Source organism: Cetorhinus maximus, chromosome 16 (genome assembly GCF_964194155.1).
Source record: "Cetorhinus maximus chromosome 16, sCetMax3.hap1.1, whole genome shotgun sequence".
In the NCBI taxonomy this organism is placed as follows: Eukaryota; Metazoa; Chordata; class Chondrichthyes; order Lamniformes; family Cetorhinidae; genus Cetorhinus; species Cetorhinus maximus.
Genome location: NC_135894.1, coordinates 63,330,968 through 63,460,618, shown reverse-complemented (window position 1 = coordinate 63,460,618; position 129,651 = coordinate 63,330,968). Strand labels below are relative to the sequence as shown.

General features: G+C 45.2%; 1 protein-coding gene across 1 annotated transcript; it reads right to left on the bottom strand.

The window, feature by feature from the left end:
- Nucleotides 1-8,910: 8,910 nt before the first annotated feature.
- Nucleotides 8,911-95,827, bottom strand: drd3 (dopamine receptor D3). The gene is made up of 7 exons (XM_078560451.1): nucleotides 95,740-95,827; nucleotides 51,611-51,906; nucleotides 25,780-25,889; nucleotides 24,408-24,544; nucleotides 17,637-17,830; nucleotides 12,862-13,183; nucleotides 8,911-9,107 (listed from the first exon to the last, which is right to left on the bottom strand). The coding sequence occupies exons 1-7, from the start codon at nucleotides 95,825-95,827 to the stop codon at nucleotides 8,911-8,913; spliced, it is 1,344 nt and encodes a 447-aa protein (XP_078416577.1).
- Nucleotides 95,828-129,651: the final 33,824 nt, after the last annotated feature.

Sequence of the window (129,651 nt, the reverse complement as noted above, 5' to 3'; positions counted from 1 at the left end):
GTATCCCTCTATTCCCATCCTATTCATGTATTTGTCATGCTGCCTCTTAAACACCACTATCGTACCTGCTTCCACCACCTCCTCTGGCAGCGAATTCCAGACACTCACTACCCTCTGCGTAAAAAACTTGCCCTGCACATCACCTTTATAGTTTTCTCCTCTCACCTTAAATCTATGTCCCCTAGTAATTGACTCTTCCACCCTGGGAAAAAGTTTCTGACTATCTACTCTGTCCATGCCACTCATAATTTTGTAAACTTCTATCAAGTCGCCCCTCAATCTCCGTCGCTCTAGTGAGAACAATCCGAGTTTCTCCAACCTCTCCTCATAGCTAATAACCTCCAGACCAGGCAGCATCCTGGTAAACCTCCTCTGCACCCTCTCCAATGCCTCCATATCCTTCTGGTAATGTGGTGACCAGAATTGCACGCAATATTCCAAATGTGGCCTAACCAAGGTTCTATACAACTGCAGCATGACTTCCCAGCTTTTATACTCAATACCCCTGCCAATGAAGGCAAGCATGCCATATGCCTTCCTGACTACCTTATCCACCTGCATTGCCACTTTCAGTGACTTGTGGACCTGTACACCCAGATCCCTCTGCCCGTCGATGCACTTAAGGGTTCTGCCATTTACTGTGTAATTCCTGCCTGTATTAGACCTTCCAAAATGCATTACCTCGCATTTGTCCGGATTAAACTCCATCTGCTATTTCTCCGCCCAAGTCTCCAACTGATCTATATCCCGTTGTATCCTTTGACAATCCTCTTCACTATCTGCAACTCCTCCAACCTTGGTGTCTTCTGCAAACTTACTAATTAGCCCAGTTACATTTTCCTCCAAATCATTTATGTATACCACAAACAGCAAAGGTCCCAGCACTGATCCCTGCGGAACTCCACTAGTCACAGCTCTCCATTCAGAAAAGCACCCTTCCACTGCTACCCTCTGTCTTCTATGACCAAGCCAATTCTGTATCCAGCCTGCCAGCTCACCTCTGATCCCGTGCGACTTTACCTTCTGTACCAGTCTGCCATGAGGGACCTTGTCAAAGGCCTTACTAAAATCCATGTATATAACATCCACTGCCCTTCCATCGTCGATCATCTTTGTCACTTCCTCGAAAAACTCGATCAAGTTAGTGAGCCACGACCTCCCCTTCACAAAACCATGCTGCATCTCACTAATACGCCCATTTGCTACCAAATGTTAGTAAATCCTGTCACGAAGAATCTTCTCCAATAATTTCCCTACCACTGACGTAAGGCTCACCAGCCTGCAATTTCCTGGGTTATCGCTGCTACCCTTCTTAAACAATGGAACAACATTGGCCATTCTCCATTCCTCTGGGACCTCACCCATAGCCAGTGAGGATACAAAGATTTCTGTCAAGGCCCCAGCAATCTCCTCCCTTGCCTCCCTCAGTACTCTGGGGTAGATCCCATCTGGCCCTGGGGACTTATCCACCTTAATATTCTTCAAGATGCCTAAAATCTCCTCTTTTTTGATCTCAACATGATCCAGGCTATCTACACACTCTTCCCTAGACAAATCGACCGCTAGGTCCACCTCTTTGGTGAATACTGATGAGAAGTATTCATTCAGTATCTCTCCCATTTCTTTTGGTTCCACACACAGATTCCCACCTCTGTCCCTGAGTGGGTCCACCCTTTCCCTGGCTACCCTCTTTCCCTTTACATACGTATAAAAGGCCTTGGGACTGCTTCATCACGCCAGGCGCCATAGTTAAAGTCCAGCTGTGCACACACATCTCAGTGCTGCCAGCCCACGACTGCTGCAGGGAAGATGTCCATGAAAGGCAAAAAGACTGAAGCCCTCAGGACCAACATGTCACTGGAACGCCTTTTGGATGCAGTGGAGACCCGCCGCGATGACCTCTACCCTCGCTTTGGCCACAGGTTGGGCAGAGGCGTGACCAACCAGGCTTGGGAGGCGGTGGCAGCTGTGGTCAGCGCCAACACCCTTCAAAAGAGGACAGCCCCCCAGTGCCACAAGAGGATGAATGATCTTCTCTGTTCCGCCTGTTTAAGTCACTCTTCTCACACTCTCAGCTCACATGCTCACAAACCTATCACACATTCACAGGGCCCTCACTCACTGCCCATTCAAGGGGCATCATCATTCACTCTCTCACACTCACCGTCATTGTCCCCATCCCATTCACGGGACCACTCACCAGCCACACATGCCAGGCATACTTATCATCTGGCCTGGCAGGTATCCTGCTTACACTCTCTCCATCTCTATTCATGCAGGACAAGCTGGCACACAACAACAGGGAGAGGTCGCAGACCGTTGGAGGAAAGCCTGAAATCGAGGTCCTCACCGACTTTGAAAACAGAGCCATTCAGCTGGCTGGAGATGATCTGGACTGGTCCTGTGCTGATGGTGAGGTTGGCACTGCTCTACCAAGTGAGGATCCAGCAGTGCAACATCCATCAGACACCATGCTGTGAGTGATGTGTCCTGTTTCACAGGCCACTGCCATGCACTAATTATCTCTCCTTGCTTTCGCAGGCACATCTGGGAAACAGCTGATTGAGTCCATAACCCAGAGCCTCCAATCAAGCCCCGAAGAAACCTCTGAAGAGGAATCTGGAGGCACCCTCCTATTGAAGTCCCATCACAGCGCTCACCCACACCCTCCACCAGCACAGAGATACACCTTGGTGAGACCTAGCTTTAGAATAGCCCCAAGATCACAATCTGGTGAGCACATCACACTTTCTGATCCACAGCAGACAGTGGCAGGGACTTCCCAGGTGTCCGGCGCTCAGAATACTGCTGGAAGCTGGAAATTTGCTGAGTCCGAGTCAGATGACAAGCCTCTAGACTCGGTCATGTCACAGTTGCTGGAGCTGCAAAGGCAAGCTCGGGAACATCAGGAAGGGATGTCTGCTGCACTCCTCAGATTGCAAGGCACAATGGAGGAGTCCATCTGCTTTCAGTCTGAGGGGATAGCGCCGGCATGCCAATGCACCGAGGTCAATGCTGGTAGGATGGCGGCTTCCATGGAGACCTTGGTCCAGGATGTCACTCCTGCACTGCTGTGTGGGCTCAGCTCCATCACTGATGCCATAGTTGGTCTCCAACAATGTGTGCTCGAGAGGGGTGCTGGGCAGCTCAACCTCACTCAGCTACCTCTTCTCCTCAATCTGGTGGGCACCCATAGGGAGGAGGATCAGCAGGTGCATGCTCCGGGGCCATCCATCCATGTGACTCTTGAGAGTGTCCGGCCCATCTGACTCCCGCAGCTCCCACTCCACAGGCTGAGGAGGGTGTCACTGCCACATAGCAGGACCCCAAAAGCAGGCCAGAGCCCTCCAGGTCCTCCAGAGGATGCCCGCCAAGGTCATCACAGACAGGGCATCGCAGTCAGCCCACCTCGGCTGTGGATGACCAGGGTGCACCAAGACGTAGCAGCAGGATTAAGAAAGTTAAGAAGATGTAGATTATTATGAAGAAAACAATTGCACTAATTCTTATCATTTGAGAAACTGGTGAATATCAATCGTTGTCTTTCGACATTAATTCAGCAGTCCAGGCGTGTTAATCACTTGTACATAATATTCACTATAAACTCCCAAGAATGTCTCCATGTCTGTGGCTCGAAACGTTAACTCTGTCTTCCTCTCCACAGATGCTGTCAGACCTGCTGAGTTTTTCCAGCAATTTTTGTTTTTGTCTCTATGATATGACTCTCGTTAACAGAGCGCAAGTGAGCTGCCCTCGGCCAGATAGGAGTCAGACATTCTCAGAGGCAATGTGAAGATCTATGGGGTGTCCTCACTGCATGTCGTCATCATCCTGCTGCGATTGAGTGACTTTTAGAACCTCCACGGCGTCTCCATGACAGGAGCATTATCACAGAGGGTATTCTTGCTGCCATTAGCCAGACTGGAGTCAAATGTTCACAGGTACAATGTAAGGATCTATGGTGTCTCCTCACTGCTGTTGTCATCATCCTCCACAAATCTAGCAGCTATGAAGACCTCCCGAGCGCACTTGCTTCATCTGGCCAGTGCAAGGTCCTCATCCCCGTCATCTCCACCTTCGACCCAGTTTTTCTTCTGGGGAGGAGGACCTCCTCACCCTCATCCCCGTCGGTGTTCCTCATCTGAGGATACCTCAAGCTCCTCCACCTCCTCGTCAGCCAGCTCCTCTCCCCATTGCAGCTCCAGTTTGTAAAGGGCGCAGCCGGTGATGATAATGTGTGACACCCTCAGTGGACTATATTGCAGGGCTCCAACAGACTGGTTCAGGCACCGGAACCTAATTTTCATTTTCATTTTCAATGGTCTGCTCCACCATGTTGTGAGCTGGAGCATGAGCCTTGTTATACCTTCATTCTGCTGCAATCTGAGGCTGACGCACGGGTGTCACCAGCCACGTCCTCTGTGGGTAGCCCTTGCTCCAAGAAGCCAGCCCTGCAGCTTCTGTGGACCCTAGAATACATCAGAGACTTGTGACCGACTGAGAATGCGGAAACTGTGTACACACCTGCAGGATGCGTTTCTGGTGGTCACACACCAGCTGCACATTCAGCAAATGGAACTCCTTGTGGTTGATATAGTTGATATAGTTGACCGCGTGTTGTGCCGGAGATCTGAGTGCCACTTAAATGCAGTCGATGACACCCTGCACCTGTGGGAAACTCGAGATCTGGGCAAATCCAATCGCTCTTGCATCCTGGCTGTCCTGTTCAGGGCGAAATGCACAAAGTTGTGTGCCCTCGCAAAGGTGGCACCCATGAATTCATGGGTCATTTGTGGGCGGAGGCTTATGATATCCCACAGAGGTCACCTGTGGAGCCCTGAAAGGAGCCACTTGAGTAGAAATTGAGCGCTGCAGTCACTTTCACAGCCACTGGCAGTGGATGCACTCCATGTCCCCTTGGCGCCAAATCCTGCAGCAGGTGGCAGATGTGACTGGCCAGTTCTCTAGACATTCGCATTCTTCAGCAACACTGGTTCTGAGTCATCTGCAGGAATGAAAGGCAGCATCTATAGACCCTGGGTGTCGCTAAACGCCAACCAGTGACGGCTCACTGTGGCACTTTAGCAGTGTGTACGGAAGCCCCAGACACCCCTTCTTCCTGAGGGTCCTGCTCCTGCCTCTGTGCAGCCAGGAGCCTCAGTCACACTCTCCCTGTCATCTTCGCTCTCTGTACGCCACGAGGCATACAGCTAGTTCACCAGGCTCCATGATCCTGATGTACTCCTCCTGCAGGATGAAAGAGAGAGACACGTGGGTTAGCATGGGTGTACTAAGAACCTGCCCTGGTTAAGTGTGAAGGCCCCTTAACGCATCGCGGAGAGTGCTGGCCACCACTTGGATGGCCAGAGATTAATGCCCTGCATGGATACCCGAAACCCCACATACCTTCGACCCACTCCACCCGACCGATTGGCGGCAGCTTTGCCCACTGGAATGCATGCTGTGCTCTCAGCTCAGGCACAGGCATTCTCCTAACCTGCACTGCAAGGTTGCACTGTTAGCTTGAACCATCAGGGAGACTGATCCAAACCAGCATGCTGACATTGTAAGGGGCTGTGAGTACCTCCATCAGTGATGCTGCATGGCCGGCTTTAGAAAAGGGTTTGTACAATGTGCGCAGTCGTCCAATTGTTCTGCAGTCCACTAAAACGCTCATTAGTTTGCAGTCTGTGCTCAAGGGGTGAAAAGCTCTGGAGCACTTGGTGGCACTTTCATGCCTCTGTGTTGCTTGAGTTGCTAGAGGCCCGACCCAGTCTTATCAATGGCTGAGCCTGAACTCTCTCAGTTGCAGAGGAATGGTCACTTTATATAAGGTGCCCTTTTTGTGCGGCTGCTTCCCTCCCCCACCCTACCACCGCCCCCCTGAATGCTTGTGTGCTACATTCAACCTCAGGGCAGCCCTAGCACCCCCCTCCAAGTCACCTCAACTGCAGAGCTGCCCTTGTACGCCCCCGCCCCCCCGCAACGTGCCTCAAGCTTGAAGTCTAACAGGTGACCCTGTTGAGTGCACGTTAACGTTACCGTGCACTCACCTCCAAATTCCCCTCAAAGTCCAGCCTGCCAATTGCACGCCTTTTATATGGGGGCATCCATATGGGGGGGACACGATTCTAGACGGGCAGGCCTAATAATGATATGCAGATGTATTACAATGGGGTTTCCGATGTCTGATGGTGGCCTGAGCAGGCGATCGCAAACTACCTTCATGCCATCGTGAAACTGATCGTGCCATAATGTCTACTCATGCTACCAAGCACACCTGATGCCAGCGGGCACGGAAAATCCCAGCCAAAGAAAAAATTTACCTAAGATTAACTAAACATTGTTAGTTATTTAACAAAAGTTCTTGAATTATTCAATTAACTTCCATAACAGCTGGCCCCTGATGGAATTAGTTCCTGTAAATTGTCTTAACTATTTTTTTGCATGGCAAATTCAGCCACTGTTGTCCTCTCACAAACCATCTTGTTTATTGATCTTGCAGGAAGCAATGCACTGCTCTTCTTTCTGATAAAACACCAGCTTTGAAAAGAATGCAATACTGTTTCAAATTATCTCCGATTAACAATAGGAAAACAGCTGCCACAAGTACATTGGTGTACATCCAGGAAAATATGAGCACTTCACACATCGACATTGAACAGACAAGTCTTCATAACTGACCTTTGCTCGAAGGAACAATACTGCTAATTAACTCACGGAATGAAATCTATCTGATCTCTATGGAACTGACACAGGTCATTCTAGCTACTGAATCCCAAGTTTGACTTCCTTCACCCTGATTAGCTTCAAAGTTTACAGATGTAAAAATAAAACTTGAGTTATGGATGAGACGAAAACAGGATAACTTTATAAAAGAAACACAAACGGAGAATAGAAGCTAGTTTTGGTGGCATATTATTTTTATTTATCAGTACAGCTTCTTTAACTGTTTAAATTAAATACTGGTGCATTTATTTTTTAAATGGAACATTTTAAACATCAAAACACTTAAGGAACACAGAAAAAAAATCTTATAGTGCTTGCAGGAAGACTAACATTTTCATTCAGGCTTGGAAGGAAAAGCATTGCGTACATTTCAGACTAATACAAATTTGAAGAATGCTTTACACAGTCAGTGTGGATGAAAAAATTCAGACTGTACTTCACACAGATGAAAACACTCAGCAACTTGGGAAATAAAACTTGAATTTCCCAATGGATATCAGGCATAAAAGACAAGCATCAAATTCTGCAAAGTTCTCCTCGTCCATCACGTGGTTTTAACCTTCCATAAGTTCCAACATATTCACAACCCAGTAGCCTTTCCAAGTTCAAGTCCCTCATGACCACCAGCCTTATCCTTGTCAAGCTCTATTGATTTCCTGCACCCCTGTGAATTGACTTCGTGGTCCTCATTTTCAAATCTCACCGCTACCTTCCTCTGGGTGATTCCATCCAGCTTATGTTGTCGCTGCAGACCATTCCTCTGGTTCTGGATTCCTACTCTGCTTTTCCTGCTCCTGCCCTCAAAAATTCTTTTCGAAATCTCTTTTGTTTCAGTGTATTACTCTGTGCCTTCAGAAACCCAATCTTCTACCACACTGTCAATCTCTCTGCTTAACATTTCCCTCTTTTTCTCTTCTTTACCTCTTTACAATTAAGTTGCCAAATATCTTTTGTTATGTGAAGAGGTGCATAAAAGATGTCGGTTGATGTCGGTTTTGTTTCTCATCACAGGGGGCAAACTGACCATATAGTAATGAACAGACACCTCGATTGCCCTGGCAGTTGGCTCCATTCTGCTGTATTTTTGGCACCTGTTTTCTCCATGACATCCCCATGCTCCTCGCAGGGGAGCCAGTCCATCCCTGCTTCATCACTCAGGGAAGTTTAGAGGGTAAAATTTCCCAGTTATGTAGTGGTGCACTTTACAAGATGAGCCCCCACATGACTGGGTTATCAAACCCAAACATTTATCTTCAATTCTCCCCCTTCTTTTGAAATTTGGGTCTGGTTCCAGGGTTTGAACTGTATTGCTCCATGTGGCTCTTCTCCATGTTTGAAACTACACACTAAGCATCCATGTGCTGACTTCATCCAACTTTCACAGAAATACATTTCCCAGTACAGATTATGGTTTGCAGTCAGCAACATAGCCAATTTTCTGTCCTGATAATTACTCTCTCCTTGCCAAATGAACTTTTTGTTACAGCTCTTTTAATATAAGCATAGAAATTGAGATGATATAATCATAATTCTCTAAATGATGTTCTGTAGCAGAGTATGAAGATTCCCTCTATCTGCTTGTGTGTCTTACCTAACCTCTCCTTTTTTGTCCTTTACAATACCTTGGATTTTTGGAGTATTCCTCCCTCACTCATTCTGAAGAAGGATGGAGTGTGTCAGAATGAACATTTCATGACCACCAGCTTGACCTTTGAAATGCTTAGCTCCTGGTTTATCAATGACAAAATATCCCACATTCATTTCCTTACATTGAAAACCCATGTTTGTCATCACCTATACATCACTTCCTGATTTACCTCGTCTCTCTTTGTTCTGGTTGGTTTGCTGAACTCTGCTTTTTGATTCTTGGTATCTCAACATCATAAAAACCATGAAAGGCAGCTCTGAAGATTGCATTGGGGAAATTTCACTATTCACTATTTCAATAAAAGAAGTTGATGAAAACATTAAAACTGCACCTCAATGGGAATTTAATGGAAAAATATCCATTAACATAACAGCTTTATATATACTTACAAAGTATTTTGAAAATTTTAATGGAACTATTCTCAGTGGATTGTGAGTATGGGCTTCCTTTATAACAACAATTTTACTATGGTGGTTGGGAGTAAGGGAGAATAAGCATTCAGATCCCAAATAGTAACATCTTTTAGACTTCATTTAGCAAGCTAAAATCCTGAGGAACGCTCTCCTGAACTCACTGTTGAAGGTAGTGTATATGATGGGATTTACTGCACTGTTGACATATCCAAGCCAGGTAGTAGCACTGTAGAGTTCTGCTGACACATGGCATCGCTTGCAGTGGATCTTCAATATGTGTGTGATAAAAAATGGCAACCAGCACACCAGGAACATACCTGTGAGAGGGAAAGATAACACAGTGATATAATAAATCACCCTACAAAACCTTTCCCGAACATCTTTCTCAATTCAACATGGCCAGGCGCACAAAAAACTCCTTTTACTTCATCTAAGCAATACCTCCAAATGTGTTCCAGCTGTTCTGTAGGTCGTACACATCTATAATGTATGATGCATTCCGTGCCATGCCTAGGTAACTAAAAAATGCCCCCTTGATGTGCTTTAACCATTAACGTCGAACACATGAACTTTTCCACTTGCCACTGTTATGGACTATCTGAGTGAGATTATTACTGTGGCAGTCTGGTGCTCAAATTGTAACATGGCAGATATAAGTGGATGAGCTTTAACTCTCAGACTAGCTGACTGCCCTCATCTACCAGTAGTCTACCTGGTCCATATAATGAGCCAGGCCACATTATCTGTCACCGGTGAGCTGTGCACCTGAATGGGCAGGTATCCACAGCAGCTAGTTGGCTCTGGGCTGATGCAATACCTGTTGGCAGAAAGATAGTGGTATCGTGGAAGATCACAGTAAAAATGGCAGCTAGCAGGGAACGTCATCATTACCCTGATTGCACAGCTGGGCTGAGTTAAAATTAGCCAAAAGATTATTATAGTGTTGATCCAGCAACAGAATTATAATTAACACCTTCACTGCAGTGAGATTTTCACAGTTGTAACTTAAAAGAAACGATTAGAAAGAATTACCTTTAGTATTGGGAGCTCAACCTGTCCAATTACTGTGGAGCAGCAAATGGAATGCTTATCTAAACAAAACAGTGCAGTCCAAGTCGGGGGGAAGTCATACTTGAAATGTATGGTGCTCTGGGCAGATCACACCTTCAATATTGTGTCTAGTTCCAAAGAAGACATTGAAAGACAAGAGGTCTTTCTGAGAATTGCACAAGCCTGATCCTTATCTGAGTTATGAAGAAAGAATGAACAGTAAAGTTGGACTTTTCACTGCTGAAAGGAAGTAATTGCATGACAACTTTATAAAGGTAACGGGCAGTAAATGATACAAAGTTCTAGAATGCTACTTAGAGCCAGAGTCAAATTAATCATAAGTATGTTTTTAACTAATAGCTGGAAGTTATGAAAGAAGATTCATTCTGTTTTGCTCCAGTAAGCGCATGTTTTTGCGTGGTGATAACGACTTCATTTCCAGATCTTCCAGAACGTTCCTATTAAACATTAAAAGTTTTACAAGAGAAACATAACTGATGCAATGTACTTGCCCCAATCATAGTGCTGATCTGGTGTTCGGATATCGCTGGGCCGTAACTTCCTCAGAGTGGCAATCAGCTTTGAATTGTTACTCTGTGCCCACTTACCTATGCCAAATTTCTTCTGTGCCTGTCTCGCCCGACCTTCCAACTCAGGCTGGGCGAGGTCCAAGCAGCACAGCTGTCTCCAGAGTCCAGCACCGTCAAACTGAAGGGGGACACACCCCCTGTTTTTACAGCACTAGCTGTCAGGCATTGGGAGGGGGTGGGGAGGGTCGGACATCAGGAGGAGGCTGAGTGGGCCGGACATTTGAGATGGTGGGGGGTCTGGAGGGTCGGACAATGGCGGGGCTGGGGGCGTTGGACATTGGGAGGGGGTAGGGGGGGTCAGACATCGGGAGGGAGGTGGAGTGGGTCAAACATTCGGGGGTCTGGGGGGCTTGGAATTTCAGGGTTGTGGGTTGAACATGGGGGTGCTGCGGGGTCGGGTTGGGGGGGGCTGTTGGCAAGGGTTGGGCCCACGGTGGATGGGGGGATGAGTTGGGCAAGGAGTCCCGTGCGGGTGGGGAGATTCCTATGGGGGATTTGGCGGGTGGGGAATACTGTGGTGGGGTTTTGGTTAGTAAGGGGTGGGGGAGACACCTGGGGGGGTGGGGTTGGGACAGCGAGGGAAATCCCGTAGCAGGATTGGTCTGGGCCTTTACAACAGTTACCCAGAAGTTAGAAGAGGTTTTAATTCTCCTAACATTTCCTGGGTAACTATTGGTATTCCCCTGGCGGAACCATCCGAAGTTTGTGATTTAAACCGCATTTTCAGATGGTTCCCAGAGCAGCGCAATTGTCCGGGGGAAGTGTGCACTTCTGGGCAATTGCCGGGCAAACCCTTATCTGAGAACTTGCCAGAGGGATTCCCCAGTGCGCCTTTGAGGTACCCCCCAAATCCGACGCTGGGGAGCTCGGAGGTTGCGGCCTGTTATCCCAGTACCGTACAGATCAAAAAGATGGAATGGACTTCTTCACAGAACAGGGCAGGCAAACGCTCTCGAATTAATGAATAAAACAATCCTGTAATATGGGGAATTGTTGGATCATTTTGGAAGGACAGGCTAACATGGCCAGAATAACATTTTAAAAAATATTGCGTTGTTTTTCGTTGCGTCGAGAATAATTAAAAGGCTCCTGTGAGGGATTCCCTGATAGCAGCTTCAACGAGTGGCTTTAATGAACTCACATAATTGCTTAAGCAAAATGGAACTGAGCCCATTCTAATGTATTCAAAATGTTTCTAAAATTAAAGTGTCATTTTCTCTTGATGTTGTTCACAAACAATTTTTAAAAATGAATAATCAAATACATATGTACATAAATATATACATCTGTGCCTTTGAGCTACATTACTCCCACAATTAAATCTTTGTCATTCTTTGTCATACATCAATAAATCTGTCACGGACCCTTCCTGCCACTTTTTCTGTAGCTAAATTAAAAATAGAAAATCTGAAATATATAATCTTATTCCATTATGTGTAGATATTAGAACTGTATGTAATATAAATAGAAATACTACTATCAATATGAGGTGGTCTCACATCTCTCATTTTAATGGACTCAGGAGTCAGATAACCAGCCCAACTTACAAGAACATTGACATTTTTCTTCTGAACTACACTCAACCAACTTCATATTGATATAATAGTGACAGTGTAACTACATCCTATTGCTCAGTCTCACTCAGGGTCTCTGTTCTCAGTCTTCGATCTCAAGTTTCAGTCTCAATTTTAATGGCTCTTTTGGTGAAGACAAGATGTAGCTGAACTGAACAAGTGAGAAGACCCCAGGTTTGATACGCAGTTTGTGCTGTGTTAGTTGATCTCCGCAGGGGTAGGAATAGGGTGCTGCAATTGGCTTCAGCATTCTCAAGCTTTGATTAATAAAATCACCTAAGATTTCTATTCTTGATTGCTATCCAGTGGACCCTGCAGGAAAATATATGGAATTCTGAAGAATTATTGTCTGAGTTGAAACATGAAGTGTGGTCACTTGGATGAAATGGAACATCCATAGAACCACACCATAGCTGGTGTCAATGCCTTCAGGAGTTAGGTTGCCAACTCTGGCTGGACATATTCCTGGAAGTTTCATTACATGACTTCCTGTCTCCAATCACCCCATCAAACAGCCTTTTTATTTCCCTATCCTAATCTTTCAATAATTAATAAACACAAGTGTTCTAAAGAAATGTAAAAAAAAAAAAATTCTTTTAATACCCCTTAGATTTTTCTCCTGGGTTGCTTGGAGCACTGACCAGGGGATTAATTGTTAATTCCTGGACACTCCATAATAATCATAGAGAGCTGGAAAACCCATTTAGGAGAGGAGGAGGGTGAGGCCTACTCTGGGCTTCAGTTCTATGAGACAGAATCAGAAGCTCTGGTCCTTCCAAAGGTTCTTCACATATGTCTTCACATACTTAAGGTTTATTTAACTTTCTAAGATGAGAAGCAAATGTTTTGATACTTACCCAGAACAATGACCAACATCCGGGTTGCTTTCCTTTCTCTCATTTGCAGGTTTCTGCGTTTTGATACAGGTCTCAGGGAAGTTGTGGTTTTGCCGCTGGACAGCTTTTTCACTACAGAAGCATGCTTTGTTGTACAGATGCTCCTTCTCTCTGATTCCTCAATCCCGTTGTCTGTCTTTGCAAATGTTGCATGGCTCATACTGCAGTAATTTGCTATTTCAACTGGTGCCAGCAGTTTGTTACTTGGAGAAAGTTCCTTCTGTTTGTTAAACTTCAAACAAGTGAACAAATGTAAGCTTCTGGGAAAATTTTCTATCTTTTCCTAATCATAAGAAAATGTTATTACTGTATGTCGGAAAAAAAAAGTATAGCAACAATAATTCAAAATGTTTGTCAGCGAAACAATCTGCATTTGATGGAAACTGAAACAAACAGAAAAAAATTAGCAGGCAATCTGTAGAAAGAAATGAGCTAATAATTTTTCAAGTGAAACATTTGACAAAAAAGACTTGCATTTATGTAGCACCTCTCATGACGTCAGGATGTATTAAAGTGCTTGGCAGCTAATTAATTACTTCTTAAGTGACCATTGTGATGTAGGAAACAAGGCAGCCAATTTGCACATGGCAAGCTCCTATTAGCAATGTATTAATGACCAGATAATCTGGTTTTGAGAAGTTGATTGAGGGATATATATTGGCCAGAACACCAGGGATAACTTCCCTGATATTCATCAAAATAGTGTCATGAAATCATCTACATCGACTTCAGAGGGTAACTATGTTATTGTTATGACTCTTCAATATTTTGCACCTGACACACGAACTTGCCTGTTCTCTCCACATACACCACCTGACCCACTGAGTGTTTCAAGTCTTTTCTGTTTTCTGGTTCACAATAGCTTTAGTAGCTTTATTCAGTTCTCATTCCCATTGATGTATGTGGACCCAGTACAAATGCAACAGCAGCCCTGGCTTGACAACACTTGCTCTCTGAACATTGTACAGTAAAAATAAAAGTGTCACACTGTGCTTAAGATGGGTGGTACTGACACGTTGCTGAGCCTTTAGGAAGAAACCCATTTGAGAATGAACCTAGTGATCTAAAAAGTAAGTGAATTATAGAAAGATTGTAGAATCAAATACAATGACATTACTGTTTCTAATGGTGATTTTGTATCCTTGTCTGTGCTTAAGCACTGCAGCATGTCTAACAAGACCACTTCCAGAGCTGTCAATTCCCCTCTGAGAATTTGGACCAATATAACATTCTTGTAACTTTGCATAAGGTGCAAAGAAAAAGATCAATTTGCATGAAATTTGTGATCTAGAAGTTGTATTATAAGGGTGTGTACAACATTCTATAGCCTTTACAGAACAATTCAAATCTTTAGTTGTCGGTTTTCACATGAACTTTACAAAATTCTGATTTACAATGCTCCTGGTACTTTGGATTAACCATTATTATGGAGCTAAAGTCACAACAGGCAATTTCCTGGAGATTTCCATTCAATAGAATGTCTTGTAAAGGCTTCTATTTGCATGAATTCTGTAAATCTTATTCTTTGTTGTAAACCCCACATGGGATCTTCTCAGATGTCTGCTGAAAATCCAAATGGATTATAGCCCTCCATCCTCAGTGAACTCAGATGCCCTTTATATATTTGTCAGATGCATTTTGTTGCCTCCAAGTTTATACTGGTTCTCTCCAGCCCTTTCTGTCTCTTTCTGCCCTGCCTGTCTCTCTTCCTCACAGTCCTTCCATTTTGGTGGTTGGCATTTTGTTCAATTCATAATTTTATATCCCAAACTTACAACTGACCATTCAATTATATCATTTACATCATTTGCCTGTCTCTCTACTGTCATGTCAGTTTGACTCAATTAGTAGCACTCTCATCTCTGAGCTAAAAGGTTATGGGTTTAAATTCTACTTTAGAACTTGAGCACAGAGACTAGGCTCATGCTCCCATGGTGTATATAGCAGCGCTGCACTGTTGGAGGTAATGTTCTTCAAAACAAATTTTCAACAAAGGTCCCGTATACATCATCTGATGCATTTGGTGGACAATATGATCCCATGAAACAAGCTAAATAAGGTCTGTGTGTTTTCAAAGAAGATCTGGGAGTATAGTGGGAAACATTATTCCCTTAACCTACAACAAAAACTCATTAACTGTTCATTGCTGTTCAGGATGAATTTACAAGTCATTTCTGAAGTGTAGTAAATCGTTATATCAATGGATGTGTTTCTTTTTCTGCAACAACTTTTTTAGACAGCAGCAATCTCAAAAGCTTTATTTTGTGCCTTGAATAATATGTCCACACTATCAATTTCCTGATCTTAATTAGCCTCATTACTTCACTCTTGTGCTAATTCAGGAACTCCTTCATTCAGCTACTTTCTTGTCCAGCTAATTTCTAGTGTGTCTACAGCATCCCCACACAAATGTCTTCCATTTCCATGATACATCAAAGTCCAGTTTATGCACTTCTAAAATGTGTTGACCAGTCATAAGGAAGTCATCATTCAATTATTACCAGCTTAATTTTATAGTCGCAAGGAAACTCAAACTTAAATATCTCTCTTGCAGTTGATATCCTTTATGCAATTTCCCTGTTAGCCTTCCGGTGTTATTAGATTACCCAAGTAAATAATTTTGAAGCTGTTTGATCTATTTACATATTGTTTTTGTGTGATCACCATTCATTTTGGTTTCTTCACATTCATTTTTGATCTGCCTTTTGAAATTTACCGTTTTAAGTAACCATTGTAATATTTCTATGTATCTGTAGTCAGACACATAACATCAATTTGGATTGGTTAGCAATTATTTTGAACTCAATTTCCATTGCTGATCACTGTTCTCACATCCTCCCTCATCTTCAGAGGATCACAGAAGGCAATCTGCAGAATGCAATCCTAAACCTCCACTATCAATGTCAGGTTAAAAGGCTATAACTTAGTCGTTTGACAGTTTGGAACTTGAGTATTGCTGAGAAAAGACATTTTGCTAAAGTTTTTTGTCTTACACTCATCAGGACAATCTCAAGAATACCAATGTCAGGGGAAGCAACAATTTTATACCCTGGAAGCGCAAGGCATCTCAAAAATTTGAGCAAAGGTAAAACTAGCTGTTTCATGCTGCTTCTGTGCAGTAACAAAATGAGTGATATTCGCCATTAACAGGATGCTCCTGTCAAGTCAAAAAGATGTTCTGCCTGTCACACAAATGGGTAATGTGGTATATGAATTTCAGTGCCAGTGTGATGCTAGGTTCGTAGGCCGTATGTCCCAAAGACTGGCAGATCATAACAAACAGTATGTCCCTTCCGCTGTTCACAACGGGCAAGGTACAGACCATACTCAACCAGCCCGTGTTTGCAAAACTCAAAATACAGTGCCCAACATTAGATGTGATTCCGCGATTGGATAATATTTGTTGAACAATCCTCAATGTGCTAAAAATTATGCTGATAACCAATTTAAGGTTGTCAGTCGGGCTCGCAATGTGGCACATTCGTGTGTACTGGAAGCTACATATATTAATACACAGGACCCTGGTCTTTGCAGACAGAAAGAACATGTACACACGTTGCACCTGTTTCAGCTAAACAAAATAAGTGACAATCATTCACTGGTTCATTTCTCAGGGCAACGCGTTGACCAGTCAGCGTCAAGCTGCCTGGTTAAATTGCAAACAATGATTGTCAGTTAGCTGCCAGTCATCATTAACTTGTGCATTCTCCATGGCAACACCTCTACCAATCAGAGTCCACTTGCCAACCAATCAGCATTCTCTTCTCATACAGCATAAAGTTGTTGCTTCCCCTGACATTGGTATCCTTGCAATTCCCTGATGAGTGCAAGATGAAAAGCTTCGACAAATTGTCTTTGTTCAGCAAGGCTATAATTTCCACCTTTAAGCCCCTTAGCTATAATAGGGATTTTCATTGCTGTAATGATTTCTGGGGCCTAATTTGTCATCTAAATGGTTAAAAACTATTGATAGCCCTGCCAAAGTGGCAGTGTACTAACAGCTATCAATTTTCCTGGGTTAGTACGTTTGCATAATTACCTACAGGTCCAAATGGAATTTGGGCAAGTGTGGGGAGCATACTATTGGTGGGAACTTAAATATATTTGTAAGTGAAATTTAAAAGGGTGGCAACAATTACAGGGAATGTCACAATTGGTTGACAAACAATTTTAAAAGACTGCAGAAAAGTTTAAAAGGCAGCTCAACCCAATATCAGCCACTGTCAGGAGCATAAGAAGTGGCAGACAAACATTAAGGAAAAGGAACTCCTATGTGTAAGTGATTGTCCAAACCAGATGCCCCTGTTTGATGGCTGCTAATGTCGAGTGGTGTTGCTTAACACTTCGTTGCAGCACTTCCATAAATTTGTCTTCAGCTGCCGACATGGAGGCGGAGGAGACTTGAAGCCACAGCTGTTTGGGGTGCTAACCCTATGTATATGGTAGCAATAAGATCCTTACAGTGGTAGTTACAGCTCTGCATTTCTGCTGATCCAGATCCTGTGAAGACAGTTACCCTTAGCCATTGTCAGGTAGTTGCAACAATACCCACACCCAGTTTGACACTCCTCGCTGTGCAGCTTCTTCAGCTGGGTTTGAGAAATAACTCCAGTGGGGATTTGTGCCACTCCATAATCATTGAGAAAATGTCAAGTGCCCATGTTAAGCCTCAGATGATAAAGAATGCAAAGAACACAATCCACAATTTAGCTACAAGCACTTTTCACCTTAATTACCTGGGTCTGCATGATACTCTCTGTAGCCACAGTATCGCTGTTTTGTCTAGAGTTGATGCGTTTCCTTCTCTTTTTAAGCACAACGTAAATACGCACATAAACCATCAACGTAACAAAAAATGGCAAGTAGAAGGACACAATGGACGAATACACAACAAAATCTGGATTGGATATCGAACATAATCTGGGGTCATCTGCAAATTGAATAATGGTAGAAAATCAGAAGTTTTATTAATTCATTAAATGTTATTTTCTAATGTAGCACAAGCTTGTCTGTTAAAGTTACTGACATACAATTCAAGACGATATAATAATGAAGTTATTGCCCAAAACTGGACAGTTCTTATATTATTTCATATTCAAAGCCAGGCAAACTATTCTCTTTGTAGCTACTAATATTTTATGTGATGCAAATATTTGCCAAATTGACAATGAAAAGAGCTGCAATCTACCGCAACCAGTGATCTCTATTGTTCTTTATTGGCACAGAATCAAAGTGCTAATGTATGCTGTAACCACAGTAAATGCTAGCTGTTCAGCCAATAAAAATTCCTGTAGAGCTTAAATTGGCATATACCCGTTGAGCTGAATGGCTTATTTTTGCACTGTAAAATTCTATGTATCTATCGAAAAGTTGATCTGATCACATTATAGATTGAGTAACACGTGTGTCACAGCCAAACAGTACATGGAAGTGTTTGTTATTGCATGTTTCAAGCAGACCTTTGCACCAATGAAATTTAGCAACACAATTCAATATAGAGAAATAACAATATCTGTGTTTATATCACATTTTATGTCAACATGTCTGAAGCCCTTTATACAATTAGCTCCTTTTGAAGAACCTTTGACTGGTGTCAAATATAGCAGCCATTTTTCATCTGCTATGACTCAAAAATTGCCACGAGATAAATAACCAATTAACATGTCCTTTTAGTGATATTGGTCAAGGGATGGATATTGGTTCAGGCAACAGAAGGACTCCCCGCTCTTCAAACAGTGCATCCAAGAAAGGACGAAATTGTCCCAGATTTGCACTAAGTTCGGTAGCGGGTGAGTAAAACGACATTTTGCCTACCGGCCGCAATGGTGGCTTTTCACGCCGCATCATCCCAAACCCGTAGCATTAATTATGTGTCCCCGGGAAACATGACATTTTGATAGCGGGCGGGCTCTCATTTGCCCACCATGCCATCACCTCACCACTTCATCACGCCAGGAGCCACATTTAAAGTGCAGCTGCATGCACACCTCTCAGTGCTTCCAGGCCAGGACTGCTGCAAAGAAGACAGGATGGCTCTGAAAGGCAAAAAGACTGCAGCCCCCTGCTTCAGTGTCGCATCCCTCCTGCGCCTTTTGAATGCTGTGGAGGCCCGCCGTGATGTCCTTGCTCTGGCTGCAGGACGGGCAGCTGCATCACCAGTCCAACATGGGAGATGGTGGCAGAGGTGGTCAGCACCAATTCCCTGAAAAAGAGAAAAAACACCCAGTGCCGCTACAGGATGAAAGATCTCATCCATTCCGCCAGAGTAAGTCACTCTTCTCATCACTCTCAACTCACACATTCACAAATCCATGACACATCCACAGGGATCTCACACCTCAAGGGACAACACCACTAACTCTCACACACACCCTCACATCTCCATCAGGCTCATGTCCTCTCGACCTTGCGTCCTCATCCTGTTCATGCCGCAAACATTCCACGTGATGCCACGCATCCTGCTCACACTCTCTCCACCTGTTTCCATGCAGGAGAAGTCTGCTCACAACTGCAGGAAGAGATCCCAGACCAGGGGTGGAGTGTCCCAAATTTGGCCCCTCACTCACTTTGAGGAACGTGCCATCGCACTGACTGATGAGGACATGGACTGTGCCTACAGTGACGGTGAGGTCAGCGCCGAACACTCTTGTGAGGATCCTGCACCACATCATCCCTCTCTCAATGTAAATGTGAATGCTCTCTCTCTTGCTTTTGACTCTGCTGCCATGCACTAATTATCTCTACTTTGGTTCACAGGGAGCTCTGCCAAGTGACTGACACCCACAGCCAGCCAGTCCCTCGGCTACATCCATGTCCTCACCTCCAGCCAAGAGGTCTCCTCCTCCATTGAAGAGCTGGAAATAAGCAGCCTGGAAGACCCATCACAGCGCTTACCCACACCTTCCACCAGTGCAGTGACATACACCTTGGTGGGACCTACATCTAGAGGAGGCTCGGGTTCACAATCTAGTGGTCACCACATGAATGCATGTCCACAGCAGAAGGAGACAGGTTCGGCCAAGCTCCCAGGCAGGCAGAAGACTACCGGGGATCAGGTATTTGTGAGGTCCAATTCAGATGACGAGCCTCTGGATTTGGCCTTCCAATTCATCCTGGAGAGCCAGCAGAAGGTGTGGGAACATTATGCAGAGCTGTTGGAAGTCTCAACAGAGTGGCTCACAAGTCAGAGGAGTGAATCCGCCTGCTCACTGATGAAGTAGTGCCCACATGTGCGTGTATGATGGTCTCCATGGGGAGGATGGCAGATGCCATGGAGACCCTGGTCCAGCAGAATGCAGAGATGAGTGCAGACCTGCACTCTATTGCGGGAGCCATAGGTGAGTTTCTGCTGTGGGAACGTGAGAGGGAAACAGGGCACCTCAGCATCCCTCCAGGTGCTCCTTCCCCTCAAGGAGACAGGCTGGGGCCCCCCCGGGTACCCGAAGGGAGGAGGAGCAACAACTTGACACCCCTGGCTCACCCACCTAGTAATCTCAGAGGCTGTCCTCTCCCTCCGAGTCCCCTTTGCCTGTGAGCCCCTCAACCTCGTCCTCTGTCACTGCAGTGGGAGCAGCCGGCCCACGAGTGATTCTGGAGAGAGAAGTGTGTGTGTGGCAGGGCCTTTCGGAGCCTCTCCCATGCATAGGGATCCTTCACGTTTCATACTCACCTCGATGTTCTGAGAATTTAAATGTTGCCTGCTAGGGTTCACTGTCCATCTGAGCTGACCTGCATCTCCACCCACCCACTGATCACACACCCATGCAGCACCTGATCTCACCCACCACAACTCTCCTTTCACTTTTGATTTTGGCAGTGTGGTCTGGATTCACTTTCTCGTAAACTCCCCCTTCTTTTCCCTCCCCCAGTCACCCACTTTCTTTCCCCCATCGTTGTTGAGCCCCCCCCCAACCCCAGCATCACTTTTCACCTCCCCGTGACCTACCAGCCACAACCCTTTTCCTTCGGGGATGTCCAGGTGAACGTGTACGTTCCCTTCCTTCCTGAAAATCCCACTCCCATCCATATTTATCTCCCCGATCTCCTCCTTCCCACCCCAGGGTCCATGTCTGCCTCTGAGTTCCCACCAACCACCCTCACTGTCCCTTCTACCACTACCGTCAAACCCTCACCCTCCCACCCTACAGTCTCATTTTGCCATTGGTCATCCTCACCATTCCCTTGTTCCATGCCCACCCTCAGTTCAATCCCAGGAGGGAATCATGGACACACTAGACCCCTCCCTTGCACGTGCACCTGGACACCCCTCCTCTGGATGTCTTCCCCCACTTGGAACACCTTCCCACCCCTGGACTCCTCCCATTTTGGTCTGCACCCACCCCCCCCCAGACTCCACCCCTGCTTAGTCCTCCCCACTTCCTGACTCCTTCCCCACCCTTACCTCATCCTGCAGCCTTACTTTCTCCACTCTTCACTCCTTCCTCCCCATGGACTCCCTTCCCTCTCCGCACTCCTTCCCACCTTCAAACTCCTTCCCTTACACTTTCCACCCCCCCTTACACCTACCTCCCCAAGTTGCCGTCTTCTCTCGTTACCCCTCCTCCCTCCGTACTCTCTCCCCATGACACCTTCATTCCCCCGCCCTCCCAACCTCACCCCAATCTCTTCCTCTCCCAGTCAATCCTCACCCTCTCTGGTACATCTTCCTCTCCCAAACCCAGCTGGACCTTCCTCTCCAACCACTCGACCATCATCCGTTGTGAGCAGACCCTCAACGGTAACTTTCCAACTTCCATGAGCCACTTCTCAGCAGAATCATGTCCATGAGAATCCACCAAGCATGCCACGGATGTTCCTCCAGTGTGCCCTTGCTGTCGGGCTCCAGCATCTTCTGCTCCTCGGATGCCTGCAAGCCCCGGCGGTAAGTCCCAACTTCTGCATGTCACACTTGTCAATATATGTTCTGCAGCGACGTGCAATCACACTGACGCGGATGGACAATCCAGGGGAGGGGGATAATTCTGGCAGGCTGGCATTGCAATGTTATGCGGATATATTACAATGAGGTTCCTGACGTCCGTGGGAAACACGGCCCGCCATTGATGGGCTGAGCAGATGATCACAAACTGGTTTCATGACATCATGAAGCCGGTTTTTGGCCTTCTTGCCATATTGTCCACTCACGCCGCCAAGCACACCCGATGCTAGCAGGCACAGACGATTCCGCCCTAAGAAACTGGAATACACAAATGGGATCTCAACATAACCTTACCATATCCTCAAAAATGTTGTTCAATAAAACTTTTATTATTTATTTAATTTTTTGGTTGATTATTTTTCAAATTGTTGAGTAGTCACAAAACATGTTAAATTTCTAATGGTTCCTCCCATTGAATAGTTTTTAACCATGTAATTATATCACTGTAAAAATAACAGCACTTCTTATTCTCTTAAAGCACATTTTTCAATTACCTTTACAAAAACATCTACGTTCTAGGTGGGTATATTCATGTAGAAACCATGAGAGAGTGGTCCTGGTTTGGCTCATTGCAGCTACTGCTATACATGCTAATGTAAAGTCACTTTCCTATCTATCAGGGGAGAAAATGGTTTCTGTCTCAGCTCTGCAATTAAGGTAGCCATGACTGCATTTCAGATATGCAGATATGGCTGAACAATTAACATTACTGGTAAAGGCCTTACCTCCAGTGTCCTCAGATCTAGTGCCCATCTAAAAATAAACAGTGTCAATGACCTGGTGCTACCAATGCACCTCTATTCAAACACCTCAATACACCTTGGTCTGGATATTTACTGGGACAGGATTTCCAAGCTGGCGGAGGAACAGTCCAGAAGAGGTCATGGCCAAGGAGCGGGTGGATTTTCTGTCAGCTAGGGTAGAGAATAGGAGGGGTGAAGGGTCGGCACAACATAGTTTAGAGGGTCAGGGTGTCATCATGGAGAATGGAAGAGAGATTGGAGGCAGAGATGAGGATCGGTGATCATGTAGGAAGTCAGTGATCACAGTGAGGGGGGTCCAATTGACTGGAGTGGAAAACTGGTAGACTTGGTGAGCTGGGGGGAAGTACTGCTGCCCCTCCTAGCCCACAAGCTGTGCTGGAAAGACTCTTCCACACAGCAGTCCTCGCATACCTTTAGCTTCTAGGTTTCCCAAGGCCCAGAAAGTCAGCCGCTTACGGTTAAAGTAGGAACACAAAATAAACTCTGAGGCACACCATCTCATCAAACTATTCAAAGGAGCTACACACCTCCTTGATGTGGGTTGGTTGACTGCACCCCCAACACCACCATCCCTTCCCCCTCCCCACCCACCTCTGTTAAACTAGTAATGAGTGGGTTCAAGATGGGTTGGGTTGTATTTGAGATTTTTAACATTTGCACATCCTACCTAACCCCAAACTACCAAGATTTAAAGGACTGAATTATGGAAAAAACAGTGTCCCAACAGCCTTTGACCCGGGGTATGGGATAGTGGCCTCAAATACAGGACAATCTCATAAAATAAGGGACCCTGCCCCAAACCCACCATTCTTGGGAGTTAAAATTTCCCCATTTATTTTTGTCTTTGTGACTATACCATTGTTAGTCTGTCTGAAACTTTAAGTCAAGTTAAGTATTTCAGGAATTGAAATACACAGCCCCAGTGCTGTTTCCCCTGGATGTTGTTTATTCCTCCTTTGTTTCCTAATTTAACTGTTGCTGTTCCTCCTCTGTTTTAATGGACCCAGTTGGAAGCCATCCTTGTTGTCTTTCTATCAGGAAGCTCACCTCAATGGCTGCTGCTACCTCCATTACTATTCCTCCTGCCGCCCCTGCCTCCCACCAACCCCCCCCTCCCCACCCTCACCCCATCACCCAGACCTTATAACTCTTTGTTAAATTTTAAAAAAGCACAATTAATTTTCTATTGAAGAAAATCCTACAGAGGACTTGTCCTGCATTCCTGTAAACATTAGATCTATTTACCTCTCTTAGCCTGATCTTTCTTTTGCAGAGAGAACAGGAGGTTCAAAAATTTGTTTTTGCATCATGGCAACTTTTACTTTTCCCATTAATCGACAGAAGTTTTGCACCGTATTAAGCTGAAAGAAAACAAACCCTAGAAATCAATGCTCCTATGAAATTCCTTTGTCTGGCATATAATACAGTATTGAGAGTGCTTGTTTAAAATTCCTTTACCTGAAGTAGCAGGTAAAGGAATGTGAATTAAGCATTCATCGGTTACCATCAACAACACTCATTTCCAGACTTAGGTGTTTGATTAAATAAAGAGGCATGAGATTGTCTTTCGCTTCAGTGCTATGCGCAACCTTGCACCTCATGTTTACAACCTAATCACTCTTCAAGTGGACATTTCATTGTGATTATGAGCCAGACCTCAATCAATATCATTTGGTGGCTTGTTTCATGTCTGAGTTTGGACCAGTGTTGATTAAATTACTCTGGATGTCTGAACTGAGGCCACTTTAATCATTGTTACTGTTTTTCAAATGTGAAAAGATTATTTCCTGAAAAATCTTTTGTACCTGTTGTATTGAAACCAAACAGGAGAGGACAAGACACTGCAAACGACAATATCCACACAATAGTGATCATTATAGTCACCCGTCTCCTGGAGCTGTAATTTGTGTTATATTGGATTGGCATCACTACAGCAGTGTACCTTAAACCAAGAGAAAATAAGATTTTACCACCAGATTATAAAAACAATTGCTATGCAGACAAAGAAATACAAACCTTCAGTAAAATCACACCAAATGGCCTCCGTGGAGTGGTATTCGCCTTGGGGGTAACTCACATAAGCTCTTAATGCTATCGATATATTGGTGATATAATAATTACTTTAGGAGATTTGGGCCAGGGGAGTTGTGCAGGAGATAGCCACATCACTTAACCCAATTTAAATTCGGCCCAGGGGACAACTGGCCCTCTTTAAAGGGAACTGGTGTTTACTTTTTTGGAGGAGAATGCATGTACATTTTTTTTTGATTTGAGGCTGTAGTCTTGAAGATGCATTTTAATCTGTTTACTGTCCCAAAACAGCAGATAAATCAGAAGGGTATTCAGGCGATAGAATCCTATGCTGCTGGCAAAGTGTTCCCATCATATCCGTGAGGAATCAAACCTTTTTCTTTCATATGTTTGGTGACTCTTTTCCAATTTCCTGACTTTATTCTCTCGAATTAAAATTCTTGACCAAACCCCAAGGTATCACTGCAGATTGTATCTACTGTACTAGTTACATCCTCCAAAACTCTAATAGATTTGTCAAACATTATTTCTCTTTTGTAAAACCACGTCGACTCTGATCATTCTACGATATTCTAAATGCATTGATAACACTTCTTATTCCAGCATTTTCCCGATGACTGATGTCAGACTAACTGACCAGTAGTTCCCTGTTTTCAATCTCCCTCCTTTCTTGAATAGAGGTACCATATATGCTAAACTGCAATCTGCTGGGACTGCTCCATAATCCATGAAAGTTTGGACAAAGATATAGTGCATTCAATATCCCTGCAGCTACCTCTTGTAAAACGTTATGATGTAAGCCATCAGGTCCTGAAGCCTTTGTCAGTTTTTATTTCCTTAAGTTTCTCTAATAGGTTTTCTCTGTTGATGATAATAACCTTAAGTTCCTCACTCTTATTAGTCCCTTGGTTCTCCTCTATTTCTGGTACCTGCATGTAATTTATTTCTACAGTGGATGCAGATACTTTACCATGAAGATTGGCACTTTACACCAGAACTGAGGAAAATGCTAAAGTTGAAGCTACTCAATAAATCAATGACTGCAACAGAGTCATCACATGGATTATCATTTTTAACGTTGGAAAATGTCGTTAGTACTATTCCTGACCTTTAAAACACTTCAAAATATATTAGGGACAGACTTACCTATCAATACTGATAGCACAAAGGTTTAAAATACTTGCTGTGCACATCATGACATCCAGCATCACAAAAATGTTGCAGATTGTTCGACTGAACCTCCAATCCCCGACCACCTGTGGGAGACAAGGCTCCTTTGTCATTTCTCAACAAAGGTTTTGGGAAGATATTGAAAGAAGCCTCTAAAGAGAAATGGATGGATACCAAAAGTGAATCGAATAGTACAAAACAAAAACAAAAATGCCTGGAAAAACTCAGCAGGTCTGGCAGCATCTGCGGAGAGGAGCACAGTTAACGTTTCCAGTCCGAATGACCCTTCAACAGAACTAAGGAAAAATAGAAAAGAGGTGAAATATCAGCTGGTTTAAGGGGGGTGTGGGACAAGTAGAGCTGGATAGGGGGCCAGTGATAGGTGGAGATAACCAAAAGATGTCACAGACAAAAGGACAAAGAGGTGTTGAAGGTGGTGATATTTTCTAAGGAACGTGCTAATTAAGGGTAGAAAGCAGGACAAGCAAGGTACAGATAGCCCTAGTGGGGGTGGGGTGGGGTGAAGGAATCTCGCATCTGTTCTGATGATGCCACTTTCAAAAACAGTTCCTCTGACATGTCTTCCTTCTTCCTTAACCGAGGTTTTCCACCCACGGTGGTTGACAGGGCCCTCAACCGTGTCCGGCCTATCTCCCGCGCATCCGCCCTCACACTTTCCTCTCCCTCCCAGAAACATGATAGGGTCCCCCTTGTCCTCACTTATCACCCCATCAGCCTCCGCATTCAAAGGATCATCCTCCGCCATTTCCGACAACTCCAGCATGATGCCACCACCAAACATATCTTCCCTTCACCCTCCCGGCGGCATTCCGCAGGGATCATTCCCTCCGGGACACCCTGGTCCACTCCTTCATCACCCCCTTCACCTCAACCCCCTCCCACGGCACCTTCCCATGCAACCGCAGAAGGTGTAACACCTGGCCCTTCACTTCCCCTCTCCTCACCATCCAAGGGCCCAAACACTCCTTTCAAGTGAAGCAGCATTTCACTTGCACTTCCTTCAATTTAGTCTTCTGCATTCGTTGCTCCCAATGCGGTTTCCTCTACATTGGAGAGACCAAACGCAGACTGGGTGACCGCTTTGCAGAACACCTTCGGTCTGTCCGCAAGCATTACCCAGACCTTCCTGTCGCTTGCCATTTCAACACTCCACCCTGCTCTCATGCCCACATGTCCGTCCTTGGCCTGCTGCATTGTTCCAGTGAAGCTCAATGCAAACTGGAGGAACAGTACCTCATCTTCCGACTAGGCACTTTACAGCCTTCCGGACTGAATATTGAGTTCAACAATTTTAGATCATGAACTCTCTCCTCCATCCCCACTCCCTTTCCGATTCCCCCCCTTTTTTTCCAATAATATATATAGATTTTTCTTTTCCCACCTATTTCCATTATTTTTAAATGTATTTCCATCCATTGTTTTATCTCTACCTTTTAGACTTTTTCGATTCCTTCACCCCACCCCACCCCCACTAGGGCTATCTGTAGCTTGCTTGTCCTCCTTTCTACCCTTAATTAGCACATTCCTTAGATAATATCACCACCTTCAACACATCTTTGCCTTTTTGTCTGTGACATCTTTTGGTTATCTCCACCTATCACTGGCCCTTTATCCAGCTCTACATGTCCCAACTCCCCTTAAACCAGACTATATTTCACCTCTTTTCTATTTTTACTTAGTTCTGTTGAAGGGTCATTCGGACTGGAAACGTTAACTGTGCTCCTCTCCACCGATGCTGCCAGACCTGCTGAGTTTTTCCAGGTATTTTTGTTTTTGTTTTGGATTTCCAGCATCCGCAGTTTTTTGCTTTTATCAAATAGTACAAGAACATGGCAGACTTATATGTTTCTGGTACTGACTTTCCTACATGCTGTTGATAATATATGAATGATATGTAAAAGCATAGTCTTCAAAAGGCAGCTGTACAATTGAAGGATATCGATATAGTCCCCCTCTTCTTCTCCTCTGTGCATAGCAGTATGAGACAACCCATTTCCCCATTGTTTTTACATGTAGCAAATTGTCCCCTCAATTTTTTTCTACAACAAAGTCCATTTTTACGTGGACACCTTAAGAGTCTGACTCACAATTTTCTACCAGAACTGGCTAGCTGCGATAAAGGTTAGCCACTCTACTCCCATTGGACTACTGGATGTCAGCCTGGTACTCAGAGACCAGAAGTCTTTTCTCCACTCACCAGGATTCCCTATAATGATACTTGACCCTTAATCTGTTGACTCAGAGGCAAGAATGTTACCACAGAGCCGAGGCTCATTGCATTGATACAGTTGTGATATGAAAAAATAAGAGTTCAAGTTGATTCATGACCTACTGCAGAATTTGAAGTCCAGATTCCACGTTGAAATTTTAGTATAGGGCTGAGGAAATGCTGCAGAGTCAGAGAGTCAGAAGAGTTTTCTTTTGGATGAGAGGTTAAACTCACAACCTTCTGCTTGTTCATCGACTCCCTAAACCTTTCTGCCTCTCTATCTTTCTTTCCTACTTAAAGACATGCTTTAAAACCTACCTCAAGCTTTTGGTTATCTGCCCTCAGTGCTTCTTTCAAGTGGTGTTCAACATGGAGGAGCACTAATTCATCAGCTGAAGGGGAGCAGTAGGTGATAATCAGCAGGAGGTTTCCTTGCCCATTATTGACCTGCGTGCCATGAGATTTCATGTGGCCCAATGTCAGTGCTGAGGGCTCCCAGGGCCACACCCTCCCAATTATATTTCACTGTACTACCACCTCTGATGCCAGTGGGACAGGACGTAGCAAGGGATGGTAATGGAGGAGTTTGGGACATTGACTGAAAGATATGATTTTGTGAGTAAGACTATGTTAGGCCTTGCATGACTGCTCGCCACATCTCGGTATAGGTTCCCAGATGTTATAGAGGTGGACTTTGCATGCAGGGTCAGCTGGGCTTGGTGTGCCTTTGTCATGTCTGAATCCAAAGCCTAGGTTAAAAGGATAATTTACAGAAGATGCCTGGAATAACTACTTGACACAAGAGTGATCAATCATGGAATGATCTTTGGGTAGGATGGTGAAGGTGAAAACATTAGACTAATTTAAGATACCATTAATGGGTATGGGGACACTGTAAATATATTTCTTTGGATGGATGGGCCTCCCATATTATTCCTGTAATCTGGCGATTCTTGAGACTGTGTGGCACCAGTTACTAAATAATACAACAATTGATGACAGTGATAGATTGTATAAGAAATGTTGATATAGAAATTGTGTCTTGGCTGAGTTATATTTGGTGAAATTGTTAATTTGACCGTTAAATCATTCAGCAAAAACAACTCAAATACCCAAAAGAGATTACAAGGCGTGGTTGTTAAATTACACTGCAACACAGAGACATATTAATTAACCTTAAGTTTACAGTACTTCATTCACAGAATCACAAAATCACAGAATTTTAATGGCACAGTAGGAGGCCGTTCAGCCCATCATGTCTGCACTGGCTCTCCAAATGAGCATTATGACCTATTGCCCTGCCTTTTCCCCTTACTCCTGCATATTGTTTTTATTCAAATAATCATCTAATGCTCTCTTGAATGCCTCGATTGAACTTGAGTCCGCCACACTTCCAGGCAGTGCATTCCAGATCCGAACCACTCATTGTGTGAAAAAGTTTTTTCTCAGGTCACATTTGCTTCTTTTGCAAAACACTTTAAATCTGTGCCCTCTCGTTCTTGATCCTTTTACGAGTGGGAACAACTTCTCCCTATCTACTCTGTCCAACTCCATCATGATTTTCAACATCTCTATCAAATCTTTCTCTTAGCCTTCTTCTCTCCAAGGAGAACAGTCCCAAACTCACCAATCTATCTTCATAACTGAAGTTTCTCATCCCTGGAACCATTCTCGTAAACCTCTTCTGCTCTCTCAAATGTCCTTCCTATAATATGGTGCCCAAAACTGTACACAATACTCCAGCTGAGGTCTAATGAGTGTCGTATAGATTCAGCATAATATCCTTGCTCTTGCACCCTGTGCCCCTATTAATAAAGTTCAGGATATTATATGCTTTATTGATTGCTCTATCCACCTATCGTGCTACCATCAATGATCTATGCATATATACACCCAGGTCTTTCTGCTCTTGTACCCCTTCCAAAATTTCACCCCTTATTTTATATTGTCTGTTCATGTCCTTCCTACCAAAATGCATCACCTCACACTTCTCCACATTGAACTTCATCTGCCACATATCTGTCCACTCTGCCAACTTGTCTATATCCTTTTGAAGTTCTACACTGTCCATTTCACAGTTTACAACACTCCCAAGCTTTGTATCATCTGGAAACTTTGAAATTGTCCCCTGCACACCAAGGTCTAGACCATTAATATATATCAGAAAAAGCAAGGGTCTCAATACTGACCCTTGGGGAACTCCATTACAAACCTTCCTCTAGCCCGAAAAATATCCATTGACCATTATTCTCTGCCTCTTATGTTTCAGCCAATTTTGTATCCAAATTGCTACTGTCCTTTTTATTTCATGGGCAATAACTTTTGTCACAAGTCTGTTGTGTGGCACTGTATCAAATGCCTTTCGAAAGTCCATGTACACCACATCAACAGCATTGCCCTCATCGACCTTTTCCTTTACCTCTTCAAAAAACTCCAGCAAGTTAGTTAAACACGATTTCCCCTTTAGAAATCCATGCTGGCTCTTCCTTATCAACCCATATTTTTCCATGTGACTACTATTTCTATCCTGTATAATTGTTTCTAGAATCCTGCCCACCACTGAAGTTAAATTGACTGGTCTGTAATTGCTGGGCTTATCCTTGCAACATTTTTAAACAAGGGTGTAATGTTTGCAATTCTCCAGTCCTCTGGTACCTCCCATGAGTCTACAGAAGACTGAAAGATTATAGCCGATGCTCCTGCAATTTCTACTCTCACTTCCTTCAATATCCTTGAATATATCTCGTCCGGTCCTGGTGCCTTGTCAACTGTAAGTACCGACAGTCTATTCAACACTTTCTCCTTATCAATTTTGAACCCTTCTAGTGACAAAGTTTCCTCGTCTGTCACCATGGCCTGGGTAGCATCTGCCTCCTTGGTAATGATGGATGCAAAGTATTTATACCTCAGCCATGGCCCCTTCGTCCATGCGTAAACCCGCTTTTAGGTCCCTTATCAACTCTACTCCTCCTTTTACCACCCTTTAACTATTTATATGCCTACAGAAGACTTTGGGATTCCCCTTTATGTTGGCTGCCAGTCTTTTCTCATAATCCCTCTTTGCTTCACTAATATGCTTTTTCACCTCCCCTCTGAACCTTCTGTATTCCTCTTGGTTCTCTATTGTATTTTCTATTGTACCTGACACCTGTCGTAAGCACACTTTTTCTTTCTATCTTAATTTCTATCTCCTTTTTCATCCAGGAAGCTTTGGATTTGTTTGCCCTACCTTTCCCCTTTGATGGAATATACCTTGACTGTGCCTGAACCAATTCTTTTTTGAAGGTAGCCCATTGTTCAGCTACAGTTTTTCCCACCAATCTTTTATTCCAGTCTATCTGGCCCAGCTCCGCTCTTGCCCCATCGAAGTCAGCTCTCGTCCAGTTACTTATTCTTACTCTGAATTGCCTATCATCCTTTTCCATCATCATCCTAAAATGTACAGTACAATGATCACTGTGTCCTAAATGTTCCCCACTGACACTTGGATCTGCTTGGCCCACTCATTTCCAAGGACCAGGTTCCACAGTACTTCTTTTCTTGTTGGATTGGACACATACTGCTGTAGAAAATTTTCCTGAACACAATCTAGGAATTTTTGGTCTCTTGAGCCTTTACACTACCACTGTCCCAGTCTACATTCAGGTAATTAAAGTCCCCCATTATAACTACTCTATAATGCTTGCATCTCTATGTAATTTCCCTGCAGATTTGTTCTTCTACATCCTTCTCACTAGTTGGCGGCCTATAGACTACACCAAGCAATGTTAATGCAGCCTATTTGTTCCTTAGTTCGAGCCAAACTGATTCTGTCCTTGAACCCTTTGGGATGTCCTCATTCTCCAGCACTGCAATGCTCTCCTTAACCAACACCACCACCCCTCCTCCTTTCCTTCCTTTCCTACCTTTCTGAACACCTTGTACACAATTTTGCCCTTCCTTGAACCAGGCCTCTGCTTTTGCCACCACATTATATTCCCACATGGCAATCTGCATCTGTAACTCCCCAATCTTATTTACCATACTCCGTGCTTTCACATACATGCATAGTAACCCTGATTTAGATTTTGTTACTTTCTCCCTCACCCTGACATAACCTATTAACTTACTATTCTCTATATTAGTGCTATCTGTCCTTCCCAGTATTTTGTGCACCCTGGTATTCCTCTCTAATATTTTCTCTTAGTTCCCACACCCCTGCTGAGTTAGTTTAAAGCCCTCCCAACAGCACTAGCAAAATGCCCTGCAAGGAACTCAGTCCCAGCTCTGTTCAGGTGCAACCTGTCCGGCTTGTAGAGGTGCCATCTCCCCCAGAGCCAGTCCCAGCGTCCCCGGAATCTAAAGTCCTCCCTCCTGCACCATCTTTCCAACCACACAGTCACATGCCTTATTCTCCTATTTCTGTACTTGCTGAAATGTGGTACTGGGAATGATCCGGAGATTACTACATTTGAGGTCCTGCTTGCTAATTTTCTACCTAGCTCCCTAAATTCTGATTGCAGGATCACATCCCCCTTCCTACCTACGTCATTGGTACCAATGTGGACCACGACCTCTGGCTGTTCACCCTCCTCCAGAAGAATGTGCTGCAGCTGCTCTGTGACATCCTTGACCCCGGCACCAGGGAGACAACATACCATCCTGGAGTCACGATCTACGGCCACAGAAATGCCTGTCTGCTCCCCTAACCAATGAACCCCGTATCACTATTGCTCTTTCTTTCTTCTTCCTTCCCACCTGTACAGCCGAGCCACTCGTGATGCCACAAACTTGGCTCTGACTGCACTTCTCTGAAGAACCAACAGCCTCACCAGCTTCCAAAACGGAAAACCGATTTGTGAGCAGGAGCCCAGGGGACTCCTGCACTACCTGCCTACTTCTCTTGGACTGCCTGGTGGTCACCCATTCCCTCTGTCTCCAGGCCCTTAAGCTGCGTTGTGACCACTTCTCTGAACGTGCTACCCACGTAGCTCTCAGCCTCGCGGTGACTCCAGCCGCCGCTTGAGCTTTGAAAGCCGGTGCTCAAGTTTCTGCAGCTGGCAGCACTTCCTGCACATATGGCCGTCTAGACCGGTAGCGTCTATGACTTCGCACATATTACAGGTCATGCATTCCACTCCACTGAGCTGCACTGCCATGTCTTAACTCTACTTCCCTTATGTTAACTTTATTCTATTTTGGATTATTTATTTTACTTTAGTTTATTGGCCCTAAATTTCCCTTATTCCTGGTGCTTCTCAGTTAAATCCAAGTACAGCAACTTGTTTAAACATATTACACTTTTCTAATTTACTCACCAGGTCCTACTTACCAAGGCCGCTGCTTTTCTTTCTGAGGAAAGGTAGAACAAGGAGCACCTCCTCCCTCCTCACTGAACTCCCTCACTCACCTCTGCTCTCGAACTGTCGCCATTTCTTGCGCTGTTTTTATTGCTCTTTGCTCTCTTCTGGGTGCTGCTGACTGCCTGCCCCAGGGTCCTCCTCTCACCCTCTCCTCTAGGTGCTGCTGACTGCTTGTCCCAGAGTCCTCCTCTCACACTCTAGGTGCTGCTGATTGCTTGTCCCAGGGTCCTCTTCTTGCACTCGTCTCGTCTAGCACTCCCCTCCTCTTGCACTCTCACATAGGAACATTTGAAAACACACTGTACTAACAAGCTGGAGTTGGCTGTGTGCCCGCCGAAATGTCAACGGCCTATTAAGGCCATTAAAAAAGTAATTAACCTGGTTAAGAATGTTGCCCGTCCAAACTTAAGGTTGGCGGGCAGGCGAAGAGCCTGAGTGGCCTTGGCGTTTATCAGGAAACCTCATCTATGGGCAGGATAAGTTTTCCTGAAGCTTTTATAAAATAATTAAATAAATTTTCCAAACTTCACAAACGTGTCCCAGCTCATGTGACACTGTCACATGAGGGGAAATGTTTAAATACATTTTTACTTCATTTATTAAGAGGTTTTATAATCCATTCAATCTCCCAGAGGCAGCTCCATGCCTCTGGGGGATTGCTGCACTCTATTGCGCACATGCACGAAAGAGCGCAGGCCCTGACTCTCCCTCCTCCCCCCACCCACACAGTTAGCGCTGAATGCTATTGGCTGCGCGTTATGCTGGCCAGGCCTTAATTGCCCTGCCTGTGTAAAATGGCGGCACGCAGCCGATTGTGGGCAACCGTCGGCTCCATGCCCGCCCCCACCTGCTCCCGCCCAGCCCACCCGCCCACCACAGGAAAAACTCTCCCCATAGAGTCATAGAGTTATACAGCACAGAAACAGGCCCTTCTTTCTTCCTATAAGATCCACAACAGAGCTATTTAAATCTCAATCCCTGTCCTTAATCTGTATCTTTGAATATTTTTCCTCTTGAAAACTTTATCTAGCTCCCTCTTCCATAGTTGACTCAGCTTCAATAGGCACTTGTGGTAATGCATTCCATACACTAATAACATGTTGCGTGAAAAAATCTCTTTTAGCCTCCTTTTTATCCTTCCAGTACTAATCCCAAGCCTCTATCGTTTTATTACTGATTCACCTACCAATGGAAATAAGCTTTCTCTATTCAACTTCTTAAACCCTTTCATACTTTAAGCACTTCAATTAAATCCTCCCTTGACCTTCTCTGTTCCAGTCAATGAAGCCTATGCTTAAAACTTTCTAATCAGTAATAAGGCAGCATAAATTTAAAGTTAGAACAAGAAGTATAAAAGGAAGACTAGAAGAGACTTTTCAAATTATTAGAATATAGAATGCATTATTACAAATGGCCTTTGGAACTTAGTCAACCATAGCGTTTAAGAGTGAATCAGACAAACACTTAAGGGAAAATATTCAAAGATATGGAGGAAGAGCAAGGAAATGGAATTAAAATATCAGTGAAGGCTAAAAGCTCCCATTGTATTTCATGCTGCTTTTTAATAACTCATTGAATTGGTAGCTGTATTTTTCTATAATATTCATTAAAAGGAGGGTCTTCTGGAAATGCTAAAGATGAAAGCCTTCACTATACTATCTGATTTGACACTGATTCTATAGTCTTCTCAGATTGTGACCCAGACCACGCTGTGTAGCTGGTGGCACTGCTGGTGCTGGAAATGTTTATTCTTTTGAAGAGTCTTGTTTTATCTCACCAGCCTAGCTTTGTCTATTCCAGGTATTGAACCCTGTGTTCTTCGCTCAACGTCTGTTCTGTTTTGCAGGATATTGTTCAGCAGTGACAGGAATCATCAGATTATGCCAGCTGATTGTTTTTACAAAATCTCACATCAGGACGGTGTCAGATATTGCCTTTCGAAGGTTGCTACATGATGGTTCTACAGGCCAAGGACAACTACAGTTCTGAATATCTCCTATTTCACATTCGCTAAAAGAACAAAATTGAGATAGCAGGCCCTTTGTTCCCAGAGTTCCAACTTCCTCTTTTCAAGTTTTGCCAAAATGATTTATTTTGATAAGACAACAGAAGTCCCTCGCTCTGTGCCACTTCCAGTTTGTTGATGCCCGCATCTCTTACGAGGAAATACTAAATTAACTACTGAGTAATTCTTTTTAGCCATAATTCCATTTGAGTAATTAAAATATTTAGACCTTGAAATGTAGGCACTTAAAGTAGGGGTCACCAGTTTTTTTACTTGAAGACACTTCTTAAAAAACTTTGCCTAAAAGAAAACCATAAACAGGAAAATTTGGCATTTTTAAACCAAGTACGCGGTCAATTGCCAAGTGTCTGTAGTAGAATGCATAATTTGCATATGTATTGCATTTATGCATCAATAAAAAAAAACAAAATTGAAATAAACCTAACATTTTTTGCATCTTTTTTCATTTGTATCTCCAGCATATACATGTGCAGGTTTTCTGTGTCAATTTGCATGAATTATGCGTCAGTATGTTCAAAAAGAAAATGTAAAAATGGTGAATGACATTAATTTAATGGAAAAACAGCACGCTTCCTCTTTGAATAAAAGTGTAATAAGAAATTTGCATGTAAAAAGGAAAGGATGGTATTTTTGTCTTTGAGTTTTTATAACAGATCTTATAATGAATTGATTTTTTTACTATAATTTATCAGTAAAGTTCAGCTGGATTGAATGCAGCCCATTGTGGCAGGAAACATGGCATCCAGGCCCACCTAACCATGGGAGAGGTCCCACGTCAGTCTCCTGGGCCAGAATTTTCTCGTCGGCGTGTGGGGGTGGGCGAGCATCCGGATGTTACCGCGCGCCATCGTGATATTTCGGCGGGTGGGCGCGTGATGATCTCCAATGCGTGCCCGCCATTAATTAACAAGCCATTCTTAAGTCCTTGAGGCAGCAATTGTCGGAGGTTTATCAGGGTCCCGTGCGATTTTCAGGTCATTGCACGGGTGCAACGGGCAGGCGGGTAGGACACATTTGTATAAACCTCATCCACGGGCAGGATAAGAGGGGTGAGTGGGGTCGCAAGTGTTATTTCTCAGACATTTAATTGTGAAAGTTACTGCTACCTGCCTGTGTGAGCAGGAATACTTCAAAATTCTTCATAGCTGCTCGGGCAGGAGCAGCAGGTCAGGACTCTGAGTCCACATCATTTCTGGGGCCTTGCTGGTTTCAGGAAGCCTTCCCTTAGCTTGGGAATGGGAGTTGTGCTCTCCACTGGAGGCACCGCCTCTGAGGAGGAAGGGAGGGCCAGAAGGGGAGGAGGCCAGGAGTCCACATTCAGCCTCCAGGGGAGCCACCTTTGGGAGGAGAGGCGCAGGCACAAGGTGCGCAGGACCAACAGGAAGCCCAAAGTGGAAGGGGCCGCAGAAGATGCCACTATCCTGCTGCCAGGGTATACAGGCGGCGAAGCAGCTACCTCAATATGTCAGAGGTGCAGTGCCAAAGGAGGCTCCATCTGTCAAGGGAGACAGTCACCTCCATCTGTCAGATGATAGGCCCTGAGATCTGCGCCAACTATATGGGTGGGCACCCCATGCCAGTGGCACTGAAAGTCATGGCAGCCCTCAGCTTCGATGCCTCTGGCTCTTTCCAGGGGTCAGTGGGTGATCTTTGCGGAATCTCCCAATCAGCTGTCCACACTTGTGTCAAGCAGGTGACAGACGCTCTGTTCAGACGGGCATTGACCTTCATCCACCTCCGCTGGGATGAGGCCAGCCAGTCACAGCGAGCAGAGGCTTTGCAGCCATTGCTGGCTTCCCCTGTGTCCAGGGTGCTATAGACTGCACACATGTGGCCATCAAGGCGCCAGCAGGTGAGCCCGGTGCCTTCGCCAACAGGAAGGGCTTCCACTCCACGAACGTGCAGATAGTGTGTGATCACAGGATGCTGATTCTGCAATTCTGTGCAAGGTACCTAGGCAGCTCCCATGATGCCTACATCCTCAGACACTCCCAGGTGCCGAGGCTCTTCAGTGCTCCAACAGAAGCAAAAATTGCTGGAAAAACTCAGCAGGTCTGACGGCATCTGTGGAGAGAAAGACAGAGTTAACGTCTTTCTGTCTTTCTCTCCATAGATGCTGTCAGACCTGCTGAGTTTTTCCAGCAATTTTTATTTTTGTTTCAGGTTTCCAGCAACCGCAGTATTTTGCTTTTATCTTCAGTGCTCCAGCCCGGCTGGATGGATGGCTGCTGGGTGACCAGGGCTATTCCCTCAGAAGGTGGCCCTTGACTCCTCTCCCCATGCTGAGCAGCGGTACAATAGGAGCCACGCCTCCACAAGGGCTGTGGTAGAGAGAACCATTGATCTTCTCAAGATGTGCTTCCGATGCCTGGACCGTTCAGGTGGCGCACTCCAGTACCCCCCAGATCGTGTGTCGCTGATAGTGGTTGCATGCTGTGCTCTCCACAATCTGGTGCTGGAAAGGGGCGATGCAGTGGATGAGGAAGACATGGACGCAGTTGCTCCGGTTGCACACGATGAGTCCAGCAGTGAGTCCGAGGATGAGCGCGCACAGGAGAATGCTGAGGGGGTAGACGCTGACCTGGGCATACCCCAGGGAAGCAGGGACACCCGGGAGGCTTTAATCCAATGCACCTTCAGCTAGAACACCACAGAGGGACCTTCAACACAAGCCAGGGCTGCAGGCTGCATACTCGATACCTGAGTGCAAAATCTGCCTGGATAGGAACATTAACTAAAGGCCTTGTCAATAAAGCTCAATGTCACACAACTCACTCATAACTTCATGGGTAACCGTCCACCTGCAGAAGTAAGGAGTTACCATGAGCCTTGCTCACATATCAAAATTTAATGATGTAACAAAATGAAGCACAAAGAAAAATAATGACAAAGATGTTACGCATCACACCAAGTGGCCATGAACTAATAGGGGGGCAACATAAAAGCTCCAGTGAGAAATCCGTGGTGTGCCTAAGGTGCCTTAAGTTTACGTTTCTGGGTACTACGTCTATGTGCTGTCCCCTCGCTGGCACTGGCATCTGAGAGTCTGCTGACTCTGCTGTCCTGGTGGCCTCGATGACCTTGGTGGGCATCCTCTGGCCCGTGGAGCCTGTGCTGGCCCTGCCCGGGAGGGAGCGACCTGTTCCACAGCTGGCATCTCCCCAGTCACCGCAACATCATCAGATCCCACAGTTACTGGCAGAGTGGGGAGGAGCTGCTGTCCTTATCGGAGCGCCCTGAGAGGAGCCCGCAGAGACGACAGGCAGCTCTTGCGCCGACGTGAGTTCGCTTCGGACCTCCCTGCTCACCGTAGATGGATGGGCCTGAGCTGGGATATTTGGGGACCAATCCATCTCCCACACTGGCATTGACCAGCTGTGGCCACTGGCGCTGTGAGGGCTTGCAGGTCCGAGCGTAACCCCAAGAGGCTCTGATTGTTCTCCTCGAGGAGCCTCTCCACGAGAGTTGCCACTCTCTCCATGGAGGAAACATGACACTCGGCCATGAGGTTCATTGCATCAGTGATGCTCCACGTAGACTCCTCCAGCACGGGCACCATGCCATACATTGTCTCATGTATCTCCGCCAGATCATCCCACGGTCTGCACTTCAAGCGTCTGCTGCCTCATGGATGACTCTAGAGGCACATCATCAGCCACCAACTGAGCATGTGCCTGATCCCCTGCAGTCCTCCGACTGCCGGTGCCTTGGGCACGTTCTGTCTCCACCTGCACCTCAAGCAAGTGTGAATTGCCCTCATCGCTCTACCCTGGGACACTAGCCGATGATCTAATTCCCACCAAGGTGCTGATGCCTGCCTGGCTGAGATGGTGTGATGCTGGTGAGTCCAATTGTTCAGGGCCCTCAGGTGTGAGAGGTGGCCCCTCTGCCTCCTCCTCCCGGCCCTGCTCCGGTGATGCTGAAAGGAAGAACAAGGACATTTGATTAGTTAAAGTGGAGACAATGTCAATGTGCATCCCTGTCTCCCGGATCATTATGCGCTCATCCTTCCACAATCAATGGTTAACCCATGTTGCAAACTTCAATCACTGAGCATTCAGCACTGCCATGGCTGCTGGGACACACATGGTCATCTCAGTGCTCGGCAAACATACCTCCCCATGGCACCCCAGCCTCACCACCACTGGTGGACCTGGGTGCATGGCACCTCTCCAGATCCATGGCCTTCTGCTTTTATCTGGTGACAATGGCCAACTGGGCCTGGCCTTCGCCAGTCCGCATCCGCTCAGCGGAATTGTGTGCAGTCTTCTCCTGAAAAGGAGAGAAGGGCATTGATTTGTCCAGCCTGTACCTGGATTCCCATCACATCCCTGCCACCCCAGCCAGAGTGGGACATTGCAGGGCTCCAGTGCTACGTCACACCACAGCTGCCGCACACTCACCCAAAGAAGCCAGGGCTGACCACCCCCCCTTGCCCACATGTTGCCTCCATCACATTTGGCACCACACAGTCTAACCTTGCTAAGCAAGAAGGCACAAACACGTGGAACGCCAGGGGCAGCAGATGGATTGGTGCCCCGCCACCTGGAAGCTCCCCTCCCAGCATGTTAGCACCCTGACTTTGACATGCTTCCCAGTTCCAGCACTGTGCCTAGGTGCAGATCCTTGAGTTTTCCCCTGAATCTACACTCTGGGTGTCAGTGTCACACATGCTGCGGGTGCAGAACCCATCTCAGCTCTGCCCTCTCAGGGTGAACTAGGCATGGGCAATATCTGCTGGCACACCCAGCGAGGGAAACATGCCGTGAAGGATTCAATGCTGTGACTGCACTCAGAGTTGTTCCAGTGGGTAGGGGGGGGTGGCGGGTTGTGCGAGGGCCTTGTTGGGAAAGGCTGTCGGCTGTGTTAAGTGTCCTCTGCCAACATGGTACTCACCCTTCCCGAGCGCAGGAGGTCATTGAATCACTTGCGGCCCTGGACCCACATGCGTCGCACCACATCATGGGAGCTGACCATCCCTGCCACCTCCCCCAGGCACGTTTTGACAGGTGGGTGGGGCCTCCGCCTCCCATCCCTCGGAATGAGGACCTCTCGCCGTGCAACCACCCAGGAGGGCAGCTAGGCACTCATCAGAAAACCGAGGGGCACATTGCCCCGCTGCCCTACCCTCCTGCCTGGCCTGCTCTCCAGCAGCGCTCTGTAGAGCCCTTCTGCTGGCCATGATAAACAGCCTTTGCAAGGCTGCCAGCGCTGTATTTGAACAGGGTGCCGGGCCGCAATTGGACCCGGCAGTCATTGCACTCTCGCTGCCGGCCGCCCACTCCCGCTATCCTCGGGAGCCGCGCTTCACAGTGGGCGGGCAGAAGGGATTGATGCAGGATTCCTGGCTGTCAGCAGTGGGACGTTAATGAGCCAATTGACACCCACTATCCCTTAGCCCACTGCAGTTTAGTGGTGGCTTAGGGATTAAATAGGGGCCACGCAGCTTTCCCGGTCTCTCGGAAGGCTGCCCAGCAAAACCTATCCGGTTTGCCTGTGCCCTCCCGGGGTGGGTGTCCCTTGTAGTCAGGTACTTTGTGTCTGATCGAGGAACCTGGCATCAGGAAGGGCAGGGGCTGCTGATGTGCCATACCACTGCGCTTGTCTCCTACCTGTAGAGTAAAAGGTTAATGTTAAATATGTAAATAAACAACCTACATCACCAGTGATGTAATATCACATAACAACAGAGTATGCTGAGAGATAGTTCTATGCAAAGCATTATACTGTACATAGTTAGTAGAATGTTCAATAAAAAGTAAAGTTTACTAAAAGCATTGCTTCCAGCAGTATCTATAAATCCTCCCCATGGACAACCTCACCTAAATAATGATAACAGACTACCCCCTGACCCCTCTCCTGTGACCCCCCCATCCCACAACCCCTATCCCAACATCACTCATCTTTAGTCTGGGGTCCCAAGGCGTTCCTGGGCCTCTGGTGGGTGTATTGCTGCCAGCTGCCGCTCCTCCTGCTGGCGGCAATGAGGATCTGTCAACCTCCAATTGGCCGCCAGTTCTTGGCAGGCGGGGCAGGCCTGAAGGTGGCCGCTTAAGTGCCTGAAGGGAACTTGATTCCATCAGCTACCCCCCACCCCTAACTCCCCCATGTAACTCTAAGATAAAAGCAAAATACTGCGGATGCTGGAAATCTGAAACAAAAACAAAAATAGCTGGAAAAACTCAGTAGGTCTGACAGCATTTGCGGAGAGGAACACAGTTAACGTTTCGAACAAAGTTCTGATGAAGAGTCATTCGGACTCGAAACGTTAACTGTGTTCCTCTCCGCAGATGCTGTCAGACCTGCTGAGTTTTTCCAGCTATTTTTGTTTTTGTCCCCCATGTAACTGATGGGAGCTCCCAGCCGGCCCTCTGATTGGTGTGGGAGACCTCTGTCAGCCTGACAGAGTCCTGGGTATCATCTTTAAAACAAACTTTAACTTAAGATGTGTAGAACTAAGACAGTTGTTTTGGGTATAGATTCTGTTGATTAAAATAGAAGCTTCAAATAGCAGATTTCGAATAGTTATCACCTCAGCGATATTAGAAATGATAAAGTTTGAAACCACAAAACCTGTTCCATGAATCAAAGGCCTTATCTGTAACCACGGTGTATTCATTCCACTTGAACAGGTTTGTTTAGAGCACGATAATTTTCATTAAAATAATATCATTTGAAACCAAGAAGTGCAACATTATGATTAGCCTTTTATTCCCACTATAAAAACACGGCTCTTACTTTTCTTGACAAATCTTTTAGGCTTTTTCATGATAATGCAATCCAACTGGAAAAGTTAGGGAGCTGCAAACGAAACTGATTCCTGGGATGGCAGGATTGTCTTATGAAGAGAGATTGAGGAGACTGGGCCTGTATTCTCTGGAGTTTAGAAGAATGAGAGGTGATCTTACTGAAGTATCCAAAATTCTTACAGGGCTCGACAGGGTGGATGCAGAAAGGATGTTTCCCTTGGCTGGTGGTGGCAGTGGGGCGGGTGGGTGGGAGGGTCTAGAACCAAGGGATAAGGGGTAGGCCATTTAGGACTGTGATGAGGAGGCATTTCTTCACTCAGACCTTTGTGAATCTTTGGAATTCTCTACCCCAGAGGACTCTGGAGGCTCAGTCATTGAGTATGTTCAAGACAGAGATTGATAGATAAAATAATCAAGGGATTTGGAGACAGTGTGCTAAAATGGCGCTCATGTAGAAGATCAGCTATGATCTCGCTGAATGGCAGAGCAGGCTCGAAGGACAAAATGGCCTACTCCTGCTTCTATTTCCTGTGTTCCTATGAGATTTTCAAGGTCCGCATATGGTTCCAGAGATGGAGATTGCCAATCCCTGGCTTAGATTCATATAACAATACAGCGCAGAAGGAGACCATTGGCCATCATGTCTATGCCAATTCTTTGAAAGGTCTACCCAATTAGTCCTACCCCCCTGCCATTTCATCAAAGTCCTGTTTCCCCATCAAGCATATGTACAACTCCCTTTTGAAAGTTACTGTTGAATCTGCTTTCTTACAGGCAGTGCATTCTAGATCATAACAACTCGCTGTGTTAAAAAAAATACTCCTCATCTCCCCTCTGGTTCTTTTGCCAATAACCATGAATCTGCCTCCTTAAAATAATTAAAAGAAATTCTGTTTAAATGAGACTTTCTTTTTTATTCTTTCATGGCATGTGAGCATTGCTGGCAAGACCAGTATTTGTTACCCATCCCTTGAGAAGGTGGTTGTGAGCCACTTTCTTGATCACTGCAGTCCATCTGGTGTAGGTACACTCCACATTGCTGTTAGAAGAGGGGTTTTGATCCATTGGCAGTGAAGGAATGGCGATATAGTTCCAAGTCAGGATGGTGTGTGGCTTGAACGAGAAGTTGCAGGCGCTGGTGCGTTTGGAAGGTCTCTTGGGGCAGAATTTTTCGCTCAGTGTGCGGGTGCGCGCCCGACCCACTCAAGCGTGAAATAGCGCGTGATGATGTCGGGCAAGTGTCCTGATGTCATCAGGCACTCGCGCAATATCTCGGTCGGCAGGCATGCCCACCAACAATTAAGAGACCTATTAAGGCCATTAACATTGTAATTGACGGAGATTTTTCATTGCCCGTCCAATACTATGGTTGGCGGGCAGGCAAATTGGCCAGGCGGTTTTTGCCTTTCTGAGGAAACCTCATCTACGGGCGGGATGAGGTTTCTGATATTGATTTAAAAAGATAAAAATGTTTGAGCAGAATTTTCATCATCCATATGTGCAGGTGACTGATTCTGGCGTGTGGACATTTCATTCGGCATTTTAAATCCTGTTTTTATTGCTTTTGGATTCTTCAGCTCCCTGAGGGAGCTCTCAGTCTTCAGGGAGCTTTCATTCCGTGCTCCCTGCACCCTCACTGACTTCAGCGTTCACTCTCCCCCCGCCCCCACCCCGGCAGTGCTGAACATTTCATCGTGCCTTTCATGTAGGCTGGCTGGTTATTTGGCCAGCCAGCGTGATATCGCGGACGGGGGCCGATTGTGTTTGACGGTCCGTTCCCTGACCGATCCCAGACCCGCCGATCGCGGGCACCCGCCAAACTAAAAACCCTGCATTTAGTGAGTTGCTGCAGTGCAACTTGTATATGGTGCACTTTGCTACCATTGCATTTCAGTGATGGAGAGAGTGAATGTTTAAACCATAAAAACAAAAAAAGGTGGAAAAACTCCACTGGTCTGGCAGCAGCTGTGGGGAGAGAAGCAGTTAACTTTTCAAGTCCAATATTACTCTTCTTCGGAACTCCAAAGTCAATCGGGCTGCTTTGTCCTGGATGATGTTGAGCTTCTTGAGTGTCGCTGGAGCTGCACTCATCCAGGCAAGTGGGGACTATTCCATCACACTCCTGACTTGTGCCTTGTAGATGGTGGACAGGCTTTGAGGAGTCAGGAGGTGAGTTACTCACTGCGGGATTCCTAGCCTCTGACTTGCTCTTGTAGTCACAGTGTTTGTATGGCTGATCCAGTTCAATTTCTGGTCAATGGTAACCCCCAGGATGTTGATGGTGGGGGATTTAATAATGATAATGCCATTGAATGTCAAAAGGAGATGGTTAGGTTCTCTTTTGTTGGTGATATTAATTTCCTGGCACAAATGTTATTTGTCACTTCTCAGCCCAATTATGAATGTTGCCCAGGCCTTACAACACATGAACACGGACTGCTTCAGCATCTGGGCAGTTGAACTGATCATTGTGCAATTATCAATGAACATCCCCACGTCTCGGTTTATGATGGAGGGAAGGTCATTGATGAAGCAGCTGAAGATGGTTGGGTCTAGGACACTACCCTGAGGAACTCCTGCAGTGATGTCCTGGGGCTGAGATGATTGGCCTCCAAAAACCACAACCATCTTCCTTTGCCATGACCCTTACCAGTGGAGAGTTTTCTCCCAATTCCCATTAATTCCAGTTTTTCTCGGGCTCCTTGATGCCACACTCGGTCAAATGCTGTCTTAATATTGAGGGCAGTCACTCTCGCCTCACCTCACATCTAGAATTTAGCTCTTTTGTCTATGTTTGGACAAGGCTGTAATGAGGTCAGGAGCCGAGTGGCCCTCATGGCATCCAAACTGAGCATTGGGGAAAAGGTTATTGTTGTGTAAGTGCTGCTTGATGGCACCGTCGATGACACCTTCCATCTTTTTTCTAATGTTCGAGAGTAGACTGATGGAATGGTAATTGGCTGGATTGGATTTGTCCTGCTTTTTGGTGACTGGACATATCTGGGCAATTTCAACCCAATAAAGCCTCAGTTAATAGAGCAGAAAGAGGAGCTGCAATGTTAAGCATTCATATCTGAATTTTCAGATACTGTAATTCCAAAGGCTTAGCTAAAGTTCCTGTAAAGTATGGTGCTGGGGTGATTGTCACTTTGTCTATCCTACTTTAATTTTTACAATTCTTATTTGCCACTGATTGCTGGACAACTAAATTCACTAATATAAAATGGAATGAAATATGAATGGTTCTTGCTTTTAACCCTTATATTACTGGTATGTGCTCATGATCTTTCTTAGTACAATGTACTCTGACATTAACATTAAAATTCCGTGAGCATTTCTCCTTCAGTTTACAATCTCGGGGGAGGTTTCCTTTAAAATCGGAAGCACACAATTATCATTACGACCTTTTCCCTTGTTAAGTTTGTACATCATTCCTATTAACATCATGTCACAAAGGCATGAAGTTACAATATTTCATGGAGTAAGATGAAAAAATGAATGCAAGGGGATCACCAGGCATCAGAGCTGCATCAAATGCACCTGTTTTCAACCACACATGCTGGTCTTGGTGGACCCGGTAATGACTGAGGCCAATTGCCACCATTAGGCCAGAAATACTGTAGTGGAAGTTGCGTATCTGCCTCCCCAACCCCCTCCTGGTAGCAGCCATGAAGTGATAGATTCCATAAATGCAGAGCATGTAGCAAAGGCAGAATGGTCTTAATGGGAGGTTTAAACTTTCATAGATTGGAACATGCAGATTTGCAGATGTTAGAAAGGTATTGATTTATTAAGTGCGCTGGGATAATTTTCTGCAACATTATAGACCAGAACAAAAAAAATGGCTGCCGGAGCCTGGGTCCGGAGGTCCTGCCCCCATTTCTGGCTCTGGCTATTTTTAGTGCTGCAGGATAAGGAGCAGGCTAGGAACCCTGAATATTGCTCATCAGAAGTTGGCGGCACATTTCTGAAAGTGGGTATTTTAGAACTTCTGTAATCTTTGGTGAGGCGGTTGCATTTTGGAAGACTTTCTAAATTACTTCTAGTGAGTGGTGACATCTGGAGATGTGAAGCATGGACTGGAAGTGGGAAGAGTCTAAAGAGTGAGTAAAAATGGTGTTGCCCTCTTTATAGTTTATCATGAAATGCTGTGGTCTGAGTTACATTTGTGTTTACTAAAGTGAGTTATGATAGAGATGTGATTGGAAAATGCAAGTGGCCATTAAATAATGTAGTTTTCAGGTTGTTACATCTGACAACTGGTAAGCTGTAAAGTGAAAGAACAGCATTGTAAAAGTGGAAATATCTTTGGATACATTAGGATAGATTATCCACTGGACAAAGTGCTCTTCTGCATTGTAGAATGTTGAAAGCATAACTCAATGTCTGATCCATAATTAATTGTTTACGCTCTCCCCATGGCTTTCACTAAATCTTTAACAAACACCTCAGCCATCTGTTTGGCTGTTTCAATGCTTTGACAAATATCAGATCTTTCATTCATTCTGCAAAGAACAGCTCAGCCATCTGTTTTACTGCTTCAAAGGTTTGAAAGATGTGTGAGTTTTTGGCTGTCTTCAAAGACTCAAATGGATTCTGCTCTGCACTGTTTGTTTACACAGTTGTTCAGGGGAATATCAGTTTGATGAGTGGCTGCCTTCTAAACCACTAGTGGGCTCTTTTCTGCAAGGTTTGTTTATGAATTTGTTCAGGTGAATGTCAATTTGAGGCTTGCCTACCTTGCAAACCACTAATGGATTCTACTTTTTGGGTTTATTTATACAGGTACTGAAGAGAAATGTGAGCTTGTTTATTTTGACAGATTTGAACATTTCTGAAGAGGATAATGTTTTAAGTGCTGTTCAAGTAATCTTTGTTTATTTTGACAGGTTTATGAGCTTTTCAAGGACTTCCACGTGTTATTATAGGGCTAGTGAATTTTGTTTATAATAGAAACTAGGTCAATGGGTCGGGGGTGAGGGAGGGAATGTGAAGGGTGGGGGTAAGGGGGGTAAAGGGGGTGAGCGAAGTAGGAAATGGTGTTTGAGGGGGTAATAGTGGTAAGGAGGGGTGGGGGTAAGGGGGTGAGGTCAGTAGGGTGCTGAGGGTTAGGGGAGCTTTATACTGTTCTCCAGAATTGGGCCAAAGTCTCTACATTTGGAGGTGGGCTATTTAACATGGTCATCTCGGCATCGGCCTGCTTCTGTCTCCACCTCAGTCTGACCACTGTAGGCAGGCCTGACTCCAGTCTGTACCCACCTCCTCTGAATGAAAATCCTGCTGGCTAGCACTGTGGGGAGGAGGCAGGATTGTGACAACGGGAAAATTCCTGACTCCTGAATCCCATCTCCATGATGAAAATCCGGCCTTATCCCTTAGATCAACAAGGGGGCATGCCATATTAATTCAGTAAAGAGCACGGAGCCAGGTTTAGTTAACAGCCTCACAGTGAATGAAAATGTATTAATAGTAATTGTAATATGATTGAATTCAACATCCATGCTTGAAAGAGAGAAATATGGAACAGCTACTATGATTTTATATTTAGAAGGCTGTATTCAATGCAATGAGGCAGAGCTTGTCCATAGTACATTGGGTAAACCCGTTAATGGGCAAATGACAGAAGATTAGTGGGAGGTGTTCAAAAATAATTAAATATCATACAGAACCAGTTTATACACCTAAGGAGGGAAAGCTTTATTTGCCAAAAGAAAAACAGTCCTGGACGATTAAAGAAGAAAGAGACAGCATAAAAGTCAAAGAAAAAGCATACAAAGATACAAGAAAATAGATCCTGGCAAATGGGAAAGATACAACGAACTGCAATGGGTGACAAAACATATAGTAAAAGTTACGAAAAGGATGTGAAAAGAGACTTGCTGGGGATATCAAAATCAACACAAAAAGGTTTTTGCAATTATAACAGGAAAAAGGGTGTGGCCAGAAGCAAAGTGGTTTCCTTGACAACGGATATTGGTGATATTACCAATGAAAATAATGAAAGTTGAATAATTACTTTGCATCAGTGCTTACAGTAGACAAAGAGGTTAGCGTGCTGCAAATCCCATGGAGACTTATATTGAATCAGGGACAGGGACACAGCGAAATAAACAAAAGCAAAATAACAGCAATGAAGAAAATAATCGAACCAAAGGGGAACAAATTCCCAGGATCAGGTGGTTTCCATCCCAGGATTTTAAAAGAAGTAGATGAGAACGTTGCAAATGCCCTAATTATAATCTTCCAAAGTTGTCTTGATTCATGAACCATTCCTTTAGATTGGAAAATTGCACACCTCACTGTACTATTTAAGAAAGATGATAGAAGGAAACCAAGACATTATGGACCAGTTAACCTAACATCTATTGTCAGGAAATCACCAGAGTTTATAATTATGGATGGAGTGACTGAACGCATTGAAAATTTTCAGCTGATCTGAGAGAGCCAACATGGATTTCCAAAGGGTTGGTCATGCTCAATGAACCTGATTGAATTTTTTGAAGAAGTGCCTAAAGTAGTGGACAGGGGAATATCTGTGGATGTTATTTACATGGACTTGCAGAAGGCATTTGAGTCTGTTACCTAAAGCTGAAGCCCTTGAAATTGAATGCAAATCTTAGACCTGGTTAGGAAATTGGCTGAGGGGCAGGAGACAGATGCTCTAATTGGCAGTATGTCCCACAAGAATCTGCGTTGGTGCCTTAAATATTCACTGTATTTATTACCTTCTTAGATGATGGGATAGAAAGACATATATTCAGATTTTCCAATAGCGTGGAGATAGGTCTTATTGTAAGCAATGTAGATGGAGGCATAAAATTACAAAGCGATAATGATAGATTAAGTGAATGGGCAAAACTATAGCAAATGGATTTTTATGTAGGCAAGTGTGAAGTTATCCATTTTAGGCCTAAAAAGGATAGAATAGAGTACTTCCTAAATGGCAAAAGCTAGGATCAATGGCCCAAAAGAAATGGGTAATCTGTGTACACAGATCATTAAAATGTCATGGAGACTTACAAAAGAGTAATCAGAAAGGGTTATGAAATGTTGGTCTTTATATCTAAAGGATAGAAAACAAGTGGGAAGAAGTCACTTCAGCTATTCAAAGCCCTGGTTACACTACACCTGACATACTTGAGCAATTCTAGGCACCACACCTTAGGAAGGATATATTGGCCTAAAAGGAATGCAGCCCAGGTTTACCAGAATCAAACCTTGACTCAAAGGGTTAAGTTATGAGGATAGATTACACAAACTAGGGTTTTATTTCCTGGAATGGTTGAAAGATGATTAGATTGAGATTCTCGGAATATTAAGGGAAAAAGACAGGGTAGATAGAGAGGAATTATTTCTGCTGGCTGGGGAATCTATGGGGAATAATCTAAAATTTAGCACCAGACCTGTCAAGAATGAAATTATGAAGCACTTCTTCATGCAAAGGGTTGTAGAGATTTGGAACACTCTTCCGCAATGAACAACTGATGCTAGATCAATCGTAAATTTTACATCTGAGATTGATATATTTTTGTTAACCAAAGGTATTAAGAGATATGGGGCAAAGGCCCATATTTTAATGGCAGAACATGCTCAAGGGGCTAAATGGCCTCCTCCTGTTTCTATGTTCCTATTGTTCTGGCCAGACATGAACAAAACAGATAACTGATTCATTGGTTAGCATATCCAATTTTTTTCATCGGTTTTTCCACTAAAGCATTCATATATGAATTTTCACTCAATGACCCGAGTTCATTGCTTTGCTGCATTTAAGAAATTACAGAGAATTATTGATAGCAGACACATAGTCGTCCAGCACCTCTTCTGCTTCTTCTAACTTGTAAACTCTGGCTCAGTGGTTCTACCTCCTGAAACTCATGAACTACAAAGGCTTGTGTAGTTGTGTTGGTGCATGCAATCGTTGATGAGAGGGATGCAGGATGCATGGATTTGTACACAGCAAACAATAAGTGCTTTCAGGTGCGTAAACATCGTCTATCAATAAAATAATTCCACATAGCCCCCCGTCATGTTAGGGAGAGGAACACATTTATTTTAAGTTGCAAGTGCCAGATTTTGTGTTCATTTTTAGAATGTTTCTGCTATGCTGTAAGACTAGTTTTTCCCATTGTTATTTGATGTAAACAATTTCAGAGGATACAACAAGACCAACCCACTTTTTACCAGAATGAGCTCTCCCATAAACCAATGCTAAGTCTTCATCATGATTATCATAAATTGAAAATATTGTCATCAACGATGATTGATTTCATCCTTAATTGCTTCACATCAAGCCAATAATACATCAATATATCCTTGGACACCGATTGTATTGTTGCTCCAGTTCATTAATGGGGAACTGTTTAAATTTGGTAAACCTGAGATATAAAAAAAGCACCCCAATTTGTTAAAAAAAAGCTATGCATTGGTATGACATATTACATGACCTCAGGACAGTTGAAAGTGCTTTACAGCATTGGTACTTTTGAAGTGAAGCCATTATTGTTGTGTAGAAAATATATCAGTCAGTTTGTGCAGAGCAAAGGTCCCACAAACAGCAATGTTATAATGACCAGATCATTGGTTTAAATGTTGTTGGATGTGGGATAACTGTTGGCCAAGACACCAGGGAGAACTCACCCATGTTTCTTCAGAGAGTGCCATGGGATCTTTTACATCCCCTTGAGAGGGAAGTTGGGCTTTGGTTTAGCATCTCATTCAAAATATACCACCTCAAACAGTGCAGCAGTCCTCCTGTACCAAAGTATCAGCTTAGATTATGTGTCCAACTCTCTGAAGTGGGGCTTGAATCAATAACCTTCCGACTCTGAAGCAGATCAGAGGCAGAAGTGCTACCACTGAGCCAAGGCTTACCACATGAGAACATAGCAATCTCATTCTACGCAACCTCATTGATTGGATTGCTATAATGCAAGATAGACAGGGGTAGGGCAGGAAATAGAGAATCTTGAAGACACCCAAAAACTCAACTGAAGCAAAAATCTCAAATCTGCTCTCGTATTATTCTAATCTATAGGATATGACAATTTTAAATATGAAATTTAAAAGGCTGAATGCTTTGAAAGGCCACAAAGGATTATCAGATCTGAATAAACACAAAAGGGATTATTTATTACTTAATATTTCATAGCAAATGGAAAGAAAGTAATTTAGAGGTCGTAAATTGTTATGAGTTTCGTTAAGCACGGATTAAAAGTGTGGCCATATAAAATGTGGAATGGACATGGGTTCAGAGCAGAATGCTGCTTTGTGGTTAGAGGTTAAGCTGCAATGAATACACAGATGAGGTCTACCAGACTGACACTATGTCTGACTTGAGTATACACCATTAAAATCAAACTCTTCCAGCCTATTAGTCAAAATATCAACATTACATAGTGCAAGAAAATCACAAATCCTGTACAGTAATAAATAGACATGTGAATCTAAACTTTAAATGTACCTCAAGGTACACGACCCAAGGCATCACCAAGATTGCAACAAGCAGATCTGCTACTGCCAAGCTGACAACGAGATAGTTTGTAGTCGTTTGCAAAGATTTTTCTCTCAGCACTGCAAGGCACACCAATACATTCCCAAAAATGATGGCAATGATCAGCAGTGAGAAAAACAGAGCATAATAGTTGTATGGATGATCGCGATCAGTTGCATTAGGCCATCCGAGGAAAGGGTCCGTAAAGTTGACAAATCTAACTACAATTCCAAAGGATGCCATCAGGGATGATAGAATCCAGGAACCTAAGTAAAAAACAAAAAACACCATTATTTTGTTTAGATTCAGGCTTAAAGTTAGTGATGTGATACTCAACTCAAGCAATTTGGGTAGTTTTAGGATAGTCACCTTAATGTTGTTACAAATTGAATATTTAATGCAGTCAACATATCTGTTGAAGGTAATTCTAATTATGCCTTCAAGCTTGTCATGCTTTGATAACTAAACCTGAAAATGACTTTGATAGAGTTTTATCATTAATTTTATCCATTATCTTGTTTGCATTCCCTATGTTTTGTAGTTTATTGCTTTGGCCACGAGTGATCTAGATATTTGTATCTAATGCGACTTTCTCCTGACAGCTAATATAAGAAGCTATCATTAAAGCACATCTCAGAGGAGCTGTCAGCCTTTTCACATCTGCTGTCAAGAGGTAGCCAAAGGACGTGGGTTCAAAGCAAGTGTGATGATTATGTAACTCATTTAACTTTAAGCAGAACTTACTAAAAATCAGAAATATAGGGTTCCCAATAGACCTCATGCACAAAGTAGGAGCTTTTACTGTAAATTCCTGAGAGTCACAGCTCATCATGGGACTTTTTAACAGCCTGGATACCAAAATATTTACTGTGGGGAACATTATACCATCCATAAACTTGAGCTCATCCAAAACTCTACTGTCCATTGCTAACTTGCACCAAATCCCATTCACTCAGCACCCCTGTGCTCATTGATCTATATTGGCTTTTGATCAGCAATGGCTCAATTTTAAAATTCTCATCCTTCAGTTCAAATCCCTCCTTGGTCTTGCACCTCTCTATCTCAGTAACCACCTCCAGCTCTACAGACCTTCAAGGTCTCTGCACCCCTCCAATTCTTGCATATCCCCAATTTTAATTGCTCAATTTTTGGTGGGTGTTCCTTCAGCTGCCTTGGCCTTAATCTCTGCAATTCCCCCTTTAAACCTCTATCTCACTCTCTCTCTCTCTCTATTTCTCTTTCTCTCTCTTCATTTACACATTCTTTAGAACCTACCTCTTTGACCAAGCTTTTGATCATCTGCCCTACTATCTCCTTATGGAGCTTGAATCAATTTTAGTTTGTTAACACTCCTGTGAAGTGCCATGGGATGTTTTGCTATGCTAAAGGTATGAAAAATGCAAGCTGCTTTTGTTGTCATTGTTGAGGACTGATGTGCCAATGGATTAGTGTACTGACATTCCACCTCAGGCACCTGGATTTTAATAGTGAAATGAATGGTGAAATATATAGGTTTATTGGCTCCCAAATTTGCAAACTAATCCCTAGATTTCTGGACTCCTAGCATGGAACTACCCATCATGCAGCAAAAATTGAACTCCATTCACAAGAAGATCATAAGGACAGATGCTGTGGGGAACAGAAAAAAAAATCTCATTGGGCAGAATTTTGAGGTTGGTGGGCGGGCGTGGTCAGCGGATCCAGGAGCGGCTGGGAAATGGCCCGCTGCCCGCAATCGGCCCCTGATCGCGATTTCACGCTGGCGGGCCAATTAAGATCCATCGAGTGTGAAACGCGGCTTGTCACTGTTCAGGAAGGGCCGAGCGGGGGTGGGAGCCTGTCGGCTGCTGGGTCTCATGGTGGCCCGGTGGCCGGTTTCACAATGGCCCAGGCAGCCCCAAAAAGCCTGCCAGGAAGGACGTCTGTTCTGCGCTGTTCTGATGGAGTCGAGTGCGGCTGGAGATGCCAGGCGAGAGGGCAGGTAGGGTGGGCACTCGGCCCCGGCTTTTCAGATGAGTGCCTCGGAGGCCTCCTGGAGGAGGTGGTCACCAGGAGGGACACCTTTGTCCCAAAAGTTGGGAGCAGGAGGCCACCACAGCTCACAAAGATGGCATGGGTGGAGGTGGCAGCACTAGTGAGCAGCCATGATGTGGTGTGGCGCACGTGGGTGCACTGCCGGAAGTGGTTCAATGACCTGCTGCACTCAGGAAGGGTGAGTACCATGTTGGCATGGGCCAGTGTGCAGAAGTGTTGAGATGTGGCTGTCCCCCCGTGGACCTCAAAGGTGTTAGAATCTGAGTGCTAAATGCTCATGATGCCAGAGCTGTCCAAGGGGGTGAGCCCTTGGCTGCTTGGACTCACTGCCTTGCAGTTTGAGGACCATGACTCAGATGTGTCCTGTGAGGTGTCCCTCAGCTAGGGTTGGCCAGGCTGCAATGGCACTGCAGGTAGAGAGTGGACTAATCAATACTCCTCTGTTCTTTCAGGAGAAGACGAGCCATAACCAAGCAGAGAGGGCACATACAGGGGGAGGCCCGCCCAACCTACTGCTGCTCACCAGATTCAAGAGGGGCACCCTAGAACTCGAGAGCTGGCACGCTCCCTGTGCAACCTGGCATGGAGAGGTGGGGGTACCAGACGAAAGTAAGAGTGCAGTGCTAGTGTAGTCTCTTTATTGGTGGGAGCCTCAAACCTGAATTCCCCATTGATCATTGGAAGACAAGGGCACCATGATGCATATCTCCATTGTCTCGCCAGGGTGCCTGGCATGCACAGTGACAGTGTGGTGACTTTAACCAATGACATGTCCTTGTGCTCCTTTTTAGGTTCACCAGCACGGACTAGATCATTGGACCCAAAGGGCCACCCCTGATGCCAGAGGACCAATGGGCTTCATTTGCATCTGCGCCACACCCGCTCTCTGAAGCAGGCACCAGTGCAGATACCAGCACTTTGGTGGGCATTAGATCGGTGGCTAGAATGTCTGCACATTGGTGAGGGCACTTCACACTTATTTGAGGTGCAGGCGGAGACAGAGAGTGCCCAGGGCGTCGGCAGTTGGAGGACTGCTAGGGATCAGGGCGATGCCGGGTTGAAGGCAGATGATGAGCCTCTGGAGTTGTCCTTAAGTGGCAGATGCTGGATGTCCAGTGGGATATGTGGGAGGATCTGGCAGAGACCCATGAGGGTCTGCGTTCCATAGTCTCTGTTATGGAGGAGTCCATGCGGAGCATGAGCACTGCGTTGACCCTCATGACTGAGTGCACTGCCTCCTCCATTGAGAGAGTGGCGACTTTCATGGAAAGGCAGCTTCAGGGACAGAATGAGGGGTTCCTGGGGTTGCGCTCGGACCACAAGGCAATGACCTCAGGCAGTCAGTGTCAGTATGGGGGATGTATGAGCTCGGTGCCCATCTATCAGTGGTGAGCAGGGAGGTCTAGAGTGACCTCATGTTGGCGCACAAGCTGCTTGTCGTCTCTGCGGGCTCCTCTCAGGGAGCTCTGGATAACAGCAGCAGCTCCTCCGCCACTCTGCCAGTGACCATCGCACCTGTTGAGGCTGCGGTGACTGGGGAGATGCCAGCCATGGCACTGGCTGCTCCCTCCCAGGTGGGGCCAGCACAGGCTCCACTGCTCCACTGGCCAGAGGGCAACTGCCAAGGTCATCAAGGCTAACAAGACACCAGAGTCAGCAGGTTGCCTCCAATTCTGGTGCCAGCGAGGGGTCCGGCACCCAGACGTAGCACCCACAAATGTAACTTTAAGGCACCATGAACACGAGAGGGACAGTTCATAGATGATTTTTTTGTTCATTTGTGTTTGGTTTATATGTCTGCTGGTGTGGACATCAGCACCAGTAATGGTAATGTCATAATGATTTCAATGTGACAATAACATTAAATTTGCTTTGGTTCTGATGGCTGGAGTACTCTTCACATTTTTTCTTTCAGGTGTGGGGTACGCCAATATGTCATGCTGGACGTGAGTGGCTGGATACTTTATTGTACAGGTACTGAGTGGACTTTGGGTGCAAATGAAAGAGTCATTTCAGACAGCCAGGGTGGAGGCAGCAGCCCTGGTATGAGGTTGAAGCTGATCTTTTGTAGCCTAGCTGAAGGAGCGTCGGATCAAGGCATCCCTGCCTCCCTGGAGGATACAAAGGTCTGCCTCTATGTCCTCAGCATTCTCCTCACTGTGCTCCTCTTCTGATTCACTACTGGATTCATCCTCTGTGGCCTGTGCAGCTGCATCAAGATCCTCTTCCTCCAGTGGGTCCCCACTTGCCAGTGCCAGATTGTGGAGAGTGCAGCATGTGACCACTATCAATGACACCCGCTCTGTGGGGTATTGTAGTGCTTCCCCTGAATGGTCCAGGCATCGCCAGCGCATCTTAAGAAGACCTATGGTCCTTTCTACCACCACCCTTGTGGAGGCGTGACTCCTATTATAACGCTGCTCTGCCTCTGTTCTTGGATGGTGGAGCTGCATCATGAGCCACCTTTTCAACAGATAGCCCTTGTCACCCAGCACCCATCCATCCAGCCGGGCTGGAGCACTGAAGAGCCTCGGCACCTGGGAGTGTCTGAGGATGTAGGTGCCGTGGGAGCTGCCTGGGTACCTTGCACAGACTTGTAGACTCTGCATCCTGTGGTCACACACTATCTGCACATTCATGGAGTGGAAGCCCTTCCTGTTGACGAAGGCGCCCGGCTGACCCAATGGTGCCTTAATGGCCACATGTGTAGTCGATGGTACCCTGGGTGCGGGGGAAGCCAGCAATTGCTGTGAAGCCTCTGACTCACTCTGCCTGGCTGGTCTTGTCCGTATGGTAATGAATAAAAGTCAGTACCCACCTGAACAGAGCTTCTATCACCGCTTAACGCAACTCTGGACAGATGAGTGGGAGACTCCAAACAGATTCCCCACTGAGCCATCGAAAGCACTGGAGACATAGGAGTTGAGGACCGCTGTGACCTTCAGAGCCACTGGTATGGGGTGTCCACCCACACAGTCAAGGCTAATTTCAGGCCCAATCATCTCACAAATAGAGGTCACTCTCTCCCTTGAGAGGCGGAGCCTCCTTCGGCATTGCACCTCAGAAATATTGAGGTAGCTGCATCGCCGCCTGTAAACCCTGGCAGCAAGATAGTGGCGGCTTCTGCGGCCTCTTGTGCCTCGGACTTCCTGCTGGCCCTGCACCCCTTGTGCCTGCACCTCTCCTCCCACAGGTCCCTTCCCTGGAAGCTGCACTGGGACCAGGCCTCTTCTCCCTTCTGCCCTTCTGCCCCCCTCCTCCTTCTCAGAGGAAGTGCCACCAATGGAGACCACAATCCCTATTCCCAGAGTAACTGAAGGCTGTCTGATACCTGGAAGGGTCCACATGGTCTGAATCCTCCAGAGGCCTTTGGAGACACCGATGAGTCCTGAAATGAAGTCTGGAAATGCTAACAATTAAGCCCCGACTAGAGATGAAGCTGCCAAGTGCCAATAAGTCCCTAATAGCAAACTATGCATCAAACTCTGCACTACTGACACTGGCAATGCTGCTGACCCCTTTTAATCTGCCTGTAGATGAGGTTTTTGAAATTGTTGGCTGGCTGCCTGCCCATTTTGCCTGTGCGAAATTGCACGGGCAATGGAAGATCACCATCAGTTGGCTTTTTAATGGCCTTAAGTGGCCTCTCAATTAATGGTGGGCACAGCTCTGGCACCTGTTTGCGCCCACTGACTGAAATATCGTGCGAGTGCACGATGACGTCGGGATGCTCACCCCACATCATCGTGCGCTACTTTATGCCTGATCAGGTCAGGCATACGCCCGCCCTTGGGACTTAAAATTCTGCCCATTGATCTGTTACGGACTCTAAGATACATTGTGGGGATAAGGTGGAAAGTATTTTGCTCTCCATCCAGCCCATGACTGACTTGTATTCCTTGATTCAGACAACAGGTACAAAAAAGGAGTAAAGTATTTCATATATTGATATGTTGTTTAATATGAATAAAGGACTTCAGACGCATTAAAAATAAATCGGTTCATATAATTTGGGAAACTGAATTTAGGGTGCCGACGGAAGTAAAGATAGAAATTGCAGAGGTGCCGACCATAATCTTCCAATCTCCTCAGACGCAGGGGTGGGGCCAGAGAACTGGAAGATTGCAAATGTTAATACCCTTGTCCAAAAAAGTGGAGGATAAACCTGGTAATTTATAGGCATGTCAGTTTGATGTCATTGGTGAGAAAGCCTTTGGAAACAATAAGCTGAGAGAAGATTAACAACCATTTGGAGAAGTATAAAGTAATAAAGAATGGCCAGCATGGATTTGTGAAGAGAAAATTGTATTTTACTCACTTGATTGAGTTTTCTGATGAGGTAATGAAGAGGGTGGATGAGGGTAGTGCATTGGACATTGTGTATATGGACTTTCAAAAGGAGTTTGATAGGGTACCGTATGTTAGGCTTGTTAGCAAAATTGAAGTCTGTGGGATAAAAAGGGCATTAACATCATGCATACAAAGTTAGCTAAGAACCAGAAAAGGGAGGTGCAATGAATGATTGTTCTTCAGAATGGAGGCGGGTGGTTTGCAGTGGTGTTTGCTCAGGGTTCAGTACTAGGACCACTGCTGCTTTTGATATACATTAATAACTTGGACTTGAGGGTGCAGGATACAAATTTGAAATATGCAGATGGCATGAAACTCATAAGTGTAGGAAACAGGGAAGATGATAGTGATAGACTTCAAGAGGGCATAGATAGGCTAGTGGAATGGGGAATATGTGGCAGATGAAGTTCAATACAGAAACGTATGAGATGATACATTTTGATAGAAAGAATGAGGAGAAACAATACAAGCTAAGTGGTAATATTTTGAAGGGGATGCAAGAGGAGAGACCTGGGGATATTTGTGCAGAAATCTTTGAAGGAGGCAGGACAGGTTACAAAGCAGTTACTAAAGCATATTTGATTCTGGGCTTTATAAATAGTGGCATAGAGTACAAAAAGCAAGAAGTTATGTTAAACATATATATAAAACACCAATTTGGTCTCAGCTGGAATATTAAACTGAATTTTCCTGCAGCTGTAGTGAACACAGCGTTGGGGCTATTAGCCGGTCCCGAGCCCACACTTCTCAGCAGTGAACCCACCAGCGCAAGTATACATGAGGCGGCCTACTACCTGGCTAATAAAGGATACTCGACGTTTGGTAGTACAGAACTTAAGTATTGCTGAAAGAGAGACATTTTTCTTGAAGCTTTTTGTCTTGCGCTCATCAGGACAATTCATAAGAAAACACCAATGTCCGGGGAAACAACATATTTATACTGTATGAGAAGAGAGTGCTGATTGGTTGGCAAGTGGACTCTGATTGGTAGAGGAATTTAAATGGGGAATGCACCAATTGACAGTTAACTACCAAGCATTGTTTGAAATTTAAACCAGGCAGCTTGACTCTGATTAGTCAAGACATTGCCCTGAGGAATGAACCAGTGAATGGCTGTCACTTAATTTGTTTAGCTGAAACAAGCTGTAATAAACTTGGTGTAATGGACAGATTTCTTACTTGAAACAGGGAATTTTATTTATAGAGCTCTTGAAGAAGCTACATGCTTGAACCAGGTCCATGACTAGAAAGCTTCACTCCTAAGATTACCCGCGCTTAGGGCTGATTCGTCTTTACAATCATGTGACACCTAAACCAGTAGGAGAGGTTTTACTTATAATCACTACATTCCTCCCCCTTTAATTTTTTTATATTTCTTATTTACAAGAATACCTTAACCCACAACATATACATATATACACAGGTCATGCAATTACAGATTAAGTCTCTGAGGTGGTTTTCTAATTCGGTTAGAGCGATGTCGCTCCACGACTTGAGATTCTCTCACTGGATCAACATGATCAGGAACTGCAGCATCAGGGACATGCTTAGACAATGGCAGTTCAGAATTATTTAATTCAACAGAGACATCAGGTATGTCTATTCTAGGTTGATCTGGCACCTCAGGGACATCAATTATAGGTGGAGTAACTGGTTGTCAGAGTGTCTCTCTACTCCTTAGATGGGATCCACGTGTTTTTGAACATTCTGATCTTCCACTTCGACTTGGTATGACAAAGGCCCAGTTTCAGAGACAATTATACCAGGAACCCAACTAGGACCATTTCCAAAATTTCGCACAAAAACTGTCTCTCCCACAGCAAATTTTCGAGCTTAGCTGTGAGTATCATGATTCACTTTCTGACTACTCTAGTTCTTCTCTACCTTCCCCTCTAAGCTTGGAAATACCAGACTTAACCATGTACGAAGGCGGGGTTTCATCAATAATTCAGATGGTGTTGAATCTGTAGTTGCATGAGGAGTTGAGAAGAAAATGTGAAATTTGAGTTTCTAACATTCCTTCGGATAACATCTTCATTCCTGTTTTGAAGGTTTGCACTGCTCTTTCGGCTAACCCATTGGATGAGGGATGACATGGTGCTGTTTTAATATGTTTAATTCCATTTAAACTCATGAATCCCTGGAATTCTGTACTAGTGAAAGCAGTGCCGTTATCCGAAACAATGACTTCTGGTAGGCCATATACACTAAAACATTGGCGCAGCTTTTCAATCGTTGCACATGATGGCAGTGATCTAACTTCTTACACATCCATCCGCTTAGAATGCACATCGATGATCAATAAAAACACGGTACCTAAAAATGGACCTACATAGTCTAACCCAGGGTCAACCAGGCTGTGCCCATGGATGCAGTGAGGCTGAAACGGACAACTTCAGTTGTTGCTGACGCTGGAGACAATGCTTGACCATGCTTTCAATATCACTGTCAATGCCTGACCACCAGACATATCTTTGCGCAAGCACCTTCATCTTCGATATGCCTGGATGTGCACTATGAAGCTCTGTCAAGAGTGGTTCTCTTCCTTGCGAAGGGATGACAACTCTTGATCCCCACAACAAGATTCCATCTTGACAACTTAACTCAGTTTTACGGGCATGGAATGGTCTTATCTCTTCAGAGACTGGTGCACTCAACCATCCTTGCAATACCTGGTCTCAGGCTTCTGATAAAATTGGATCCCAGTTTGTCCAATTCTTTATTTGCTTCACACAGACTGGCAAAGAGTCCAGGAAATTCAACACAAGCACAATTTCTTGTGGCACTGGAGCATGCTATCTGACAAAGGAAGATGACTGAGGGCGTCTGCATTTGCTATATGTACACCCGGATGGGGCATAAAGGCATACTCGTATGCCGACAAAATCAACGCCCATCGTTGAATTCTGGCAGAGGCTATCGGCTTTTATGGTGAAATGTCAACTACGCAGATATTGATGGAATTGCTTTACTCCAAATATTACGGATAAACCTTCTTTTTCAAGTTGTGAGTAACCCTTCTTGGCTGCAGAGAGGGTTCTGGAGACATATCCTATTGGCCTGATGGAGCCATCTTCCATCCTGTGTGACAACATCGCTCCTACACCATAAGGAGATGTATCACAGGTTAATATCAATTCTTTTGATGGGTCATAATGTACTAGTAGACATGATGAGTGTAATAGTTACTTGACTTTTATGAAGGCTTCTTCTTGTTGTGCCTTCCATGACCATTGCTGGTTCTTTTCAGATGATACACCAAAGGGTAGATGTGTACAGGCCCTTGTGCGTGTTGATGGTTACATACCCTCTGGATGTGCTGTCCAGCTCTAGCTGTTGGTATGCATGGCTCATGTCCAGTTTGGTGTAGGATTTTCCTCCACCAAGCTTAGCGCACAAATCTTCAATGCACAGGATAGGATATTGATCTAATTTAGCAGCCTTGTTCACAGTTAATTTATAGTGGACAGAATTTTCCCAGATTTTCACTAAGTGTGGAAGTGGGTGGGTAAAACAACATTTTACCCGCTGGCCGCAATGGTGGGTTTTCATGCCGTATTATCCCAAACCCGCCTCCTTATTTATGCATTCCGGGGAAACACACCGTTTCCATGGCAATGGTCTCTCATTTGCCCTTCCGCCATCGCCCCACCGTTGCATCACACCAGCTGCCATGTTTAAAAGGCAGCCGCCAGAATACCGTCCATCGCTACCTGCTCACCACCACTGCCCGGGAGACATGGCCAGCAAAGGAATAAAGACAGCAGCCCCCCAGTTTAATGATGGGTCCCTCGAGCGACTGCTGGATGCAGTGGAGGCCTGCTGGGATGTCCTGTACCCCCGCTCTGGCCACAGGATGGGCAGCAACATGACCTATGTGGCTTGGGAAGCGGCTGGTCAGTGCCAACAGCCTTCAGAAGAGGACAGCCACCCAGTGCCGCAAGTGGATGAATGATCTCCCCCGCTTCTGCCAGGGTAAGTCACTCTTTTCATCGCTCTCAACTCGCACACTCACAAACCCATCACACATCCACATGGCTCTCATTCACTGCCAGTCCAAAGGACATCATCACTTACCCTCTCACATTCACGGTCATTGTCCTCATTCCGTCCATGGGACCACTCATTGCCCACACACGCCGGGCACATCTATCATCTGGCCTGGCAGGCATCCTGTTTATACTTTCTCCATCTCTATCCATGCAGGACAAGCTGGTACACAAGGGAGAGAGTTCGCAGGCTGGTAGCGGAATGCCCAAAATCAAGTTCCTCACAGACTGTGAAATCAGAGCCACCCAGCTGACCGGCCACGATCTGGACCCAGTCCTGTGGTGATGGTGAGGTTGGCACTGCTCTACCAAGTGAGGATCCAGCAGTGCAATATCCATCAGACACACATGCTGTGAGTAATGTGTCCTGTTTCACAGGTCACTGCCATGCACTAATTATCTCCCCTTGATTTCGCAGACACATCTGCCAAACAGCCGACAGAGTCCATGACCCAGGGCCTCCAATCAAGTCCCGAAGAAACCTCGAAGGGGAATCTGAAGGCAGCCTTCTCGATGTTCCGTCACTGCGTTTACCCACACCATCCACCACGCACCTCGATGGGACCTAGCTCTAGAATAGCCCCGGGATCACACACTGGTGAGCACAGTGCACAGTCTGATCCACAGCAGGTGGAGGCAGGGACTTCCTAGGGCCCCAGCACTCGGAGGACTGCTGGAGGCCAGGAACATGTTGAGATCGAGTCAGATGATGAGCCTCTGGACTCGGTCATGTCACAGTTGCTGGAGCTGCAAAGGCAAGCTCAGGAACATCAGGAAGGGATGTCCGCTGCACTCCTCAGATTGCAAGGCACAATGGAGGAGTCCGTCCGGCGTCAGGCTGAGGTGATAGCACCGGCATTACAATGCACCGAGGTCAACACTGGCAGGATGGCGGCTGCCATGGAGAACTTGGTCCAGAACGTCACTCCTGCACTGCTGCACGGGCTTAACTCCATAGTTGGCCTCCAACAGTTTATATGCAAGAGGGATGCTGGGCAGCTCGATCTCACTCTAGCTACCCCTTCCCCTCATGGAGTCAGCCAGGGGCTGTCGGGCACCCATAGGGAGGAGGATTAGCATGTACACACCCCGGGTCATCCACCCAGGTGAATTCGGGAGTATCTGGCCCATCCGAATCCCCTCTTCCTATGACCTCCGCAGATCCAGTTTCACAGGCCGAGGAGAATGCCACTGCCACACAGCAGGACCCCTAAAGCTGGCTGGGGCCCTCCATGTCTCGGCCCTCCAGAGGACGCCCGACAAAGTCATCACAGACAGGGCATCACAGTCAGCAGGCTGCCTCCACCTCCGCTGTGGATGTCCGGGGAGCACCAAGACATAGCGGCAAGGTTAGGGCAGTTCAGGAAAAGTAGCTGCACAGCCTGGGTACGGGTGTTGATCACTTGTACATACTGTTCACTATTGTCAACTCCTAAGAATGTCACCCTGCCTATGGCTCCTTGTTCTGATGAGCAGTGTTCTTGTCACTCAGATGTGAAACCTTTCTGCACAAGATAAAAGGCAGGTGTCTCAGTCCAGGGCCTCCTCCCTGTGCTCTGTGCAGCCTTCAGACCACAGTGATGGTCCAGCCTCACACTCCCTGGAAACATTACTGATGCCTGCACCTCAGCAGGGCTGGTCATTGCTGCCAGAATGTAGCGGGTAGGCGTCACAGAGTTTTCTCATACTCTCTGTGTGCTCTCAGCACCTTTAAGGTGGGGCTGGCCCCCATCACACCGCATCTGCGACCAGTGATGCTGTGCACCAGCTCCTGAAGGATTGAGGTGCTGAAGGCGGACACAGCATCAGATGTGTCTAAACTTTCATGGCTGCGTCTCTGAGATTGCCCTGATCACAGAGCGCAAGTGAGCTGCCCTCAGCCAGACAGGAGTCAGACAGTCACAGGGGCCATGTGAAGATCTATGGAGTGTCCTCACTGCATGTTCTCATCATCCTCCTGCGATTGAGCGATTATTAGGGCCTCCACTGCATCTCCATGACAGGAGCATTCTCCCAGAGTCTTTTGATGCTGAGATAAGCCAGGCTGGAGTCAAATGTTCATGACTGTGATGTGAGGATCTATGGGAACACCTCACTGCATGTCGTCATCATCCTCCACAAATCTAACAGCTATGAGGGCCTCCCGAGCGCAACTGCCTTGTCTAGCCAGTACGAGAGCCACATTCCCGTCATCATCACCACCAAGGATCCCTTCACCCTCATCCCTGCTGCCATCCTCCCTATCTGAGGAGACTTCCAGCTCTCTCATCTCTTCCTCAGCCAGCTCCTCTCCCCGTTGCAGCGCCAGGTTGTAAAGAGCGTAGCAGGTGACGACGATGTGTGACACCCTCTGCTGACTGTATTGCTGTGCTCCACCAGACCGGTCCAGGCACTGGAACCGCATCTTCAGCATCCTGATGCTCTGCTTCACCAAGTTACGAGCTGCTGCATGAGCCTCATTATAGCGTCACTCTGCTGCAGTCTGAGGCCGCTGCACGGATGTCATCAGCCACGGCCTCTGTGGGTAGCCCTTTTCCCCAAGGAGCCAACCCTGCAGCTTCTGTGGACCCTGGAAGACATCAGGGATCTGCGAGTGACTCAGGATATAGGCGTCGTGCACACCCCCTGGAAACTGCGCGCGTACCTGCAGGATGTGTTTCTGGTGGTTGCATACCAGCTGCACGTTCAGTGAGTGGAAGCCCTTGTGATTGATGTAATTCTCACCGTGTATAATGACGGAGATCTGAGCACCACATGGATGCAGTCGATCGCGCCCTGCATCTGTGGGAATCCCGAGATCAGGGTGAATCCAATGGCCCTTGTATCCTGGCTGTCCCGGTCCCGGGTGAAATGCACAAAGTTGTGTGCCATGGAGAAGATGGCATCTGTGACCTCATGGATGCATTTGTGGGTGGTGGAATGTGAAATCCCACAGAGGTCACCTGTGGAGCCCTGAAAGGAGCCACTGGCATAAAAATTGAGCGCCGCAATCACTTTCACAGCCACTGGCAGTGGATGTCCTCCATGTCCCCTTGGCTCAAAGTCCTGCAGTGGCAGATGTGAGCCACCAGGTCCCTAGACATGCGCAGTCGTTGGCGACACTGGTTCTCAGTCATCTGCAGGACTGGCAGGCTGTGTCTATAGATCCTGTGTGTCACTAGGCACTGACCAGCCACGGCTCACTGTCGCTCTTGGGCAGCATGTGCGGGTTCCCCTGCTGCTCCTTCTTCATGAGGTTGCTGCTCCTGCCTTTGCACAGCCAATAGCCTCAGTTGCTCTCTCCTCTGTCTTCTACAGTCTCTGTAGGCCATCAGGCACACAGCTAGGTCACCAGGTTCCATGACCCTGACGTGGTCCTCCTGTAGCATGAAAGAGAGAGCGAGACGTGGTTACCATGGCTGTACTTAGCACCTTTCCTGGCCCAGTGTGACCATCCCTTAATGCTTCCCACCCCTCGGATGGCCAGAGATGAGTGTGCTACATGGCTGCCCTGTCAGCCTGAGACATGGGGGACACTGGTCCAAACCGGGATGCTGAGATTGTAAGGGACTGTGAGCTCCTCCGGGGGTAAGGTCTGGAGGGCTTGGCGGCACATTGGTGCCTCCGCATTGTTTGCATGGGCGTGTGCGCACCTGAACTGTCTCAGTCAGCCTGTACAGGTGTCCCTACTGCGTGGCCAATTCCCTCGCCTACTCTACCCCCACCTTGATTGCTTGTGTGCGGGATCCAATGCCAGGGCAGCAGTTGCTGCCGGACACCCTCACCCCGAGTACAGTCACCTCCCTGGCAGGGCAGCAGTTGTCCCCGGTCACCAACCAACCCCACCCCAAAAACAGTCATCTCCGTGGCAGGATAGCAGTTGCCCCTGGACACCCCCCCCACCCTCCCCCCCCCACCACCCCCCTCCGAAAACAGTTGCCTCTGAGGCAGGGCAGCACTTCACCCAGGCCTCCCGGCGCCCCTGCAAAGCCACAGCGCGACCTTAGTGAGCTGTGGAGAACGCTGCTGTTCACTCACCTCAGTTCCCCCAAAGTGAAGGCCACCAAGTGCTGTTGTGAAACATAGCGCCGTGCTTTCCCAATGACGTGGACGGACAATCCAGCAGGGGTCCAGAGCCTGGTGAGGACAATCCAGCAGGGGTCCAGAGCCTGGTGAGGACAATCCAGCAGGGGTCCAGAGCCTGGTGAGGACAGTCCAGCAGGGGTCCAGAGCCTGGTGAGGACAATCCAGCAGGGGTCCAGAGCCTGGTGAGGACAATCCAGCAGGGGTCCAGAGCCTGGTGAGGACAATCCAGCAGGGGTCCAGAGCCTGGTGAGATGGCCTTTTAATGAGATGCTGATGTATTACAATGTGCTTCCTGCCGACCGTTGGCGGGAAACACGGCCCGCCTTCAGTGGGCTGAATGGACGATCGCCACCTGCCTTCCCACCGTCGTTAACCAGATCGTGCCATATTGACCACACATGCCACCTATCACGCCCATTGCCAGCAGGCGCGGAAAATTCCACCCAGCCTCCACAAATGCGAATAGTTTGATCTGGTTTCATCACAGGGACTAAGGGCAATGCCCATTCTGAAAATTGGACTGGCTGGATTGTGTTTAGCTTCTCTAAGCAGCACAATTCTGCATCCACCTTCTCCTTTAGGGTGTAAGGCACAGGCCTAGCCTTAAAGAACCAGGCTGTTGCATCCGAGTCTACATGTATTTTTGCTTGTAGGCCTTTTATCTTTCCCAATTTGTCATGAAATATGCTTTCGCACTTTCTTAATGTCTCAGGCATTCCTTCTGTTCTAACTTGAAAAATTCCTGACCAGTTGAGCTTAATTTTTTTGTAACCAGTTGCAGCCCAGAAGCCTAGGTCCTTCACCTGTTACGATGATCACTGGAAGCTGGGCTGTCTGTTGCCTATAGTAGACCGGTACAGTGGCGATGCCTTTTACCTGTATGGACTCTCCAGTGTACGTCTTCAGCTAAGCCATGGTTTGCTCCAGATTCACTGGCTGGGTACCTACACTTAGGTACTTAAATGTGTGTTCTCCCACCACTGTGGTCGAGGCTCCTGTGTCTACCTCCGTGACTGGAGGCTTCCCATTCACTTGAAGGGTAATGGTGATTGGTTCTGTTGTTATTGCTTTGACATTGTACAGGGAATAAATATCAGTATCAGCGGCTTCTGGTTCTGTTATATTGTGCATCTTGGTTTGCTGTCTGATAGGCTGTCTTGATTTCACCCTGCATTGCTTTATAACATGCCCTTTTTTATGACAGTAGTGGCATTCTGCCTCTTTAAATCTGCAGGTTTCCGATACATTGTTACCCCCACATCGGTAACAAAATAATTTCTGAATTGCTGGTAAGATGCTTCCAGTATGCCTTCTCGTTTTTCAAGCAGTAGAGCCTGTCTCCTGCTTTGCAGCTGTCTCTCTGGTTCTCACTCCACGCCCGGTGGTAAGTTCCCGCCCCAACTGAAGAACGGCACCATGTTGCACACTCTGCAAAGCCTGCGAGTCCCTCTCAGCACTCTCCTTTGCTGGCGCTAACTCCATGGTGCACTTCAAATCAATATTAGCTTCTGTGAGTAAACGGCATCGTCGTGTACACCACAAACCAAATGATCTCACAACATGTCATTGAGAGTATCTCTGAAGTCGCAGTGCTGAGTCAACTGTTTTAACTTCGTGATATAAGTTGTGATTGACTCATCCACGGCCCTTATTCTGGAGTTGAACTTAAAACTCTGCATAATTACCGATGGTTTTGGCTGAAAATGTATCTTCACGAGGTCTACCAACTCGTTAAAAGATTTAGAATTGGGTGCGTTCAGGGCCATCAGACTACGGATGAGGTTATATGTCTTGCTCCCGTGGACATTTAAAAAAATTGCTTTCTGCTTCTCCTCCGTTGTTATTTCATTCGCCATGAAATAAAAACCTAGGTGCTCAGTGTACTGGCTCGTCTTCCATGGATATGTCATAGGGTCGATTCTGCCGAAGAGTGGCATGACTGGTGAGTATACTTTTCTTCTTTTCCTTAAGAATTGATGTACTCACATTCAGGAGGTGAGGTGCAGCATCGGATCTATTTATCCTCGTTGCCAATTGAAATAAACTTGGTGTACCGGACAGATTTCTTACTTGAAACAGAAAATTTATTTATAGAGCTCTTGAAGAAGCTACATGCTTGAACCAGGCACACAACTAGAAAGCTCCTCCCCTAAGATTACCCACACTTAGGGCTGATTTGTCAGTACAATCATGTAATGCCTAAAACAGTAGGAAAGGTTTTACTTACAATCACGACACAGGCACAGTGTGTGTACATGTCCTTTCTGTCTGCAAAGTACAAGACTTTGTGAATTAACATATGAACTTCCAATACATGTAAATGTGCCAGACTGTGAGCCCGCAAACTTGAAAATAGAGCTTAATTGAGGCCTTAATTACCTTGATTGCCCGCCTATGTCGAGCGGGTTGCTGATTCCAGTGGCAGCCTGCTCAGACTTGGGGACCACATCAGGGAGCCCTCCAGACAGGGTTTTCCATTACTTTCTGAGGCTCCCACCCCTAAACCCACCTCCACAGGGCTGGGAAAATTCCCACTATTGTAGCCCATTCTGAGAGCTATACTCTAGGAAGGGCATGAAGGCTTTGGAGACGGTACAGAATGGTTTCAGGGCTGAGGGATTATATTTATGTGGATGGACTGGAGGATCCATGGTTCTTCTCCTTAGAACAGAGAAGGCTAAGTGGAGATTTGGTAGAAGTGTTTAAAATCTGAAGGGGTTAGATAAAATAAAAATCAACTTCTCCAATGGCTGATGGGTTGAATATCAAAGGGCATGGGTTTATTGAGATTGACCAAAGAACCAGAAATGTCATTAGGAATGAAATGTATGCAATGGGTGATTAGGATTTGGAACGCACAGCTTCACAGGATGTGGAAATATATTCAATAGCAGCTTTCAAAGGGAATTAGATAAATCCCTGAAGGACAAAGAAAATTCAGGGATATAGGGGAAAAAGCAAGGAAGTTAGACTAACTGGATTGCTTGTCAAAAGAGCTGGCTCAGCCCTGATGGGCTGAATATCCTGCTTTTGTGCTGTACTCTTCCATAATTCAATTCCATGGCCAGGAATTTTCCTATGGCGGGTGGGCGGGCTGGGCAGGAGCGGGTGGGCGCGGGTGCGGAGACAATCGCCACCTGCGATCGGCTCAGTGCCACTATTTTACATGGGCAGGTCAAGTAAGGCCTGCCCAGTGTAATACGCGGCTGGTAGTGCTCAGTGCTACCTGTGCAGGCGGGGGGAGGAGGGAGAGTCAGGGCCAGCGCTTTGAGCGCTTCAATCTCTCTGAGGCACAGATCTGCCTCAGGGAGATTGAGGGAAGGTTAAAATAATTAAAGAATTGAGTTAAAAATTTATTTAAACATGTCCCTTCATGCGACTGTGTCCCATGAGTGGGGAAATGTTTTTATATTTATGAAAATTAATTAATTTATTTAATAAAAGCTTCAGGAAACGGATGACGTTTCCTGAAAAACACGAAGACCGCTTGGGCTTTCCGCCTACCCGCCAACCTTCAGGTTGTACGGGCAGCGTTCTCAAGTGGCTCAATTGATTTCTTAATAGCCTTAATAGGCTGTTTACATTTCGGCGGGAGCGTAGCTGACTCCGGCGCGCGCCCACTGAACAAAATATCGTGATAACATCAGGACGCACGCCCAACGTCATTGCGCGTCACTTTATGCGTCGGTGTGCCGGGCTCAGCCTCGCACGCCGACCGGAGAATTCTACCCTATGATACTAATGAACTAACAACCTTCAGTTGTCACCTCTCCATTTCTTCCTCGGTATGAGATCTGGACTAATTCAGATGCATGAGGAGAAAATAGGTGTGCCTATTTCAACATCTGAAATTTTGCACTGCAAAAATAGCTGTGGCTGGTTCCAACTATTCTCAACCCATTGCCGAAATATTTGGGAGCTAAACGGTGCAGCCCGTGATACACTGGGCTGGATTTTAAACCTGAGCTCAGGAATCCGATGCCAAGGTCATTTCTGGGTTTGAAACCCAATAGTGTCAGTGATGTGACGCGATCTTAAAATGCAAAGGCCCTAATTGGGTCAAAGTGGGGTTTGGTGCCCAGTTAGTTGCACCGTTCATTGCCTGGACACAGAAACTAGCTCTGGAGGGTGATTTTCAAAGGCAGACAGCCAGCCGCCCTGCCTGGGCTTGCCATTGCCTGGAGGAATGGAGCAGGCAGGAGAACAGAGGGCCAACAATGTCACGGCTCACACAAGTGCCCAAATGCTCACTCATCGGGTACTTAATCCACTCTACTCAAACTATAACAACTTTGTGCCACGGCATGAATACTTCTGTTTGATTTATCTTTTTCTCCCCGCAAGTCTTTAAATCAGCAGCCAGAATAAATAATGGTTCCCCTGCTGTTCTCCCGGCAGCTGTGCACCAAAATGCTCCATAATGTTCACCCTTCTCGTTTTCACCTCTGAAAATTTGATTCTGCCCCTCTCCAGCCCATTCAGAAGCTCTTCAATGAATTTAACAGTAAGTTTATTGGAGGTAAAAGCAGAAAATGCTGGAAAAACTCAGCAGGTCTGACAGCATCTGTGGAGAGAGAAACAGAGTTAATGTTTCGAGTCCGTATGACTCTTCTTCAGAGCCATAGGCCGGAATATCGACATTGGTGTGCGGGGCCGGGCCTGACACACCGACGCACAAAGTGACACGTGATGGTGTTGGGCGTGTGTCCCGACGTCATCGCGCATCATTTCGATAGTTCGTTCGGCGGGCGCGTGCTTGAGGCAGCTGCATACCCGCCAAACTGTCAACAGCCTTTTAATGCCATTAAAAAACCAATTAAAGCTGTTAGCGACGCGGACAGGCGAAGAACCCAAGCGGCTTTTCAGGAAATCTCATCCATGGGCGGGATGGGGTTTCCTGAAGGTTTTAGGAAATAATTAATTAAATTTTGCACAATTCACAAACACTCCCAGCTCATGTGACCCTGTCACATGATGGGACATGTTTAAATTATTTTTTCCTCCTTTATTAAAAAGTTTTACTTTCAACCGAATCTCCCTGAGTTAGCTCCGTGCCTCAGGGAGATTGCTGCACTCTTTTGCGCATGCGCGAAAGAGTGCAGGACCCGACTCTCCCTCCCACCCCCCCGCCCGCACAGGCAGCGCTCGGGCCGACCCAGCGTAACGCGCGGCCGGTAGCCGATCGGCTCCGAGCCTGCCTCTGCCCAGGTTTTTAATAGCCATAATAGGCCATTGACAGTTCGGCGGGCGTTCAGCCGAGTTGGCTGCGCGACGGCTGAACTGAAAATCTAACTGATGCGTGGTGACCGGAAAATGCTGCCCATAGCGCCATAAGGACTGGAACCGGAAACTCTGTTTCTCCCTCCACAGATGCTGTCAGACCTGCTGAGTTTTTCAAGCAGGTTCAGATTTCCAGCATCCAGAATATTTTGCTTTTACTGTAAGATTATTGGAGATGTGTGGTTTGCCCGGCGCCCTGCGCCACCGACCTTCCCGTTGAAAATTGCCGCAAGTTCTGGAGACATCAGAAGATTGATGCCCCATCTGGGAATGCTGTTTTCAAAACGCGCCCCATGGATGATTGAAAATTCAGCCGATTATCCCTATACTTGTTTAGCAGTATTTCACTTCTTAATTTTATTTGCTGTTTCTCCGAGAAGTTCCTACACAACAATTGAAGTCAGGTGGGCAAGCCGGGTGTGGGAGAATGAACAGGCATAAGAGAGCCATAGGGAAGAGCAGTGGAGTGGAGTAATTGGACTGCTCTTTCAAAAGAGCCGGCTGCAGGCACAATAGTAGATAGTATTAGTCTTCTGTGCTGTATGATTATGGGATCTTAATGGCTTAATAAGTCATTTTTTTAATGTGGTAATTTTGTTCACAGTGCCCGGAAAATGACTATTGTGCAGGCATTATGCAAGATTAAATGTATCAGAGCCATTAATGACATCAACTTCAAGAAAATCATATAACTGTAAACCACAGCCTTTGAACCACCAATGTGCCATTCATAACTCCTGCGTAATCCCATAGGAATAAAGACCAATGAAATAAATTTTGCCAAGTCTGGGTATATAGTGACTTATTTATTTTTATTGGGAAGTGAATAGTTGAAAAAGATAGAGGATCAGGGTCTATAGTACAGGATACCATCAGGGTAGAAAAGAGATGAGATTTTTAAATTTGATTTTAAAAGACTGAAGATTTTAGGACAGAACAACTTCTATTTGTATCGTTCCCTTAATGTAATAAAGCATATGACACTGAGCCACATAAGCAGATATTAGGTCAGAACAGAGAGGTAGATATTAAGGAGTGTCTTAAAGGAGGAACGAGAGGCAAAGAGGCAGAGATAAAAACATACAATGCCGGAAATACTTGGCAGGTCATGCAGCATCTGAAGAGAGAAAAATACAGTTAACATTTCAGGTCTGTGATCTTTCATCAGAACTGGTGATCAGATGAAAGGTCACAGACCTGAAATGCTAACTCTGTTTTTCTCTCCACAGATACTGCCTGACCAGCTGAGTATTTCCAGAATTTTCTATTGTTATTTCAGATTTCCAGAATCAGTATTTTGCTTCTGTGGTTGTAGGGAGGCAGAGAGATGTAGGGTGGAATTCCAGAGCTTAGGGCTAGGTAACTGAAGTTATGGCCATCAGAACAACTGAAAGACATAAGGTTCTCTGAGACTCTAGGAAAGAATGTGTGTTAAAATGGGTGACTATGCAGTGAGTGTTGATTTTAACACAGTAAGAATGGCTGAGAGAACATGCAGAACTGAGCCTGAAGAAATATTACAGCACTGATATTTTAAAGGACTGATAAAATGGAGAAAGAAAAGAATGCTGAGTGTATGTCTCAATATATCTCTAAATCTTAAAGTGCTTGTAAGAGGTTACTGTGGCAGGGAATTTAATTGTAAGTTGCAATTTGAAAGTGTGCCTTGCTGGAGTATCAATATGCATGCAGTGCTATGAAAGAACCATAAAAATCATAGAATCATAAAATTTACAGCACAGAAGGAGGCCATTTGACCCGTCATGACTACACTGGCTGACAAGGAGCCATTCAGCCTAATCCCACTCTCTGGCTTTTGGTCCAAAGCCTTGGTTATGGCTCTTCAAGTGCATATCCAAATACTTTTTAAATGTTATGAGGGTTTCTGCTTCTACAATGTTTTCAGGTAGTGAGTTCCAGATGCCCACTACCCTTCGGATAAGTAGATTTCCCCTCAAATCCCCTCTAAACCCTCTACCTCTTACCTTAAATTTATGCTCTTTGCTTCTGCACCCCCTCAATCTAGGGGAATAGGGCCTTCCTATCCACTCTATCTCAACCCCTCATTATTTTATATACTTCAATGAGGTCCCCCCTCAGTCTCCTCTGTTCCAAAGAAAACAACTCTAGCCTATCCAATTTTTCGTTATAATAAAACTCTCCAGTCCAGGCAACATCCTTGTAAATCTTCTTCATACCCTCTCTAGTGTGGCCACATCTTGCCTATATTGCGGTGACTAGAACTGCACACTGTACTCTGTGCCATAACTAGTATTTTACACAGTTCCAGCATAACGTCCCTGCTTGTATATCCTGCCTCGGCTCATAAAGGCATCTTCATAAAGGCATAAAGTATCCCATATGCTTTCTTGACTACATTATCTAACTGTTGAGCTATTTTCATGGCGCTGTGGACATGCACTCCAAAGGCCCTCCGTTTCTCTACATCTTTCAGTAAGTTTGCATGATAGACTAACTTGGGTGCGTAGTAAATATTAAACAGGATGACACACCCATACTTTGTGGCATGTAATCATCCTGGTTAGCCATAACTTGTCAGATTCGCTAACGTGTGACATTTTCTCTCCTATCTGCTCTGGGTCCTGCAGGTGCAGTGTGCAACATTACCCTCGCTGTGCCCTCTTGCTAAGCATATTGTAACATTATTTTCTGGGTAAGGTACACAGAGTACAAACAGGACAAGCCTCCTTATAGCAACTTACAGCAGGAAACTTCCACTTTGCTGGCCACTGGACAGGGGTTAGCTATTACACCATTTACATTTGTCCACAGATTTTATTTTATGCCTCCAAATTTATTTAATTTTTTAATGCAAAGAACCCTCAGAAATGTTAATTGTTGTCTTCTTTGTGGGCAATCTAGGCAAATCCCCATTTATTAGTCATCCTTAGAAGTGTTGAACTGCTACAGTCTTAGTGGTAATGGTGCTCTCACAATGTAGAGAATATTGATCCAGGAACATAGAGATTTATGTGCAATTCAGGATAGTATGTGATTTGGAGATAACCTGGAGGTGCTGGCTTCATCAGCTATTGCTTTCAGATGTGGTCTCTTACTGTTTAATTTCTCAGCAATTATTTAATGCATGCAGGCCTGAATGATTTTCCACATGAACTTTCCCTTTCATGTTGGCAAATTTATACATGTGGCTAAAGGCCATTTGTGTATATATGTAAATAATCCGATCTCATACAATTGAATCAAGTTGAGTTTTCCATTTTTGAAAAGTGAACTTTTAGTGTCATGGTTCCTGCTCCATTTCGCCATCACTGGCCAAGATAAAAGTACCTGAAAATTTTAAAAGAAGTTATTTTTTTGAACAGAGGCAGTGGAAGAACTGAGAGAGTTCACTGCCCATTGAAGGGCACTGAAGAGGCCAAGATGTGTTGATTTCAGCCATTACACTGCATAGTTAACACCAGGCTTATTTTCAGAAGTTGATTGAGTATTTGCAGCCTCACTTGGAGCTTGAATTTCTGTTTCCTATTACATGAACTTCTTGAATCAGACAGACATCTGAAGTTAGGTGCAGTGCAGTCAGAAATTATTCAATAAATTGAACAATACACATATACAACACACATAACTTAATCATTCACATTAGTTTACCCAATCGATAACAGTTGATAACGTAGGTAATATTAATGGTTCCATTTACATAAAATCAGCTTTATGTACTTTGACAGATTGCAAAGACCTGGCATTCATGCTTTATTATTGGGTTAATTTTAAGACTAGCATAATGCTGTTTTTGTTGCCTAGCAATATAGAAGGTATTATTAAATCATACATTAATTTTTTAAATATAATTGAAACAATCTTGAGGGTTATATTTGGTTCTCTGCAAGTATGAGCTAGTCACAGAATGCGTCACATTCGCCACTCTACCCAATTATATTAAACCTAAATCATAATCACAGAAAATGGCAGATATAATACTGTCTAAATTATGGCTTACTATAAACAAGAATCTGTTATAAGCTTTCAACAACAGTAAGCAAGAGCTTGAAGACATGTGTAAAAACTAAATAAACTTCAAGCACTAAATATTTTCAAGGCGATTTGCAATCTACCACTTTATGTGTATCATTTACTTCCTACTGAAGAATAACTTCAGGCAAGAGTCCCCAAGATTGGATTCTAATAGATTGCTGTCAAGAGTACAAGCTGACCCTCTGTTCCAGGAAGAGGGACTCTTTGTTATGCATACACACTACAGGTTGGAAATGTGTGAATGGCTACTTCTGAGCATCTTGTATTTGCTGGTAAGCCCCTCAGATAACTCAAATAATTGAGGACTAAAACTCACAGAGAAAAAAAAACCCATGAATTTAATAAGCCTGTTGTGCAGCATTAATTGGGTGGAATATAGTGTTATCTTGTGAGAATAGGATGAAGGAGGCTGGGGATATTATTAGCTCATCAGGTGCACTCATTATATTGAACTGAATCATGGGCTGGCCTCCAGAAGAGAAACAATTTCAAAAATTATTTTCCTTTAGCATTAGAAACCCCCCCCCACTGAGAACTGGATGGCACTTTGGAACTTGGGACAGGGTCTTCCAGTCGGCAAGCGGGGGTGGGGCCCGCTCGCCGATGCATCAAATGACGCGGGGTGATGTCGGGCAGGCGTCCTGACGTCACCATGGGTCATTTAGATTGTCAGTTTGACCACTTGAGGCCTTTAAAAAAGTAATTAAGGTAATTAATAGACCTGCCCGTCCAACTTTAGGGTTGGCGGGCAGGCGAGGAGGCCAGGCGGCCTTTAGAAAAAGCATGAAGCCTCATCCATGGGCAGGATGAGGTTTCATGAGGGATTTAAAAATGTAAGAATATTTCAAAATAAATGATATGGACACGTCCCAACTCATATGACAGTGTCACATGAGGGGACATGGCAACAAAATTTTTCTCCCAGCTTTATTTAAAGTTTAACACCTGAGCTGATCTCCCTGAGGTAACACTTTGCCTCAGGGAGATCAGTGTGCTCTTTTACGTGCATGCACGAAAGAACGCACCCCCGGCTGAGGGAATCCCCCCCCCTGCCCGCACAGGGAGCGCAGAGCGCTTCATGGCGGATGTCACCGACCGGGGGCTCCGATCGGGAATCCGCCCACCTGTGCCCCTTCCCGCACATTCCCCCGACGGGGGGAAAATGTTGCCCTTTGTTTCAAATGAAGCCAAGACTGATGGGATGAATATTTCTGATGGATGTAAGGGTGCTGGGGGTTGGCGGAGGGAGGGAATGTGAGGGTTTAGGGAAATGAGGGAAATTGAAGGTTGGGTGTATGGGGCTCGAGTGTGGGGAGAGATGGAGACAAATTCTCGCTGGAACAACCAAAGAAGAAGGAAGGTTCTTGAAAGAGTGCTATTAGATCATGGGGTGCTTCAGCGCAGGTGGTAGTCAAGAGACCAGGGCATTGCCCAGTGTTGTACTTTCCCTGACTTTAGTATTAATGATTACAATTTTAAAAATTCATTGGATGTGGGTGTCGCTGGCTAGGCCAGCATTTAATGCTCATCCTTAATTGCCTCTGTTCAGAGGGCATTCAAGAACCAACAACATTGCTGTGAGCCTGGAGTCACATGTAGGCCAGACCAGGTAAGGACAGCAGATTTCCTTCCCTAATGGACATTAGGGAACCAGATGGGTTTTTACAACAATCAACAATGGTTTCATGGTCATCATTAGACTTTTAATTCCAGATTTTTATTGAATTCAAATTCCACCATCTGCCATGACAGGATTCGAACCCGGAACCTAGTCCAGCTACAATACCACTACGCCATCACCTTCCCCCATACTTTCCCTCCAGTATTGTAATATTACAGGTCATACCCTTCCGTTCCTACTACATATATTACAGACCAAACTCAATCCCCACAACGCTCTGCCCCCGCTCCCCCAAAACCCAACATTCTAAGTTGCAAGTTCACAGCAACAAAGGTGATAGCAAAAGCAAAATAAGTCTCCACAACATAAGAGCATGTACATGGGGACCTTGAACCAACACCCCAGGATAAATTGCCATATAGCTGTTATATCAAGAGAGACATCAGGGGAAACTTTTACCTAACTTGCTGGGCAGAAAACCCAAAGGATTGGGTGCAATTGTCAGTTTTACACTCCAACTATTGACTTCACTCCACTTTATTGACTTCAATAGATGGTAAAATCAGAATGGGTGTAAAACCAGTGCTGCACCTCATTCTGTTGATTTCCTGACAGGCAGAATAGGTTAAAATTGCTCCAATTACCAACCAATGCTTCAAACAACAAACCTGTATGGTCTTAACTTTGAAACGCTTCTCTGTCACTGATTGTTGTTAAGGAAACTGAATGATCAGTATTTGTGCTTTGCCTCGGAGCAGCCCACGCTCTATGCCGACAGTTCTGTGTTCCAAATGTGTTCTTTTCCAGTGCAAAGAAATTCGTGACCAATCACATACAATGTTTAAATTGTGCTATAATGATAGGTCTAGTGTAACGGGAGGTTACAAGTTGTAATTTTGATGCTAAGAGATATCATAGAACAAAATGATTTTCCATTAAATTTCTCAGCAGTTGCCCTTCATAAGAAAATTTGTTCATAACTTCCATGATTGTCTTGACTTTATGGAAGGGAATATTGGGGATTGGGATGGAACACGCCTGTAGTATAAGTGCAGTTGCGCCATTGTGGTAAACTCCTTGTTGGTTGAGTATGTCCAAGATATAAATGATTTCATCGTCTTCTATGGGTCTTCTCATGACTGAAAAGTCTAATCCAGGATCGCATGAATGTTAACAGAACTGACAGTCCATATTGTCATTGTTGGTGCTTGAGGGAATTTGTGTAGCTGCGCCATCTCTGGCCTTCCTCTGGGGATACTGGATGTTGCAAATTTGGCGTAGATGGTCCTTAAAACATACTGAATCTCTGCGTGGGCCAGTCGGCTGCAGTGTTTTCACAAGAGAGGTGGTTTGCAATGCAGAAGTTTGTGAGGCTCTTTTTTAGGGTGTTATATCATTTTTACTTACTATCTTGATGTTATTAGCTCTGCCACAGTTCCCCATAGAAGATCTGTTTGGGGAATCTGTAGTTATCCATGTGAGAGTCATGGCCTGCCCATCTAAGTTGAATTTTGTGGAGTGTGGTCTCCATGCTGCTGAGCCCAGCATGATGGATGACCTTGTCTGTCATTTTGTCCTGCCATCAAATTATCATGATAGATCTTTAATTGGAAGTGTTCCAGATGATGTGGCAGAAACAGGATTCTGTGCCATACAGCAGGGTGCTAATGACAATGTTCTGGTAAAGTTTGATTTTAGTCTTCAGCTTAATGCTATGCTGATTCCAGACACGAACATGGAGTCTCCTGTGGACAGAATTTTCCTTCAGGATTCATGCACGAATATCTTCATCAATTTGACAGTACACTGCCACATCAGGACCTATGTTTGCTGTTCATTGACCTAATTGAATCTTTTGACAATGTGAGTCTAAGACACTTACTCTTCAAGCTAAGATATCTGAAATCCTGCACCTATTGCAAACCTTGCACCCACTGCATGATGGAATGGCTGGACATGCTTGTGCTTGCGGCAAGATGGCCGACCCCTTTGCGGTAACCAGTAGCATAAAGCAAGAATACGTTGTGGCTCCCGAATTCTTCAATCTCTTCTTTGTTGTAATGCTTAAGTAAGGCACTAGTGACACGCCTGCAGGTGTCAACATTGGCTTCTATTCAGGGAAGTTCTTCAATCTCTCCAAGATGCATGCCTCCACTAAAGTCACAGAGGCAGTAATCAGAGAGCTTCTGTATGCAAATGACTGTGCACTGGCTGCCCACAACAAGGATGACATCCAGACCATGACAAACAATTTCTTGAGTGCTGCCTAAAACACTGGTCTCCAAATCAATGTCTCCAAGACTGAGGTTGCATTTCAGCCAGCACCAGACATGCTGTGGAGCCCTAGACATAACCATTGACAGCGCTTACACTAGCAGGTGAGGACACACAGTGTAAGGTCCACCATTTTACTTGCCTATGAAATGTCTGCAGGGAGTCAAGTCAGTCCTGCAAAGTAACTGGCTGCCAGTGTCAACACCCGGGGCAGAATTTAGCTCTTGTTGGGCAGGCTTGGCGGGGCCGCCCAGTGTGAAACGTGAGCAGCAATGCTCGGCGCTGCCTGTGCCGAGGGGGCGGTGGGGAGGTGGAGGGGTGGGGGGTGGGGGGGTGGGAGGTGGGGGGTGGGAGGGGTGGAAGAAAGTGGGGGGGGGAGAGGGGGGGGTGCAAGCGCGAACTTCACACATGCGCACAAGTGTGCACTTGGGAATCTCCCTGAGGCACAGAACTGCCCCCCAGGGAGACAAAGAGCTTTATAGAAAATTAATAAATGTGTGAAAAATGTTATGAAACATGACCCTTATGTGACTCTGTCACGTGAGTAAGGACATGATATCAGTGAAATTTAAAAGATTTTATTTTATTTTTATTTGATGTTGGAAACTGCATCCCGCCCGTGGATGAGGTTTCCAAAAAATCCAAAGGCTGCTTGGCCTTTTCACCTGCCCACCAACTGTAAGGTTGGACGGACAGCAAAGAATTGACCTTAATTGATACTTTAATGACTATTGCGCGACTGTGCGTTGACATCGGGACGCTCGCCCACATCAATGCGCATCATTTCACGTTCGAGTGGGTCAGGCACACACCCGCCCACCAAGGTGAAAATTCTGTCCCTGGTATTGGCCTGCAAGCAGTATACAGTGGAGAAGATGAGAGGAATTCTTAAGATCTCAAATGGTACCTGTGTGACCAAAACACCTCCTACACTATCTCAAAGTGCCAACATTTTTCAAAGGAGAAAGAATGCTCTTTATGGTAAATTTAAAGCAGAACTTGCAAACACGAGGTGAAAGGTACTACATTGCCCTATTGCAAGTGCATCCTGTGCTCGCTTGTATTGGGGTAGAAATGTTCTGTGGAAAGGTAAGGATGTGCGAGACAGCTTTTACCTCTCAGGGGGCAGGACAGCTGTGCTTTCCATGAAGAAAGAGGCAGTATGTATGAGAAAGGAGATTCTTTGGCACATCTGCAGGCAGCATGCTACTTCTTCTGCATTTGTTCCCAGCTTTCATGGGCCAATGTTGACTTGCTCTACCGTCTGCTTCCAGATGACAAAGGACGATGTCAGCAGGGGTCCTCCAATCATGAAACAGCTCATTCCACGTGATGAAGTAATCCTAGCCCTATTTCCCAAAGAATTGTTGAATGCATTTGTCAAGCTAATTTGGAGTTGTGGTCTTTAACACCATCCTCCTTTTGGAGTTACACTTGCTAGCCAGCTGTACCATGGCTTAAACAAGGCTTTCACTGCCTGTTGAATCTGCTGCTGGGTTTGGGGTTGCATCTGCCCATGGCTCCCTATCAGGAGATCCTGCTGCCCATGCTACTGGAAACCTTGGTACCTGGTAGTCAATGAATGGGGTGAAGGGTGTCTTGATTATCCTCTGGGGATGCCATACAGTTTCCTCCCCAAAATCAATCCAGATTTTTAAATCTAGTCTTTACAGGTCCAGCTGTCCTGACCCAAATCTCTTGTGGGGCCCAACTGAGATACTGAAGACAAGTATGTCTCATCTCACTGAACATACTGGCTTTCAATGTTGTTTGTACCTGGCCCTTTGTCAGTCAGTAAAACGGGAACTCCCAGTGCAGGCTGTCAGCATCCAAGTCCTGTGTCCTTCTCAGCACTGGCCTTGTGAGGGATGGGCGGAGTGGAAAATCCCAATTCAAATCAGAACCCAATTTTTCCAGGTCCTCATCAGTTTTGGGGCCATTCCACCTGATTTCCACCAAATTTAAAATGGGGATCTGGTGCAAAGTCTGAGGAAATTCAACGCCAGTATTTTTCGATGTAGCCTAAAAAGGAAAACTGTCTTTAAGAAGCAGAATTAAGCAGGCCTTGCATGCTCAACATTCATGCACCTTGTTCTTTATGGGTAAGACCAAAGTTGAGGGAGGAACTTAACCTTCAACTCATGAAATTTGGCAAATTTGAATATATTACTCTTTTAAATAAATCCCATACTTGCCAGAAGTGGCCTTCGTTCAAACCATGCCCAAAATTGCACATCAAAAAAATTGTGCGCGGTTAGATTCCAGGTTGTACACCTGGTTTTATGATGCATTCACATTGCTGGTGAAGCAGGCCTCGCAGAACAGATTCTTAGATGTATGTATCACTTTAGCCAGTAAGGAGTAAGAGCAGAAAACAGCTTCTGATCCAACTCCTCTTTTCCCTATAAGTGCATGGTAAAACAAGGAAGAAATGTTTAGGTAATATGGAGTTTATGATCAAATTTCCTATTGGAAAGTATACATTTGAAAAAGCTGTTTACTATAGCTACTAAATCCCTCATATTTAATAACTTTTGTCCTGATTATACATTACCTCAGGGCACACACATTTCTAGGTCTAGCTGTGTTGCTATGGTAAGTACCTTGTTAACTATTCATCAAAATACATCACAATAATATGCAAATGCTTTGGTAGTCCTTTGAGAAATGTAGCAAGGATGTTATGCTAAGTGCAAAAATAAAATAAACTAGAAAATTGCTAACATTTTCAATGAATATATCTTTTCAATTTTAATGAAATTGTATTTATGCTGTTTGGGTTTGCAAATTCATCTTACTTACCACTTCATTTTAATTGTATTTTCCTTCAAAGGACATTAAAATGAACATACAAGCATGCAAAATAGGAATAGAAGCAGGCCATTTGGCCCCTCAAACCTGCTCCACCATTCAATAAGATCATGGCTGATCCATTTGTGTTTCGAATTCCGCATTCCCATCTACCCTTGATAACCTATGGTTCCCTTGCCTAACAAGAATCAAACAACCTCTGCCTTAAAAAATATTCAATGACCATCTTTGGAGGCAGAGAGTTCCATAGGCGCACAGCCCTCTGAGAGAAAAAAAATCTCTTCATCTTTGTCCTAAAAGGGTGACCCCTAATTTTAAAACTGTGCCCCCTAGTTCTGGATCCCCCCACCAGAGGAATTATCCTTCCCACATCCACCTTGTCAATACCATTCAGGATCTTATATACTTCAATCAAGTCAACCCTCACTCTTCTAAACTTCAGTGGAAACAAGCCCCGTCTGTCTAACTTTTCCTCATAAGACAACCCGTTCATTCCAGGTATCGATCTAGTAAACATCCTCTGAACCACCTCCAATGTATTTACACCCCCTCTTAAATAAAGAGACCAAACTGCACACAATATTCGAGTTGTGGTTTCACCAACGCCCTGTATGACTGAAGCATAGCCTCCTTACTTTTGTGTTCAATTCATCTCATAATAAAGGATAGCATTCAATTAGCCTTCTTAATTACTTGCTGAACCTGCATATTAACCTTCTGTGACTCATGCACTAGAACATCTAGATCCCTCTGCGCCTTGGAATTCCGCAGCCGTTCTCCGTTTAAGTAGCACTTTGCTTTTTTATTCTTCCTGCCAAAATGAACAACTTCACATTTTCCCATATAATGCTCCATCTGCCAGGTTTTTGCCCACTCACTCAACCTATCTATATCTGTCTGCAACCTTCTTATGTCCTCTTCACAACATACTTTCCTCCCTATCTTTGTGTCATCTGTAAATTTAGCTACCATGCCTTCACTCCCCTCATCTAAGTCATTGATAAAAATTGTTAACACTCGAGGCCCCAGCACACTCCATGTGTCACATCCTGCCAATCAGAAAATGACCCATTTATGCATACTCTCTGTTTTCTGCCAGTCAGCCAATCTTCTATCCATGCTAGTGTTACCCCCTGCACTATGAGCTTTTGTTTTCCACAATAACCTTTGATGTGGCACCTTATCAAATGCCTGTTGGAAATCTGAGTACAGCACGTCTACATCCTCCCCTTTATCCACAACACATGTTGCTCCTTCAAAGAATTCTAATAACTTGGTTAAACATGGCTTCCCTTTCACAAAACCATGCTGAGTCTTCCCAATTACCCTGAGTTTCTCTAAGTGCCAGGCTATAACCTCCTTAATGATCGACTCTAACACCTTCCCCACAACAGACATCAAGCTAACTGGCCTATAGTTTCCTGTTTTCTGTCTCCCTCCCTTCTTGAATAGAAGGGTTAAATTTGCTACTTTCTAGTCTGATGGAACCTTCCCAGAATCTAGCAAATTTTGGGAAATTAATGCCAACGCATCATTAGCCACCTCTTTTAAGACACTAGGATGAAGTCCATCAGGACCTGGAGACTTGTCAGTCTGCAGCTCCACCAGTTTATTCAGTATTGCTTCCCTCGTGATTGTAATTTTGCCAAGGGCAGAATATTGCTGTCAGCGTGCAGGGCCTGACACATAAAATGACCCGCGATGACATGGGGCGTGCGTCCCAATGTCATTGCGCATCATTTCTATATTTTGTTCAGCGGGCATGCAATGGAGGTGGCTGCGCCCACCAAACTATCAATGGCCTATTAAGGCCATTAAAACAGTAATTAAACTAGTTTAGAACACTGCCCGTCCAACCTTAAGGTTGGTGAGCAGGCGAAGAGCCCAAGCGACCTTTGCGTTTTTCAGGAAACCTCATCCACGGGCGGGATGAGGTTTCCTGAAGGTTTTATAAAATAAATAAATAAATTTTCCATGTTTCACAAACGTGTCCCAGCTCATGTGACACTGTCACATGAGGGGACATGTTTAAATATATTTTTACTTCATTTATTGAAAAGTTTTATAATCCATTCAATCTCTCCGAGGCAGCTCCGTACCTCAGGGAGATTGTTGCGCAGGCCATGACTCTCCTTCCTCCCCCCGCCCGCACAGGTAATGTTGAGTGCTACTGGCCAGGCGGTACGCTGGGCAGGCCTTAATTGGCTCTCCCGAACAAAATGGCGGCATGCAGCCAATTGCAGGCAGCGACCGACTTCACCCCAGCCCCCGCCCACTCTCACCCAGCCTGCTCGCCATAGGAAAAATTCTCCCCCAAGTTCTCCTCTCTCTTCCACCTCCTGATTTACAGCTATTACTGGAACGTTTTTTGTATCCTCTATAGTAAAGACAGAAGCAAAATATTTGTTCATTTCATCTGTTATTTCCTTATTATCTACTTTAACTCCCAATTCTCACCCTCTAGAGGACCGACACTGATTTACTTACTCATTTCCTTGCAGAAATCCTTGCCATCCATTTTTACATTTCTAGCTAGCTTCCTCTCATACTCTAATTTCTTTCTCCTGATTAAACTTGTAGCCATTCTCTGCTGTTCTTTATATTCTGACCAATCATCTGACCTGTCACTCATCTTTGCACAGTTATATGCCTTTTCCTCAAGTTTGATGCTTTTATTAGCTCCTTTAGTTAACTATGGTTGGAGGGTCCCTCCTTTAGAATTTTTCTTTATAGTAGGAATATACTTATTATGAGTATTCTGAAATATTCCCTTATATGTCTGCCACTGCTTCTCTACTGATCTATCCCCTAGTCTAGTACCCCAGTTCACTTCAGCTAGCTCAGCTTTCATGCCCACATAGTTGTCCTTATTTAAGTTTAAAACACTAGTATTAGACTCACTCTTCTTCCTTTCAAACTGGATGTAAATTCAATCATATTGTGGTCGCCGCAACCTAGGATTGCCTTCACTCTGAGGTCATTACTTTATCCTGTCACATTACAAAACACTTGGTCTAATATAAACTGCTCTCCGGTTGGTTCCAAAATGTGCTGCTCTAAAAACTATCTGGAAAACATTCTATGAACTCCTCATCCAGGTTACTACTGCCAGTCTGATTTTTCTATTTATATGTACATTAAAATAACCCATGATTATTGCTGCCCCTTTATCACAAACACCCAATATTTCTAATGGGAAGTCAGAACTGAGGTGAAGGGGGGAGGCCAGGGGGTTCAGAGGTCATGGCGGGGGAGGTCAGGGAATAGGTAATTTTCCCCTCCAAACAGTAGGTCACATTCTAACTTGGGTAAAAGCCTGCATTTGCAGTATAAAATCTAAGAGGCTCAAAATGCTGAACAACGGGTGAGAGTTTGAGGAAATAATCTATGTTACAAGGTTACAGTCCCGAATTTCTCAGTTGCGTATGAAATAATCCTGTAGACTCTTCATACTAATTGAGCAATCAATCATCGGTGCTTCTGTGGGACTGGCAGCAGAAATCAATCTGCTAGGTATACTTCCATTTCTCAGCTAACTACAGCTCTGGCAATCAAGATCTCCTGTGAGACGTAGTAAGCAGATCGAATCTGCTTTAACAGCATTGGCTTTCAAGAGGTTCTAAGGATAGTTGATAGAACACATTTGCAGCTTTTATGTAAATTAACTCAGCTCCTGCAGCGAGAGAGGTTCCAATCAATGAATGTGTGTGTATTTGTGATGCTACTACATTGTTGCATGTAGTAACTGGGCTAATACTTCCCACGTTGAATATTCTATTCAATGTTCCCTCTGCGTGAGTTGTGAGTCTGTCTAGTTTTCAAAGTGGTTGAAAATGGGTACGCTCTGAAGCCTTTTAAATCCATTAATGCCTCTTAGCATAATTGGGAAAAACTTCAAGCTTTTTGAAAGAAGTGTCTCTGGATCGTAGGATTGATTTACTACCATGCTGTGGTGTAGTTCTCAGCTATGTAATTTTTGGATACTGCATACTCCACAATCATGCATTTCGGCGTGATATAGGCTGCATATATGCAATGTTTCTTCAAAAAACTATGGGCCAGAGTTTTCGCTTTGGGCTCAATCAGCAATCCAGGTGCCAATAAATGCACTTCTAATTTCACTGACTTTCTGAGGCAATTTCCTGTTTCAAGCTTCCACTCATACTTATTTGTAGAATCACTGAACAAGCACAATTGGCAGGGTTTTAAAATGTATTTTTTTCCTGACTTGCTTTTAAAAAATTTCCTTCTGTTATTTTTTTCGTGGGATGTGAGCATTGCTGGCAAGGCCAACATTCGTTGCCCACTCATACTTGAGAAGGTGATGATGAACTGCCTTCTTGAACCGCTATAGTTCAACCTGATACAATTCAAGAGTGGTAACCTGGTTCAGTTTGATGAATACAGCTGCAATTAAGTTTATCACAAAAATGAGCATTTTTAATAAATGTTGGGACCACCGCCTGTGTGTAATCTAATTTTAAATGACTGAAGATGACTTTAAAGAAAACTAACAGTAACACTCACGTTTTCTACTGGGGGGTGGTGGGGGGGGGGGGGGGGGGGGGGCGGCAATAGGCAGTTTCATAGTAAATTAATTATTTCTAATATTTAAAATCTTTTATTAAGTGCGTATTAGCATCCTTGAGCCCACAGAAACCAGCTTAGTTTTTATCACCTCTGCAAAGGGCCACAAATGGGTGAGAATAACAGCAACTTGCCATTGTCATTAATTTGATCTGGGGGTGTGGCTAGTTTTATGGGGGTGGGGGTGTGCTCAACTTCAGTTCATAGCACCCTCGCCTTTGAATCAGAGGGTTGTGGGTTCATGTCCCACTCCCGGAAACCAAGAACTGTGATTGTACTCGAAAAGAGTTGCAATCTGTGACTGTTGGTAACTCGAAAGAGTTTCCAGCCATGCATTTTTAAAGCAGTACTAGCGATCATGGATACTCGATCTGCAATGGACAGAAGTGCACTTGAAATTCCTCAATCTTTTGTGCCAGTTTGGCTGATTTTGGGCTAGCAGAAACTCTATCCCCTTATTTCTGCTGCTAGATAAATGATGATAGACAGGAACAATTATTGGGATGCTATGTTGTTTAATTTTAAACATCATTGTTAGGTTACCCGCCATGCCAGTGGTGCCAGGGTTCTGAGTCCGGCCCGCGAGACATTTTGTTGACTGTTGCCCACGCGCAGGGTTGCCAGATTCTGTTGGTTTCCGTCCGCGTAGTTTTTTCCTATCGGTATTACTAAAGTGATATGCACGCAAAGCAAGGGCACGTGAAGTGAGGTGTGTGCTCATTGCACACAACATTGACTGTGAGAGCCATGCGCTCTCTCTGCGTCCAATCAAAGAGCTGCCATGATTCAATTGGCACAACTCGCAAATTCTAGGTACGCAAGCAAAATTACCCTATCCCAGGAGACTGTCTTGGTTACGACACCAGTGGAGGTGAGAGGTTGCACTTTTTTACGTTACTTTTGCTGGTAATTTAATTTGCCGCCTAATTATATAATGGATCGCTTTGTGTTGAAGTGGTGTGATAAAGGAGGAGAATCAAGAGCAAAGTAAAAAAGTACTGAGGAAGAAGAAGTAGCCAAAAAGAGGAAAATCGGTCATGAGGGCAGGGTGGTAAAAAGCAGTTGGGAGCTGGATTATTTTGTTATTAAACAGAAAGGGGGGCATTTTGCCTAATTTGCAGTAACATCAGTTCAAAAAAACCAACGTCATGAGGCATTATGAAACACACCATTCCTCTCATGTAGCAAAATTTCCGGTAGGTTCTGCCCAATGTGTTCAACAGCTTCCAAATCCGAAGGAAGCCATGGAAACATTTTCTATAACTCATTATGAAATATTTGACGTGTATTACGTGTAGTTAATCTTATTCATGGGATCATGGTTAGCGCACATGCCCGATTTCTATCTTGCGACCCACTGAGATGAAGGAGGGCCACTCATGTATTCCACTCACTAGCCTAGGTTGCCACTGCTGCTATGCTTTCATGTTGAGAATTGTAAGGGATCATGTTCAAAGAGATCCAGACAAAGAACCTAGGTAGAAATTGTCACAAAGCATTGAAAAAAATTGGAGAGTTAGAAGATAGAAACAAAAACTTGCCATTAAGCACCTCAATTCAGTTTCTCTGTTCAATTAGATCATGGTGGACCTGTACCTTGACTCTTTTTTAAAAATTCATTCATGGGATGTGGGCATCATTGGCTAGGCCAGCATTTATTGCCCATCCCCAAATGCCCTTGTTCAGAGGGCATTTAAGAGTCACATGTAGGCCAGACCACATAAGGCAGATTTCCTTCCCTAAAGGATATTAGTGAATCAGATGGGTTTTTAACAACAATCAGCAACAGTTTTATGGTCATCATTAGACTTTTAATTCCAGATTTTTATTGAATTCAAATTCTAACATCTGCCATGGTAGGATTTGAACCCAGGTCCACAGAGCATTACCCTGCATCGCTAGTCCAGCAACAATACCACTACGCCATCACCTGCCCATTTACCTTTGTCCTGAATCCCTTGATACCCTTACCTACAACAAAAATCTATCAACCTCAGACTTGATGCAGCAGTCATAACTTTTTAGGAAAGTGAATTTTGCATTTCTGCTACTCCTTGTCTGAACAGCACTTTCTCATTCCACTCGTATATGATCCAATTTATAATATTGAGCCGTAACGTCCGAGCTCCAGCGTGTCATATTGGTGCGGGGATCCCAAAGATGTGCTAGGGATTCCCCTTCGGAAGTTCCCAGGTAAGGTTTGCACGACAATTGCCCAAAACTGTAACCTTTCCCTGGACAAATGGCCTGCACTGGGAACCATCCGAAAATGTGACTTAAATCACAAACTTCTGAATTAAAATAAAAACTTAGAAGAAATAAAACCTCTTCTGACTTCTGGATGACTATTGTAGGGACCCAGAGGATTCACCCCAAGCTCCAACCACACCCACACACGGGACTACCCCCACACCCCTGACCCCCCCAGGTGTCTCACCACACTCCCCCAACTACCCGCCCCCCACGGGGCTCCCCTACCTCCAAGGGGCTACAAATCCTGACAGGAAGTCCCCAACCCATGCGATTCCCCCACCCCCACAGTGACTCTTCCCCCCTCCCCTCACGCCAGGCCTGACTCACCCCACCATTCCCTCTCCCCCCAAGCCCAACCTGACCCGGCCCAACATCCTCTACCCCACCCAAGGCCGAACCCAACCCAACCTGAGGCCCGAAACCCCCGAGCTCTGACCCCGACCTCCCCTCCAGCCTCCGACCCCTCCGACCTCCTCCATGACTTCCGACCCTGCACCCCCCCCCTCCGACCTCTGACCACCACCCCACCTCCGGCACCCCCACCTCCAACCTCCCTCCTCCGACCTCGTTCCTCTGACACCCCCCGACTTCAAATCCCTCAATCTTCACCCCGACCTCCCCCTCTGACCCCCCAACCTCCAACCACTCCTCCACGTCTGACCCCCCCAGTAGTAATTATGGCTTTATTTAGTGTAATGTACCTTTAAGAATAATATTAGGAAATATCACATGACCTGTAGTAACCAATAGGAGAGTAATGCAGGGTACTTCAGTAGACAGCGTAAAGATAGATTTGGAATTGAAAGCACACATATAGTTGCTACTGAGTATATGGTAAATAAATGTAATGTTTCTACTTAAGAAGTGTCTGCAGTTCAATTCTTTCAATAATAATACAATTCAGCCACCCTACAACAAACTAGCGATGAGAATAAAACAGGATTGAACAGAAGAAATCAATTTCAAAAGAAATCGGCACTGTTCCTCATCCAGTGATGGTAAGTAGCAAGCTCCGTTAGAATTGAAGAAGTTATCCCCCCTCAAAATGCCACAATTTGGGAGAATTGATCCTTTTGAACCAGCCACAGATGATTGGTCTCAATACATAGAACGCCTCATGTTCTTTTTTCAAGCGAATGAGATTATGGGGAAGAGAATAGACGAGTATTCCTCTTGAGTACTTGTGGGAGCAAAACCTACATTTTGATTCGAAGTTTGATGGCACCCAGTGGCCCAGATTCGTGGAATTTTGATGAATTGATAGACCTTGTGAAGGGTCACTTTCAACCAAAGACCTCAGTCCACGATGCAGAGGTTCAGGTTTAATTCGCGAAATAAAGCCCTGGGTGGGACAATTGCATGCTATGTGGCAAATTTGAAGCAGCTAATGGAACACTGTGAGTTCGGCACGCCTCTGAACGACATGCTCAGAGATCGTTTAGTGTGTGTTGTAAAGGAGGACGCTATTCAGAAAAGATTATTGTTTGAAGTGAATCTGGATTTCAAGAAGGTGCTAGAGATAGCGCTGGCCATGGAAAGCGCAGTAAGAGATTCAAAAGCACTGCAGGGTGTGCAAAATGGCGCCACCCTCTACATCGGGCAGGAAATCCCAGCTGAAAGTGACATGAAAAAGCAAGACTTTGCCGAGAAATGGGAAACAGCACCCCCCCTAGCCGAAGAATAAAGAAAAATAATTTGGCAGTGAGATCAAAGAATAATTTTATTAGAGGTGGAAACAATCAGTCATTTAGCGATTGGCAGTTTAAAAAAATCGAATGCTACTATTGTCACAGAAATGGACTTATAATGAGGTAGTGAAAGGAAAGATTCAAGCAGGCTTGTAAACAAAAGAAGAAGCCCAATGAAATCTACAATGTAAAAGAGCCTGAAATAACAAATTCTGAAATCTACTTGTTTAATCTGAAAGTTGGAAAGACAGAACCAATATTTGTCACAGTGAAAGTAAATGGCAAAACTGTTAAAATGGAAGTGGACACGGGAGCTTCCACAACAGTAATTGGGAACATACCTTCAGATATTTGAATAATGGTGAACATCAATTAAGTTTAGAACAAACAGCTGCTAAGCTAAAAACATATACAGGTGAAGACATTCAAGTAAAAGGCATAAGCAGAGTAACTGTCCATTATGGAAGCCAATCGGCAAAGCTACCAGTGTTGGTATTGAGAGGCAAAGGGCCAAACCTTCGAGGGCAAAATTGGCTAAGGGAAATCAACCTTGATTGGCCACTGAGATTCCAAAAGGAAGCTGGAAGCATTCCTGTTTTGATAAAGGAGTGTGTAAGGAATCAACAACCTGAAGAAATGCAGGCTGTCCTAAGCCAAAACCTGGAAGAACAGCAGGAGAAACTCGAAGGGACCCTGCTTGGTGAAAGAGTTCGAGACGAAGTGAGCAACCTCCGCAGGGAAAAAGAAAACCTAGTGAAAGACCTTCTAGTACTACAAGATTCCCTCAAGTCAAAGTTTGTACCTCTGGAAAAGTATGAAGAGAAACAGAAAGAATTCAGCACTTCTCAGAATAAACTGAAGGGTCAGTTGGCAGAGAAGACACAACATTGGTCAATTTTCCAGGAGGCAGAAAACAAAAACAAAAAAGAGACAGAAGAGTTGAAGAATCCGCTAAATGAAGCCAAAGAGGCTTTGGAAGCAAAAGTCGCAGAATTTCCCAAGAAGCAGACAGATAATGACATTTTGGGAGACTCAGCCACTGAGCTCAGACAAGTTGAGCTGACATCTGAGAGAAGTCTGGCCAACAGTGAAGTCAAAAAGAAGGCCGAGATTAAAGTCTGCGCTAGAAAGAAGAAGGCCCATAGAAAGAAGATACAGAAGTACTGATAGGGCCTTAATTCTGACTGCATACAAATACACTTTTGTACATAGGCCTGGCAATCGAATCGCATACGCCAATGCCCTTAGTCGTTTGCCTTTACAAGAAAATGATGAGCACGTCCCAGTTGCACAGGAATTTGTTTTACTGTTAAATTTCTTAGATTCCTCACTGGTAACTGCTCAACAGTTTAGAGACTGGACAAGTCAGGAGACAGTCCTATCTCAAGTACAAGAACAAGTGATATATGGCTGGTCACAGGAGGCTGTATCTGATGAAATCAAACCATACAGATGACATAAAATAACCAGCCAGGATGGCATCTTATTGTGGGGTGTATGAGTGATAGTTCCTCCAAAGGGAAGGGAGCCACTTTTATAGTTCCTCCAAAGGGAAGGGAGCCACTTTTAATTGAACTACATAGTTCCCATCCAAGAATTTTCCGAATGAAGACCATAGCACACAGCTACTTATGGTGGCCTGGGATGGATGGCAAAATAGACAGTATGGTAAAGCACTGTGTGCAATGTCAGCAACTGCAAAAGTTGCCAGTGACAACTCCATTACACCCATGGGAGTGGCCAGGTAGACCCTGGGTGCAGTTACACATTGACTATTTTGGACCTTTCCTGGGGTCAATGTTTCTGCTCATTCTCAATGCCCATTCAAAATGGTTGGACGTATATGAGGTGGAGCCACCAACGTCGGGCGCTACAATTGAGAAACTACGTCAGAGTTTTTCCATTCACAGACTACCAGAAGTAGTCATTTCTGATAATGGCATGGCATTTATGAGTGCTGAGTTTCAACGCTTTATCAGCCTCAACGGTATCACTCGTAAAAACTGCACTGTACCTCAAATGGACTTGCCAAACGGCGGATCAAACATTCAAGGCAGACATGTAAAAGCTAACTGGTGATTCTTTGGCAACCAAGCTAGCACGCTTCCTTTTTCATTACAGGACTACCCCTCACACAACAATACGTGTCACACCTGCGGAGTTATTGTTGAAACGCCATCTCAGGATGAGAATGAGCTTAATAATGCCGAGTTTAGAGAGGAAGATGGAAAGGAGTCAGGGAAGCCAGAAAGCTAGATACGACTGGCATAGCTAAGAGAGGAAATTTACCGTGGGAGAGCCGGTATCTGTGGAAAACTTCGGGGAAGGACCAAAGTGGTTACCGGGTGAAAGATAGATTGGACCTCTATCTTACCATGTAGAGGTGGAAGGCCAGATCGTCTGTAAACATGTGGACCATTTAAGGAAGAGAGAGACAAATTATCAAGACATAGTTCCACCAGTGACCATGACCGGGTCTGCGTTTCCTGTTGAGGATACTCAACCCAGGACTGACAAGTCTGGTGTTCCTGTAAGAGTTGAGGATACAGAACTGCAAGTGCCCACTGAAGCACCTGATGTTCAGGCAACTCCGGAAAAGGAGGTTCCTGACAAAGAATCTGAAGTTGTGGAGCTGCGATGTTCCACACATTTCAGGAAACCACCTGAAAGACTGAACTTGTAAATTCCATACCCAGTGTAAACATTATGTTGCCTTAAAAAATACGTACTTGTAAATAAAATATGTATAGCCAAGTTAAGGGGGGGGAGGAATGTAATAATGACGGTTTTATTTAGTGCGTAATGTACCTTTAAGAATAATACTTGTTAGGGAAGATCACATGATCTGTAGTAACCAATAGGAGAGTAGCACAGGCTACCTCAGCAGACAGTATAGAGATAGAGTTGGAACTGAAAGCACACATGTAGTTGCGGCTGAGTATATTGTAAATAAACTTAATGTTTCTACTTAAGAATTGTCTGCAGTTCAACTCTATTGGAAATAGTACAATTTGGTCACCCTATAAGACACCCCCCCAACCTGCCTGACCTCCCCCCGACCCCCCGTTCTCCACCACTTCGGCCACCCCTCTCCGCCCCCTCTGATCCGCATCCAGATCTCCGATTCCCTCTGCCTGAACTCTGATCCCCCCCACCAACCTCCAATCAACCCCCCCACCCCTCAAATCCTATCCACTCACCTTAGACACTCACCTTCTCCCTGGCCTGCCAAGGACCTTTAAATTTCAATGGACCTTTAACTAACCTGTTAACGGCAGTGAGTGCCAAGTAAAAGGGGGCGGTGCCTCCTTCCCCTTGACTCAGCTGCACTTCGACGCTAGGCCCCTGGGATGGGCTGCACTGCCTGGATCTCACCAGGCCTGAGCTGGAAGATCGAGTGGGATAGGATCAAAGAAAAATTCAGGTGAAAAACTGGGAACCGAGTGGCAATCTGACGCTGATTGCCACTCCGAGGAAGTTCAGGCCCATTATATTCTCTTGACCTGCATACTCCTACCAGAGGATATCGTTATCTGTATATAACCCATCAAATCCCTTTCAATTTAACCCTTTTATCCCCATTATTACTCATTAGAATCTAGGCTGTGCCATGTGCAAGTCCAATATACCCTTCCTGAAGTGCAGTGCCCAAAACTGAATTCAGTAGTCCAGATGGGGTCTAACCAGGACTCTTTATGTCTGAAACATCACTTTATCACTTCAGAATTTCAACACCCTTGAGATAAGGCCAACATTTCATTGCCCTTTTGGATTACTTTTTCTACCCGTGCACTAGCTTTTAGTAATTTATGCACATGAAGAACATATTGCAGTTTAACCATGAGTTTAACCAATGCACATTTTGCCCCTATTGAACTCAGGGAAGCAGTGAGTGGGAAGATTATTGTGGCTCCAGGAGAGGTATTCTTGTATTTCTGGATTTTCAGAAGTTGTTTGATAAGATGCGCCTGAGAAGTTTGTTGGAAAAGCTCAGCTGTATGGTAAAACATATAGCAGTATGGTTAGAAAGGTGGCTGACAAGCAAGAAATGAAGAACTACAGTAAATGGGCATTGCTTGAAAGTGATTTTCCCCAAAGATCTCTATTGGGTACACTTTTGGTTCTTGGACTGATGCATATGGTTGTCAACACAAAAGTGAGGAGGACTGAAAATAACCTTAGAAAGGGAAACAACCAGTGGAATGGGCAGACAGGTGCAAGTTAATGTGATGAGTGTTGGGAGGGTGTTGGCTACAGAATGGTATCTCTTAAAGAAGCCTCCGTAGTGTTCAGTAGGTTAACAGCAGTCTTTATTAACTACTTGTAACTGTATACCTATATATTGTAAAGGGTAAAGGCAAGGAGCTATCTCCTGTCTAGGTCTTTACATGTCTCTGCTCAACACCACACTGATCCAAGGTCTGGGTCATGTGCCTTCTTACACCACTGTGTAGGTGGTACTGTGCTCAGCCCCACACTAACCCTGTATGTGCCAGACCCTTATACTACACCTGTCCCAATGCCTTTATCCAATGTATATGAACTTACATTAGTGTATTTTATGCCTTACATTGTTATCAGTCTCATGCATTCACATTGCTGTTACCACATTATTGTAATTACTACATTATCACTACTATAATATTATTACTACCCCATCTCCACACTTCAAGCTCTTGAATCTACAGGTTCAGGTGGTCTGGAGGCCTCATAACCCTTTCCTAACTTGTTTGCCAGTGTGTCAGAAGACTTTGTTGGTTCTGTTTCCTGCTGTTGGCTCAGAGGTTGGACTAGAATATGGATATGCTTTCATTCTTTTTTCCCTTTCCTTCATGTTGAACTGCAGTTGGTCGGCTCAGCGATTGGGTTGATCAGTGTTTGCTGCTACTCTGAATCATTTCTTACAGGGTGAAAGAACATTGTATTTGTCTCCCCAGCATTTATTTCTCTTCTTCTTTCTCCGTGTAGGCTGTCTCGATGCCCTCTGTGGTTGAGGACAAGCATTCCTGTTACAAAAAGAAGCTTTAGTGGTACATTCGCCTGTTTATGTTATCAACGGTGGGAGACTGTTACCAGATTCCAGCATCTCTTGTGATTGTGGCATCCTGGCTGGGAGCTGCAGTATGTACACAGTGGTTTCTGTGTTGACCAGCCGAACCATTGTCGTAGTTGGGGGTAGAGGCTTCTTGGTCTGATCATTCTGTTGTACCACTTCCACCGGAGACGTAATTTTCTCAAGGGCAGCAGGCTGGTCTGACCACTGGGGTGTTTTCTGGGACCAGCTATAAGAATGGACTCACCTGCTCCACAATGAGAGTTGTGTGTTCAAAGCTGAAGTGTGATTCTGAATGCTCCTTAGTGTTTGAGTACTCAGGACCATGCAGTTGCGGTTGGCCGACGACAGTGCTAGTCTTGACATCCTCTGCTGTCTGCAGGAGATCTAAGGCTACACAGGCAGCCCTGTTCAGGAGAGAGAAGACTCTTGGATGATGTACATCAGCTCCAAGGTCTGTTTGGCACCGTACCACAGTGCTTCCAGGATCATGCCAAAGCCTGGAAGTTGGGTTCCTCTAGCACCGTAAGGTGGAGAGTCAATTGTTTGAAGCCAGAGGTCTTTGAGCCATGGTTCCTCAGCTGACAGGACTGTCAAGCTGGTACATGGATCTAATTTAAAATTTGTTAGATGACATTTACCAGGATGTCAGCATTCCAAAATAAAGAACAACCCTCCTTGACCTCACCCAAGAAGCATGGCTGTGTGTCTTTTGGCTTTTCAGTCTCGACCTCGTGAATTACTTTTGGGCTATCTGTGCAGTGCTGGGGATTTGACTTGCACAGTTTGCCATAGTGTCCAATCCTTTTGCAGTTGAAGCATTGGATTGTACTCGCAGGACATTGAACTCTCCTGTGAGGGCACTTCATACCGCAGCACTGGCACGGTCACTCTGCTGAACGGTTCAGGAATTTCTTTCCCTGACTTGGATTGTCCCTGTGTCTTTGTGACCTGATAAGCTGGACTGTGGGGTGGCACCTGTTCCACGTTTTATTCTCTCCCCTTAAGATTTCACTGTTGCTTGTGTGGTTCAGACAGTCCAACTATCTGGATTGCCATGTGTAAGGTTAGATTATCTTTAGCTTGTAGGAGGTCAGAGAGTGAATCGCCTGTGACATCCACCACTATTCTGTCTCTGATGTGTTCAGACTTTAAATCTCCATATTCACACTCCTCTGCCATCCTGTGGAGATGATTTATGAAGGAATTGACAGGTTCCCCAGGCTGTTGGACTCTCTTATTGAATTTAGCTCTCTCCAATATTTTGTTGGTTCGCAAATTGAAATAAATGTCAAAAGATTTCAAAACCTCTTCAAATTTGGAGCATGACTCATTAATGCCCTGTCTTGCAATGATGTCATCTGCACTGGCCCTACAGAGTGAAAAAGTGTGTTTCACTTGCTCTTCTGACTTTTTATTTAAACCAAAAGTGATGCTGCTAACGTATTTTGTTCTGCGGTTTACTTATCCGAATAACGAGGCATTCAAATTTAAACGTAAGCTTGCTGTTTTCCAAGCTGGACAGTCACAATGTTCGCGAGAGATTTAATTTTTTTTTTCTTTTATGAGCTCGGAGGCTATGTGATGAGGCTCCAGGTCAGGGTTTGGGTTTTAGCAATGGGTTTAGTTCAAACAGTGCTCCTGACACTGGATTAGTAGGAGGGTTCTCAGGACTAGCTGCAGCCAGAACTTTACAAGATTTAGCTTATCCTTGCAGACTCTGTGAGCAAAATTTCACCCCCATTGGGAGGGAAGTGCGGGAGCGGGCGTGGGTGGGTGCGCCTCCAATCAGCGCCCCCAATTGGGGGCGTGCTGCCATTTTTCGTGGGCAGGCCAATTAAGGCCCGCCCAGTGTGACATCCGCACGGAAGCAGTGCAGGGTGGGGGGGGGGGGAATGGGAAATGCGGAAGTGCACTCCTTCACGTATGCATGCAAAAGAGCGCTCCAATCTCCCTGAGACTAAATGCTGCCTCAGGGAGATCAGTTCCCAAAGGGAAAAAAATTTTGTTTCGAAAATTTCATTTGCCATCCATGTCCCCTCATGTAACAACGTCACATGAGTTGGGACATGGACATAACGTTAAGTCAAAGTGAATGTTAATTTTTTAATGCAGTCATGAAACCTCATCCCGCCCGTGGATGAGGTTTCATGCTTTTTCAGGTGGCCGCCAGTACTCCTGACCTGCCCATCAACCTTAAGGTTGGACGGGCAGGTCCACTAATTGCTTTAATTGATTTTTGAATGGCCTCAATAGGCCGTTGACAGGTTGGCGCACGTACAGCTGACTCAGCTGTGCCCCCACTGACCTGAAAATGCAAATAATGCGGGATGACGTCGGGAGCACTATAGAGGTGGTACCATTTTGTACAAACATTGGTTGGGCAAATTAGAATGCTGTATGATTTTTTTGGGCACTCCATTATAAAAAGCACACTAAAGCCACAGACTGTGTAGTTTCACTAGAATGGTGCCAAGGATCGGAAACTACTTCTGAGGAGAGGCTTGAGCTACTAGGACCAATTCCTTTGGGTCATAGAAAGGCCAAGAGGAGATTTAAGAAACTTTTCAAAACTATGAAAGGTTATGAATAGTAATAAACTGTTATCACCGGTGAATCAGTGACACAGTGTTAACATATCTCTTTACTCTGATTATTTTAAGTTCGGCAATACTTCTGCACAAAAACTGTTAAAGCATGAAATGCTTTGCCACAGTCAGTGGTTGAGACATCCTGTACTGGAAAATTTGGAACTATTTTAAACAGAGGAAGGCACAGGATCATGGGAATAGAGCAAGGCAATGGGATTAATTTTGGATTAATTTGCAAAGACACAGCACAGACAGGTCTTCTTGACTGTAAACTTTCATGGTTCTACTTAGAACAGGTTTACTGACGCAAACTTGCGATAAATGCAATGAATGCATAAATACATCACAACTTTGACATTGCAGTATTCCAAAGAACAGCACTGAGCAACAATTGACATTTAAACAACATTTGGGGGAGAAAATGAGAAAACAAGTTTAATTATGTAAAGAATTATGGGTTACAAAACAATTGGAGAAAGTATCCAGCAATTTCACTGAATCCAGTTCCTATATAATATGAGAATAGAACACTTCACAGGAGAAGTCTGGAAAAATACTCATTTTGCTTTCTGGAATTTGGCGGCATACTTACTATCATTTGCAAACCAGATTGTGAAGGCAATTTGGACCATTCCAGACTGCAATTTACAGCAGAAACAGGGCATAAATTTGGAGGAGGGACCAAATACAATCTGTTCTCAGTGGAGGAAGGAAAATGAAGACGGGGCCCAATTTAGCGTCTTAAAAGGCTCAATCGTGAATAATGATATGTAACTGCATTACTTTAACTCTTAAGCGGGGCCTTTCATTTGCTGCCAGTTTCCCATCTGTTTCACTGAAACATATTTAATGCTATAATGCTCTCTTTTAGACAATTCTTTTCTTGTTAGTAACTCTCCTGAGCTTTTTGCTCTTCTATGTTTTGAATCATACTGAATGATAGAACAAAAGGAGATTATTTGGTCCATCGAGTCTGTTTCACCTCTTTTGAGGGCCAATCAAGGTAGCCTCACTCCTCCACCTAAAATTATTCCTCTTTTGAGTATGTATCCTATCCCCTTTTGAAGGTTACTATTGAATCTACACCTCCGCCCTATCAGACAGTGCATTTCAAATCATAACCACACATTGTGTAAAAAAAAGATTTCCTCAGTTCGCATCTGAATTTGAACCCTGGTTCAGTGACCTGGACACCACGCTGTCCAGGAATGACAATAACTTCTATTGTTATAGCACCTTTATCATTGTAAAAGGGCCCAAAGCACTTCAAGGTGCATTACAGGCAAAATTTGACAGCAAGCCATGTAAAGAAATGTTAGGAGAGATGACCAAACGTTTAGTTAAAGAGGTAGGTTTTAAGAAGTGTCTTAGGGAAGGAGAGAGAGGTAGAGAGGCAGAGAGGCCTAGTGAGGGAATTCCAGAGCTTAGGGCCCAGGCAGCTGACGACATGGCCACAAATGGTGGAACAATTAAAATCCAGATGCTCAAGAGGCCAAAATTGAGGAGCACAGAGGACCTCGTGGGCTGCAGGGCTGTGATGATTGACAACTTTGGCTCAGGATGTAGCACTCTCAGAAGATTGTGGGTTCAAGTCCCACACCAAAACTTGAGCACTGAGGCTGACACTCTAGTGCAGTCGTGAGGGAGTACTGCATTGTCAGAGGTGCTGGCTTTCAGATGAGATGTTAAACCGAAGTTCCTTTTTCTTTCTGTAAGGTGGATGCAAACGGTTCTAAGGTACTATTTTGAAGAAGAACAAGGGGGTTATCCCTGGTGTAATGACCAAGTGAGGAGGGATCGAATGGCTCCCCCCTTTACCCTTTCCTTGTTTGATCACAACTGTTTTTTTAAATGGATATACTTTTGAATTCAATGAGTACTTAACTGTTTACATGCTGCTATCATAAAAGAACCAACAGGACAAGTTTTCTTGAGTTTAACAAAGAAAGAGGTTAGCTTTATTATACCTAAGCCAATCTAAGTAAAACATAAGACTTTCATGTGTACACATACACAAAGCTCACACACACACAAATATAGATTACAGAGTGGGAAAGGATAGGTTGGCCAAACTAAAGTCCATTAAAAAAAGTAAAAGAGTATACAATATGTAGTTTGGTGTTTCTGCTGGTTTTAAGCTGAATTTGATGGTCTCAATGCTTCCAATTTAAAGATGTAGATGACTAAGTTGGTTGTTCTTCGGGAGATGGTGGTGCTGTTTGGATTCTTTGACCAGAAATCTCTGTCTGCAGCATGGTGTTCCTGGATAATTACAGTCAGCAAACAGGGCTTGAAGCTTACCAGATGGGTTGGAGAGAAAAGGGGGCAGGAGGTGTCCCACTTAAGTCTTCTCCCTAAACTGCTTGTCTTCAGTTCCACTGAGAAAACATGTGTTTAAAACATACAAAGAATTGACTTGTCATGTGACCTTCCTTCTCCAACTGCCAGGGGAATTTCAAATAAAGACATTGGCCGGGATTTTCCAGCCCCGCCCACATGTTGCTGGGATCTTCCGGTCCCACCGAAAGTCAGTGGACTTTTGGCTGTCCCACCGCATTCCTGTGGCAGGTCCCATCACAGCAGGGCCAGAAAATCCCGACTATTGTCCGTGTATTCCAAAGGTGACTTGATTAGCTCATGCCTGGACTCTAACTTAGCCAGAGTCCCATTGTACATGTGATTAGTCTTAATGGCCCATCTCCAACAGTTGAATACCTCAACTGATTGCCATAGATGCCTTGCTAATGAGACAGGGATATGAGTCCCTCATACTCCCCTGAAGTCATTGTCTTTGATGGTTTTTGCAGGCAGACTGACTCTACTCCAATGAATTGGAATGTGGAACAAATCATAATATAATTGAAGTTAGCCATCTTCAAGTCACTTTAGTTTCTGTGTTTTTAAAAAGTCTGTTTTTAAAATGTTCGATTCATGTTTCCAGCCAGTGGATTTAAAATCATTATCTGGCATAAGACACATCTTGGTGTCTTGGCCGACATTAATTCCTCAATCAACACCACCAACAAACAGATTATCTGGTCATTATCACATTGCTGTTTGTGGGAACGTGCTGTGGAAACATTAGCTGTCGTGTTTCTTAGATTAAAACAGTGGCTGAAAAGTGCTGTATAGCGCTTTGGCACATCTGTTGATCACGGAAGGTTCTATATAAATGCACGTCTTTCTTCCTTTTCTTTTCTGAGGAAGTTATAGTGATCTGGTGATGGAAAATCTTAGAGGTATTTGAAAAGACAGGCAACATCCAGATCCCAACACATTTACAGAACTGATCATTCACAGTCCACAGAATAATAACCAGCTCCCAACATGTATACACACACACACACACACACACACATACACATACACACACACACACAAACTTACACATACCTCAACAATCAGTAAGAATCCTCAGCTACTGCACCTCCCAGATAATTATACCTCATCTTCTGATAGTCAGTAATATCCCATCAACAAAACTCAGCCATTAAATCAGAAGAGAAATGCTTCCAATAAACACATTCAATATCTAACATACAGATCCAGTCAAATGGTTCAGCACAAAGCACCAAGTAAACAAATCTCTCAACTGAATCTTCTCACGCAGCATAAGGGGAATTTCCATACCTAATTCACCACAGGATTGTCACTCTACTTGAACATTAGTGTGGATATTATAAGGTATGATCTGTACAAACCCTGCTTTGTCGCTCACTGGATATTGTCCTGAACACTAGTGTGGATATTATGGCATATAATCTGTATAAACTCTGTCCTTCACTCACCATGTCCTCACTCGATTTTCAGCCCCGACAAGAAGTGAATGTCAGTGTACTTCTGTCACAATTCATCAAGATTAACATGCCACAGTGTCTCATGGGGTATGGTAGGGTAGTTGGGGGTGGGGGTAGTTGTAGTCGGGGGGTTGTCCAGTGATTAGGGGTAGTGAATGGGGCAGTCAGGGGTGGAAGGGTTTAGTTGGGTGATCGGGAGGGTAGTTGAGAGGTCAGGGTGGGAGGTAGTAGGCGGCAGGAGGGTAAGCAAGGGTGGGTGGGTAGCTGAGGGCTGAGGGGGTAATCAGGGTTTTAGGAGGGTAGTTGGCGAGGGTGGGATGTATTTGAGCAGGTCGAGAGGTGGTCCAGATGGGGGGTAGTTGGGGGAGTCACAGGGGTAATCAGGTGGTCAGGGTGTGGGGGGATAGTTGGGTTGGGGTAGTCGGAGGGTAATTGGGGAGGGTGAGAGGGTAGTCGAGTGATCAGGGGGTTAGTCAGGGGGTTTAGAGGGGAGTCTGGAGGTCAGTAGTGTAGTTATCCAGGAGTTAGAACTGGTTTTAATCCTTCCAACTTTGCCTGGGTAACTATTCTGATAAGTAATCTGAAGTCTCTGACTCTAACTCAGAGTTTCAGGGGATTCCAGACATGCGGGAATTGCCCATCAGCAGTCCAAATTTCCCAGGCTGTTGCCATGTAGTCGGTGTGTGGGGACTTCCGAGGGGTCCCCAAGTACACCTTTCAGGCTACCTCTGGAGTATGACCAGACTGTTAAAACATAATTGTGCATGAACAAGTCTAAGTCCCACTCCAGTGCAGTACTGAAGGAGCGCTGCATTACTGGAGGTGCCTTCTGTCAGATGAGACAATAAACCAAGGTGTCCTCTGCACTCTCAGGCCATTGTTAAAGAAAAGCCGTGACACTGTTTCAAAGTAGAACAGTGGAGTCAACCCTAGTGTTCTGGCTAAAATATTTACCCCTCAATCAACATCACAGAAACAGATTATCTGTTCGTTATCACACTGCTGTTGTTTGGGAGTTTATTGTGTGCAAGTGGGCTGTCACATTTCCTACATTACAACAGTGACTACACTTCAAAAAGTACCTCATTGGCTGCAAAGTGCTTTGGAACATCCAGCAGTGGCACTATACAAATGCAAGTCTTCCTTTTTTATCTTGACCAGATGCCTCACTCCAGCAAAATCGGCCCCATACACTTCTTAAAGGCATGCTACCAGTGAAGTCAGGTTTCACAGACTATTCAACACTGTGGCTAGAGTTCCCTAAAGACTGTGGAATTACTTGGAACAAATCATCGACATACAGGTGAATTGGACTTAAATGGAATAGGTTGGGATGTTCGATAATCATGGGGTACCTGGTGTCTATATGAACAATCCATCGGATACAATGTTAAACACCACCCCAGATTCAACTCTCAAGCTGCATTGAAATCCGCTTCTTCACTTGGTCAACCACCCTTTGTTGGACAACCTGTTGGTCACTGATAGTGATGGAAATCATTTACCCAGTTCATCTATTCCGGAAAAGACTCGATTTTCAAAATTCGGTTGCTAATGTTTATACATGACAGGATGTAAAGACATATTGCTAAAATAAAACCACCACCACCAGCACCACCACCACCAGCAGCAGCAGCAGTTAACGTTTGTCCTGTACAATAGGTGTTAATTCTGGGAACGGGTTCTTTCAGATTCACCTCGCAGCTGAAGATCGAGAGTACGGTTTAGCTACTGAGAATTGCTGTAAGATTCTGTCCCCTTACCTGCTTCAATACAGGGGCACGCGTATGGAAGCGAGCAGGAAGCGAGCAGTCAGAAGTTCCTCCCCGGGCTGCCAACACCGATATCTCTGCCGATCAGCTCAACAATAAGATCCGAAACGCCCTGTGCCGTCACTTTACTTCGGCACCAAGTTGGCCAGATGTGCTCTGAGACCAGAAAGTGTGATGCTGTGGATGGGCAGCGGCGTTTGGGTTGAACATGGCTCGCCACTCACTGGCTGTCTGTCTGTAGCCCCTCTGGTGGATGCAGCCTGATGAAGCCATCAATAAGCTGGCTGGGGACAGCTCTGTGAATGGCAGCACACTGTGAGGATGGAAAGAGCGAGCGAGAGAGAGAGAGAGAGAGAAACAGAGAGAAACGGAGGTAAACCATAGAACCATAGAAAAGTTAGAGCACAGATGGAGGCCATTCGGCCCATCTTGTCCATGCCAGCCCAAGGACACCCAGGTGCCCTTTCCAGTCCCACCTTCCTGCACCCGGCCCATAGCCCTGCAGCTTATAGCACTTAAGGTGCAGATCCAGGTACTTTTTAAAAGAGTTGAGAGTTTCTGCCTCTACCACCAACTTGGGCAGCGAATTCCAGACACCCACTACCCTCTGCGTAAAAAAGTTCTTCCTCATGTCCCCCCCAACACCTTCTGCCACTTATCTTGAATCTTTGTTCTAAGGAAAATAACCCCAACCTATCCAATCTCTCCTCATAGCTACACTTTTCTAACCCTGGCAACATTCTTTAAAAGCAAAATACTGCAGATGCTGGAAATCTGAAACAAAAACAAAAATACCTGGAAAAACTCAACAGGTCTGACAGCATCTGCGGAGAGGGATACAATTGACGTTTCGAGTGTGTATGACTCTTCATCAGAACTAAGGAAATGGATAAATGAGGTGAAATATAAGCTGGTAGATGGGGGTGGGACAGGTGGAGCTGGATAGAGGGCCAGTGATAGGTGGAGGCAAGATGTCATAGACAAAAGGACAAAGGGGTGTTGACAGTGGTGATATTATCTAAGGAATGTGCTAATGGGGACATTAAGGGTAGCAAGCAGGACAAGCTAGTGGCAGATGGCCCTAATGGGGTTGGGGTGGGGGGAAGGGATCGAAATGGGCTAAAAGCTGGAGATAAAACAATAGATAAAAATAAATTTAAAAATAAGTGGGAAAACAAAGATATATTTTCTTTTAAAAATTATAAATTATTGGAAAAAGGGGGATTGGAAAGGGGGTGAGGATGGAGGAGACAGTTCATGATCTGAAATTGTTGAACTCAATATTAAGTCCGGAAGGCTGTAAAGTGCCTAGTCGGAAGATGAGGTGCTGTTCCTCCTTCTTGTAAACCTCCACTGCACTCTCTCCAGAGCTATTATGTCCTTCCTGTAATGTGGTGACCAGAACTGTACACAATACTCCAGTTGTGGCCTCACCAGTGTTTTATACAATTCCAACATTATATCCTTACTTTTATATTCTATACCTCTGCCAGTTAAGGAGAGCATTCCATATGCCTTCTTTACAACCTTGTCTATTTGAACTGCTGCCTTCAGGGACCTGTGTACTTGTACGCCAAGATCTCTCACTTCATCTACCCCTCTTAGTATATTCCCATTTATTATGTAATCCCTGTAACTGTTTGACCTCCCTAAATGTATGACCTCACACTTCTCTATGTTAAAATCCATCTGCCACTTTACCGCCCACTCCACCAACCCATCTATATCGTTTTGGAGATTATGCCTATCCTCTGCACTATCCAATACTCGGCCAATCTTTGTGTCATCTGCAAATTTCCCAATCGTGCCCCCCACGTTCACGTCCAAATTGTTAATATATAACACAAACAGCAAGGGTTCCAACACCGATCCCTGTGGAACGCCACTTGAGACAACTTGCATTCATCGACCATTATCCTTTGTTTCCTGTTACAAAGCCAACCTTTTACCCAGTTAGCCACAATACCCTGAATCCCATGGGCTTTTACTTTCCTGACCAATCTGCCATGTGGGATCTTGTCAAATGCCTTGCTAAAATCCATGTACACAACATCCACTTCACTACCTTCATCAACCCTTCTTGTCACTTCCTCAAAGAATTCAATCAAATTTGTGAGGCAATACCTTCCTTTAACAAATCCATGCTGACCATCCCCGACTAGTCCATGCCTTTCCACATGACAGTTAATCCTATCTCTTAGGATTGATTCTACTAATTTGCTCACCCCCGATGTAAGACTAACTGGCCTATAATTGTTTGGCATTTCCTTTGATCCCTTTTTAAACAATGGAACTACGTTTGCATTTCTCCAGTCCTCCGGTACCCCCTCCTGTATCTAGTGAAGATTGGAAAATCATCCTCAGAGCATCTGCTATCTCCTCCCTGACTTATTGAGTGAGGTGTAAATGGGGTTCAGTATCACTTTAAAACATAAGTCATCAGCACTAAAGCCACCAAATGAAGGTATTGTTGGTCTTAAGTGTTTGTATTAGTTCCATTTTAAAAAAGGGATCCTGGCCCTTGTACTGGCATTCTGAACATTGTACTTCCATAAATTGGGAGTGCCAATCCCCACTATATCTTTCCCAGTAGCCTCAGTCTGGTTTAGTGGTAGCACAAGAGAGAATTTAACCATCTCCCCTTGATGTTCAATGGTATTACCATCACTGAATCCCCCACAATCACCATCCTCGGGGTTGTCATTGACCAGAAACTGAACTGGACCAGCCATATAAATATTGTGGCTACAAAACCAGGCCAGAGGCTGGGGATTCTACAGCAAGTAACTCAGTTCTTGACCCCACAAAGCCTGTCCATGAACTACAGGGCACATGTCAAGAATTTGATGGAATACCCTCCACTTGCCTGGGCGAGTGCATCTCCAACAACATTCAAGAAGCTGCATACCATCCAGGAGAAAGCAGTTTGCTTGATTGGCACCCCAAACACGAAATTAAATATTGATTCCCTCCACCACTACTGCATAGTAGCAGTTTGGTGTATCATCTATAAAATGCGCTGCAGCAACTCCTCAAATTTCCTTAAACAGCACCTTCCAAACCTACAACCTCTACTATTGAAAAGGACAAGGGCAGCAGATCCATGGGAACACCAAGTTCCCCTCCAAGCCACTCACCATCCTGACTTGGAAAAACATCACGGTTCCCTCACTGTAGCTGGGTCAAAATCCTGAAACTCCTCCCGAACAGACTTTGGGTGTACCTACACCAGATGGACTGCAGTGGTTCAAGAAAGTGGTTCACCGCGATCTTCTCAAGGGCAATCAGGGATGGGCAATAAATACTGGCCTTGCCAGCAAAGCCCGCATCTCAAAAAAGTAATTTTAAAAACCCTTTTGCCTTTAAGTCAGGAGATTGTGAGTTCCAGGGACGTGAGCAACAATCTCAGCTGAAACTTCAGTACTGAGGGAATACTGACCTTTAGGAGGTGGTGTCCTTTGGATGAGATATTACACCAACACTGTGCCTTCTTAGGTGGATGTAAAAGATTCCATGGAGTACTCCTGATGTCCTGACCAACACTTGCCTTTCAACGAACACCACGTGATCTGATCATTTGTTTCACGGCAGCTTGTGAAACATTGCTGTGCGCAAATTTGGTTGGAATTCCTACATTACAACAGTGACTTCTATTTTTTAATAAATACTTAATTGGCTGTAAAGTACTTTGGGACATCCTAAGGTCATAAAAGGTACTATTTGAATGGAGCTCTTCTTTCCAGAGTTTTATATATACCGAATGGCCCAGTAGCACCACCACAGACCGAGCTGGCCGAGTCCTAAATGACATAGCTACTGGACTGGGTCAGCAGCAGGTGGTAAGGGAACCAACAAGAGAGAAAAACATACTTGACCTCATCCTCACCAACCTGCCTGCCGCAGATGCATCTGTCCATGACAGTATTGGTAGGAGTGACCGCCACACAGCCCTTGTGGAAACAAAGTCCCGCCTTCACATTAAGGATACCCTCCATTGTGTTGTATGGCACTATCACCGAGGTAAATGGAATAGATTTTGAACAGATCTAGTGACTCAAGACGGCATTCCTGAGGCGCTGTGGGCCATCAGCAGCAGCAGAATTGTACTCAACCGCAATCTGTAATCTCATGGCCCGGCATATCCCCCACTCTACCATTACCACCAAGCGAGGGGATCAACCCTGGTTCAGTGAAGACTACAGGAGGGCATGCCAGGAGCAGCACCAGGCATACCTAAAAGTGAGATATCAACCTGGTGAAGCTATAACACATGACTACTTGCATGTCAAACAGCATAAGCAGCAAGTGATAGAGCTAAGCAATCCCACAACCAACGGATCAGATCTAGGCTCTGCAGTCCTGCCACATCCAGTTGTGAATGGTGGTGAACAATTAAAGAACTCACTGGAGGAGGAGGCGCCGCAAATATCCCCATCCTCAATGATGGAGGAGCCCAGTATATCAGTGCAAAAGATAAGGCTGAAGAACTCGCAACATTCTTCAGCCAGAAATGCTGAGTGAATGATCCATCTCAGCCTCCTCCAGAGGTCTGCAACATCACAGATGCCAGTCTTCTGCTAATTTGATTCACTCCATGTGATAGCAAGAAAAAGCTGAATGCACTGAATACTGCAAAGGATATGGCCCCTGACAATATTTTGGCAATAGTACTGAAGACTTGTGCTCCAGAACTTGCTGCACCCCTAACCAAACTGTTCCAGTACAGCTACGACACTGGCATCTACCCAGCTATGTGGAAAATTGCCCAGGTATGTCCTGTACACAAAAAGCAGGACAAATCCAAACCAGACACTTACTGCCCTATGTCTATTCTCGATCATCAGTAAAGTAATGGAAGGGGTCAACAACAGTGTCATCAAATGGCAGTTGCTTAGCAATTAACCTGCTCACTGATGCTCAGTTTGTGTTCCGCCAGGGTCACTCAGCTTCTGACCTCATTACAGCCTTGGATGAAACATGGACTAAAGAGCTGAACTCCAGAGGTGAAATGAGAGTGATTGTCCTTGACATCAAAGCAGCATTCGACCGAGTGTGACCATAAGACCATAAGACGTAGGAGCAGAAGTAGGCTATTCAGCCCATCCAATCTGCTCTGCCATTCAATGAGATCATGTCCAATCTGATTATCCTCAACTCCACATTCCTGCCTTTTCCCCATAACCCTTGATTCCCTTACTGATTAAAAATCTGTCTATCTCAGCCTTGAATATACTTAATGACCCAGCCTCTACAACCGTCTGCGGTAAAGAATTCCACAGGTTCACTAACCTCTGAGAGAAGAAATTCCTTCTCATCTCTGTTTTAAATGGGCACCCCCTTACCCTGAGATTATACCCTCTGGTCCGAGACTCTCCCACAAGGTGAAACAACCCGTCAGCAACTACTCTGTCAAGCCCCCTAAGAATCTTATGTATTTCAATAAGGTCGCCTCTCATTCTTCTAAGCTCCAATGAGTACATGCCCAACCTACTCAACCTCTCCTCATAAGAAAATCCCTCCAGACCCAGGATTAATATAGTGAATCTTCTCTGGACTGCCTCCAATACCTGTATATCTTTCCTTAGATAAGGGGACCAGAATTGTTCACAGTATTCTAGGTGTGGGTCTAAATAGTGCCTTGTATAGTTTTAGCAAGGCTTCCCTATTTTTATACTCCATTCCTTTTGAAATGAAGGCCAACATTCCATTTGCCTTCCCTATTACCTGTTGAACTTGTATGTTAGCTTTTTGGGATTCATGCACAAGGACTCCCAAATCCTTGTGCTGCAGCTTTCTGCAGTCTTTCTCTGTTTAAATAAAATTCAGCTCCCATATTCTTGCTGCCAAAGTGCATAACCTCACATTTTCCCACATTATATTCCATCTGCCAAGTTTTTGCCTACTCACTTAACCTGCCATATCCCTTTGTAGACACCTTGTGTCACCCTCACCACTTGCCTTCCCACCTATTTTTGTGTTATCCACAAACCTGGTGATAGCACATTCACTTCCCTCATCTAAGTCAATATATATATTGTAAATAATTGTGGCCCTAGCACTGATCCCTAGTAACACTACTAGTTACAGGTTGCAATACAGAAAATGCCCCCCTTATCCCAACTCTCTATCTTCTATTAGCCAATCCTCTATCCATACTAATATACTACCCCCAACACTGTGTGCGATACCTTATGGAACACCTTTTGGAAATGCAAATATATTACATTTACTGGTTCCCCTTTTTCTATCCTGCTTGCTACCTCCTCAAAGAATTCTAAAAAATTTGTTAGGCATGACTTCCCTTTCATGAAGCCATGCTGACTCTGCTTGATTATATTATGCATTTCTAAGTGCTCTGCTATTACATCCTTTATAATAGACTCCAACATTTTCCCAATGACAGATGTTAAGCTAAGTGGCCTATAGTTACCTGTTTTTTGTCTCCATCCATTTTTGAATAAGGGTGTTACGGGCATCAAGGAGCCCTAGCAAAACTGGAGTCAATGGGAATCGGGTAATACCTAGTACAAAGGAAGATGGTTGTGGTTGTTGGAGGTCAATAACCTCAGTTCCAGGACATTGCTGCAGGAGTTCCTCAGGGTAGTGTCCTAGGCCCAACCATCTTCAGCTGCTGCATCAATGACCTTCCTTACCTCATAACTGGGGATGTTCGCTGATGATTGCACAATGTTCAGAACCATTCACAACATCTCAGATACTGAAGCAGACCATGCCCAAATGCAGCAAGACCTGGACAATATCCGGGCTTGGGCTGACAAGTGGCAAGTAACAGTTGTGACACACAAGTGTCAGGCAATGACCATCTCCAGCAAGAGAGAATCTAACCATAGGCCCTTGACATTCAATGGCATTACCATCACTGAATCCCTGAATATCAACTTCTGGGGGTTAACATTGACCAGAAACTGAACTGAGCTAATCATATAAATACTGTGGCTACAAGAGCAGGTCAGAGGCTAGGAATCCTGACTCCCCAAAGCCTGTCCACCATCTACAAGGCACAAGTCAGGAGTATGATGGAATACTCTCCACTTGCCTTGATGAGTGCAGCTCCAGGAACACTCAAGAAGCTCAACACTCTCCAGGACAAGGCAGCCCACTTGATTGGCACCCCTTCCACAAATGTTCACCCCCTCCACCATTGACGAACAGTGGCAGCAGTGTGTACCATCTACAAGATGCACTACAGAAGCTCACCAAGGATCCTAAGGTAGCACCTTCCAAACCCACGACCACTACCACCTAGGAGAACAAGGCAGCAGATAGATGGGAACACCACCACCTAGAGTTTCCCCTCCAAGCCACTCACCAACCTGTATTGGAAATATATAGCCATTCCTTCACTGTTGCTGCGTCAAAATCCTGGAACTCCCTTCCTAACAGCATTATGGGTGTACGTATACCACATGGCCTGCAGTGGTTCAAGTAGGCAGCTCACCACCACCTTCTGAAGGTCATTTAGGGATGGGCAATAAATGCTGGCCTATCCAGCAACGCCCACATCCCGTAACTGAAAAAAAATGATATATGCATTCCAAGTTCTGCGTCTCGATTGTGCCTTCCACTGGCAGCATACTGAATAGGTGGGGTGGAGTGGATGTTAGGAAATAGAGAGAGTTTAAGTCAGTTACATTTGTATTTATGAGTGTTAGGAATGAGTTTTAGCTTTGAAGCTTAAGTTTGATTTGTATTTCTGTATCTGTGTGTTAAGGTCAAATGAAGTTTTAGTTTAACTTTAAAAAGCTGCTTGCATTCCTAACGAGGAGGTTATGACTGCTATATGGTAAAGGTAAATACACAAGAGTAGAAAAAAAGTGCTATTGCCTAGCAACAGGGAGCTTGATAGGCAGGATCCTCCCGTAGACATACACACAGAAGAAAGACAGCAGTTTGATTTGGAAGCTGTTGGAGTTCATCTGGTTTTGGAGCTGCTGCCAGGAGAGACTGAAGCAAAGGGGACAGATAGAAGTCCCAAGCTAAGGAAAAACCCTAAAAATCCAAGGTAGTGGAAGAGTGAAAAGTCCAAAGGAAACCTTGTAGTCAAAGGAAGGACAGGAACCTAGGAAAAGGTCCTGTTAAGTGAAGTTAAGTATAAGGGGCAGAGAGAAAGGCTCCAAGCTTCAGATTTAAAGTGAGAACAGCTTTCAAGAAGCAAGAATATCCAAAGAGAGAACTGAAGGTCTGTAATTCTTTGCTTTGGGCATGTAAAGCAGTGGTACACTGTTAAGGCTGAGTTGGTGAGAGAGAATGTATGGAAGACAGCTTGAGTGCATGTAGTGACCCACAGAAGAGGTACATCAGAAGGAGAGTTCAAAACCCTGGAGGTGAACCTTGTGGAAGATGTCTGAGAGAAAGCGTTAGTTTCGGAGAAGATTCCAAGGCGAGGTCTTGTAGAATGGAGATTGGAAACCCTCATGTGAAGGATGGAAGATAGTGAGACTGGTTGGCTCATGGTGTGACAAGTATCTGGGAGGGGAGTTGAGGAGAGATCCATAGTATCAAGTTGAGGTGGTATCTGTCACTTGAGTTCAGAATGTGGTGTGTCTGACCACAGGTGCCATAGGTTTACAAGGATTGGGTATTTACTATGTTATCCTTACAAATCTGTTTATATCTGTAAAGGTATAGTTGTGGGTGAAGGAGTATTGTAATATAGTTCATCTTTTCTTGTTGAATAAATGTTTTATTCTTTTGTTAAAAGTTCACCAGCTGACTCCTGTCCCTCTGTTCAGTAGCTACTCTCCAGATATCTACACAAACAAATAAAAGTTAGGATCTATCAAGCTGGGTTCCACTCTGGGATCAGGCTTGTCCAGGGGTAACCTCAGCTTGGATCACAACAGTGGGGTATGGGAGTATGGGCGGGTGTAGGTGATGTCATGGGAAATTTGGCTCATCTGCCTTGAAAAGAGGAATTAAATTTGTTGGCAGTGGGAAGATCAGTGGTCTGTAAGTAAACAAGAACAGGAAGATATGGTGCAGCATATCCCATAAAGAACCTTCTAATTCAATAACACAGCTGTGGAGGTGCTCCTTCAAGAGCTATTCCATCAAAGGTGTATTGCCCTGTTGATGCGGAAGGCACCAACCCCACAGTACAGCCTATGACTTTAAGGTGACACATTAGATCAGTTCTGTGTCCTACATTCAGCGGATGTGGCAGATGGTGAAGAAACTTGATGGCCTCAGAAAACCAGCCAAGACTACCCATCATTTCCTTGCACAAAATGCAAGTGCCACAGAGGTCACGTTCAACCAGCTGCACCTTGGCTGCGACCGAATGCAAAAGCACTCAGCCACCCTTGCAGTTCCTTCCATCACAGGGCAAACTTTCTATCTGCACTTCAAACTGGAACAACTGACACAATTGCAACTGTAAAGGTGAGTCCATGAAATAAGCTCCAGAAAAATATCGCTGCACAATGCATGCTGACTTTACTCACATGGGCACTTGAGTGTCACAGCAGGCACCTTTCAACTTCCAACATTTCCAAATGACTCCTCTGCTGGAAGGGCAAAGCGACACACACCTGGAGGGAACAAGCTACATTTCAGAAGGCCACATTGAGACTTAATACCATAGAGGGAATGGTGCAGGGTGAAGCTGGAGCCCTCCCTAAGCTCAGAGCTAATATTATCTCTTTCCTGTTTTTCACTCACTCTTGCAGGTATATATTAAAGTACTGTACTGTGGAATATGATATGTTTGCAGTATTTGAAGTGTATTTTGCAGCCAACTTCCTAACATATGTTCATCTTTCATTTCTCTCGGAGTTCCCCAAGATCCTGGCTGGGTTTCCAGTGCCTCAGAGGAAAATGCTTAGAGAACAAAGTGTCAACCACTTCACCTGCTGCAAACATCGGCGTAAATAAATCTAACCCAGGGGATTTAAACAGCCAGTTTGAGGAGGGAACAGAAAGTGAAGCAGAGCACGTGTGAGCAGCACCATGTCTTTATGGCAGTGAGGGAGTAGGAATCTGTTGGCTAGAGGAAGAGCTCATGTCCTTCCTCAGTTGAAGAGCTCTGGGAATCAGTCTCCATAACCTGTACATAAAAGATTGCTATGCAAATGTGTTTTTATCCCTCCACAGGACGTGGTGTCGCAGGCAAGGCCAGCATTTAATGCCCATCCTAGTCGTCCATGAGAAGATGGTGGTAAGTCTCATTTCTGAACCACTGCAGCCCATGTGGATTATAATTTTTTGTAATGGTTTTGATACAACTGAGCGGCTTGATTGACCATTTCAGAGGGCAGTTATGAGCCAACCACACTGCTTTGGGTCTAGAATCACACACAGGCCAGACCAAGTCAATGTGGGAGCTTTTCTTTCCTAAAGGACGTTAATGAACAGTTGAGTTTTTCTAGCAATCCAACTGTTTCATGGCCGGATGCAAGCTTTTAGTTTAAAATCTGTAGCTGCTGCTGTGGAATTTGAACTCATAGAGCCTTTGGCCCACAATGGATCTGTCTCCCTAAACCCATACACCTTGTTATAGCATTCTGCTTTCAAAATCTTCAGTAAAACACATCTGTCTGATCAAGCTTTGGATCATCTTTGCCAAAACTACTTGTCGTTTACCATCCAGTGCAACTTAGAATGGGGTGGGCGAGAGCGTGCGGTTGTGGGGGAGGGGAGCAGTTTGCTACATGGCTATATGAAGGGTACAGTGAAGTTTAAACAAGTGACTGTCAGCTGTGATTGGATACTGTAGCTGCTGTTTGACACGTTATTACATTAGATTTTATTTTTGAGACAACTAAGTGCATTATAACCATAGCTTTTTTAAAAATTCATTCACGGGATGTGTGCTTCGCTGGCTGGGCCAGCATTTATTGCCTATCCCTACTTGCCCTTGGTGAACTGCCTTCCTGAACCACTGCAGGCCATGTGGTGCAGGTACACCCACAGTGCTGTTAGGGAGGGTGTTCCAGGATTTTGACCCAGTGACAGTGAAGGAACGGCGATATATTTCCAAGTCAGGATGGTGAGTTGCTTGGAGGGGGAAACTCCAGGTGATGGTGTTCCCATCTATCTGCTGCCCTTGTCCTTCCAGATGGTAGTGGCCGTGGGTTTGCCAGGTGCTGTCTAAGGAGCCTTGGTGAATTCCTGCAGTGCCTCTTGTAGATGGTACACACTGCTGCTACTGTTCGTCGGTGGTGGAGGGACTGAATGTTTGTGGATGTGGTGCCAATCAAGCGGGCTGTTTTGCCATGGATGGTGTCAAGCTTCTTCAGTGTTGTAGGAGCTGCACATCCAGGCAAGTGGGGAGTATTGCATCACACTCCTGACTTGTGCCTTGTAGATGGTGGACAGGCTTTGGGGAGTCAGGAGGTGAGTTACTCATTGCAGTATTCCTAGTCTCTGACGTGCTCTTGTAGCCACAGTATTTATATGGCTAGTCCAGTTCAGTTTCTGATCAATGGTAACCCCCAGAATGTTGATAGTGGGGGATTCAGTGATGGTAATGCCATTGAACATTAAGGGGCGATGGTTGGATTCTCTCTTGTTGCAGATGGTCCTTGCCTGGCACTTGTGTGGTGCGAATGTTACTTGCCACTTGTCAGCCCAAGCCTGGATATTGTCCAGGTCTTGCTGCGTTTGGACATGGACTGCTTCAGTATCTGAGGAGTCACAAATGGTGCTGAACATTGTGCAATCATCAGCGAACATCCCCACTTCTGACTTGATGATGGACAGAAGGTCATTGATGAAGCAGCTGAAGATGGTTGGGCCTAGGACACTACCCTGAGGAACTCCTGCAGTGATGTCCTGGAGCTGAGAAGACTGACCTCTAACAACCACTACCATCTTCCTTTGTGCTAGATATGACTCCAACCAGCGGAGAGTTTTCCGCCTGATTCCCATTGATCCCAGCCTTGCTAGGGCTTCTTGATGCCACATTTGGTCAAATGCTGCCTTGATGCCAAGGGCAGTCACTCTCACCTCACCTCGGGATTTCAGCTCTTTTGTCCATGTTTGAACCAAGGCTGTAATGAGGTCATGAGCTGAATGGCCCTGGCAGAACCCAAACTGGGAATCAGTGAGCTTATTGCTGAGCAAGTGCCGCTTGATAGCACTGTTGATGACTCCTTCCATCACTTTACTGATGATTGCGAGTGGACTGATGGGGCAGTAATTAGCCGGGTTGGATTTGTCCTGCTTTTTGTGTACAGGATATACCAGGGCAATTTTCCATGTAGCTGGGTAGATGCCAGTATTATAGTTGTAATGGAACACCTTGGTTAGGGGCGCAGCAAGTTATGGAACACAAGTCTTCAGTACTATTGCCAGAATATTGTCAGGGCTGAAGGCACTGGATACCGCAAAGGTCCATATGGTCAGGGCCCACAGTCTGTGCAGTATCCAGTGCCTTCAGCTGTTTCTTGATATCACGTGGAGTGAATCGAATTGGCTGAAGACTGGCATCTGTGATACTGGGAACCTCCAGAGGAGGCCGAGATGGATCATCCACTCGGCACTTCTGGCTGAAGATTGTAGCAAATGCTTCAGCCTTATCTTTTGCACTGATGTGCTGGGCTCCTCTATCATTGAGGATGGGGATATTTGTGGAGCCTCCTCCTCCAGTGAGTTGTTTAATTGTCCACCACCATTCACGACTGGATGTGGCAGGACTGCAGAGCTTAGATCTGATCCGTTGGTTGTGGGATCGTTTATCTCTGTCCATCACATGCTGCTTATGCTGTTTGGCACACAAATAGTCCTGTGTTATAGCTTCACCAGGTTGACACCTCATTTTTAGGTGTGCCCGGTGCTGCTCCTGGCATGCCCTCCTGCACTCTTCATTGAACCAGGGTTGATCCCCTGGCTTGGTGGTAATGGTAGAGTGGGAGATATGCCGGGCCATGAGGTTACAGTTTGTGTTCAAGTACAATTCTGTTGCTGCTGATGATCCACAGCACCTCATGGACGCCCAGTCTTGAGCTGCTAGATCTGCTCAAAATCTATCCCATTTAGCACGGTGGTAGTGCCACACCAGGTGATGGAGGGTATCCTCAATGTGAAGGTGGGACTTTGTCTCCACAACAATTGTGCGGTGGTCATTCCTACCTATTATGGACAGATGCATCTGCGGCAGACAGGTTGGTGAGGATGAGGTCAAGTATGTTTTTTCTCTTGTTGGCTCCCTCACCACCTGCCGCAGACCCAGTCAAGCAGCTATGTCATTTAGGACTCGGCCAGCTCAGTCAGTAGTGCTACCGAGCCACTCTTGGTGATGGACATTGCGTCCTTGCCACCCTCAGTGCTTCCTCCAAGTGATGTTCAATATGGAGGAGCACTGATTCATCAGCTGAGAGAGGGCGGTATGTGGTAATCAGCTGGAGGTTTCTTTGCCCATATTTGACCTGATGCCATGAGACTTCATGACGTCCGGAGTCGATGTTGAGGACTCCCAGGGCAACTCCCTCTCGACTGTATATCACTGTGCCACCGCCTCTGTTGCTTCAGTCCTGCTGGTGGGACAGGACATACCCGGGGATGGTGATAGTGGAGTCTGGGACATTATCTGTAAGGTATGATTCCGTGAGTATGACTATGTCTGGCTGTTGCTTGACTAGTCTGTGAGACAGCTCTCCCAATTTTGGCACTAGCCCCCAGATGTTAGTAAGGAGGACTTTGCAGGGTCGACAGGGCTGAGTTTGCCGTTGTCGTTTCCTGTGCCTAGGTCGATGCTGGGTGGTCTGTCCGGTTTCATTCCTTTTTCTGTGACTTTGTAGCGGTTTGTTGCAACTGAGTGCCTTGCTAGGCCATTTCAGAGGGCATTTAAGAGTCAACCACATTGCTGTGGGTCTGGAGTCATATGTAGGCCAGACCAGGTACGGATGATAGTTTGCCTTCCCTAAAGGGAAGGAATAAATCTGCAATAAAGGGCATTTCCTAAAGTGAACCAGATGGGTTTTTAGAACAATTGAAAATGATTCTATGGTCATCATTAGACTTTTAATTTCAGATTTTTATTGAATTCAAATCCCACCATCTGCCTCCCCTAAGATACAAGTAAGCTAGTTTAGAAGGAGAAACCTAAGAAAGCACTTCAGCAGCTTACATTTACATCACAATTTTAATATAGTAAACGTCCAGTAGCATTTTGTGGTGGAACGGAGGTGAAAATGTAATGTATGAATTACAGATCTGACATCATCTGGAAAGGCAGAAATTCCCCCCAATTAAATATTGGGAAGACTGAAATCATCGGTCGCCGCCAAAATTTCTGTCCCCTAGCCACCAACTCTGATAATTGCTCGAGGTTGAATCAAACTATTCAGAATCTTGGGGCAGGATCTTTGGATTGGCGAGCGGGGGCGGGGCCCACTCGCCCAGGTGTAAAATGATGCGTGGTGACGTCAGGCGTGCGTCAACGCGCGTCATTCAGATTTTCAGTTTGGCGGGCGCGCACCCGAGTCGGATGTGCGCCCGCTGAACTGTCAAAGACCTATTAATGCCAGTTAACTCTCAATTAAATCAATAAACTGAGCTGCCGTCCACCCAGGCGGCCTTCACATTTTTCACAGAACCTCATCGACGGGCGGGATGAGGTTTCATGAAAGTTTTTAAAGTCTTGTAAACATTTTTCATAAAATTAATAGACATGTCCCAGCTCCTGTGAGTCTCACATGAGGGAACATGTCTTAAAACTTTTTTTTCCTTTATTAAATTTTTTTGCACTTAAACTAATCCCCCTGAGGCAGCTCTGTGCCTCAGGGAGATTTCTGCACTCTTTCGTGCACATGCCCCCACTCAGCCTCCTCCCCCCACCCGCATAGGGAGTACTCAGCGCTTCCGGGTGCGCGTCAGGCTGTGTGGGCCTTAATTGGCCCACCCATGTAAAATGGCAGCACGTAGCCGATCGCGGGCGGCGTTCGGCTGCGTGCACGCCCGCACCCGTTCCCGCCCAACCCCCCCCTGACGGGGAGAAAATCTCCCCTTGGTGTCGTACTTGACCCCAAAATGAGCTTTCAACTACATATACACAACATCACTAAGACTGCCTATTTCCAGCTCTGTGACATCGCCTAACTCTATCCCTGCCTCAACTCTTCTGCTGCTGAAACCCTCATCCTTGCCTTTGTTATAACTACACTCAACTAATTCAAAGCTGTCCTGCCCGTCTCCCACATTCTACCCCCTGTAAACTTGAGATCATCCAAAACTCTGCTGCCCATGTCCTAACTTGCATCAAGTCCTGTTCATCCATCACCCCTGTGCTTGCTGACCTACACTGGCTCCCGGTTAAGCAAATCCTCAATTTTATCTTTTGATCCTTGTTTTCAAATCCCTCCGTGGGTCTGGCCCAACCCTATCTCTGGAATCTCTTCCAGCCCCACAACCCTTCAAGATATCTTTGCTCCTCCAATTATAGCCTCTTGAGCACCCTGATTTGAATTGCTTCTTTTTGGTGGCCGTGCCTTTAGCTGCCTGGACCTTATGCACTGGAATTCCTTCCCTATATCTCTCTCTGCTTCTTGACCTTTCTTTCCTCTTTTTAAGATGCTCCTTAAAATCTACCTCTTTGACCAAGCTTTTGGTCACTTGCCCTAATACCTATTTATGTGGCTGGGTGTCAAATATTGGTTTCTAATGCTTCTTATAAGCACTTTGGGATATTTTATTACATTAAGACATTATATAAGTATAAGTTGTTCTTGACATGGCAGGTTTTGAAGAGGCTATTGATGGTTAACAGAGGTGTATTTGGGCACAAAGATTTAGAGAGGGAATTCTGAACCTTGTGAATGAGTTGTTTAGATTCAGTGCATTAGAGACATGAGCTAGAGGCTAATGGGAACAAATATATCACAAAAGCATAATTTAACGCTGGATAAAGATATGGATTCTAGACTTTCAGACAAGTTAGGAATTCACGTAGAAGCCTCTGCATAAAAAAGCTGCTGTCAAAACAAAACTCACAAGTGCTATAAAGTTGACCCACAAAAATCTTTATAAAAACACCAACTAAGTAAATCAGAACCAAATGAGTCATTTCCTAAATCCTAATAACTACATTGTGCACAGATCTTTAATGATCAATCCTAGATTCCATAGGCATTGGTAACACTTCAGATATTTGTGACTATTAATGGGAAGGAGTTCCTACTGCTTTAATCACTACTTGCTGATGGTTAGAGTGTGTATGTGACTATTTGATCTATTTAAAATTGTTGGCGACTTTCAGAAAAGTACTTCTAGAGTTAAATAAAAGCAAAATACTGCAGATGCTGGAAATCTGGAACAAAAACTGAAAGTGCTGGAAAAACTCAACAGGTCTGGCAGCATCTGTGGAGAGAGACACAGAGTTAACGTTTTAATATGACTCTTCTTCGGAACTTCTAGATTTGTTGTTATTCTCATATGCATAAAAAAACATGCCTAATACAAAAATGCCTTGTGAGCTCTGGTTGTAATGATGATTTATTTAATGGAAAGTCAGCAGAATGTAAATTTATTTCCTGTTATAATGTTCCCCAAATGTCACTTTTTTTCAGGAGACTACCTATAAGATTAGCGACAAATGACCCAAAAGCCACAGTCAGCTTTCCCCTCACTGGGAAGGTGATATATCATTATCCACTCCACACTCTTCTAGTTTCCACATGTTTCATGAGTCACTCAGTGCAAGGTGAAAGTACCTCAGCTGGTGTGTGGGCATGAGGAAGCAAGTGGTGCAGGGTGTGTAATGGAGGGTAGTTGGGTAGATGAACATGAATCAGGAACTTGCTCCCACAACTCACTGGCGACATTGCCATCAATGCCCTCTCCCTCAATATTCTCTTTCTCAACAACCTCTCCTTCAAGATCCCTCAATATTCATTCCTTCAACATAACCTCTTCCAATGTTGAAAAAAATTCCAAGGTACTTCATATAGGTGTAACTAAAAAATTGGCACTGAGTCAAAGAAGAATATGTTCACAGCAATAATTAAAAACTTGTTCAAAGAGCTAGAGTTTAAGAAGTGTCTTGAAGGGGGAGAAGGAAGGATTTAGAAACTGAATTCCAGAATATGGGGGCCTAGTTAGCCGAAAGCATGGCTGTCAACAATGAGGGAAATGGAAGAGATTTCACTTACGGCCACAGCCAGAGGAACAGAAAATTTGGGGAGAGTTGTAGGGTTGGAGGTGGTAAGGTAGGGTGGGATAATGCCAGGAAGGGATTTATAAATGAGGATGAGGGTTTTAAATTTGAAGTGAAATGGTCCTATTGGTCAGAAACTTTAGATCAATGTGTTGAGTTAGGCCAGACACCCTCTGACTTTACTGGGTTTAAATTCATGAGACATAGGCTATCTAGTTTGGGTTGTCTCAAAAGCTCCATATCTTTACCCTCTGTTACATCACCCTTTATAGCTGTTCACTAAAGGTTAACCCAATGGCGTCTTGCTGTTTAAACACAAACCCTATCCATTAATCACCAAGACTACTTAAACTTCCACCTCTGCAACATCACCTGCCTCCATCTTTATCTCATTCCCAATGCAGATTTATCCTTTATCCATACTTTAGTATTCTCCATATTTTCCTTTTCTAATACCTACCTTAATGGCCTCCAGAATTCCACCCTACACAAGCTCCAACTCTGCCACCAACTTCCTATCCCATGTCCTGTTTATTCACTGTCCTTGTCCTTACCAACTTGCATTGGCTCCCAACGCATAGGATTCAAAACCTGTGTTCTCATTTGCAAATCCTTTCACGACTTGCTCCACCCTAATCTCCTGGTTTCTCGGCCTGTACTACATGGTTTAGCCAGCTCTATTTTTCTACTTCACAAATTGTTGTAAATTTTGATCAAATCAAAGGATTATATATAACTGAGGACAGAATACGTGTCTTAAAATGGGGATGAATTGTGTCTATGTAACCTGCTCCAATTACCCCTTGCCCTTTAACACCGCTTTACCTGAAGACTGCACTTGACTTTGACTTCCCATGTGAAACATCATGGGAGATCAACTAGTAACCTATTAAAAATGGTACAAAGTCAACATTACTTTCATATCACAACTAACGTCACAAATGCACTGTCTCTGTGGGAGGGATCTCTGAGTAAGCAGAATGTAGAGCAATCTCTATCAGTAATTCATGTTCCTCCCATGTTGCCATTTGGTCTGGATAATTTTGGATCACTTTTAAATAGGTAGATAGGAACATAGGAAATAGAAGTTGGCATAGGCCTTCAGCCCATCAAGCCTGCTCCGCCATTCAAACAGATCATGGCTGATCAGCTACCTCTATGCCATTTTTTTCCTGCGCTATCCCCATATCCCTTGATGTCATTAGTATCCAGAAATCTATCGATTTTTGTCTTGAACATACTCAATGATTGAGCTCCCACTGGCCTCTGGATAGAGAATTCTAAAGATTCACCACCCTCTGAATGAAGAAATTCCTACTCGTCTTAGTCTTAAATGCCAGCCCCTTATTCTGAGACTGTGTCTCCTGGTTCTAGACTCCCCAGCCAGTGGAAACATCCTATCTATATCTATCCTAACACCCCCTGTAAGAATTTTATAAGTTTCAATGAGATCACCTCTCACTCTTTGAAACTCTAGAAAATACAGGCCTTTTCAAATTATATACGTTGCCTTGACCTTAAAAGATGCATTCCCATCAAGCTTCAACCCAGATGGAATAAGTTACATTCTGGTGAAAGAAAGATGAGTGTTTTTCATGTTACCTGGATACCCCAAACTGCTTCATAGCCAACAAAGTATTTGTGAGGTGTAGACACTGTTGGAGTGTAGGGATATGTGGTAGCCAACTTCCACAAAGTGAGATTCTGTAATCATCAATAAGATAAATGACCAAATATTCTGCGTGGAATTTTGCCACCTTAGTCTCTGATGGAACAGCGGGACTATTTTTGGGTCTGGGACCCGACTCACTGAATTGTGTGCCTAGCCATTGCTCTTTACCAGAGGAAGCCAATTGTCACCTTGCCCTGGGCTCCCTGACCAAGTGAGGGTGGGAGGGATAATATGTCTATTCTATCAAAGGAAGGATTTTAATTAAAGGGCATGGGTCAGAAAAACTCATCCGCACTTGGAATTGTGAGGCTGCGGCAACCACAGGAATGGAGAGGAAATCTGGGAAGGTTGCTCCCTGGGATTCTCACTTTTGCTTGGAGGTCCTGCCTCAGGATGTGAGGGGCTGCAAGGAGGTGAGCTTTTCCAAGGACAGGAGGCAGAGGACAACCTCTCCAGCCAAGTAAGTTTGGTGGAAGTAGCTGAGGAAGCCTGCAGCAGGAGTGTAGCCCCTCCAACCTGAAGGTGGGGCACCAAGAGGATGAGAACTCGGGAGGGCATGAGAGGTGAATGGCTCCAAGCCTCACATTCTGACATATGCAGCATTCTCCTTGGACAGATTTTTTATTTACAAAGGAGTTAAGGGTTATGGAGGACAAGTAGGAAAGTGGAGTTCAGACCACAATCTGAGTAGCCATAATTTCATTTGCTGGCAGAGCAGGCTCGAGGGCCAAATAGTCGACTCCCATTCCTACTTCTTATGTTCTTATGTTCTAACAACAACCTTGCAGCTCTACTCAACCCTCTCTCTGCAGGCACCTCACATCACATCTCAGCAGCTAACACTCACATTCACTCTATTGCCCTCTTGCACCATGCCTCATAGTCACCTTCCACAAATGGTGTCTTTACCCACTCTGCATACAAACCATTATGAACACTCACACCTCTCACTTCTCTCCTTGCAGGACAGAGGCAGGGACATGGCCAAGGGTGGCTCTCCAGTGACAGACACCTTGTACGCCACTGATAATGCATGCCCTGCTGCTCCACTGGGGAAGGAGGTCTTGTTCCAGGAGACTGCAGATGTCAGCTGTGACTTGCCATGAGGATCTGAGCCTTTTGGGGCAATGGTGCTCAGACATGTCGAGATAGCTTATCCTCTGTCTATATGTCGGGGGTTTCACCTTCTTCCAGCAGGATCTCAATGCCCATCCCATCTACCCTGTGGAGGGGCATGTAACTGAGGAAGATGCAGGTGATGCTGCTCCTGGTGTTACTCCCAAAGCTGCTGGAGCTGTTGGTGGTGGCGTGGTCTCTGTCCCTTAGCAAAGATGGGGGGTGGAGCTGTATAAGCTGCTCCCATGTCGTCGTGAAGGCTGGCAGCTGGGAGGTGTAACTGAAGGTGAGTGAAGTGCTGGGCAGGTGAAGTGCCTTCCCAAGAAATTGACAGTCACCTGTGATGCAGTGAAAGCATTCTCTGAGAGAAGAAAGGCTTTGAACAGCAGTTTCTCAATGGCCATGGTTGGAGCTCTTCAGTGTAACTGATGAAACTGATGAAAACCTTGTCCGTTTCACTGAAGAAGCTCTTTCTGCTGTGCACGCACCTTGCTGCCACATTGGGAAACACTTCCATGGCTGGAAAATCTAGAATTCAGGACTAAAGCAGCTCATAATTGGCTTCTTAACAACTTTAGCAACTTCTAATTACTTAGCAACAGATTCAAAGTCATTCCCCAATGGTTCTTAATGCTGCCCCAGGGAAAACTGGAAGAGTTCACACCAATTTCCCCACCCTCCTCACCCCTGGGAAAATTCTGCCCTCTATTTCAGTGATGCTGCTTGAGGGACATTGTGACAACTCCCCCTGCCCTTCTTTAAACAGAGCCATGGAATCTTTTACATCCACCTGAGAGGATAGAAGGGATCTTGGTTTAAGGTCTTATCTGAAACATGACACCACTGACAGTTCAGCACTCTCTCAGTACTGGACTCAACTGTCAGATTAGATGAGGGTGCATCTCGCTCAAGAACCGTTTTTCTGTGTTGGAAAACAATGAGAGTGACGGTTCCTCTGGGGAGTGCAGCCACGCTCATGGCAATGTGAGTGGCTCAGCTGCACAGGTGGGGAGGACAAAGAGGGGAAGAGCAATAGTGGTAGGAGACTCGATGGTAAGGGGAACAGACAGGCATTTCTGCGGCCGTAGACATGACTCCAGGATGGTATGTTGCTTCCCTGATACCAGGGTCAAGGGTGTCACTGAACGGCTGCAGGGCATTCTAAAGGGGGAGGGAAAACAGACAGAGATCGTGGTACATATTGGTACCAACAACATAGGTAGAAAGAGGGATAAGGTCCTGCAAGCAGAATTTAGGGAGCTAGGAAGCAGATTAAAAAACAGGACCTCAAAGGTAGTAATATCTGGATTACTTCCGGTGCCACACGCTAGCAAGTGTAAAAATAAGAGGTTAATCCAGATGAATGTGTGGTTGGAGAGATGGTGCAGGAGGGAGGGCTTTAGATTTCTGGGACATTGGGACTATTTCTGGGGGTGGTGGAACCTGTACAAGGTGGATGGGTTGCACCGGAACCAGAATGGGACCAACATCCTTGCGGGAAGATTTGCAAGTGCTGTTGGGGAGGGTTTAAACTAACTTGGCAGGGGGAATGGGATCCTGAGAGGAGGTTCAGCAGGGGGAGATGCACGGCCAAAATTAGAAGAGAGAGCAAGTGAGTTTGGAAAGCATAGGAATTATAGACCAGTTAAGGCACAAGGGAGATTGGCAAGATTGGATGTATTTATTTTAATGCAAGGAGTCTGACCAGTAAGGCAGATGAGTTGAGGGCACAAATTAACACATGGAGTATGATGTCATTGCGGTCACAGAGACATGGTTGAGAAATGGGCAGGATTGGCAGCTCAATGTTCCAGGATATAGGGTCTTCAGGTGAGACAGGGAAGGAGGTAAAAGAGGAGGGGGTTTTGCAATATTAATCAAGGAATCAATTACAGCAGTAAAGAGGGATGACATCTTAGAAGGCTCCTCAAATGAAGCCATATGATTAGAACTGAAAAACAAAAAAAGAGGAATCACATTGCTGGGAGTGTACTATAGGCCCCCAAACAGTCAGAGAGAAATAGAAGAGCAGACATGTAGTCAAATTTCAGAGAAGTGTAAAAATAATAGGGTAGTAATAGTGGGGGATTTCAACTACCCCAACATTAACTGGGTTAATCATAGCGTGATAGGTTTAGAGGGTGGAATTCTTAAAACGTATCCAGGAGAGCTTTTTAAGCCAATACATAGAAGGTCCTACAAGAAAGGGGGCGGTCCAGGACTTAATTTTAGGGAACAAAGCCGGGCAAGTGGTAGAGGTATCAGTGGGGGAGCATTTTGCAGATAGTGATCATAACTCCGTTAGATTCAAGGTTGTTATGGAAAAGGACAAGGATAGGCCAGAAATCAAAGTTCTAAATTGGGGGAAGGCTGATTTTAATAAGATCAGATATGATTTGGCCAGAGTAGACTAGGAGCAGCTACTTTTAGGTAAATCTGCGTCAGAGCAGTAGGACTCATTCAAGAAGGAAATAGGGAGAGTACAGGGCCAACATATTCCAGTAAAGATAAAGGGTGGGACCAACAAATCCAGGGAACTCTGGATGTCAAGGGATATACAGGATTGGACAAAGAGAAAAAGGGATGATTATGGCAGATACCGCAGGCTCAAAACAGCGGAAGCCCTAGAGGAGTAAAGAGTGCGTAGGGGGGAACTTAAAAAGGAAATTAGGAGAGTAAAAAGGGGGCATGAAAAAACATTGGCAGGTAAAATAAAGGAAAATCCAAAGTTATTTTACAAGCACGTTAAGAGTAAGAGGGTAACTAGGGAAAGAGTAGGGCCCATTAAGGACCATAGTGGTAATTTGTGTAGGAAAACGTAGGTAAGGTTCTAAATGAATACTTTGTGTCGGTGTTCACAAGTGAGAGGGATGACATGAGCATGGAAATCAGGCAAAAGGACTGTGATATAATTAAAGAAATTAGCATAGAAAGGGAGGAGGCTCTAAGTAGTCTGGCAGGCTTAAAAGTAGACAAATCTCTAGGCCCGGATGAAATGTATTCCAGGCTTTTGAGTGAGGCAAGGGAGGAGATAGCAGGGGCGCTGGCAATAATTTTCAATACCTCTCTGGTCACAGGAGAGGTGTCAGAGGACTGGAGGACAGCCAATGTGGTACCGCTATTCAAGAAAGGAGGAAGGAATAAACCAGGGAACTACAGGCCAGTCAGTCTAACCTCAGTGGTGGGGAACTATTGGAAGCAATTCTGAGGGACAGAGTCAATCTACACTTGGAGAGGCAGGGATTAATCAAGGACAGTCAGCATGGTTTTGTTAAGGAGAGGTCATGTCTGACCAATTTGATTGAATTTTGTGAAGAGGTGACCAGGTGTGTAGATGAGGGCAATGCATTGACGTAGTCTACTTAGACTTCAGCAAGGCTTTTGATAAGGTCCCGCATGGGAGACTGATAACGAAGGTAAGAGCCCATGGGATCCAAGGAAATTTGGCAAATTGGATCCAGAATTGGCTGAGTGGCAGAGAGAGATGGTCAGAGAGGGGTGTTTTTGTGACTGGATGCCTATGTCTAGGGGGGTTCCACAGGGATCGGTGTTGGGTCGCTTGCTGTTTGTGGTATATGTAAATGATTTAGACTTGAATATAGGAGGGCTGATCAGTAAGTTCGCGGATGACACAAAAATTGATGGGGTGGTAAATAGTAAGGAGGACAGCCTTAGATTGCAGGAGGATATAGATGGGCTGGTCAGATAGGCTGATCAGTGGAAAACGAAATTTAATCCGGATAAGTGTGAGGTCTAGGGCACTAGGGCAGGACAAACAAGGCACGGGAATACACGATGAATGGTAAGACCCTGGGAAGTACCGAGGATTGGGGGGACCTTGGTGTGCAGTCCGCCGGTCCTTAAGGTAGTGGGACAAGTAGATAAGGTGGTTAAGAAGGCATATGGGATACTTGCCTTTCTTAGCTGGGGCATAGGGCAGAATTTTCCCATTAGCGTGCAGGGGTGGGCCCCGCACATCCGCGTGTAAAAAGACATGTGGTTACGTTGGGCAAGTGTCCCGGTGTCACCGCGCGCCATCGCCATATTTCATTGGAGGGGCGGGTGAGCAATGATATCTGCTGCGTGCCCGCCATTAATTAATGGGCCACTTAAGATCCATGACTCACCAATCGATGTCGATTTTTTGGTGCCCGTGCAATTTTTGGGTTGGCACACAGGCACAACATGCAGGCGGGTAGGACACATTTGTATAAATCTCGTCCACGGGCGGGATAAGAGGGCTCAGTGGGGTCGTGAGTGTGCTCTCTCAAGTATTGATTTTTCAAAGTTTTTGAACTTGCCTGTGTGATCTGCAATACTTCAAAATGTATACCAGCTGCTTTGTCTGGACTCTTAACCTTCAGCTCAGCACTCTGCAGTGAGGAATCTTTTCTGGGCCTGCAGGTTTCTGGAAGCCTTCCCATAGCCTGGGAATGGGAGCTGAACTCTCCACTGGAGGCACCTCCTCTGAGGAGGAAGGGAGGGCTAGAAAGGGGAGGAGGCCAGGATTGCACATTCAGCCTCCAGAGGAGCTACCTTTGGGAGGACAGGCACAGGCACAAGGGGCGCAGGGCCAAGAGGTAGACCAGGGCCAAGAGGTAGACTATGGCGGAAGATGCCACTATCCTGCTGCCAGGGTATACAGGCAGTGAAGCAGCTACCTCAATATGTCTGAGGTGCAGTGCCAAAGGAGGCTCTGTCTCTCAAGGGAGACAGTCAACTATATCTGTCAGATGATTGGGCCTGAGATCTCCGCTAACTGTGTGGGTGGACACCCCATGCCAGTGGCTCTAAAGGTCACAGCCGCCGCCAACTTCTATGCCTCTGGCTCCTGCCAGGGGTCGGTGGGTGATCTTTCTGGTGTCTCCCAATCAGCTATCCACACTTGGGTCAAGCAGGTTACAGACGCTCTGTTCAGGCATGCATTGACCTTTATCCACTTCCATTGGGACCAGGCAAGCCAGACGCAGCGAGCCAGAGGCTTCGCGGCCATTGCTGGCTTCCCCCGTATCCAGGGTACAATAGACTGCACACATGTGGCCATCAAGGCGCCAGCAGGCGAGCCCGGTGCCTTCGTCAACAGGAATGGCTATCCCCTCAGAAGGCGGCTCATGATGCCTCTCCACCAAGAACAGAAGCTGAGCAGCGCTACAACAGGAGCCACGGCACCACACGGCTGTGGTGGGGAGAACCATTGGTCTTCTCAAGATGTGTTTCCGATGCCTGGACTGTTCAGGGGGCGCACTCCAATACCCCCCCAGATCGTGTCTCGGTGATAGTGGTTGCATGCTGCACTCTCCACAATCTGGCGCTGGAAAGTTGGGACGCGGTGGACGATGAAGACATCGACGCAGTGGCTCCGGATGCACACGATGAGTCCAGCAGTGAGTCCGAGGATGAGCGCGAACAGGGAAATGCTGAGGGGGTAGACACTGACCCGGGACTACTCCAGGGAGGCAGGGACACCTGGGAGGCTTTAATCCAACGAACATTCAGCTCACACAACACAGATGGATCACCAGGACAAGCCTGGGCTGTAGGCTCCATACTTGATACGTAAATGCCAAATCTTCCAGGTTAGGAACAGTAGCTAAAGGCCTTGTTAATAAAGCTGAATGTCACACAAATCACTCATAACATTTTTGGAAACCATGCACATGCAGAAGAAAAGATGCATCCTTAGCCATGGTGACATGTCTGAATTTAATATCACAGGCAAAGAAACTTAATGAAACAAAATGACAAGGGTGTTCCAATTCAAAGCAAATCATAAAGACCTCATCTCGGGCCAACACAAAAGCACCAGTGATAAACCTGTGGTGTGCCTAAGGTGCCTTATGTTTATGTTTCCGGGTGCTGCGTCTTGGAGCT

Bases quoted from the DNA above. Each gene is read 5' to 3' on its own strand.
- drd3 (XM_078560451.1), bottom strand. From the start codon at position 95,827: ATGGTTCGGCTGGTCAACACAGAAACCACTGTGTACATACTGCAGCTC. The intron at 13,184-17,636 runs GTAATTAAGGTG...TCTTATGATTAG, and splicing joins AGAGTATCATGCAGACCCAG to GAAAAGATAGAAAATTTTCC. The intron at 9,108-12,861 runs GTAAGTATCAAA...TCCCTCTCACAG, and splicing joins GATGTTGGTCATTGTTCTGG to GTATGTTCCTGGTGTGCTGG.